Genomic DNA, 144179 nt, shown 5'->3' on the forward strand with positions numbered 1-144179 from the left:
CGATTTAGGGTATACCACATTTAGCGTAGTAGCAGGTGAGACGTGTTGGGCCGGAGGAGCTTGTTGAGTTGGATGGGAGATTTACAGCATCATAATACGTCGCAGTGTTGGAGGATATGCTATTGTCAATAGTTTGACCGATGGTGATCCCATGACCAAACTCGATGAGGTTGGTGGTTGATAAGAGTTCATTTCATGTCAACAATATAGCTAAGGAATGGCAAAGTAAATGGTGGTTACCTGAATCCCTGCGGGCCCTCATGCATCAGGAGTGGGACGTGGAGAAGGCCTGGAATGTCTGAACCACAGTAAACAAGACAAAAGAGGTATGAGACTTCGTTTGGCGCCGTCCACATATCTGCCTCGATGAAGACGACTTCAAGTTAACACGAATTGATAAAGATGTTGACACACACGTAGGGTAGGCATCATATTCTAGATTCAAAAACACTGAAACAATTTTTCAGTGTTTTATCACCCTTATGATGTTTAATGACAAAATGATAGTTCAAATAATTAACCATGGGTACACAAATGAACCAAAAATCTGATATGGATAATCATGAAAAAGTATATAGTTTCATACAAATCTACCACTACGATAAAAAAGGCAAAATTCCTGAACATAATTTGTAGTCGTGTTTATTCTAATAGCAATAATACAAATGAACGTCAGAAATACGTAAATATCAAAACATAAAATCTTCCTTTATAGTAATCTTCAAGCAAACGAAATCAGCGGGTGTAAGGAGAAGCTTCCATAACATACATATGTTGAATATTCACAAAACGCAAAATACAAAATTACAAAAAGACAAAATCTTTTTGTAATTTAGAGAAATAGAGTATATTTAGATAAAATTAAGTGAAAGTACCCTGGATCTTTCATTGATAAATCCCTTAAGTTAGGAAAGAAATCATTTTATAGAGTTGAGCCCAAACCTCCCATTGAAACCAAGAATGTTTTAGTTCTCCCTTTTAATAACAATTTCACTTTACTTCCCATGTTGCTTAAATCCTTTAATGTAAATGTTGCCTTCAGCAACAATAATACTATAAAGAATATCTTAATCAGGAATTCACCAAAAAATTCTTTTGGATGTATCTATACTGTGCCTTGTGGAAATTGTGATTGATTTTATGTTGGTCAGACTGGTAAGGATCTTTCTCTTAGACTTAGATAATGTTCTCGACTTCCACACGTTCTTCAGCGCTCCCAGATGATCCACTTCCGCTTCCATGGTACCATCCGCTGCCAAATCCACTCCCAGATATCTAAACCACTTCACTTCCTCCAGTTTTTCTCCATTCAAACTTACCTCCCAATTGAGTTGTCCCTCAACCCTACTGTACCCAATAACCTTGCTCTTTTTCATATTTACTCTCAGCTTTCTTCTTTCACATAATTTTCCAAACTCAGCCACCGGCTTCTGCAGTTTCTCACACGAATCAGCCAGCAGCGTTGTATCATCAGCAAAAACAACTGACTCACTTCCCAAGCTCTCTCATCCACAACAGACTGTATACTTGCCCCTCTTTCCAAAACTCTTACATTCCCCTCCCTAACAACCCCATCCATAAACAAATTAAACAGCTATGGAGACATCACACACACCTACCGCAAACCAACATTCACTGAGAACCAATCACTTTTCTCTCCTCCTATATGTACACATACCTTACATCCTCGATAAAAACTTTTCACTGCTTCTAACAACTTGCTTCCCACACCTTATATTCTTAATACCTTCCACAGAGCATCTCTATCAACTCTATTATGTGCCTTCTCCAGATCCGTACAACATATAAATCCATATGCTTTTCTAACTATTTCTCACATACATTCTTCAAAGCAAACACCTGATCCACACATCCTCTACCACTTCTGAAATCACACTGCTCTTCCTCAATCTGATGCTCTGTATATTGCCTTCACCCTCTCAATCAATACCCTCCCATATAATTTACCCGGAATACTCAACATACTTATGCCTCTCTAATTTGAGCACTCACTTTTATCCCCTTTGCCTTTGTAGAATGGCACTATGCAAGCATTCCGCCAATCCTCAGGTACCTCACCATGAGTCATACATACATTAAATAACCTTACCAACCAGTCAACAATACAGTCACCCACTTTTTAAATAAATTCCACTGCAGCACCATCCAAACCCGCTGCCTTGCCGGCGTTCATCTTCCGCAAAGCTTTTACTACCTCTTCTGTCTTTTCCAAATAATTCTCCCTAACCCTCTCACTATGCACACCACCTCGACCAAAACACCCTATATCTGCCATTCTATCATCAAACACATTCAACAAACCTTCAAGATACTCACGCCATCTCCTTCTCACATCACCACTACTTGTTATCACCTCCCCATTAGCCCCCTTCACTGAAGTTCCCATTTATTCCCTTGTCTTACGTACTTTATTTACCTCCTTCCAAAACATCTTTTTATTCTCCTTAAAATTTAATGATACTCTCTCACCCAACTCTCATTTGCCCTTCTTCTTGCACCTTTCTCTTGACCTTCTGCCTCTTTCTCTCATCCATCTCCCAGTCATTTGCATTATTTCCCCGCAAAAATCGTCCAAATGTCTCTCTCCTCTCTTTCACTGATAATCTTACTTCTTCATCCCACCACTCACTACCCTTTCTAATCTGCCCACCTCCCACGTTTCTCATGCCAAGAGCGTCTTTTGCGCAAGCCATCACTGCTTCCCTAAATACATCTCATTCCTCCCCCACTCTCCTTACGTCCTTTGTTCTCACGTTTTTCCATTCAGTACTCAGTCTCTCCTGGTACTTCCTCACACAAGTCTGCTTCTCAAGCTCACTTACTCTCACCACTCTTTTCACCCCAACATTCTCTCTTCTTTTTTGAAAACCTCTACAAGTCCTCACTTTCGCATGCACAAGATAATGATCATACATCCCTCCAGTTGAACCTCTTTGCACATTAACATCCAAAAATCTCTCTTTTGCACGCCTATCAATTAATACGTAATCCAATAACGCTCTCTGGACATCTCTACTACTTACATACGTATACTTATGCATATCTCTCTTTTTAAACCAGGTATTGCCCATGTCCAGTCATTTTTCAGCACATAAATCTACAAGCTCTTCACCATTTCTATTCACAACACTGAACACCCCGTTTACACCAATTATTCCATCAACTGCCACATTATTCACATTTGCATTCAAATCACCCATCACTATAACCCAGTCTCGTGCATAAAAACTAGTAACACACTCACTCAGCTGCTCCGAAAACACTTGCCTCTCATGGTCTTTCTTCTCATGCCCCGGTGTATATGCACAAATAATCACCCATCTCTCTCCATCCACGTTCAGTATTACCCATATCAATCTAGAGTTTACTTTCTTACACTGTATCACATACTCCCACCACTCCTGTTTCAGGAGTAGTGCTACTCCTTCTCATCACTCAGCCTCCCATCAAGAATACACACATGCCAGATAAGTCACCCTCAGCGAGGTTATATCACTATCGTTGGACAGAAAGGAGTGCATTAGTGCTGTTAAGGAGCTTCTGACTTCAATGGAATCCAATGTTTCTCTGTTTCTGGATGTAACGTTGCCTTGAAGCTGTTTGAGGCTACTCCGCGAATGAAAAGCTACCTTTAGCGAGGCTGTATCATTAAAGGTATATGTCTCGTCAAAGAACCTCTCCATGCAAAAATTCTGCTCGTGGAAGCAACACAGTCCTTGGTTGAGAGCCTTTAGAAAGAGGTCCTGGGCAGCTCTAGTACTCTTTCATATAGAATTGGTCCTTGGGCAATTATAATGAAAATAGATGATAATTTAGAACATATGGTCATTTGCCGCGTTAGCAAGGTAGCGCTAGGAACAGACGAAGAAAGGCCCATTCGTCCACATCCATTCTTCAGCTGTCATGTATAACAACCGAAACCAATTGCCCTCAATCCACAACAAGGTCGTTCAGACCTTTCCTTGGTCTACCATGGCCGTTTCACATCCCAGGATTCAGTCCATTCATAGCACGTCGATCCCTGTATATAACATCATTCTAATTCATCCTTTCCCGTGAACGTCGTTCACCTTTCTGCATGTTCAGGCCTCGATCACCCAAAAAATCTTGTTCACTCTATCCTCCTCCTTGTCCCCTCCAGTTCTAACACATATATCCTACACGTCAATCTCTCCTGACTCATTCTTTCTGTATGTCCAAACCACACCCACCTCAGCTCTCTCAGCTATAATCTTTTTAGTACCACACATCTCTCTTACTCTTTTATTACTTACTCGATCAAACCACCTCACACCACATATTGTCTTCAAACATTTCATTGCCAACACATCCACCCTCCTCCGCACACCCTCATTAATAGCCCATGCCTTGCAATCATGTAACATTGTTGGGACTATTGTACTTTCAAACATATCTATTGTCGCCCTCCCAGAAAACGACTTCTCTCTCCACACATTCTTCAATGTCCCCAGAACCTTCGCCATCTTACGCATACTCTGACTCACTTTGTCTTTTTGTACTTAAGAGAAATACAGTAATTTAAGTAATGATGAAATTAATATCTGTAAGGGTTTAGCGTACGCCAGTTTGGCAAAACCAGTGGAACCTAATTGCCCTAAAAGATTTATAAGAGCTATTAACACCTTAAAAAAAGACAAGGATATATATATTACTAAAGCAGATAAGGCTAACACTATTGTGAATTTAGACAAAAGTAACTATTTGTCTAAAATGAATGATCTAAATTATGACACAACATATTCTAAACTTAGAAATCCTTTAGAAGCAGTTAATTCTCATTTCAATAAAGAAATGAAGTTGTTGTTGAAAGGTAATAGTTCTCTTATCAAAAGTTTGTCATCTTTGTACCCTTCATTGCCATATATGTCTAGATTTATCAAAACACAAAAACAGAGTTTTCCAGCAAGAGCTATAGTGAGTTCAGTAGGCTCCATCACACATATATTGTCAAAATGGTTAGTTCCTTTATCAAGTCCTTTAGTGGGTAAGGTATCAAATTCTAATATCATGAACAATGTAGATTTAGTCAACAAGCTAAACAATATCAATGTTAATATTGATTTTAAACTAGTTAGCTTTGATGTTTCCTCACTTTTCACTAAAGTTCCAGTTGATGACCTTTCAGAACATTTATTTGATGTCTTGGATGATATTTATTTACCTGTTTCAAAGTCTGTTTTCATTGAACTGATAGAACTGTGTACAAAAGACTGTGTATTTCAATTCAATGGAGATTGTTATGCTCATAACTTTGGTATAGCAATGGGTAACCTTCTTTCACCTGTACTAAGTAACTTTTATATGGAATTTTTGGAAACAAAATTACTTAAGGATATCTTACCTTCTAATGCAATTTGGTTTAGGTATGTAGATGATGTACTTTGTGTTTGGCCAACAAATGAAAATTTACAAATATTTCTCCCCTTACTTAACAATTTAGTACCTTCCATCAAATTTACCGTAGAAAATGAAAATAATGGTATGTTACCATTTTTAGATCACATGATCTATAGGTAAGGAAATAAGTTTAAGTTTAGCATATACAGAAAACCCACCAATGTATGCTCATATATGCATTACTACTCATATACACCTTCACTAATATTAATGTTAATAGAAGATTCAGTGATATTTCTCGTGTTAATGGAGTTTCAGTTAATAACTTAAATAGCGTTACTCCATTCAGTACAATGATCATGGTTTTTAACATGATTAAACCAAGCATTTAAATCTTGTCCTGTTTTTATACCATATATATGTTGCTTAAATCGTTCATCAGTACTCCTACTGTGTGTGTGTGTGTGTGTGTGTGTGTGTGTGTGTGTGTGTGTGTGTGTGTGTTCGTGCGCCGGTTCCAGATAGTTTACGGATATATAGTAACGTGAGAGGTCAGGACTGGGACAGTTTTCTTCTCCGTTCGATGCGGAACGCTCCTCCTCTCACCTCATCCTTGGTATAGTATCATGTAAACTCTACATTTAATGCTACCTCGATTTGGATGTGTTAGATTTGGATGTGTTAGAATATGTATAATTTTTTCTTACTGATTCTAATTTCATGTGTGAGTGGTGTTGACAAGCGAATGGTGATAGTTGTGATTTTTGATAACCAGTGAAAGCGTGTGGTGTTATTGAGTTACTCTATGGTTGTTAGTCTTTTGGAAAAAGGATTTTCCATAGGACGTGACAAAGAATTTTGATAATCATATTCATTTCCACTATATAGTTGAAATGATTTTTGCTGATGGTTAATCACTGTGTCCTAAATTGATTTATATGCAAGTTGTATCAAAGCATCTCTCTCTTTGTCTGTCTGTCTGTCTGTCTGTCTGTCTCTCTCTCTCTCTCTCTTTCTCTCTCTCTCTCTCTCTCTCTCTCTCTCTCTCTCTCTCTGAGTACTGTGCCTTAACCCTGCCTTTTCGAAATTTTCTCATCGTAGATAGGAATTCTTCGATTTTTGTTCCTCATTCCATTTTTCTTGAGCCAGTAATACTTTCAAAAAGCCAGCGAGAATCCAGCGCAAGATAAGTATACCGCTGGGCGCTCGGCGTCTCAGTATATCAAAATATATTCATACAGTCTTTCCTCTCATCACTGTGCGTATATCAAATCGACTACTGTGTTTCAGTATTTCTTGCTCATACTGTAAATCTCGCATGGTCTGGGAATCTCCTAACAACTGGAACTGTGTGGTTTGTACCTGATGGAGACACCTGTGTCGGATGTTGAACAAAATGACTGGACCAACCTAAGCAACGTCAGTGTCAGCTGAGCTATACCATCTGAAACATTTCCACATTCGGTATTAGGTGACCAGCGTATCTCCATACACTAGTGAACCATACCGTGAATAATGGGAGAGTTAGACACACTAAGCTCCACTGGTATGACGAAGGTCTCAGCTCGGTAGAGATCAAGGCGCCGGGAAAGATTTCTCGGCAAGGCTTGTGGTGACTTAAGCAAATGTATGTGCACAGACAGGTAGGTGATGTGAACAGCTTAAGCTGTTAAGCTGTTAAGGAGTTGTCATGTGGTAGTGGTATGATGCTTCAAAACCCGTGAAATCTGGGACCATTTTTTGTTAACGTTTTATATAAGATATCCTTAACAGTTGAGTCCGGTAAATGCGTTTAGTGAAGGAATTTTTTTACAGTAGTATAAAAATGAGAACGACGATTTTGAAGGGCTAGAATATGGTGTAGTTTAGGAGAGAAAGAATACTTCCCACGCGTTCCTCACGTACCGTAGAAGGCGATTAATGGGAAGGGGACCAGAGGGTCAGAAACCCTCCCCTCCTTGTGTTTTAAACTTTCTAAACGGGAAAAAGAAGGAGTCACGCGGTGAGTGCTCATCCTCCTCGAAGGCTCAGATTGGGGTCTTTAAATGCGTGTGTGTGTAACCAAAATGAGAAAAAAAGAAGATAGGTAGTATGTTTGAGCAAAGGAACCTGGATGTTGGATGTTTTAGCTCTGAGTGAAACAAAGCTCAAGAGTAAAGGAGAAGAGTGGTTAGGGGATGTTTTGGGAGTAAAGTCAGGGGTTAGTGAGAGGACAAGAGCAAGGGAAGGAGTAGCACTACTGAAACAGGAGTGGTGGGAGTGTGTGATGGAGTGTAAGAAAGGAAACTCTAGATTGATATGGGTAAAACTGAAAGTAGATGGAGAGAGATGGGCGATTATTGGTGCCTATGCAGCTGGACATGAGAAGAAAGATCATAAGAAGCAAGTGTTTTAGGAGCAGCTGAGTGAGTGTGTTAGTAGTTTTGACGCGTGAGACCGGGTTATAGTAATGGGTGATTTGAGTGCAAAGGTGAGTAATGTGGCAGTTGAGGGAATAATTGGTGTACATGGGGTGTTCAGTGTTGTAAATGGAAATGGTGAAGAGCTTGTAGATTTGTGTGCTGAGAAAGGACTGGTGATTGAGAAAACCTGGTTTAAAAACAGAGATATACATATGTATACGTATGTACGTAGGAGAGATGGCCAGAGATCGTTATTGGATTACGTGTAATTGATAGGCGAGCGAAAGACAGATTTTTTCATGTTAATGTGCTGAGAGGTGCAACTGGAGGGATGTCTGATCATTATCTTGTGGAGGCGAAGGTGAGGCTTTGTAGAAGTTTTCAGAAAAGAAGAGAGAATGTTGGGGTGAAGTAGAGTGGTGAGAGTAAGTGAGCTTGGGAAGGAGACTTGTGTGAGGAAGTACTAGGAGAGACTGAGTGCAGAATGGAAAAAGGTGAGAATAAATGACGTAAGGGGAATGAGGGAGGAGTGGGATGTATTTAGGGAAGCAGGGATGACTTGCGCAAAGGATGGTTGTAGCATGAGAAGCATGGGAGGTGGGCAGATTATAAAGGGTAGTGAGTGGTGGGATGAAGAAGTAAGATTATTAGTGAAAGAGAAGAGTTAGGCATTTGGAGGACTTTTGCAGGGAAATAGTGCAAATGACCTGGAGATGTATAAAAGAAAGAGGTATTAGGTCAAGAGAAAGGCACATGAGGTGAAAAGCAGGGCAAATGAGAATTGGGATGAGAGAGTATCACTAAATTTTAGGGGAGAATAAAAAGATGTCGTGGAAGGAGGGAAATAAAGAGCGTAAGACAAGGTAATAAATGGGAACGTCAGTGAAGGGGTTAATGGGGAGGTGATAACAAGTAGTGGTGATGTGAGAAGGAGATGGAGTGAGTATTTTGAAGGTTTGTTGAATGTGTTGGATGATAGAGTGGCAGATATAGGGTGTTTTCGTCGACGTGGTGTGCGGAGTGAGCGGGTTAGGGGGAATGATTTGGTAAACAGAGAAGAGGTAGTAAAAGCTTCCGGAAGATGAAAACCGACAATGCAGTTGGTTTGGATGATATTCAATGAAATTTATTAAAAAAGGGTGTGACTGTGTTGTTGACTGGTTGGTAAGGATGTTTGATGTATGTGTGGCTCATGGTGAGGTGCGTGAGGATTGGCGGAATGCATGCATAGTACCATTGTACAAAGGCAAAGGGGATAAAGGTGAGTGTTCAAATTACAGAGGTATAAGTTTGTTGAGTATTCCTGGAAAAAATTATATGGGAGGGTATTGATTGAGAGGGTAAAAGCATGTACAGAGCGTCAGACTGGGGAGGAGCAGTGTGGTTTCAGAAATGGTAGAGGATGAGTGGATTAGGTGTTTGCTTTGAAGAATGTATGTGAGAAATACTTAGAAAGCAAATGGATTTGTATTTTGCATTTATGGATCTGGAGAAGGCATATGACAGAGTTGATAAAGATGGTCTGTGGAAGGTATTAAGAATATATGGTGTGGGAGGCAATTTGTTACAAACAGTGAAAAGTTTTTTATAGGGGATGTAAGGCATGTGTACTAGTAGAAAAAGAGTAAAGTGATTGGTTCTCAGTGAATGTCGGTTTGCGGAAGGGATGCGTTATGTGTCCATGGTTGTTTATTTTGTTTATGGATGGCGTTGTTAGGGAGGTGAATGCAAGAGTTTTGGAAAGAGAGGCACGTATGCATTCTGTTGTGTATAAGAGAGCTTGGAAAGTGAGTCAGTTGCTTTTCGCTGATGATATAGCTCTGGTGGCTGATTTGGGTGAGAAACTACAGAAGCTGGTCACTGAGTTTGGTAAAGTGTGTGAAAGAAGAAAGCTGAGAGTAAATATGAATAAGAGCAAGGTTATAAGGTACAGTAGGGTTGAGGGACAAGAGAATTGGGAGGTAAGTATGGACCGAGAAAAACTGGAGAAAGTGAAGTGTTTCAGATATCTGGGAGTGGATTTGGCAGCGGATGGAACCATGGAAGCGGAAGCGAGTCACAGGGTGGGGAAGGGGGAAAGTTTTGGGAGCGATGAAAATGTGTGGATAGAGTAGTGCGCAGGAGGGTGGATGTGCTGGAAATGAGATGTTTGAGGACAATATGTGGTATGAGGTGGTTTGATCGAGTAAGTAACGTAAGGGTAAGAGAGATATGTGGAAATAAAAAGAGTGCGGTTGAGAGAGCAGAAGAGGGTGTTTTGAAATGGTTTGGTCTGGTCACATGGAGAGAATGAGTGAGGAAAGATTGACAAAGGGGATGTGTGTGTCACAGGTGGAGGGAACGAGAAGCAGGAGACCAAATTGAAGGTGGAAAGATGGAGTGAAAAGGATTTTGTGTGATCGGGGCCTGAACATGCAGGAGGGTGAAAGGAGGGCAAGGAATAGAGTGAATTGGATCGATGTGGTATACCGGGGTTGACGTGCTGTCAGTGGATTGAATCAGGGCATGTGAAGCGTCTGGAGTAAACCATGGAAAGCTGTGTAGGTATGTATATTTGCGTGTGTGGACGTATGTATATACATGTGTATGGGGGTGGGTTGGGCCATTTCTTTCGTCTGTTTCCTTGCGCTACCTCGCAAACGCGGGAGACACCGACAAAGTATAATAAAAAAAAATAAAAATATATATATATATATATATATATATATATATATATATATATATATATATATATATATATATATATATATATATATATATATATATATACATTATAGTACACCAAATGAATTACATGAAATGACGTTAGATAATGATACAGCAATATCATCATTGTTTGTGATGCTTATGTTGACAGAGCCCATCATCATGGAGAATGGATCTAGGAGAAATAGGGTTGCATTTGCTGATCGTGGCAAGATAGTGAGGATGTGGCTGGATGGCGTACCAGCACGGGACATATCACATGAAACAAGAGCCAGCCTTTCCACTGTGTACAGGTGGATCCGACGGTGGGAGGAGGATGGAACACTGATGACAAGACCTTACTGTAGGGTACTGCAGGTACCTCCATGGAGAAATGAGGTGACCTTAACAAAGCGTCGGTCACAGCCGTTGATGTCGACCTTCTACTTACCTAACACTCTGCAACTCTACCACAACTGCTTACTCAAAGAAAATCATTCAAGTTACACAACGAAAAACATATTCTCTCTATATTATACCAATTTTGGCATTTGCAATAGAAAAGAGAGCCTGGAAAGGTACTGTACATACGAAATATGAAATAAATAACGAGTTCCTTCAATGACCTTAATTTAATAAAAAAAGGGGGGGGAGGGGGCGAAAGAGAATTAAGATGTACCGTTGGTGGTGATGGTAATGCTTAAACTATTAATAGTATGTAAAGAATGGCAAGAGCTGAGAACAAATGAAGTGAGGGAGTGAGTGAGGAATAGGATGTGTTTAGTGAAGCAGTGATGGCATGTGCAAGAGATGCATGTGCCATGCGAAGCGTGGGAGGTATGTAGAATGAAAAGGGTAGTAAGTTGTCGGATGAAAAAGCAAAGTTGCTAGTGAAAAGGAAAAGAGGGGCGTTTGGACGTTACTTAAAAGGAAGGAGAATAAATGATCGAGAAATGTATACAAGAGAGGGCAGTGGTCAAGAAGAAGGTGCAGGGGTTGAAAAAGAGGGCAAATGAGAGTCAGGATAAAAAAGTATCTTTAACCTTTGGGAAACATAAAAGATGTTTCGCAAAGAGGTAAATACATACAAATGAGAAGTGATGACAGGTAGTGATAGAGTGAGTGTTTTGAAGGATTGTTAAATGTGCTTGATGATAGAGTGGCACATATTGGGTGTTTACGTCGGGGTGGTATAAGAAGTGAGAGAGCCAGGGAGAGTAGTTTAGTGAAAAACAGAGGAGGTGAAAGCCTTCCGAATAAAGAAATCATGGAAGGGAGCGGGAGTGGATAATATTGCAGATGAATTTATTAAGAAAATGGGTGACTGTGTCCTTGATTGGATGGTATGGAAATTCATTGTAGGTGGTGAAAGCCTTCTGAATCAAGAAATCAGGGAAAGAAGCGGGAGTGGATAATATTGCACATGAATCTATTAAGAAAATGGGTGACTGTGTCTTTGATTGGATGGTATGGAAGTTCATTGTATGTACGGATCATGGTGAAGTGTCTCAGGATTAGAGGAATGCATGTATAGTGCCTTTGTATAAAGTTATAGGGGATAAAGGTGAGTGTTCAAATTACAGACGCATAAGGATGTTCAGTATACCTGGAAATTATATAGGAGGGTATTGACTAAGAGGGAGAAAGCATGCACAAAGCACCAGATTAGAGAGAAGCATTGTGGTTTCAGAAATGGTGATGGATGTGGGGAGCAGGTGTTTGCTTTGAAAATATGTGTGAGAAATACTTAAAACAACATATAGATTTATATTAGGCACTTATGGATCTGAAGAAGGCATATTATGGGGTTATTAGAGATGCATTATGGAAGGTCTCAAGAATATATGGTGTGGGAGTTAAGCAGTTAGAAGCGGTGAGTTTTTATGAAAGGTGTAAAGCATGAGTATGAGGGTATAATTGGTGTACATGGGATGTTCAGTGTTGTAAGTGTGCTGAAAAAGGACTGGTGATTGGGAATACCTGGTTTGAAAAGAGAGATATACATAAGTGTACGTATGTAAGTAAGAGAGATGGCCAGAGAGCGTTACAGGATTACATATTAATTGATAGGCGTGTGAAAAAGAGACTTTTGGATGTTAGTGTGCTGAGAGGGGCAAATGGAGAGATGTCTGATCATTGTCTTGTGAAGGCAAAGGTGAAGATTCATAGATGTTTTCAGAAAAGAAAAAGAATGTTGGGGTGAAGAGAGTGGTGAGAGTAAGTGAGCTTGGAAAGGAGACTTGTGTGAGGAAGTACCAGGAGAAATCGAGTGCATAATGGACAAAATTGCGAACAAATGACGTAAGGGGAATGAGGGAGGAATGGAATGTATTTAAGGAAGCAGTAATGACTTGCGCAAAAGATCCCGATGACATGAGAAAGGTGGGAGGTGGGCAGATTAGAAAGGGTAGTAAATGGTGGGATGAAGAAGTAAGACTGTTAGTGAAAGAGCAGAGAGGGGCGTTTGGACGATTTTTGCAAGGAAGAAGTGCAAATGACTGGGAGATGTATAAAAGATAGAGGGAGGAGGTCAAAAGAAAGGAGCAAGAGGTGAACAAAAAGGGCAAATGAGAGCTAGGATGAGAGAGTATATCTAAATTTTAAGGAAAATAAAAAGATGTTTTGGAAGGAGGTAGATAAAGTGCGTAGGACAAGAGAACAAATGGGAACATCGGTGAAGGGGGCTAATGGGAAGGGAATAACACGAAGTGGTTAAGTAAACAGGATATGGAGTGAGTATTTTGAAGGTTTGTTGAACATGTTTGATGATAGAGTGGCAAATATAGAATGTTTTGGTCGAGGTGGTGTGCGAAGTGAGAAGGTCAAGATGAATGGTTTGGTAAACAGAAAAGAGGTGGTGAAAGCTTTGCGGAAGATGAAAGCCGACAAGGCGGCGGGTTTGGATGGTATTGCAGAGGAATTTATTAAAAAAGGTGGTGACTGTGTTGTTAATTGGTTGGTAAGGATATTCATATATATATATATATATATATATATATATATATATATATATATATATATATATATATATATATATATATATATATATATATATATATATATATATATATATATATATATATATATATATATGTAAAGTTTGACAATCGAGCCCTTGAGCAATTGTATTTCTATGAGTCCACAGAGAAATAAAACGCGATACTTTCTAAAGTGCACTTTCGTGTAATAATCACATCAGGGGAGATAGAAGAAAGAATTATAACAGTCAGTTGACGTACATAGAAGAGACGTAGATAGGACGCGATTTGGTAAACAAGTTGATTACTCGATCAAACCACCTCGCACCACATATTGTCCTGAAGCATTTCATTTCATATACATCCACCCTCCTCTGTAGTAACATTGTATAGCCTGAACTACTCTTCCTTTAAACATACCTCTGTTCGCTCTTCGAGATAACGTTCTCTCCTTCCCCACATTCTTCATCGCTCCCAGAACGTTGGTCCCCTCCCCCACCCTGTAACTTATTTCCGTTTCCATGCTGCTAAGTCTAATCCAAGATATCTAAAAGACTCACTTCCTCCAATTTTTCTCCATTTAAAGTTACATCCCATTTGAAGTGTCAGTCAATCATACTGAACCAAATAACCTTGATTTTATCCATATTTACTCTCAACTTTCTCCTTTCACACACTTTTCCAGACTCAGTCACCAACTTCTTCAATTTCTCACCGGAATCAGCCAGTAGAGCTGTATCATCGGCGAACAACAACTGACTTACTTCCCAAGCCCTCTCATTCACAGCAGACTGCATACTCGCCCCTCTCTCCAAAACTCTTGCATTTACCTCTCTAGCCACTCCATCCATAAACAAATTAAATAAACATGGGACATCATATATTCCTGCCACAAACCGACATTCACTGGGAACCAATCACTCTCCTCTCTTCCTACTCGTACACATGCCTTACATCCTTGGTACAAACCTTTCACTGCTTCTAGAATCTTACGTCCCACACCATATACTTTTAAAACCTTCCACAGAGCATCTCTGTCAACACTGTCATATGCCTTCTCCAGATTCATCAATGTTTCATATAGATCCATTTGTTTTTCTAAGAATTTCTCACATACATTCTTCAAAGCAAACACCTGATCCACACATCCTCTACCACTTCGGAAACAGCAATGTTCTTCCCCAATTTGATGCTCTGTATATGTCTTAACCCTCTCAATCAATAGCCTTCCATATGATTTTCCAGGAATACTCAAAAAACTAATGCCTCCCTAGTTAGAACACTCATCTTTATCCCCTTTGCCTTTGTACAATGGGAATGCTCAGGCACTTCACCTTGAACCGTACATACATTGAATATCCTTACCAACCAATCTAAAACAAATTCACCCGCTTTTTTGATAAATTTCACTGCAATATCCTTTAAATCCACCGCCACGCCGGATTTCATCTTCCGCAAGGCTTTCATTACCTCTTCTCTCTTTACCAAACTATTCTACCTGTCCCTCTCACTTTTCAAACCACTCCGACCAGAGTATCCTATAACTGCCACTCTATCATCAAACACATTCAACAAACCTTCAGAATATTCACTCCATCTCCTTCTCACTTCATCACTACCTGTTATTACCTCCCCACTGGGAACAGAGGAGAAAGAATTATTCCCAACTACTTCCCGCGTGTCGTAGAAGGCTACTAAAGAGGGCAGGAGCGGAGGGCTTGAAGCCCCCTCCCCTCTTTTGATTCAATTTCTAAAAAGGGAAACGGAAGGAGTCAAGTGGGGAGTGCTCACCCTCCTCGAAGGCTTAGATTTGGGTGATTAAATGTGCGTGGATGTAAGCGAAATGAGAAGAAAGGAGAGGCAGGTAGTATGTTTGAGGTAAGAATCCTGGATGTTCTGGCTCTGAGTGAAATAAAGCTCAAGGGTGGTGGGGAAGAGTGGTTTGGGAAAGTTTTGGGAGTAATGTCAGAGGCTAGTGAGAGGACAAGAGATAAGGAAGGAGTAGCACTACTCCTGAAGAAGAAGTTGTAGGAATATGTGATAGAGTGTAAAAAAGTATATTATACAGTGATTTGGGTAAAACTGAGAGCGGAGGGAGAGGGATGGGTGATTATTTGCATCTATGCACCTGGTTATGAGAAGAAAGATCATGAGAGGCAAGTGTTTTTGGAGCAGCTGAGTGAGTGTGTTAGCAGCTTTCATGCACGAGACATGATTATAGTGATGGGTGATTTAAATTCGAAGGTGAGTAGCGAGGCAGCTGAGGGTATAATTGGTGCACATGGGATGTTGTGTTGGAAATGGAAACGTTGAAGAGCTTGTGGATTTGTATGTTGAAAAAGGACTGGTGACTGGGAATAATTAGTCTAGAAAGAGAGATATGTATAAGTATACACATGTGGGTAGGAGAGATGGTCAAAAAGCATTATTGGATTACGTGACTTAAAGAAGTAAGGTTATTAGTGAAAGAGAAAAGAGAGGCATTTGGACGATACTTGCAAGGAAGTAGTACAAACGACTGGGAGGTGTATAAAAGAAGGTGGCAGAAGGTGAAGAGAAAGGTGCAAGAGTTGAAAAAGAGGGTTAATGAAGGTTTGGGCGAGAGAGTATTATTAGATTTTCGTGCGAATAATAAGATGTTTTGGAAAGAGGTAAATAACGCGCATAAGACAAGAGAACAAATGGGAACAGGTGAAGCGGATATATATATATATATATATATATATATATATATATATATATATATATATATATATATATATATATATATATATATATATATATATATATATATATATATATATATGTATATATATATATATATATATATATATATGTATATATATATATATATATATATATATATATATATATATATATATATATATATATATATATATATATATATATATATATATATATATATATATATTATATATATATATATATATATATATATATATATATATATATATATATATATATATATATATATATATATATATATATATATATATATATATATATATATATATATATATATATATATAGATGTCACGCTGGGAGTGCTCATCCTCCTCGAAGGCTCAGATTGGGGTGTCTAAATGTGTGTGGATGTAACCAAGATGAGAAAACAGGAGAGATAGGTATTATGTTTGCGGAAAGGATCCTGGATGTTTTGGCTCTGAGTGAAATGAAGCTCAAGGGTAAGGGGGAAGAGTGGCTTGGGAATGTTTTGGGAGTAAAGTCAGGGGTTGGTGAAAGGACAAGATCAAAGGAAGGAGTAACACTAATCCGGAAACAGGAGTTGTGGGAGTATGTGATAGAGTGTAAGAAAAAAAACTCTAGATTGATATGGGAATACTGAAAGTGGATGGAAAGAGATGGGTGATTATTGGTGCCTATGCACCTGGGTATGAGAAGAAAGATCACGAGAAGCAAGTGTTTTGGGAGCAACTGAGTGAGTGTGTTAGCAGTTTTGATGCACGAGACCGGGTTATAGTGGAGGGGGATTTGAATGCAAAGGTAAGAAGGTAGCAGTTGAGGGAATGATTGGCGTGCATAGGGTCTTCAGTGTTGTGAATGGAAATGGTGAAGAGCTTGTAGATTTGTTTGCTGGAAAAGGACTGGTGACTGGGAATACCTTGTTTAAAAAGAGAGTTATATACATAAGTATAGGTATGTAAGTAGGAGAGATGCCCAGAGAGCATTATTGGATTACGTGCAAATTGATACGAGCGTGAGAGATACTTTTGGATATTAATATGGTGAGAGGTGCAACTGGAGGGATGTCTGATCATTATCTTGTGGAGGCGAAGGTGAAGATCTGTAGAGGTTTTCAGAAAAGAAGAGAGAATTTTGGGGTGAAGAGAGTGGTGTGAGTAAGTGAGCTTGGGAACGAGACTTGTGTGAGGAGGTACCAGGAGAGACTGAGTGCAGAATGGAAAAAGGTGAAAGCAAAGGACGTGAGGGGAGTGGGAGAGGAATGGGATGTATCTATGGAAGCAGCTAAGGCTTGCTCAAGAGATCGTTGTGGCATGAGAAGGATGGGAGGTGGGCAGATTAGAAAGGGTAGTGAGTGGCGGGATGAAGAAGTAAGATTAATAGCAAAAGAGAAAAGAAAGGCATTTGGTCGATTTTTGCAGGGAAATAGTGTAAATGAGTGGGAGATGTATAAAAGAGAGGGGCAAGAGGTCAAAAGAAAGGTGCAGGAGGTGATAAAGATAGCAAATGAGAGTTGAGCTGAGAGAGTATCATTAAATTTTAGGGAGAATAAAAAGATGTTTTGGAAGGAGGTAGATAAAGTGCGTAAGACAAGAGAACAAATGGGAATATAGATGAAGAAGGCTAATGGGGAGGTAATAACAAAGATGTTGATGTGAGGAGATGGAGTGAGCATTTTGAAGGTTTGTTGAATATGTTAAATGATAGAGTATCAGATATAGGGTGTTTTGGTCCAGGTGGTGTGCGAAGTGAGAAGGTCAGGGATAATGATTTGATAAACAGAGAAGGGGTAGTGAAACCTTTGTGGAAGATGAAAGCCGGCAAGGCGGCGTGTTTGGATGGTATTGCGATGGAAAATATTAAAAAAGGGGTGACTGTGTTGTTGACTGGTGGGTGAGGTTATTTAATGTATGTATGGCTCATGGTGAAGTGCCTGGGGATTGGCGGAATGCATGCATAGTGCCATTGTGCAAAGGCAAAGGGGATAAAGGTGAATGCTCAAATTACAGAGGTATAAGTTTGTTGAGTATTCCTGGGAAATTAAATGGGAGTTATTGATTGAGAGGGTGAGGGAATGCACAGAAAATCAGATTGGGGAAGAGCAGTGTGGTTTCAGAAGTGGTAGAGGATGTGTGGATCAGGTATTTGCTTTGAAAAATGTAAAGAAATTTTCAAGAGAGAGAGAGAGAGAGAGAGAGAGAGAGAGAGAGAGAGAGAGAGAGAGAGAGAGAGAGAGAGAGAGAGAGAGAGAGAGGTGGCCTTGCAGTTTTATCTTATATGAAATAGAGAAGTTTACTCATTATAGCTGTGTCTCCAGGTGGCCTCTCAGCATGATATCTTTTCGAAGTTACTTGATGTTGCTGATTTCAATGCTGGCCAACACGGGGGATGGAGGTAGTCAGAGGCTTGGCCCTGAAGCGAAGGTGGCAGTCGACGTGGCTGTGATGGTCAGGCAGGTTGTGAAGCAGCATCTCAGTGGATGTCACTTGGTGCTCGTCACGACATCATCAGACTCAAATATGTTTTCAAACATACTCAGGTAAATGCGTGCATCATATATCATGAGCTGAGTTATCTTACAGCATTATGCAATGCACGAGTCTGCATGAACTATAAGTACGTCTTAATGTAGTTAGTGGCAAAATCAAAGACTCACATATACACTTTAAGAAAAGACTTACGTAGTTCAAGAAAACAGACAGGAACAGATATGCACGTATTTGTATATGTATATATTCACATATTTACAGTTTGCTCCAGCATCACTATATATGAAATCGTCCTGCTCTTACCCACGTATTTTTTTTCCGGTGGCTCATACAGCACAAGGATGCTTTACTTCCAGAACCAGGGAAATGTGAACTCCTTTGGAGTGAAAACTTCGACGAGATTTTATTTCCAGTGACAGAATCTCGCCACAGGCGACGTATCACTCGTGTCAGTTAACACCCATATATATGTACACACACACACACACACCTACACACACACACACACACACACACACACACACACACCACACACACACACACACACACACACACACACAGAACCTTTTGGGAAGATTCTAGACATGATGAAAAAAAATATATTCTTCCTCTCATATACATAAACTAAAGAAAATAAGTATTTATAGCGAACAAATGGTGTCATTTTCAGCAAATATGCTTGATCATCAATATCAATTACACCCACAAAGGAAATTATCAGCACGATTTCTCGTACTCCAGATCCATGAAGACTAGTGTGGATGGTGTGGTGTTGGTGGAGGCAGGGAAGGTGTTCTCCCAGGACCAGCTGGACCAAGACCACCTCCTCCAGGGTCTGTGGGGGGACACTAGAACTACCTGCCGTGCTCTCATCCTCGACCTCACCTCCACCACCAGCAATAACAATTACAACAACAGTGCTCACCTCTCCCTCAGGTAAAGCTAGCTCTCTCTCTCTCTCTCTCTCTCTCTCTCTCTCTCTTCTCTCTCTCTCTCTCTCTCTCTCTCTCTCTCTCTCTCTCTCTCTCTCTCTCTCTCTCTCTCTCCCTCTCTCTCTCTCTCTCTCTCTCTCTCTCTCTCTCTCTCTCTCTCTCTCTCTCTCTCTCTCTCTCTCTCTCTTTATATAACTACCACATTACTCACCTTTGCATTCATATCACCCATCACTATATCCCGGCCTTGTGCATCAAAACCACCAATTTATCCCTGGGGATAGGGGAGAAAGAATACTTCCCACGTATTCCCTGCGTGTCGTGGAAGGCGACTAAAAGGGGAGGGAGCGGGGGGCTGGAAATCCTCCCCTCTCAATTTTTTTTAATTTTCCAAAAGAAGGAACAGAGAAGGGGGCCAGGTGAGGATCTCCCTCAATGGCCCAGTTCTCTGTTCTGAACGCTACCTCGCTAACGCGGGAAATGGCGAATAGTTTGAAAAAAAAAAAATATATATATATATATATATATATATATATATATATATATATATATATTTATATATATATACTTTGTCGCTCGCCATATTCAGCGTGAGTGAGGTAGCGTCAAACAGATGACAGAGCCCTTAGAGGGAAAATTAATTACATGACTCTATTTCAAAACCTTATAATCATATTCCGGTGATATGAATCTCTTCTCTGTGGGGATGATTTAATTCATATTCATCCTCATACTGACTCAATAGCGCTTTGCAATGTGTCACACCATAAAGTGCAAGACTTTCGAGTTAGATTTTTTTTAAAAGCACAGACAAATTTGGTTTTCATAATCGGCCATAACTGAAGCACAGATATTCTCATCTCAGGCTGCTCGAGTTATCTGGGATGTGGAAGCTGTCAGATACTCGCGTGGTGGCGGTGGGTGGAAGAGTAGGTGTGGAAGCCGTGCTGCTCCACTCTAGCCTCCGCAACACCATCCATGCCCTCTACCTGGACGTCCAAGACCCGAGTCTCCACACTTCACTACTCCACGGCCACACACGCTTCAGTATAGCCGCCTTGGAGCAAGGTCGGTCAACCCTCGCTAAAATCTTCTGATGTATATACAATAAAATAAAGCAGACAAGCAAACAATAAACTATTAGGTACGTCCAAGAAAATTCTGCTGTTTTTTAAGTGTTTTCAAAATGAAGGTCACTCTAGTGACTGGGACAACTCTACTTTAAATCTTAAGTATCATTGTACATTTAGCAGAAAAAAAGTAGAATTTAATTTCATTATCAAAATGAAGGTCACTCTAGTGACTGAAATAACTCTACTTTAAATATTAAGTATCATTGTGCTTCGGTCATTCGAAGTATAACCCACAACCTTTTCTCAGGTCAGTGTGTGGGTCATATGTCAGATATCTTAGGTCAAGGATTGGGCTACATGACTGGTCCTTCAACCCTCGTTGCCGGTCATGTGACTTAACTTTAGACCGCATTTGTCGATTTATTTTAGTTGGCTGAGGAGGGTCCTAGACTGTAGACCGAAATATACTGGCTCTTCATTTCGTACTTTTCTTTTCCATTGTGGGACGTTATATATATATATATATATATATATATATATATATATATATATATATATATATATATATATATATATAACATACAAAGCTCCAACAGCCAGGATCGAACCTGGGACCCCTTGTGCAAGAGGCAGGCATGCTAACCGCTAGGCTAAGGGACTGTATAATAGGAAACAACTATTCGAAATACTAAGTACTCGAATACCCTGCCTGCCTCTTGCACAAGGGGTCCCAGGTTCGATCCTGGCTGTTGGAGCTTTGTATGTTCTATGAAGGTGCGCGTTCATATACACTTTATTCGTATTCATATAACTCCGCGTTGTACAGTCTGGTTCGGTAAAACGCTATCAGCTGGCTATGTGTTCGGTTCGGAAACAACCGATAGACCCCGTTGCTCACCATTGTGAGACGAATGGTATTCGAGTACTTAGTATTTCGAATAGTTGTTTCCTTTTATACAGTCTCTTAGCCTAGCGGTTAGCATGCCTGCCTCTTGCACAAGGGGTCCCAGGTTCGATGATAATTTAACTCTGTCATGTTGACATGAGTAATAATGGATATATGAGCATACATTGGTGGGTTTTCTGTATATGCTAAACTTAAACTTGTTTCCTTGTCTATGGATCATGCAATTTAAAAACGGTAACATACCATTTTTTTTCATTTTCCACAGTAAATTTGATGGAATGGACTAAATTGTTAAGTAATTGGAGAAATATTTGTAAATTTTCATTTGTTGGCCGAACACAAAGAACATCTACACACCTAAACCAAATTGCATTAGAAGTTAAGACATCCTTTAATAATTGTGTTTCAAAAATTTCCATATAAAGATTACTTAGTACAGATGAAAGAGGGTTACCCATTGTCATACCAAATTTTTGAGCATAATTATCTCCATTGAATTGAAATACACAGTCTTTTATACACATTTTTATCATCTCACTGAAAACAGACTTTGAAATAGGTAAATGAATATCATCGAAGACACCAAATGAATATTCTAAAAGGTCATCAACTGGAATTTTAGTGAAAATTGAGGAAACATCAAAGCTAACTAGTTTGAAATCAAAATTAACATTGATATTGTTTAGCTTGTTGACTAAATCTACATTGTTCATGATATTAGATTTTGATACCTTACCCACTAAAGGGCATAATAAAGAAACTAACCGATTTTGACAATTTATATGTGATGGAGCCTCCTGAACTCACTATAGGTCTCACTGGATAATTCTGTTTATGTGTTTTGATAAGTCCATACATATATGGCAATGAACGTAAATTACCTGCACATTTAAATACATATACATGTCACTTTGTACATACGTATACATACACGGACATCTCCATATATACACCTATACATGTGGAGTGTCTTGGGTAAACCATTGACAGGTCTGTGGAGCCTGGATGTGAATGGGGAGCTGTGCTTTCGGTGCGTTACACATGACAGCTAGAGACTGAGTGTGAATGAACGTGGCCTTTTTTGTCCTTTATTTTCGCCACCTCGCTACACAAGAAATAGCATCCCCCTTACCCCTTCAGCGAGGTAGCGCCAGGAAAAGACAAAAGAGGCCACATTCATTCACACTCAGTCTCTAGCTGTCATGTGTAACGCACACAAACCACAGCTCCCCATCCACATCTAGGCTCCAAATACCTTTCCATGGTTTATCCAAGACACTTCACATGCCCTGATTCAGTCTATATATTTCCATATATTTCATGCCAGCAGAAGTGATCAGTGATGGTGTTCGCGTCTACCGACGGTGTCTGTATTGCAACAATGGGGAGGCGGACGTCCAGCTAATCCCTCCGTGGAGCTTGACCTCCGTCGTCCAGCACAGGGACGCCTTGTTCCCTGGTGAGGTGTTGGCTGCCTCTAAACTTTCTGCAGTGATCAAACTCACCGAAACGAAAATATACTGTTGCTGATATTGGTGCTATTTTCACCTTGTATTAACTGTATTAACTGCAGCATTTTTAGCTACTTTTTTTCTCATACAGGTGACCATAGCATGTCTGAAATCTGACTCCTGTCTGTGAGCTGAAGAACAATATAAAGTCTAATAATGCATATGAGCATCAACAAATGGATTGTATCTTTCCCCATTGCATAAAAATGACATTGGTTGACGACGCCTCGTAAAGAACAGAAAAGCATGAAAATGAAAAAGTAAAAAAATCACTCTCATACATGGGACTTTTCTATTGTTCTATCTTATTGGCCAAATAAGGTGGAGTTTAGATTGCATTATTTCATACAGAATCAGTAAGACATATGAAGTTCTGAAGCTAAGATCTTGGATCAGTCATTTCGTTTTTCTCTCTGTGAGATTCAGTAATGAACAAAACCCTCCACTAATATGAGTCCTTGGTGATTTCGATTGCATATTTGTAGTTCTACATTCCAATAAGGCTTTGATAACTGCAATAATCTAACCCATTCACTTCATGCGACCTCTCCTCGCTACATTTCAAGCTTCACTTGGATCCGTTGCCATACCGAGTTGATGTTCAAACCAAACTGGGCCAAAACTCGTTGATGGATTGTAAACTCTTCTAAAGTCATGACATATTCTTGAATTAGGAATATTAAATATGGAAACTAGTACACAAAGTTGGCAAACAAGTATGATATGGAAGATCAAAACAAAAACTGTTGGGATATAAATTCCTTTTTATGATAGTCTGAGATCTGGCTTGTATGTATCCCCTCTCACCACACTGGGATTAAGTTATGCAATACCGAATGCTTAGAAAGTATTCAGGGTTCCAAGTGTTGGAGAAGAGGTCTCGATTCAGGTGGTTCCAATTTGCCGACAGTTTCTCAACCATGAAAAGAGAATTTACAAGTTTTTGAGCTTGCTAGAGAAATGGAACCCCTAAAGAATGTATCCAATAACTGGAATTATTCATTTGCGTTAAGATAGTCACACAGGTACCTAGATTTTTCGATGAAGATAAAGACAAATTCTAAGAATCAGCAATGACCTAGTGGAAGCGGTATCTTTATAAATATATCATCATCCCAAAATCTTTCATCTTACTAAGTTCCCGTATCACAGCTGAAAATGCAAACTTGATAGTATTTGACACAGAGAATCTTTTAATCGCAATTTACATTAAAAAATGCCTTTACTACAAGTCAGCTTTTGAACTTTGTGAGGTGATGTGAAAAAGAAGAAAAAAAAATCATTTTACAGACAATATTTTTTCTGGGAGATCATAATACGTCTACAAATCTTATGGACAAAATTTATCACACGCAGGGAATTTATTTGACAGTAGAAACCTACGATTTAATGTTCCCTACATGTGAAGGAAGGGAATGGGATGGCGGAGGGGTTTACACGAGTGTATAAGCTCTCTCTCCACAAATAATAATCACATAATAAAAAGGTGATACAACATTAAAAGCCCGGAATTTTTTCTTAAAATCATATCGTACGCACAATGATTGTGGAGAAGGTAACTATGAAACCTAACGAACAATCTCTGCTCATTAATCAGTTTATATAACAATGACACTATAGAATCATATAAAGAATACAAAAATTATCACTTCCAAGTAAAAGCGTTCGTCATATCCGAAGAGATGCTACCATATGTCATGCATGAGGAGAAATGTACATACATTTGAGTAAACCAATTCAAGTAACAGTTGTGCACATCGACCTATTGAATTACTCATTGCAAGGATGATTCATCTGCATAATTCAATTAAAATGCCGTCTCTATTTCTTCCATGAACTGTATCTAACGCTTGTAATGCAAAAGAGATCGTCCATGATTAGTTAAACGTTTGCTTCACAAAATACACACATGATTTCAATCCCGTTTTCTCTTTTCTTTTCAGAAAAATTTCAGGATCTAATGGGCCACAAATTTCAGGTAGTAAGTGTACAGTATTTCCCTTACGTGGACTACAAGAAAGAGACGGATGCGCCAGGTAGCAGAGTCATCCTCACAGACTCACTTGATGCCAGGTTGCTGGCTACCTTCGCCCCAGCACTCAACTTCACGTAAGAACAATATATATATATATATATATATATATATATATATATATATATATATATATATATATATATATATATATTAATCACATGTTTACCAAATGGCGTCCTAGCTTCGTCTCTTCGATGTATATCAACTGACTGTTATATTTCTCTCTTGTGTCTCCCCTGATGATGTGATTATTATACGAAAGTGCACTTGGGAACTTTTCGTGTTTCATTTTCCCCGTGGACTCATACGAATATATACATATATATATATATATATATATATATATATATATATATATATATATATATATATATATATATATATATAAATATATATAAAGTTTCTATTACTATGGCAGCGTTTGACTCTCTTCGTTTCATTTTTCGCTCTGATTCCTGCTTATACACGAAGCAAATCCACAAACTCTAAACACGCTAAATCCGCTCCTAGTTATGAGATTCGAGAGGAGCCTCACCGGTCCTGGGGGAGGGAGAACGACGGCAACTTCAGTGGGATGATGGGTCAACTACAGCGAGAAGAGGCAGACTTCTGCACCATGGCTTCAATGACACCAGAACGCCTGAGGGTCATGAAGCACGCTAAGGCTTATGATGCTGACATGCTTACCCTCACGTCCCCAAAACCATCGCTGCTGCCTGAACACCTGTCGTTAATAAGGCCATTTGCAGGTAGGTAGTCTTCAGAATTACATTTACCCAATTTTTTATGAGGTAAGAGAAAAATGGATGGTGGCATATACGATTTCTTTCTTTTTTTTTTTTCAAATGTTTATGCCACATCGAATGAATGAAAACAGATCCCTCTTCCAAGATGCGTAACAACTTAAATATCTGGCTTAAGGTTTGTCGTACGTACAAGAACGTAGGTTATGTGAGGCATTGTAAGACCTCCTCCTTCATAACTCTTCATACTGTGAATGTGGAATATAAACAGTTACTTTATACAGTTGTTTCTTATATTTGGAACGAGGTGTATTTTTCCCAGTTAACACACTACCTGCACCATGTCAGATCATGGAAGACTGAAAGAACCTTTAGAAAACCATAACTCTTTTTTTTCTTCTTCCAGGAGAACTGTGGATGGCACTGATGGTGAGTGTCGTTGTGTGGAGCGTGATACTATGGCTGCTGCAGAAGATCTGGCGATGGGTGGCAGGAGGGCCTTGGGGTCAAGTTCAACACCACCCTTCTATACGGCTGGGGCGCCCTCCTTGAGCAGCCGCCCACTGACCCCTCCGTCAGCATGTCAGGAAGAGTGAGTGCTTAGTGTTTCCTTCTTGCTACAACATTTTCATACTTCCAACTGATATGAACTGTAAATCTGCTATATATCATATGAGTAAACTCGCTGGTGAAATAGACACAGAAGCTAAGCTCTCGACTGTATACAAAACCGACCTCCACCACAGCTGAGGAAACAAGGAACAGCTCATCTGAGAAACATGGAAGGGTTGACCAATATGGTAAAGTGATCCGTCCCACTACTTGGTAGAGGACATCAGGTCAGCTACTGCTTTCTTAATTTCGCTACATTTCAACAGACATTCTGCTGATATTATCTAATATATACATTTCTCACTTTATGAGCTCGGCTCTGTTCTCGTCATCTTTTCTTCGATGATATCTATGCACCTATATCCAAATATTAGCGCCTTCATACTTGTATCTTGAAAGCTACGCATCCCATTGATACATACTTCAACTACTGACTTCTTAAGAATGTGATTATAGTCTTATATGACAGTATACCCAGCCCTGTTTTGATGGATGTAATAACGTCAAGTCTACGAAGCATTTTTACGAAATTAGAACTTGCTAAAGAAAGCGTCTTGATGACCATATCATTCAGAACAAGATAATGGCATGTGATAAAGAACTTTAGATAATTAAAGGTGATTATTTAGCGAATAAATCAGAGCTTCGTTTATCTATACTATGTGTACAGGTGTTGGCGGGTTAGTAGCTGCCTGATACCATGTACCGAATGCATAAGTTTTGGAGAGGCAGTGACTCCCTCACTCTTGACTTTGTTTAGCATTCAGTTTTTGCTGTGGTGCTGAACGCCTGGTCACCACACTCGCTCTGTGTTCAGGCGTTTGGGGTGTCGTCTGCTTCATCATAACTTGTTCTGAAAGTGCAGGTGATAGCAGTGTGGCATCACCTGATTTTACTCTCTCATTCTGAGTGTATTTGTTAGTCGAACGGTCACTGCTCAGTCACTCACCACTTTTTATCTGTGTGCAGGTGTTAGTGGGGTGGTGGCTGCTGTTCTCTCTGATCATCACTACAGCCTTCAGGTCGTCACTGATTGCACATTTAACAGTCCAGGCGAAATCCCGCCCCATCGACACACTAGAGGACCTGGTGGGGCAGGCGAACTGGAAGTGGGGCATCGAGACCTGGATGCTTAAAGGCGTCCCTTACGATTATTTATCCAAGCATACCCACCCTGTGGTCAAGAAATTCTACAAGGATATGGAGGTCAGTGTACACAATAGTTCTTGAGGATATCATGCAAATGATGAGTTGAGAAGAACGTCAATGATATTCTGGTGGGGTCAAATCTCTAAATGTGACCAAATATGCAGACACAGATTACATAAACCAAGGAGGTTTATGTAGTCATCTTGAAAAACCAAACAATCTAATCTTTAGATTCCTCCAACAGGGATTTTAACCAAAACATCTAAGCATATTCTGTGTGTGTGTGTGTGTGTGTGTGTGTGTGTGTGTGTGTGTGTGTGTGTATCTTATGGTGAAGGAAATATATTGTCTTGCTCTTGACATATACGTCTATTTTGATCATCTCGTGTGCTCTAGGTGCTGGATGTGGAGGACGGGATGCCCAAAGTGTTGGATGGGCGCTACACCTTCGTCAGCGTGAAGAACCACATAAGTGTCATCGTAGCGTCCCTCTACACTGACTCCCAGGGCCAGACACCCATCTACATCAGCAACAAAGGAATCTATACACTACCAGATTATGGATGGGGATTCAGGTGTCTTTTCAGTGTTATGTTCCTGTTAAGTATTCAGTAAATGACGATCGTGCAAAGAGGCATTGTCTACATGAAATGTCAACCAACGATAATGAAAATTACTCAGTTACTCATTTAGTAAAGATGGACGTTTTGATTCCATCTTGTGGTAAACTAACAAGTTCAGTTAAGTTCATCAGATAAATTCAGGTTCAGGGGATTTTTTTTCTTTTAGACAGCTTTACATCTAGCAACTTTCAGTGTGATAATTCAGACAGTTTTACATGTAGCAACTTTCAGTGTGATAATTTAGACAGCTTTACATGTAGCAACTTTCAGTGTGATAATTCAGACGGTTTTACATCTAGCAACTTTCAGTGTGATAATTTAGACAGTTTTACATCTAGCAACTTTCAGTGTGATAATTTAGACAGTTTTACATCTAGCAACTTTCAGTGTGATAATTTAGACAGTTTTACATCTAGCAACTTTCAGTGTGATAATTTAGACAGCTTTACATATAGCAACTTTCAGTGCGATAATTTTGTTATCCTGCTATCATTATCGAGAGTGAAGATGAGACTTGCTCTCTTAACTAATTATAAATGGCATGCTCTGGCACTAATTTTTCAGCTATAAGATAAACTCATATTTCCAAAATGGCAATGATATAGACCTGGAAATCTATAATGATCTTATATTTCATACATTGTTCATGAATGGTCTACGACAAACCCACTTGCTCCTACAGTATGAATGTGTCATTTTGTGAGAATTCCTCCACAATCCATACTGCGATCCTTATGCTCTATTAGCTCCTGAAGAGATAAATGAAATATAGTTCAAATTCTCAAAGTACAGAGAACTAAACTGGTTTACCAAGCAGATTGCAAAAACCCATTGACATATTGTAAAACTTCGAAGTTTGTGCTTTTTTCCAATGAACTTAACAGCTAGTAGAATATATAATAGATACTTTTGGAGCCAAAGATCTTCACGGTGCGCTCTGCCACAATTACACATGACAAACCTTTCATTATCATCACACTAAAGACCATTGCTCACACTGATGTCCTCCATCACCGTGTGTCTTATTTCCAGGAGAGGCGCACCTTTCTTTCTGCGTTTTAGTGAGCTCCTGTCTAGGCTGGAGAATACAGGCGTCATGAGCTACTGGACCAGGGACGTGATAGCCAGGCGTGTGAAGAGGAACCGTGAGGTGACATCATTGAATACCCAAGCGGTCACACCTCTGGTAATGATATACACTTAATCGACGTGTTGTTTGTGACAGTTATGCGTTATATAATGACCTTGATGAAGAAGGGACAGCATTATGCAAAATATCATCTCAGAAAGGTTTTCTAAATGTTGTTATAATAGACCAGTCAGAATACTGATGAATCATTTCAAGCAGATGGAGTAGGACGTCAGCATCTTGTTAACTTTTTTTCCCTCAATCGATCAACCCTCCTGCACGCCACATATTGTCCTCAAACATTCAATTTCTAGCACATTCACCCTCATACTTTCATCTGCAGCACTTGCCTCATAACGATACAACACCGTCAGGTCTGCTATACCCTCAAACATCCCTATCTTCACTTTACAAAATGTGATCTCTCACCTCACATATTCCCTAATGCTCCCAGATCCTTCGCCACCTTCCCCACCTTGTCCCCCTCCACTACCCTACGACTCACTTCTGCTTCTATGGTTCCATTCGCTGCCATGCCCACTCCAAGATCTCTAAAACGATTCACTTCATCCGCATTTCTCACAATTCAAACTCTTACCCCAACTAACTTGTTTTCTACGCTGCTAACCCCAATAGTCTTGCTTCAATCATATCTGCTCTCGACTTTTCCCTTTCACACAGTCTCCAAAGCTCAAAAACCAATTGGTAAGTTTCTCACTCGAGTCGGACACTACCGCCGAAGCAAGCAATAGCTGACTCATCTCGAAGGCACTTCGACCCCTGCCAGACTGTAGACCTTCCCCTCTCTCCCAAACTTTCGCATTCAGTTTCTCTCACTACTCCATCCATAGATAGATTAAACAGCGACGGTGACATCACATACCCTTGACGCAGACACACCTCCAACTAGAACGACTCAGCCTCCTCTCTACCTCTCTCTACCTTCTCGCAAACAAGCTTAACACTCTTGATAAAACTTTTCACTGCTTCTAGTTGCTTTCCTCCCACACTACGTATTTGTAGCACTTTCTACAAAGCATTTCTAACACCCCTTATCATATACTCTCTCCATATATAACACATACAAATCGTTTTTTCTCACACACTCTTCATAGGAAACACTTTATACATATATCCTCTGCCACCAGTGAAACCACTATTGTTTCTCCCCAGTCTGATGTTCTGTGCGTGTCACCACCCTTTCAACCACCACTCAACAGACTTATATCTCTGTAATTCGATCATCCAGGGTTACCCCCTTGGCAATGTACATGATTTTCACCAATTGTCAGACACCTTACCATAATCCATACATACACTGAAAATCCTAACGGACCAATCCAGATCACATTTACCCATTTCTTAAGAAATTACAATCGAATATTATCCACTCTAGCTGCATTGCCACATTATGTCTTAAACAAGAACTTCATTACTTCTTCATTTTTCACCAAAATATACTATGACTTTCTTACTTCGTTTATCTCATCGATCTATACACCCTAAATTTGCCACCCTATCATCAAACATGATCAACATTCCCTCACGGTACTCAATTACTCCATATCCTCTTCATCTCATCTTCTCCTGTTACCACTTCCCTATTTGCCAAATTTACTGATGCTTCTTTTGTTCTCTTGTTTTTATCATTCCTATCATCTCCTTTCAAAATTGTTTATTACCCTCTCTGTAATTTGCTGCTACTCTTTCAACCAGTCTCTTATTTACCTTCTTTTTCAGCTCATGGAAAATATGATTTTGAACTTTTCTATAAACGATCCTTTAGTCCCATCTTTTTACTCCTATTATCCCATCAACATCGAAGTGCATTCGTACTTTCAAGTTCTACATTACCATCTTCAAGCACTTCTTCCCTCGCCTTAGTGCAAGTGTGGCTTTACTATCCTTTTCATTGTTTGTCGTCTGAATTATTTTTGTCTGATTGTATTCTGTGAATTTCTCCTCTTTTGGTCTGTCGTATTTGATGATGATCACACTTGACTCCACCTTGCTTTTCAGTTTCTCAGCTTTCCTAAGTACCTCCTGGCCAGAAGACTCCAAGTCAAAGGTAATGATATCTGGTCGTCTGCTGGGCCTTAATTATAGTTATCAGTTCTCTTTATCACTGAAATTGCATCTGGCAGACCCATAGCCCCTAGCAAGCTTTTGAAATGCATATCCTCCTGCTTTTCTCTTTCTTCTTTATGTGCGTTATGATTATCTTCCACACTAAAAAAAAAATGATCAGTGACTCACATCAATCGGCTGCCTGGTTTATCTAGTCACTTTAATTTTGGTGCCACAGACCTTTTAATTATATACTTTAATGTTGAATTGTCAACATTTGTTTCTCTGACTCTCTCTCAACATTCTCTTCTGGCCAATAAACACTAGTTCTGTATTCTTTACATTTTTCTAAAGCTTCTATCATTAATTCATATTTACCAAATGACGTCCTAGCTTCGTCTCTTCGATGTATATCAACTGACTGTTATACTTCTCTCTTGTGTCTCCCCTGATGATGTGATTATTACACGAAAGTGCACTTGGGAACTTTTCGTGTTTCATTTTCCCCGTGGACTCGTAGGAATATATTGATCACGCGCAAAATTGTGAGCCTTTCCAATAAATATATATATATATATATATATATATATATATATATATATATATATATATATATATATATATATATATATATATATATATATATATGTCCCTGTTGATCTGCTACGAAAGATTACTTCTTTTAAATTCCTTGCCTTCGAATGTCAATCGATTCTGTGTACTCTTTAGTACACAGCTACCTGAACAACAGCTGAATTTTTTCCTCTCATCTTCCTGATCAATATTGTCAATAGATCTAGCAAGACGTTTTCGTCCTTTTCTCCCGCTGAACATCCTCAAGGACATCTAGAGAGGACCCGTTAGATCATATAAGCCTAAAATGACTTCATCCTCTTTCTTCTGACTCTGTACATCCGGCACCTCCTTCTACTAACCTGGGCTTTTGTTCATGTTTGTAGACCATATTTTCCAGGTCTACGAGTTTCTGATTTCGTGACACCTTGCGTGATCGTATGATTCCTCGTTTTCTAATGTGTGAGTGTGTGGGTTTGTGTGAGAGTGTGTGTGTATGTCTTTTATATACTATTTATCCATTTAAAAGACAAAAATGTCAATATGAGTGGTCAATATTTGATGATAATTTCGTCATACCTCGCTCCAGTTTAGTTTATATCTCCGGCAGGAAAGGAGCCAGGTGGTGCTGGGGCTGCAACACTTGCAGGGCGCCTTCTATCTGCTGCTACTGGGCTCTGGCGTCGCCTTCCTCGCTCTGTTGGGGGAGAACATTACTCACTCCCACTCCACACCTTCGTGATGTCATACTACAAACCCCTTGCGAGCACGTGTAGTTAGGAGCACAGACACAGATAGAGGGATTAAGCTAAAAGAGAGTTTGGTATATCTTGTGATGGACATGGAACAAGAGATATATCCTCTTACGTTTGCAACGTGATAACTCAATGGGACTTATGATCTGTCAGGATTTATTTCGGTCTAATGTCAGCTTAAGTATATCCTGAGACGCCAGTACCACTAACGTGATTAAATAGAATTCATATTACTTTCATTTGCAGTGATCATGGAAGAGTTTTGAAATTTCTCTGTTTTGTATGAAATCAGTCATACTGTATGTCTAAATAAGTGAAAAAAACTATACTAATGAACCTTAGATGCTGTACTTATTCATGATAAGATCAGACAAGGATACAGGGAGTTTGATTTACAACCTACCAACACACAAGTGAAGATATCAGAAACATAGGAAGAATGGATATAACCTTGAAAGAAATTTCGACAATTCTGTAGTGAAAGAAAACCTAAAACTGATACACAAGCGCAAGCACAGAAATACACCATTACACAAGCACACAAAGCATGAAAAAAAAAACACGGTCAAACACATACACAGATGTGAACGCTCACAAGCAAATATGTTAAAGAACACAAAATATAGAAAACAGAGACAAACAATAAAGTACGTAAAATGAGAAAAGGTTTAGGAAAAATATTCAAAGAGAGAATTATGATAGATAAGCCAAAAGACATTCAGAGAAATAAACGCACAGATAACGAAGATACGCATGCATCAGAACAATCATATACGCACATGTGAGCAAACATTTACACCATCAGCCCCTCGTCTACAATCATTCTCAGAGATCAAACCGTGGATTCCTTTGAGCACAAGATGTCTTAAGATGAATGTACCGTAGAGCATAGATTAGATTTCTTTTATCACCTAAGATAAAAGAAGTTCTAGAAAGAAAAACACATCCATATAGTTGACGAACATCTATTATCAAACCTCAACATGTCTCTCCTATCATTATCTTAAAAAACAATCTAATCCTGTACTTCAACACTGAGAACACACACTCATACCTAGAGATGGTACGAAAATATAATTTTCTATATTGCAAATGCAAGATCCCTCTGGCTTGTTACAGGATGTTGCCTTTCAACGGGATGGATCACCTACACACTTTGCTCGAGACACTAAAACTTGCTGATACGAAAGTCTCCTAGAGCGTTGTAGCAGTTCGGGAGAGCCAACAACATGGCCTGCTTGAGCAATGCCAAGGGATGTTGAGAAACTGACGCGTCATGTTCATGATGATGCCATTCTATCCTTTCCTACACCTATGTTGGATAATGTGTTCTCGTAAACTGAGTTCAAAGTTAGACCGATTATAGCTCATGATGGGAGACATGTAGAAGTTCACTAATAAATGAGAAGAAGCTTTTAATCACCGAAAATATACAAAGGCCTCAAAAACCAGCAGATCAGTGGGTCTTTCAGAGGCTGTTTGCAATAGATATGAAAAAGTTACAGATTAATGTTGTAACAGTAAAAATTCAAACAATATATATATATTTTCTTTTCTTTCATACTATTCGCCATTTCCCGCATTAGCGAGGTAGCGTTGAGAACAGAGGACTGAGCCCTTGAGGGAATATCCTCACCTGGGCCCCTTCTCTGTTCCCTCTTTTGGAAAAAAAAAAAAAAAGAAAAAAAAAAGTGTATATATATATATATATATATATATATATATATATATATATATATATATATATATATATATATATATATATATATATCAAAAATATTGCTTTCAACCACTCGAATATGTAGATCTTTCCATTTGTTAACAATATTTGAAATAGGATCACTTAGCCTCATTCTAAGCGAAACGTTTGCCCACAGGTTTGTACCCATCACTTAGATGGAAACCACACGAATCAAGTCTTAAGAAGCTTGTTAAATGCTTTGGGTAATTTCGAATGCTACAATAGATTACTTCTTAACCTTCGGTCTTATGTGATGCATTGCCTCATGGCGTATAGTCGGATCTCATAGGATTTGTAGCTTGGTAGCTTGACGTTGTACTTTAGCCATTCTGTCTATGTCTGTTTTTCAAGTGGGATGAACTAACCTGAACACAATATTCGACACAGGGCCACACCAATGAACTGTGAACACTTAAGTTGATATCTTCAAGACATGAATATGAAAAACCAACTTGTAATTCCAAGAAATTTGTTGCCTCCTTTTGCTTCTTCTATGCCCTGCTTATGTACGACACATATTTAGGTCGCCAGAGATTATATCGTCCAAGATTTTTTCCCTCATTGAGTTTTCATACCTTAACAATATTCATACTACTTACTACAGTATTCATTCATACATTTGTGTTGCGTCCTGTGGGGCGGGATGGCGTCAGGAACGGATAAAGTCGAGGAAGTATGAATAGGTACATGTATATATATATATATATATATATATATATATATATATATATATATATATATATATATATATATATATATATATATATATATATATATATATATATATATATATATATATATATATATATATATATATATATATATATATATATATATATATATATGTGTATGTGTTTATGTATATGCATGTATGTATGTAGTATGTGTGTATGTATGTATATGTACATGTATGTGTATGTATATGTATATGAATGCATGTATATACATGTATATGTAAAGCATTCGCATATATGTTTATATGTGTGTATATAAGTGGATGTGTTTTTCTTCTGTTTCCTAGCGCTACCTCGCTAACTACACATTCCATGCATTTTCATTTGCAGAATATATTCTGGTTTCAGTACACGTTGATAGGTAAGGATAAATTCTTTGGAAGTACTTTGATTCACTGGGCACGAGCGTGTACATCGTAGAAGTTGAAATTGAGATAAACGGCATTAATCAATTGTTCACTTCTGCGCGCCTTTCCCACCTCCCGCATATAAATACGCCAAAAGGGCAGCAATGTGGCCATTCACTTGCTGTTGCCTCTCTGAGAGGTTGAGAGTGGCTTCTGTGTAGTTCATAAGGTATGGTTTCCTATCAATATATATCTGTATTACGGGTAATTTTTTCGTTTACATAGGAAGTTTTGTCAAATACTCACTAAATAGCTTACCATGTATATATATACGAAAAAAGTGCATAGAAACGCACACCTTCATAGAACACAAACTTCCAATAGCCAGGATCGAACCCGGAACTCCTGTGCAAGAGGCAGGGATGCTAACCGCTTGGCTATGGGCCCATAGCCTATCGATTAGCATTCCTGCCTCTTGCACAAGGGTCCCGGGTTCGATCCTGGCTGTTGGAGGTTTGTATGTTTGATATATACATATTTTTTTCTTTTCCTTTTTTTTTTTTTGCTCGTGATCAAGTACATTCCTATGAGTCGACGGGGAAAATGAAACGTGATAAGTATCCAAGTGCACTTTCGTGTAATAATCACATCATCGGGGGAGACACACGAGAGAAATATACAGTCAGTTGATATACAACGAAAAGACGTAGCTAGGACGCCATTTCGGAAACATGTGATTGTCCAAGGCTGACAACGAGCGTATGTAAAGGTCGTCAGTTTTGGTGGCTAGGCGGCCGCTGATTATTCAGCGCACAGTAAGTTTTTGGTGGTTTGCATCCCAATTATCATCATAGTTTGGCTGAACCGATAAGGCACTAGAATATGTTTCCTTACATATTGTGTACCTCATGTTTCCCATGGGGAAAAATGTTCAAAAAGGAAATTCGCATCGATATCATGATTCTCTGAAGAATGATTGAAAAATGGGATGCATTAGTTAGTCCTTAATTGGTAAACTTTCGTAAGATGTGTGCATCAAAAATGCATAACTTCAGAATGAATGTAGCGTTAAAAATGAGGACACTGGTTAATGCTGATATCAGAAGAGAATAAGGTATCTGATGGAATTGAACATATGTTTTTATCCCGATATATGGAGTGTAGACGTAGCAACGAGGACAGATGTCAATTAACGACTTGCAAAATGGACCGAAAGCTACAGGAAGGGGTAACTGTTGTGATATTAAGTTAGGGAGAAATGAATGAGCTATTCTTGCTACCTGTGCTGAAAACAAATGATGTTCTCCAAACAATGATGGGGATATGAGTAATCATTAAATCAGAAAAAATATTACTATCACTTAGTCTCTCTTTTTGACCTAAGATTATAAAGAAAACTAAATCTTTCCTCTCATTGATCATCCGGCAGTCTGTACTTAGATTTTGATGGTGTCATTCAGGCGTCAATGGAGAATTGCTATTCATATGGTGTTACATATTTGGTTTGTAATATGCAACTTCAATGAAACATTAATACACTCTCTTGTGTATAGATACCTAAGGCAAATCTTGTTTAACAGGGACAATCTCATGGAGAGGCAGTTCAGGAAAAACCCAGCTGTGATCGCTCAGCGTGCCAGGATAGTGTCAATGTGGCTGGCTGGCTTTGCAGCACGTGAAATTTCCCTTCACAACAAAGTCAGCATATCCAAGGTTTACCGGTGGGTCCGGCGGTGGCAAGAAGTGGGAACACTGGAGGGAACAAGACCTCACCGTAGAAAATACATGGCTGCTGTAACCTCAACACAACTGCAGTTCTTAGCAAGCATTCGACCTCACGATCAACCATTTAGTGATCAGTGTCTCTGTATTCTACCTTGAGACTTGGTCATCTGCGCTGTACCATTCAAAATACCTATGTTTCTTTGGCGCATATTTGCCTGCCATTTATATAAATATCCATCAACATGTGTTCAGTAGTTTTTGATATATCAAGCCCACAGGATATCGAACAGTGAAACCCGCCATAGAAAAGATTTGAACATGCAAAAGAATATATACGTAACAACACTGAAGATAAGACTAGCTGTATTTGTTACACCCAGGCTTGCTCCAAACTCCTCTACTTTTCTACGTATATCAATTTCACAAGATGGTTTCTAATAATCAAGAGATTCAGACCACTAAAATAAAGACGACATTGAACCATGATATAAAATCTCCCCAAGCATTTTACTCTAAAATACCTGAAAAATTTGCAATATTCTCTGATGTTAATGTTTGGCTTCTAGGAAAACAGAGATGGTAGCTTAGGCCTGATATGTCTAAATGTGTGTGGATGTAACCAAGATGAGAAAAAGGGAGAGATAGGTAGTATGTTTGAGGAAAGGAACCTGGATGCTTTGGCTGTGAGTGAAACGAAGCTCAAGGATAAAGGGGAAGAGTGGTTTGGGAATGTCTTGGGAGTAAAGTCAGGGGTTAGTGAGAGGACAAGAGCAAGGGAAGGAGTAGCACTACTCCTGAAACAGGAGTGGTGGGAGTATGTGATAGAGTGTAAGAAAGTAAACTCTAGACTGATATGAGTAAAACTGAAAGTTGACGGAGAGAGATGGGTGATTATTGGTGCATATGCACCTGGGTATGAGAAGAAAGATCATAAAAGGCAAGTGTTTTGGGAGAAGCTGAATGAATGTGTTAGTGGTGTTGATGCACGAGACCGGGTTATAGTGATGGGCGATTTGAATGCAAAGATGAGTAATGTGGCAGTTGACGGATAATTGGTATGCCTGGGGTGTTCAGTGTTGTAAATGGAAATGGTGAAGAGCTTGTAGATTTATGTGCTAAAAAAGGACTGGTAATTGGGAATACCTGGTTTAAAAAGAGAGATATACATAAGTATACGTATGTAAGTAGGAGAGATGGCCAGAGAGCGTTATTGAATTACGTGTTAATTGATAGGCGCACGAAAGAGAGACTTTTGGATGTTAATGTGCCGAGAGATGCAACTGGAGGGATGTCTGATCATTATCTTGTGGAGGCGAAGGTGAAGATTTGTGAAGGTTTTCAGAAAAGAAGAGAGAATGTTGAGGTGAAGAGAGTGGTGAGAGTAAGTGAGTCTGGGAAGGAGACTTGTGTGAGGAAGTACCAGGAGAGACTGAGTACAGAACGGAAAAAGGTGAGACCAAAGGAGGTAAGGGGAGTGGGGGAGGAATGAAATGTATTTGCGGAAGCAGTGATGGCTTGCGCAAAAGATGCTTGTGGCATGAGAAGCGTGGGAGGTGGGCAGATTAGAAAGGGTAGTGAGTGGTGGGATGAAGAAGTAAGATTATTAGTGAAGGAGAAGAGAGAGGTATTTGGACGATTTTTGCAGGGAAATAATGCAAATGAGTGGGAGATGTATAAAACAAAGAAGCAGAACGTTAAGAGAAAGGTGCAAGAGGTGAAAAAGAAGGCAAATGAGAGTTGGGGTGAGAGAGTATCATTAAATTTTAGGGAGAATGAAATATGTTTTGGAAGGCGGTAAATAAAGTGCGTAAGACAAGGGAACAAATGGGAACTTTAGTGAAGGGGGCTAATGGGGAGGTGATAACAAGTAGTGGTGATGTGAGGAGATGGAATGAGTATTTTGAAGGTTTGTTGAATATGTTTGATGGTAGATTGGCAGGTATAGGGTGTTTTGGTCGAGGTGGTTTGCAAAGTGAGAGGGTTAGGGAAAATGATTTGGTAAACAGAGAAGAGGAAGTAAAAGCGTTGCGGAAGATGAAAGCCGGCAAGGCATCGGGTTTGGATGGCATTGCAGTGGAATTTATGAAAAAAGGGGATGACTGTATTGTTGACTGGTTGGTAAGGTTATCTAATGTATGTATGATTTATGGTGAGGTGCCTGAGGATTGGCGGAATCCGTGCATAGTGCCGTTGTACAAAGCCAAAGGGAACAAAGGTGAGTGCTCAAATTACAGAAGTAAAAGTTGTTGAGTATTCCTGGGAGATTATATGGGAGGGTATTGATTGAGAGGGTGAAGGCATGGACAGAGCATCAGATTGGGGAAGAGCAGTGTGGTTTCAGAAGTGGTAGAGGATGTGTGGATCAGGTGTTTGCTTTGAAGAATGTGTGTGAGAAATACTTAGAAAAGCAAATGGATTTGTATGTAGCATTTACGGATCTGGAGAAGGCATATGATAGAGTTGATAGAGATGCTCTGTGGAAGGTATTAAGAATATATGGTGTGGAAGGAAAGTTGTTAGAAGCAGTGAAAAGTTTTTATCGAGGATGTAAGGCATGTGTACGTGTAGGAAGAGAGGAAAGTGATTGGTTCTAAGTGAATATAAGTTTGTGGCAGGGGTGTGTGATGTCTCCATGGTTGTTTAATTCGTTTGTGGATGGGGTTGTTAGGGAGATGAATGCAAGAGTTTTGGAAAGAGGGGCAAGTATGCAGTCTGTTGTGGATGAGAGAGCTTGGGAAGTGAGTCAGTTGTTGTTCGCTGATGATACAGCGCTACTGGCTGATTCATGTGTGAAACTGCAGAGGCTGGTGACTGAGTTTGGTAAAGTGTGTGAAAGAAGAAAGTTAAGAGTAAATGTGAATAAGAGCAAGGTTATTAGGTACAGTAGGGTTGAGGGTCAAGTCAATTGGGAGGTGAGTTTGAATGGAGAAAAACTGGAGGAAGTGAAGTGTTTTAAATATCTGGGAGTGGATCTGGCAGCGGATGGAACCATGGAAGCGGAAGTGGATCATAGGGTGGGGAAGGGGGCGAAAATTCTGGGAGCCTTGAAGAATGTGTGGAAGTCGAGAACATTATCTCGGAAAGCAAAAATGGGTATGTTTGAAGGAATAGTGGTTCCAACAATTTGTATGGTTGCGAGGCGTGGGCTATGGATAGAGTTGTGCGCAGGAGGATGGATGTGCTGGAAATGAGATGTTTGAGGACAATGTGTGGTGTGAGATGGTTTGATCGAGTAAGTAACGTAAGGATAAGAGAGATGTGTGGAAATAAAAAGAGCGTGGTTGAGAGAGCAGAAGAGGGTGTTTTGAAATGGTTTGGGCACATGGAGAGAATGAGTGAGGAAAGATTGACCAAGAGGATATATGTGTCGGAGGTGGAGGGAACGAGGAGAAGAGGGAGACCAAATTGGAGGTGGAAAGATGGAGTGAAAAAGATTTTGTGTGATCGGGGCCTGAACATGCAGGAGGGTGAAAGGAGGGCAAGGAATAGAGTGAATTGGAGCGATGTGGTATACAGGGGTTGACGTGCTGTCAGTGGATTGAATCAAGGCATGTGAAGCGTCTGGGGTAAACCGTGGAAAGCTGTGTAGGTATGTATATTTGCGTGTGTGGACGTATGTATATACATGTGTATGGGGGTGGGTTGGGCCATTTCTTTCGTCTGTTTCCTTGCGCTACCTCGCAAACTCGGGAGACAGCGACAAAGCAAAAAAAAAAAAAAAAAAAAAAAAATATATATATATATATATATATATATATATATATATATATATATATATATATATATATATATATATATATATATATATATATATATTGATCTACGTGTCTTAATACTAACATTTCCATATCCTCCAGGTCAGTATGGCTTGTGACAGGTACAATATAACGTTAGCACTGCTGCTAATGATCACATTGCCAATATTTACTATGGAAAATATTAGATCTGTGGAGCAGGAGCGCGTGGATGTGGGTTTGTTGGTGGAGCAGTTGGTGGAGCATCATATCTCAGGCTGTCACCTAACCCTACTCTTCACTACAGAACACTCTCCCGCATTTTACAGTTTAATGAGGTAAATTATTCAGTGGTTCCTGTTCATATATTTTGTTTCGTTACACTGTTAACATAAGGATCCATCATCATTTTGAACACTGCATTTTACCATAATGAAGAAGTAGAACAGTATAGTGTAAACGCTGGATATATGTTCATTGTTCTTTATAATGAAAGAACAATGAGATTAACTAATAATAACGACTTTTGCATGAGTGATTATACTCTGAAACTCCATGTAATCTCTGCCGCTTAGGTCACCAAGAGAAAGGTTGATTGAGGGACGTTCGATGTATGGAGGTAAGGATTACAATTACCCAGGACGAAATGACTTTCCATTGATACATCCTACGATTCGCTCACATATCGTTGTGTGGTGTATCCAGGGTAACGATTATGAAGGCCTGCCTTACACTACACAAATGATAGGAAGTTCATTCAAGCAGTGAAGAGCCCACTTACGTAAGAAAGAGTATAGAGTCGCCTTCTTAGTTTTTCTTTTTTTTTCATCTTCCCAGATGAATAGTTTGTATGTAGACTTGCCCTTGGATATGGTAAAATGGCAGTAACGTACAGTTGTTTGATCTATACCCAAATGTGCTAAGATCATATGCTTGAAAGACCAGGTCTCGTCTTTTGTTCACTTTTTCCTGTCAGTTCAAAGGAGAAAGGAATAGTTATTAAGCTGCGCTATAAACTTTTGTAGAAATAACATCCTGGCTATAATTTCTCGTCACGTTTTCTGAAACAATCCGCGCGCGCGTGTGTGTGTGTGTGTGTGCATACATAAAGAAATGGTACATATATACAAGGTTAGGTAAACGGGATAACACGAGTGTAAAATTCTTTCCCCATAAACACAAATAGTACTCATGGATGATAATCACACACACACACACACACACATACATTTGGATCCGACCCCGGGCTGGCAGGTGCTGACTCATGGTCAGTAAAGCTGACAATTTTAAAGAAACAAGATAGAGTTTCAGACAGACCGGTGAATAGTAGGGATATACAGATCAGCAAAACGACGCTGATTAGTGACGGGTGAATTAGACAGGTCGTCGAGAAAACCAGTAGACGGGAAAGTAGACGAAGGGAGTTAGAGAATATATATAGATTAGAGATAATTATTTTGTGATGTGCAGGTTAATCCTTTTCTTCCCAGTGACATTAACAAATATGTAAAGAAACAGAATACTTCGATTTCAACAAAATTTCAGAAACTTTAGATAGACAGGACTGAAAAGAAATATCCGATGTTTTAGAGTAGTTGCATGTTCTTGTGTCTTTGGCATCTCTCTCTCTCTCTCTCTCTAGGAAGATAGTGCCAATTGTTTCAAACATATAACTCAAATAATAAAGCAAGTCGTCTCTTTTCTTAAGTAGAATGAATTCTAGCATGCTGCGTTTTTGGTGTCCAGCAACCACTCTTACAGAGGCAGACAAAAAGGAAAAAAAAGGAGAAAAAGGGGAAAAAGGGCAAGCAGTAATAGTCTTTTTGTGACGGCAAAAGAGACCAGAAGGACAAGACTTTGTTAGAAAACTGTAAAAAAAAAAAAAATAAGGAGATATGACAGTAAATTTATAACTACAGAGTGACAAAAGATGTTATTCGGGTCCTTGAAGCTCTAAGCATTTATTAGATCCTTTTACAAACCTAGCTATAGTGTTGCTTTCAGCTTGTGTTATTGGTAGATCATTCGATACATCAAAAATCTTTCTGAAGAAAATATATTTTACCTAACTGAAAGCAAAACACTTCCCCACGAGCCCAAATCCATTACTACGAGAAAAACCAATGTGCTCCAACCTTATATAGCAGCTCAAGTCGACTGTTGAAGTACATGATTAAAGATACATGCAGTAACTTACCTTTGAATTGTCTCTTATTCATGATAGATAACCTTAGGTTGTCATAGCGGCTTTAGGGTATTCACTTCACAATCCGGGAATCATCTCGGTAGCCTGTATCTATACGCTATCTTTTCTGTCTTCTTACAAGTGGGTATCCAAAGCTGGACACAATATCCAAGGTGAGAACACAACATCAAAAAATGTACAGGACGCACCAGTGAATTCTAGTGTACTGTAATGTACTTCTGGTTAAGTCTTTACAAATGATTATCAAAAATGATATATATTTAATTCGGTACTTGTCTAAAGGAAAAGATGACGTCAGGATTTGTATATCACACACAGGAGTAAACGTGTGGATGGTGTGGTGTTGGTGGAGGTAGGGAAGGTGTTCTCCCAGGACCAGCTAGACCAAGACCACCTCCTCCAGGGGCTGTGGGGGGACACTAGAACTACCTGCCGTGCTCTCATCCTCGACCTCACCTCCACCAGCAATAACAACAGTGCTCACCTCTCTCTCAGGTAGTGTTAAAAAATATGCGCTGTCACTCTAAACACCACCTTGGAAAAAATCCCCTTCACTTCTCATGCTAGAAATATGTGATCATATGATACTTATGAACATAAGTAATTAAGTTACTCCTTTCAGCAAGAAGATGAAAAATATGCTCGTCATATTTATGAATTACTTTTGTCTGTTTTCCTGGTCCAACCGCACTGAAGCATGAGGTAGCGATGCTGTTTCCTGTGGTGCGGGGTAGCGCATGAATTGGATGAAGGCAAGCAAGTAAGAATGTGTAAATATATATATGTATATATATATATATATATATATATATATATATATATATATATATATATATATATATATATATATATATATGTGTGTGTGTGTGTGTGTGTGTGTGTGTGTGTGTGTGTGTGTGTGTGTGTGTGTGTGTGTGTGTGTATATATGTATATATATGTGTATGTATATGTGCGTGTGTGGCCGTTTATGTAAATATGTGCACGTGAATGGATGGGCTGTTCTTCGTCAGTTTCGTGGCGCTACCTCGCTGATGCGGGAAAAGATAATCAAGTATGAATAATAATGATAATAATAATAATAATAATAATAATAATAATAATAATAATAATGATACTAAATATAATGATAATAATAATAATAATAATAATAATAATAATAATAATAATAATAATAATGATAATAATAATGATAATAATAATAATAATAATAATAATATTAATAATAATAATAACAATAATAATTATAATAACAATAATGATAATGATAATAATAACAATAATGTCCCCATGGTTGTTTAATTTGTTTATAGATGGAATGGTTAGGGAAGTGAATGCAAGAGTTTTGGAGAGAGACAAGTATGCAGTCTGCTCTGGATGAGAGGAACTGAGAAGTGAGTCAGTTTCTGTTCGTTGATGATACACAGCTAGTGGCTGATTCGGGTGAGAAATACAGAAGCTGATGACTGAATTTAATAGTCTGTGAAAGAAGAAAGTTGCGAGTGAATGTGAATAAGGGCAAGGTTAGTAAGTTTAGTAGGGTTGAGGGGCAAGTAGAATGGGTGGTAGGTTTAAATGGAGAAAAACTGGAGGAAGTAAAGTGTTTTCGATATCTGGGAGTGGATTTGGCAGCGGATGTAGCCATGGAAGCGGAAGTGAGTCATAGGGTGGGGGAGGTGGCGAATGCTCTGGGAGCGTTGAAGAATGTTTGGAAGGCGAGAACATTATCTTGGAAAGCAAAAATGGGTATGTTTGAAGGAATAGCGGTTCCAAAAACGTTATATGGATGCGAGGTGTGGGATATAGATAGGGTTGAGCGGAGGAGGGTGGATGTATTGGAAATGATATGTTTGAGGAAAATATGTAGTGCGAGGTAGTTTAATCGGGTAAGCAATAAAAGAATAAGAGAGATGTGTGGTAATAAAAAGAATGTGGTTGAGAGAGCAGAAGAGGGTGTATTGAAATGGGTCAGTCACATAGAGAGAATGAGTGAGGAAAGATTGACAAAGGGGATATATGTGTCAGAGGTGGAGGGAACGATGAGAAGTTGGAGGTGGAAGGATAGAGTGAAAAAGATTTTGAGTGATCGGGATCTGAACTAGCAGGACGGTAAAAGGCGTGCAAGAAATTGAGTGAATTGGAACGATGTGGTATACCGGGGTTAACGTGTTGTCAGTGGATTGAACTAGGGCATGTGAAGCGTCTGGGGTAAACCATGGAAAGTTTTGTGGGGTTTGGATGTGGAGAGGGAGCTGTGGATTCGGCGCATTATACATGACAGCTAGAGAGTGAGTGTGAACGAATGTGGCCTTTTTTGCCTTTTTGTTGCGCTACCTTGCGCGCATGCGGGAGGAGGGGTTGTCATGTGTGGCTGGGTAGCGACGAGAATGAATGAAGGCTGCAAGTATGAATTATGTACAAGTATATATATATATATATATATATATATATATATATATATATATATATATATATATATATATATATATATATATATATATATATATATATATATATATATATATATATATATATATATATATATATATATATATATATTCCTATGAGTACACGGGGAAAATGAAACACGATAGGTTCCCAAGTTCACTTTCTTGTAATAATCACATCATCAGGGGAGAGACAAGAGAGAAATATAAGTCAGTTGATATACATCGAAGCTAGGACGCCATTTGGTAAACATGTAATTGTCCAAAACATACAATGAGCGTTCATAAACTTATCATTTTACAAATTCTATGAACAATAAAGCTATCTAATTTGTGTAGACCATCACTAATATTAAGATTATAATTCTGTGTAATAGACTTAGAAGTTAATAACTAAGATGGCCTTACTCATGTCAATACAATGATCATATTTTTTAACGTGATTAAACAATGAATTTGATTCTTGTCCCGTTCTTATGCTATATCTATGTTGCTTAAGTCTAACAGAAAGATCCTTACCAGTCTGACCAACATAAGATTTATCACAATTTCCACAAGGCACTTTATAGATGCATCCAGGAGAATTTTCTGGTGAATTCCTGATTAAGATATTCTTTATAGTATTATAGTTGCTGAAGGCAACATTTACATTAAAGGATTTAAGTAACATGGGAAGTAAAGTGAAATTATTATTAAAAGTGAGAAATAAAAGATTCTTGGTGTCAATGGGAGGTTTGGGCTGAACTCTATAAAATGATTTCTTTGCTAACTTAAGGAATTTATCAATGAAAGATCTTAGGCACTTTAACTGAAATCCAATAGAATATATCTTCTCAAACTCATCATCAATAAACTCTGTACTGTGAATACGTAATGCCCTAAGGAACATAGAGTGAAATGATGATAAATTAACTCTGTCATTTTGAGATGAGTAATAATAGATATATGATCATACATTGGTTGGTTTTCTGTATATGCTAAACTTAAATTTGTTTTCTTGCCTATGGATCATGCAATCTAAAAATGGTAACATACCATTATTTTCATTTTCTACGGTAAATTTGATGGAAGGTACTAAATTGTTAAGTAAGGGGAGACATATTTGTAAATTTCCATTTGACTGCCAAACACAAAGAACATCATCTACATACCTAAGCCAAATTGCATTATAAGGGAAGATATCCTTTAGTAATTGTTTCACAAAATTCTATATAAAGATTAACTAGTACAGGCGAAAGAGGGTTACCCATTGCCATACCAAATTTTTGAGCATGATAACCTCCATTGAATTGAAATACACAGTCCTTTATACACAACTTTATCAGTTCAATGAAAATAGCTTTTCAGACAGGTAAATATCATCCAAGACATCAAATAAATATTCTAAAAGGTCATCAACAAGTGAGGATACATCAAAGCTACTTATTTTGAAATCAAAATTAACAGTGATATTCTTTAGCTTGTTGACTAAATCTACATTGTTCATGATATTAGAATTTGATACCTTACCCACTAAAGGGCTTAATAAAGAAACTAACCATTTTGACAATCTATATGTGATGGAGCCTGCTGAACTTACTATAGGTCTTCCTGGAAAATTCTGATTATGTGTTATAATAAGTCTATATACATATATATGGCAATATATGGCATTATATATATTCCTAAGAGTCCCCTGGGAAAATAAAACACGATAAGTTCCCAAGTGCACTTTTGTGTAATAATCACATCATCAGAGGAGACACAAGAGAGAAATATAAGTCAGCTGCTATACATCGAAGAGACGAAGCTACAACGCCATTTGGTAAACACGGAAGTTTTTTTGGGAGGATATGTATGTGTGTGTGTGTGTGTGTGTATGTGTGTGTGTGTGTGGTAAATGACACCAAAAGCAGTAAGTTACTTTCGGTGACGATACTGTATCACCATTAGCGATTGATATATTCATCAAGGACTTTTCCCAAAAGCCGCCCGTCTTTCCCTGTTTCTGTTCTGAGTGCAGCCCTTAGGCCTGCAGTTAAAGGAGCTTGGAGTTATTCATAGCGTAACTACTGCATCCTATGAAATATAATTCTTTCTTCAGTATCTCTGATTTCTTCATGATATATAAGAAAAAGGAAGGAATAACAGGCATACCTCTTTTTCGCAAAGTTTTTCGACTTCAGTTAAACGTTATCTAAACTTGACGAGGATATTTTTCACATGAGAGACGATTTAGAGTGAGCTACAGTTGCAGAGTGCAGAGTATATTTTGCAGAATGGTAGAGACGATGGGTTTATGGCGACGGTCAGAGACTCGCGTGTTAGTGGTGGGAGGGAGGTCAGGAGTGAGGGACGTCCTTCTACACCCTAGTCTCCGCAACACCGTCCACGCCCTCTACCTGGCCGTCCAAGACCTCACCCCTCGCTACTCACCACAACACGGTGGCTCACGCCTCAAGACACAAATGGAATTGCAAGGTAAGAATATAGTTTTGTAATGTGGAGACGATAATCAATATAGTTAAATATCCGCTTCAAGATGTATTATATGGTAATAATACTCTGCTGACTATCAGAAGGATATAACATAGGCGAAGAAAAGGAAATGCACGAATAGAGGCATTTACATACATATATATATATATATATATATATATATATATATATATATATATATATATATATATATATATATATATATATATATATATATATATATAAAGTTTATATCGGTGATGTAAGGCACGTGTACGTGTAGGAAGAGAGGAAAGTGATTGGTTCTCAGTGAATGTAGGTTTGCGGCAGGGGTGTGTGATGTCTCCATGGTTGTTTAATTTGTTTATGGATGGGGTTGTTAGGGAGGTGAATGCAAGAGTTTTGGAAAGAGGGGAAAATATGAAGTCTGTGGGGACGAGAGAGCTCGGGAAGTGAGTCAGTTGTTGTTCGCTGATGATACAGCGCTGGTGGCTGATTCATGTGAGAAACTGCAGAAGTTGGTGACTGAGTTTGGTAAAGTGTGTGAAAGAAGAAAGTTAAGAGTAAATGTCGGGTTGAGGGTCAAGTCAATTGGGAAGTAAGTTTGAGTGGAGAAAAACTGGAGGAAGTAAAGTGTTTCAGATATCTGGGAGTGGATCTGGCAGCGGATGGAACCATGGAAGCAGAAGTGAATCATAGGGTGGGGGAGGGGGCGAAAATTCTGGGAGCCTTAAAGAATGTGTGGAAGTCGAGAAAATTATCTCCGAAAGCAAAAATGGCGATGTTTGAAGGAATAGTAGTTCCAACAATGTTGTATGGTTGCGAGGCGTGGGCTATGGATAGATTTGTGCGCAGGAGGGTGGATGTGCTGGAAATGAGATGCCTGAGGACAATATGTGGTGTGAGGTGGTTTGATCGAGTGAGTAATGTAAGGGTAAGAGAGATGTGTGGAAATAAAAAGAGCGTGGTTGAGAGAGCAAAAGAGGGTGTTTTGAAATGGTTTTGTCACATGGAGAGAATGGGTGAGGAAAGATTGACCAAGAGGATATATGTGTCAGAGGTGGAGGGAACGAGGAGAAGTGGGAGACCAAATTGGAGTTGGAAAGATGGAGTGAAAAAGATTTTGAGTGATCGGGGCCTGAACATGCAGGAGGGTGAAAGGCGTGCAAGGAATAGAGTGAATCGGAACGATGTGGTATACCGGGGTTGACGTGCTGTCAGTGGATGGAACCAGGGCATGTGAAGCGTTTGGGGTAAACCCGTGGAAAGTTCTGTGGGGCCTGGATGTAGAAAGGGAGCTGTGGTTTTGGTGCATTATTACATGACAGCTAGAGACTGAGTGTAAACGAATGGGGCCTTTGTTGCCTTTTCCTAGCGCTACCTCGCACGCATGAGGGGAGGGGGTATTGTTATTTCATGTGTGGCGAGGTGGCGATGGGAATGAATAAAGGCAGACAGTATGAATTGTGTACATGTGTATATATGTATATGTCTGTGTGTGTATATATATGTATACGTTGAGATGTATAGGTATGTATATTTGCGTGTGTGGACGTGTATGTATATACATGTGTATGTGGGTTGGTGGTGCCATTATTTCCTCTGTTTCCTTGCGCTCTCTGGCTAACGCGGGAGATAGCGGCAAAGCAAATAGAAATAAAATAAAATGTATATAGATAGATAGATAGATAGATACATGTGTGTGTATACAGAGAAATAGATAGAGATTTTGGTGGACGCCAGTACGAATCAAGAGAAATATTCTAATTGCAGCAGGAGTGAGTGATCGTGTGTGGACGTACCAGCGGTGCATGTACTGTAAGGAAGGAGAGCCAGACGTCAAGCTCAACAGCATATGGAAGTCGGGGTCTAATGTTCTGGAATCCCGTAACCTTTTTCGTGGTGAGTCTCTCTCTCTCTCTCTCTCTCTCTCTCTCTCTCTCTCTCTCTCTCTCTCTCTCTCTCTCTCTCTCTCTCTCTCTCTCTCTCTCTTTCTCTCTCTCTCTCTCGCAAAAATTTGGTATGGGAATGGGCTATCCTTTTTCAGCTGTACTAAGTAATCTTTATATGGAATTTTTTGAGTCAAAATTTCTAAAGGATATCTTACCTTGTATTGCCATTTGGTTTAGGTATGTAGATGATGTTTTTTTGTGTTTGGCTAACTAATGAAAATTTACAAACATTTTTCCCCTTACTTAGCAATTCAGTACCTTCCATCAAATCTACTGTAGAAAATGAAAATGATTGTATGTTACCATTTTCAGACTCTAAGATCCATAGGCAAGGAAACAAGTTTAAATTTAGCATGTACAGAAAATATATATATATATATATATATATATATATATATATATATATATATATATATATATATATATATATATATATATATATGTATATACAGAGAGAGAGAGAGAGAGAGAGAGAGAGAGAGAGAGAGATCGTCTCTTGTGTAGCTGTTATATACCATATCATTCTGTTAACTAGATAGTTCCATCATAACTCGGAAGCCTATTCAAACGTTGTTATTCCCATGCAGTTATCTGTCTTCCACACAGGGCAGCTGCAGACGTTGATGGGCCATAGACTCCGGGTCGTGAGTGTGCCTCACTTTCCTTACATGGACTACGACGCAGATCCCCAGCACCCAGGCAGCATTGTGAAGCACAAGGACGCCGTCGACACTCGCTTGATTTATACCTTCGCTACGGCTCTCAACTTCACGTAAAAACCCTCTTTTTTTACCGTTATAAGGGACTAGAAGCGTGAGACTCTAGCTGTTGCCATCGAAATGATGATCTAGTCAACTGATCCGCTCGGCTACGACGGGACATAAGCCTCAGTTCAGCCTATGGTCCAGTGAGGTTCCCTGATACCTTATGTAACCTGAATGGAATGTACTAAACCATTTACTTAAAACTACGTTGGAGTTTCCACTGGGTATGTGGAACTAGAACTTGGGCCATTGAACTCTAGTCCCTCGACTGAAGTAGACTGTCATATTCACTGTTAACTATAGTATTATATATACCCCTCACCAGCCTGTCCTGCCGCGTATGTTATAGGTGGCTACATCAATTCAATGAGTTTTGTGTTCGACTTTAAAGTGAAATGTCTCATAAAAGCTTTTTACCCATATCTTAATTCATTTTGATTATCCCAATATCTAAAATACTTCACGTTTATACAATTTCATCTATATCTTCATTCTTTCTTACTCATTTCAATATAGAATAATCGAGGCTCTTCATCCCTATATAGATGATAGACGTACATCATTATGCAGGCTTTTTTGCGCATGGTTCATCTAGATCCTATCTTTCCTTTAATCACTGTTTTTAACGTCAATTACCCTATAGATATATTTGCTTAACAGTTCCAAACTGTGTTCATTACCTGCGTTCCCTAATTAGTTAAGATAACATTATAGTGTAGGGCGGTACATATCAAATACGCGGTATCTCTCACTTTACAGGCGCTAAATCTCATACATTCACTAAAGTGAATTCAAATTCTTTCCTGACTTAACGTGCTGAAAAATGTCATTGGTGCATAGTTTCCATCCAGTGTGAAAACTGGTTGCCTGTATCTCAAAGCTAACAAGTTTTATTATCTTGAATTGCTGGTTATGTTAGTTGTTTCAGCTCAGGGAATCTACTGCACCAAACAAAATTTAGGAACAGAAAGCATTAGGTTAATTTCATTCAAAGAGATAAATCAAGTTTGATTATAAAGATATGACTTAGCTGTATTTCATATAAGATAAAGAAGAATGTTTTGATTAACCCTTTCTCGTTTTCAATATATCCTGGCTTGGACATAACTTCAAACCATCTAATCGAAATGTACATAGTCTCAAACAGAGCATCACATAGCACAATGTTGAGAGTATTGGATGCTATTAGTTGAATGTATATATAATTCAAACTATCATTTCATCAACCATCAGTTTCGAGATCCGAGAGGAGCCTAATCGTACCTGGGGCTTATTACTGGACGACGGTATGTTCACTGGCATGATGGGACAACTTCAGCGAGAGGAGACGGACTTCTGCACCATCGCCGGGCCATCACCAGAGCGTCTGGAGGTCGTGGAATACCTCAGAGGCTACTCGTCTGACCTCATGACCGTCATATCCCTGAAGCCGACGCTTCTGCCAAAACACCTCTCGCTAATGAGACCCTTTGAAGGTATGAGTTTCGTCGCGATCCTTCAGTGGCGGGATATAGGATCGCACCAGACTACATATGTCACATAGGCCATCATACAGATCTGATTTGTTAGGAAAATCAAAGAATGCCTTCCAGATGAATGATATTAAAAACGGATTTAGGATGTATCAACAGAGCATTACAGGAAGCAGAGATGATTTAAGACAAACGCTTACTGCAAAGACGATTCACAATCATAGGTGATGTTAATATAACAACAGGAGTTGCTTTTCGAAAGAACGAACTACTAACGATTCATAAAGTGGTGTTGTGTCATTAACCCACTTTAACATACAAATTCACAGTTACAGTACGTGTGTGTGTGTGTGTGTGTGTGTGTGTGTGTGTGTGTGTGTGGTTACCTGTTTGCGCTGAACGAGACAAAGCAATTGTAATTCTATTGATTGTTATCATCATTATTATTATCATTATTATTATTATTATTATTATTATTATTATTATTATTATTATTATTATTATTATTATCATTATCATTATTATTATTATTATTATTATTATTACTATTATTATTATTATTATCATTATTATTATTATTATCATTATTATCATTATCAATATTACCATTATTATCATTATTATTACTATTGTTATCATTATCATTATTATTATTATTCCTATCATTATTATCATTATCATTATTATCATTTTTACTAATATCATCGTTATCATTGTTAATATTATTATCATTATTATTATCATTACTTTTATCATTATTATTATTACTATTATTATTTTATCATTATCATTATTATATATTATTATTATAATCATCATTATTATTATTATTATCATTATTATTATTAGTATTATTATTATTATTACTATCATTATTATTATTATTATTATTATCATTATTATTATTATCATTATTATCATTATTATTATTTTCATTGTTATTATTATCAACATCATCATTACCATTGATATCAATATTTCATATTATTAATTTCTAAAGACTTCTCTTTTTTTAAACGCATTTGCTGCATCAAAGGCGAGCCAGGTGGCGTCAAAAAGAAGATGAGTGAGCCTTACAAGTAAAGTGTTTTCGTTTTTTTCTCTCGTTTTAAAAGTAACACAAGAGAGGATTTCTACTAGCGACAATAAACAAATGGCTTGCCTTCGAAAAATGGTGTTCCAATTTCAGTTTCGAAAGATATGTCGTTGGCTATTCAGAATTCCTCTAATGTAAAATAAAAATAGAAATGTAATTCTGGACACTAAAAATGAGAAATAGAACATTACAAATACTAGATGCCACGAAGCTTCTGCATATGTTGACAAACTTAATCCGAACAAGTCATCTAACCCAGATGACATCTCCAGAATACTGCAAGAAGCTAAACCATTGAATAGCTTTTCCAATCACCAAAATATCCAACAAGTCATTATGGGAGGAGAAGGTTCTTAGTGACTGGGAGGTAGCTAACATACCACCAGTTTTCTAAAACGGATATACAAAATGTGCTTCCAACTGCCGTTCCATTAGCTTCACTCCTGTTCTACAATAAGTGTTTTGGAACAACAGTAGGAGGCAAATTCGTTTAATCACAAGAAGCGTATAGGTTAAGAACCCACCATCATGGCTTTCCGGAGTTAAAGGCCTTGTTTATCGAATCTGTTTGAACAACTGGGACTGAAAAATTACCCTTTCAGATATGAACGTGGACTTCCGAAAGCCTTCGATACAATAGCACCTAAAAGACTGCGAAATAGAATTAAGGCTCACATCACAGGAGATCGAAATTGCGCCTTCATAGCGGATTAGCTTAAAAAAGGGAAACAATGGTACTAAATGCGGAAGCATCCAACTGGCCTCTCGTGTGTAGTGGAGTTCCACAAGGCTGAGTCTTGGGACCCATACTCATCATCTACGTCAGCGACCTACATATAGGATTCACTAGATGAGTATTGAAATCTGCCGACAACAGAAATTTAAGAAACATAACCGATTCAAAGGCAGACTGCCGGATGATTCAGTGTTCTAGACAAACTGGTTGAGTGGATATATACATGGCAGAGAGATTTTATCGTAGACACATGAAATGTGATGGACTTTGGTGCCAAAGATATGAGTAATGAACACAAAATGTCTGGTAAAGCACGACTAGAAATTGAAGAAGAATTAGACTTTAGAATGATGCCCAGCTGCAGACAACAAAGGTGTTAGGGAGTAATGCCCAGCTGCAGACAACAAAGGTGTTAGGGAGTAATGCCCAGCTGCAGACAACAAAGGTGTTAGGAAGTGATGCCTAGCTGCAAACAACAAAGGTGTTAGGAAGTGATGCCTAGCTGCAAACAACAAAGGTGTTTGGGAGTGATGCTCAGATGCAGACGACGAAGGTATTAGGATGTCATGAATCACAATGTGAACTATAAACTACAAAACAAAGAACACAGTACACTCCTTTATTAACGGCTAAGTTATACATGATGTGGATAATGCTGCTCACTTTGATCACAAAGTCTGGTCAAAGGAAAGCAAACAAATTAATTTCTTCATTCAGAAATAAAACATCTAAGGAAAGACTCAAAGGCCTAAGATTATTTCTTTTAATACAGGGAAGACTTTAAGGTAATCTGATGAATTTTATAGAATACACTTAATTCGACAAACAATTAGAAAAAATTTCTCCAATGGGGACAGAGACCAAGTTACTAAAAACGAAAGTATGAAGAGAAAAGTAAGATGTAATATAAATGAAGTTAAAGTTTTTTTTTCTCCTTTCGTTTGTAAAGTATGAGTAATGTGTTAAACTGTCTACCGTTGTAGTTCATGAAAAGTCTGTAAATGATTTCAGATCAAGGCTAGACAAATATTTCACAGACACCTATCAGTCAAAAAGAATTCTTTTACCACTAATCATGTTTTTTTCAGAATCCAGCCGCAGAGCTGATTTTAAATGGTAGGAGTTTTTCCACTGCAAATTGTCCTATGAAAAGTACATGGTTTTTACTTATCGTTTTACTGCTGGCTGTTGGGGCAGAGGAAGGGATGAGTGGGTAGGGAGGTACCTTTTACTTTGTTATACTGTTTCTACTACTTTTTTGAGTCACTACAACAGATATCTTCGCACTGGTCTCCTGTCTTGCCCTTTTCATGTACTCCCACGTAAATAACAGACATCAAACCAGATGTACATTACTAAGTGGTCAGAGCTGGAGTATAGCTCTGAGTTATTTCGTGAGTGTAAAGTTTCATGGGTAAAATGACTGGGTGTAATATTTCGATTCCTTGGCCGTCACGTTAGCCAGTCAAAATTCCTTTGACTCTATCTTTGAGGGGTGTTGAGTGGAGGAGGTGAGGTTGAATGACATGGTATACCGAATACGGATCTGATGAACTGAATGACTGAGGCCATCACAGCCATCAATGCAGATATGCTGGATCGAATTTGGATGGAGATCGAATATCGCTCGAAAGTTCTTTTACGCTACAACAAAAGCGTTGCACAGAAAGTGCTCTTTCCTTGACAGTACAGAGTTGATGGAAGTTGATTTCTCATTACAGTATGAGCTTTTACAGGTAAGCCATAGAGATCACATCTAAGAAAAACAATTGGGTTTAACCCCAGGTAATATATGCCGCATGTGAGCAAATTCTTAGACATGATAAGGAACTTCACATATTCAGATCCATTGTGTTACATGTCAACTTCCCTCTCCAGGAGAACTGTGGTTGGCGCTGTTGGTGATGGTTGTGGCGTGGGGGGTGATCCTGTGGCTGCTGCATAGGGCGTGGTGGTGGGTGGCAAGAGGGCCTGAGGTCAGGTTCAACACCGCCCTCCTGTATGGCTGGGGCGCCCTTATGGAACAGCCGCCCTCTGACCCCTCCGTCAACATGTCAGGAAGGGTACATGTTCCTCTTAACTCACTCGTGGTAGATACATGCAGTAATAACACATATATTCTTACAGCAACTGTATCTGCCTTCATCAAATTTGATGTCACTCTCCTGTAAATGTTCCATTAATATTTGCAGCGTGTAAGTGCCTTGTTCTAGCCCTAATGTGACATATCCATAATAACTAATTTGGGAAGTAATGGGAGGATTAGATACTCATATAATTGATTACAACACAGAGGTTAAACACATGGAGGTTACTCTAAGTCATGCCACTCACTATGAGTAAATAGGTTTCCGCTTACATAAAACTTTTCAGAGTTATGGGCTATGAATAGCATTATCAAATACAACACTGGTTCTGTGTAGGCCTGAACACTATAAACACCAGGGTCACACTCGTTCTTGATCTACTGTTGTTCACCTGTTATTTTCAAGAACACCTGTGCAAACGAATCGATGAAATTTGAAGAAAGTAAAGTGCCTATCCTAGAAGCTGCTCATGCAACTGCAAATTTTACCGAATGAATCTCCATGATTTTTTGAGGCTTACACTGCAGATAATGGCTTGACTCTACTGAGGATGATGCAGACGGAGCCGAGTCCCTTTCTTTTCCTCTCCATAACGATCTGGAACAAGTAATTGAGCACATAGTACGGCTACATTATCGTTATGGTATACTACTTTAACACACTTGTCTTTTTCTTTTTACCTCTGAACCCCCCCCACTACTCAAACAAAATTCTGTCCCCTTAGGGTTTTCTGATCACAGTCTTATCTCTGTCACTTGTAATTAGGCACGTCCACCCACCACTATCCCCTCCCCGAAACACTCTGGCATTTAAGGAGAGCTCAGTGGTCATCCTTGCCTAACTTTCATACAAACTTTCCTTGGGACCTGTACTGCTTCATAAGTGGTGACGGTACAACGAAGGCTATCTTAGCTGGAATAGAGTTCTACATCCTTTTACCTACTAAGATATCTATAATCTCAGTCGTGGTTTTATCTCTGTTGCTCTAATATCTGTTGCATCAGGGACACAACGTATTAAAGCCATGAAACTCTTCCCTTCTCATGAATTCACTTCGCCTTCATTTCTGCTTGGTATCAACACAGACCTGCTAAAAGCTATGTCCAGCATACACCATCATAACATGAGAGTGCGCTGATTTGACTTCTTCCATTTATAGATTTCATTTGTTCTTAGCAAAAGACATCCGTAGTAACTTTTGTAACTCAACCTTTCCCTTCCATCCTGACGTAATTAATCTATAGCTAACTCTCCTGCTGAGAACTCGACAATTTTGGTATCTTATTTTCCTCTGCTTCTACAGTGCACGGTCTTCCAAGTGTTCTTCCAGATGCATGAGGGCACGGGGTATGGCCTGAGTGAAAAGTAGGCATACGAGCTACTTCCTACCCTTATTCGCCTATTTTCCTTTCTGCCTGATAACCCAAACTAACCGTTCTTGTTGGAGGGATGCCTTGGTATAGTCTATTCCTGTACAAGGAGACCGTTCCAACCATACTGTCTACCGCGTTCTGTGTTGCTATCTCCAAAGTGGTTGAAACTCTTAACTCACTTTATTGAAGGATTAAAACCTTTTTTCTCTTCTTTCAGATCACCTATACGTCTTTAGCAGAGCAATTTCCATTAATGATCTCTCATGTGACTTACTTCATCTGTTCATTATGAAAGTTTGATTATTCTATCATAGCCTCTGTTATATGCAGATGCTGGTAGGATGGTGGCTTGTGTTCTGTCTGGTCTTCGACACAGCGTATCGATCATCTATGATTGCACACATGACCGTACAAGGGAAGACTCGCCCGATGGAGACCTTCCAGGACCTTGTGAAGCAGGACGGCTGGAAGTGGGGCACAGAACCCTGGCTACTTAAAGGGGTGCCTTATGATTATTTCTCCAAGCATACCGACCCTGTTGTGCAGGAGATATTCAGGAAGATGGAGGTTAGATATCACAGTGTCCTCCTTACCGTTATATCTCTTGTCATTAGGTTCCACTTGTATGTACTTTTCTATTGCCGTATAAGAACAAACAACTACACACACACACACACACACACACACACACACACACCACACACACACACGCATTCAAACAAAAAGATAAATAATATAAACGGTAAGATTAGCTTTAAAACAAGCCTCTGTAGCGTAGCGACTAGCGTTTCTGACCATGAGACAGCGCGAGCCTGCCTAGGACAAAACCCGACTGGATTCGAGTCCTTGTCATGGAAGTTATTCAACACCCAACCCAGGTAGGTGTTCATCCACTCCTCTTGGATGGTCGATGAATGGGTACTTGGTTTAAACTCGTGTGTGTGTGTGTATATGTATACACACGTAGATGTAAAGACTGGGCAACACTAGCGTAAAACTCTCTCCCAGTAACACAGAGACAGTAATCACTTACAAAATAAATCTTCATAAGATGCAAATGCAGAGCAATCAGGCGACACAATATGATCAAGCAAGAAACCTCTTAGAAAAGGTATGAAGAGGGACTTTTACAATATGAAAATAGTTATCTGCCAGAATATACGAAAGAACAGAACTGAAAATGTAGACCTTATACATACGTTTACAGAGTTGTACGATAGTAGAGGAAGTTCAGTAGATGGGATTCTATGGCTTCACAACTCCCTCACCCTTCTGCACACTTAGGTAATAAGATAGAGGGAACTACAATCTCTCACATATAGGAATACGTACACAAGCATATATATATATACAAACACATGTACTAAAAGGAACGCTAAGCCATGGAGTAAATATGAAACACATAAACACAGACAATCTGTTAACTAATTCCTATGCCATACATTTCTCTCAACCTCCTGTACGCATGGGTCAGTTATTCCACTACAATCATTCTTGACTGAGATTCACTTCATAGAGAAACGATGATCAAATCCTTTTTTTACCAGGTGCTTGAGGCGAAGGAGGCTCTACAGAAGGTGTTGCAAGGCGGCTACTCTCTACTTGACTGGGAGAACTACCTCACCATCGTGATTGCCTCCCAGTACACGGACACCTACGGCAACACGCCCTTCTACATGAGCAAGAAGGGGGTCTCCATCATGGCTGCTTTTGGATGGGGTTTCAGGCGAGTGCATTGTTTTAGTAGCAATGGCTTCTACCATTATATTCCCATCTTTGATTTTTGTTATGGTAATAAGAATTATATTAATGTGGTGATTCTGTTTACTAAGCTTTCAAGTAGAATTAATTATTTTTCTCATGTTTATTCATTTTTGTAAACATTTACATTATATGATGAAGAAACCTATATTCATAACTTCATGATGTAGTCGAACATATCTTAGCGTATTCCAAGTTGCTGTAACCATTTGGTCTAAGTACTTTCAGTTTTCTTTGAGATTTCAGCATTTTTTTCTTTCATAGAAATATAGATTTTCCCTACAATACCCATATAGTTTTCTCTGATTTTCTGCTGTAGATATACCAAGTTCTTCCACGTCCCTATACAAAGTCTTCATTACGCTTTTCTGTTTTAACGAGTTTGCTAGACTTATTCTCTCTTTACATACGACAATGAACGCCAGAGCCGGACGGCAGATGAACTCAAGTAAGAGAAAAATATTGCGAATGTAAACATGAATACCACAAACTGCATTGTGGAGATTGAAGATGGATGTTTCCCCAAGGCGTCTACTGCTGGCTGGCACAAGAGAGGATTAGGTCATCTCACAACTTTACAAGCTATTCAGACGAGCCAATGATTAGTATGCACTGAATACATGTCTGACTTTGTTCATTCATATCCTAAATACCGAAGACTTTGCAGTACTATTTCCTTCAGTCCAGATGGCAGTGAATGTGGCTATCTTATTCTTGATATAGTCGGCTGTTATCCAGATTTGTGATGTAAATAGATACAAACAATTACATGTGAATGCAAATGAATTCCAACAGCAACAGACCAGTGGATCCTAACGAGGCTCTTTGTGATAGTGGAGGATATCAGAAACTCGTGGGTAGAGTGGGAGAAGCAGAAAGACACACAGGTTTTACAAAGGGGAAGACCTGTGGAGTTTTCGTTTAGCTAAGGAGGAGCAAACAATGTTTGTCATGGATTTCAATCGTGTTAGTAGATAATGTCGCTCAGGGGAAAAGCAAATCATTATGCTTATCTATCCTAGGTACCACTGCAATATTCTCCCATACTACAATACCACTGTAATTCAGGGTGTACTTGCCATAGCAAGGCAGTCTGTGTTCCTATTGAACCAGTCACTGATCTAGCATTACCACTCACTAGATATATAGACATGTCAGGATTAGGACCAGAAAATTGTATCAGTGTTTGTCTTGTTATCTTCCAGGAAGGGTGCACCATTCTACCCAAGATTTAGCCAGCTGATGTTCCGGCTGCAAGACGCAGGCATCATAGACTACTGGATCGACGACGTGATAGCCAGGCGAGTCCGGAAGAACAGGGAAGCAGCAGCTCTGGACCCCCAGGCTGGCACAAGGATCACTTCACTGGTAAACATTTGCTTTAATCTACTTATGTACCTTTTTTTTTTCGATGTCTTCTCCCACTGATGGTGTTCTTGTTTGTGACAGTAATCGACATGACACCTGCAAAAGGTGTCACAATCAAGGTCATATCAGATGAAAATAAAAATAGGTTAGAAAAAGAGCAATGATGATAATGATAGTGATGAAGATTATGATGATAGGGGGATATTGAAAGTATGTGTGGATAAGAGCAAGGTTATTATGATCAGCAGTGAAGATGGACAGCTTATCTGGAGTGTTAGTTTACATGGAGAGAAATTGGAGGATATGGAGTGTTTTAGATACCTAGGAGTGGGTATTGCAGCGAATGGAACCATAGGATCTGAAGTGAACTGTAAGGTGGGTGACGGACATAGATCGTACGTGCACTGTGGAATGAGAGGGAATGGGACAAAAGACAAAGTTTGGTATGTTGAATGGTATAGAAGTCCCGGCGGTAATATATGGATGCGAGTCGTCTGCCTCAAACAAAAAAGATAGAAAAAAAAACAGAGAGAATAGGGAGAGGGTTGTAAATTAAATATCTGAGGATTATTGGTGTTGGGAGGAGGGTTGATCGGAAAAGAAATGGTAGGGTAAAAGAGAACATACAGGAAGGTGCAAGGCATACAAGGGATAGAGCGATTTAGAGAGATACGGTATATAGGGGATGACGTTCAGCCAGTTGGATGAATAAGACATATGAAGTGCTCGGACGAAACAACAGAAAAGACAAAGTGTCTTGGATGTGGGTGCGGGGCTCTGGTTTTGGTGCAATATATACTACAGTTAGAGAGTGGATAGATCAAATGACCCCATATGCTTTCTTCCTGGCGCTATCTCGGTAACTCGGGAAACGGTGATATTTATGAAAAAGAAAAAAAAAAAAGATATTGGTGCGAGTGGACTCCGCCTACCTGAGGTTACATCCTGAGTGATAAGTTAGACTTGGGGAAGTTATATCGCGGGTAAACAGTCTCGGCAAAGTTTCTCATACCAGAGACGTCTCGGAAGAAACGCAGCTCTGAACTGCAGAAGTCTTGAGGAAAAGGTTCTCGTGCAATAATGATGATAGAAAATAATATCAGTGAAAATGAAAGAGTCAGGCGGGGAGTGCTAATGCTCCTCAAAGGCTCAGACTGGGGTGTCTAAATGTGTGTGGATGTAACCAAGGTGAGAAAAAAGGAGAGATAGGTATTATGTTTGAGGAGAGGAACCTGGATGTTTTGGCTCTGAGTGAAACCAAGCTCAAGGGTGAAAGGGAAGAGTGGTTTGGAAATGTCTTGGGAGTAAAGTCAGGGGTTGGTGAGAGGACAAGAGAAAGGGAAGGAGTAGCACTGCTCCTGAAAAGTTCATGAGAGGCAAGCGTTTTGGGGGCAGTTGAGTGAGTGTGTTAGTAGTTTTGATGCACGAGACCGGGTTACAGTGATGGGTGATTTGAATGCAAAGGTGAGTAATGTGGCAGTTGAGAGAATAATTGGTGTACATGGGGTGTTCAGTGTTGTAAATGGAAATGGTGAAGAGCTTGTAGATTTATGTGCTGAAAAAGGACTGCTGGTTGGGAACACCTGGTTTAAGAAGAGAGACATACATAAGTATACGTATGTAAGTAAGAGAGATAGCCAGGGAGCATTATTGGATTACGTGTTAATTGATAGGCGCGCAAAAGAGAGACTTTTGGATGTTAATGTGCTGAGAGGAGCAACTGGAGGGATGTCTGATCATTATCTTGTGGAGTCGAAGGTGAAGATTTGTATGGGTTTTCAGAAAAAAAGAGAGAAGGTTGGGGTGAAGAGAGTGGTGAAAGTAAATGAGCTTCTGAAGGACACTTGAGTGAGAAAGTACCAGACTGATTACAGAAAAGAAAACGGAGAGATCAAAGGACGTAAAGGGAGTGGGATAGGAATGGGATGTATTTAGGGAAGCAGTGATGGCTTGTACAAAAGATGCTTGTGGCATGAGAAGAGTCGGAGGTGGATAGATTAGAAAGGGTAGTGAGTGGTGGGATGAAGGAGTACGATTATTAGTAAAAGAAAAGAGAGAGGCATTTGAACGATTTTTGCAGGGAAATAATGCAAAAGACTGGGAGATGCATAATAAAGAGGCAGGAGGTCAAGAGAAAGGTGCAAGAGGCGTAAAAGAGGGCAAATGAGAGCTGGGGTGAGAGAGTATCATTAGATTTTAGGGAGAATAAAAAGATGTTTTGGAAGGAGGTAGATAAAGTGCGTAAGACAAGGGAACAAATGGGAACATCAGTGAAAGGTGCAAATGGGGAGGTGATAACAAGTAGTGGTGATGTGAGAAGGAGATGGAGTGAGTATTTTGAAGGTTTGTTGAATGTTTGATGATAGAGAGGCAGACATAGGGTGTTTTGGTCGAAGTGGTGTGCAAAGTGAGAGGGTAGGGGAGAATCATTTGGTAAACAGAGAAGAGGCAGTAAAAGCTTTGCGGAAAATGAAAGCCGGCAAGGCAGGGGGTTTGGATGGTATTGCAGTGGAATTTATTAAAAAAGGGGGTGACTGTATTGTTGACTGGTTGGTAAGGTTATCTAATGTATGTATGGCTCATGGTGAGGTGCCTGAGGACTGACACAGGAAATAAGAGTAAGTCCTCAAATTACAGAGGTATAAGTTTGTTGAGTGTTCCTGGGAAATTATATGGGAGGGTATTGATTTAGAGGGTGAAGGCATATACAGAGCATCAGATTGGGGAAGAGCAGTGCGCTTTCAGAAATGGTAGAGGAGATGTGGATCAGGTGTTTGCTTTGAAAAATGTACGTGAGAATTACTTAGAAAAGCAAGTGGATTTGTGTGTCGCATTTGATAAGATATCATATCGATGCTCTGTGGAATGTATTAAGAATATATGGTGTGGGAGGTATGTTGTTAGAAACAGTGAAAAGTTTTTATCGAGGATGTAACGCATGTTTACGTGTAGGAAGAGAGGAAAGTGATCGGTTCTCAGTGAATGTTGGTTAGCGGCAGGGATGCGTGATGTCTCCATGGTTGTTTAATTTCTTTATGGATGGGGTTATTAGGGGGGTGAATGCAAGAGTTTTGGAGAGAGGGGCAAGTATGCAGTCTGTTGTGGATGAGAGAGCTTGGGAAGTGAGTCAGTTGTTATTCGCTGATGATACAGTGCTGGTGGTTGATTCGGGTGAGAAACTGCAGAATCTGGTGACTGAGTTTGGTAAAGTGTGTGAAAGAACAAAGCTGAGAGTAAATGTCAGTAAGAGCAAGGTTATTCGGTACAGTAGGGTTGAGGGTCAAGTCAATTGGGACGTAAGTTTGAATGGAGAAAAGCTGGAGGAAGTGCAGTGTTTTAGATATCTGGGAGTGGATTTGGCAGCGGATGGAACCATGGAAGCGGAAGTAAACCATAGGGTGGGGGAGGGGGCGAAAATTCTGGGAGCGTTGAAGAATGTGTGGAAGTCGAGAACGTTATCATGGAAAGCAAAAATGGGTATGTTTGAAGGAATAGTGGTTGCAACAATGTGATATGGTTGCGAGGCGTGGGCTATGGATAGAGTTGTGCGCAGGAGGGTGGATGTGCTGGAAATGAGATGTTTGAGGACAATATGTGGTGTCAGGTGGTTTGATCGAGTAAGTAATAATAGGGTAAGAGAGATGTGTGGTAATAAAAAGAGTATGGTTGAGAGAGCAGAAGAGGGTGTTTTGAAATGGTTTGGTCACATGGAGAGAATGAGTGAGGAAAGATTGACCAAGAGGATATATGTGTCGGAGGTGGAGGGAACGAGGAGAAGTGGGAGACCAAATTGGAGGTGGAAAGATGGATTGAAAAAGATTTTGAGTGATCGGGGGCTGAACATGCAGGAGGGTGAAAGGCGGGCAAGGAATAGAGTGAATTGGATCGATGTGGTATACCGGGGTTGACGTGCTGTCAGTGGATTGAATCAGGTCATGTGAAGCGTCTGGGGTAACCCATGGAAAGTCGTGTGGGGCCTGGATGTGGAAAGGGAGCTGTGGTTTCAGTGCATTATTACATGACAGCTAGAGACTGAGTGTGAACGAATGGGGCCTTTGTTGTCTTTTCCTAGCGCTACCTCGCACACATGAGGGGGTGGGGGATGTTATTCCATGTGTGGCGAGGTGGCGATGGGAATGAATAAAGCCAGACAGTGTGAATTGTGTGCATGGGTATATATGTATGTGTCTCTGTGTATATATATATGTGTACGCGAGATGTATAGGTATGTATATTTGCGTGTGTGGACGTGTATGTTTATACATGTGTATGGGGGTGGGTTGGGCCATTTCTTTCGTCTGTTTCCTTGCGCTACCTCGCAAACGCGGGAAACAGCGACAAAGCAAAATATATATATATATATATATATATATATATATATATATATATATATATATATATATATATATATATATATATATATATATATATATATATATATATATATGTATATATATGTATATATATATATATATATATATATATATATATATATATATATATATATATATATATATATATATATATATATATATATATATATATATATATATATATATATATATATATATATATATATATATATATATTGGAAAGGATCACAATATTCCTATGAGTCCACGGGGAAAATGAAACACGATAAGTTCCCAGGTGCACTTTTATGTAATATGTCATCAGGGGAGACACAAGAGAGAAAATCTACAGTCAGATGTTATAAAACGAAGAGACATCGCTAGGACGCCATTTGGTAAACATGCAATTGTCCAAGATAGACTACGAGCGATCATAAACTTATTATGTGGACGAGAAGGTGAATTGCTTACAAATGCTATTTCATATGTGATGGGTTGGCGACGAGAATGAATGTTGGTAGCAAGTATGATTGCGTGCATGTGTATATATGTATATGTCTGTGTAAATATATGTATGTATATGGTGAAATGTACATATATGTACATGTGTGTGTGTGTGGACATGTACGTGTATATGGATGAGTTGGGCAATTGCCTCGTCTGTTTCCTTGCGCTACCTCGGTAACGCAGGAGACGGCTGTTCTGATAAATGAATGTATTAGTATATATATGCTCTTAGCCACAAGGCAATATATATATGCTTTTTCACCTTTTGCCTCGTCCCATAATACAAATTCTGTTTATGTTTGGCAGGAGGACAATGAGCAGGTGGTGTTGGGGCTGCAACATTTACAGGGAGCCTTTTACCTGCTGCTGCTGGGCTCTGGCGTTGCCTTCCTCGCTCTGGTCGTGGAGAACTTCGTCGACTCTTGCTCCGTGATTCATTGATGAATTTGAGAACATCATGGTTTACACTACGATCTATTGACCGAGGGGCTGAATGAAGACAGTGAAGATAGGTCTGCACTTGCTACATAGATAATGAGATGTGTAGAGTCTCGGTTTTCATGTGTTGTGGTACTGTCCTGGTGACATGTATGATTGGAAAGATAAATGATTATCATTAATCTGGTTTATATGACATCACTCTCATGTTAGTCATATGTTCGATGTATACATGTTGTGATGTAGGGATTAATTGTTGATAATTTCAAAGTCATGGAAATGGTATTATTAGTTCAGTTTGAGTGTGTGAAAGGAGTTGCCTGATTGAAGAATATTCTTTGTTTCATTTGAGGAATATACTTTGTGAAGATACAATCATGATACAATCCCTTTATCAATTAGTAAAAAGAAAATCTTTCCTTAAGAAATGAGTATTAAAGGAAATTAGAATGTATAAAAGGCTATGAAATAAATGATCACTCAACATATCGTCTTATTTGCCATTGTACAAAGGCAAAGGGGATAAGATTGAGTGCTCAAATTTCAGAGGTATAAGTTTGTTGAGTATTCCTGGTAAATTATATGGGAGGGTATTGATTGAGAGGGTGAAGGCATGTACAGAGCATCAGATTGGGGAAGAGCAGTGTGGTTTCAGAAGTGGTAGAGGATGTGTGGATCAGATGTTTGCTTTGAAGAATGTATGTGAGAAATACTTAGAAAAACAAAAGAATTTGTATGTAGCATTTATGGATCTGGAGAAGGCATATGATAGAGTTGATAGAGATGCTATGTGGAATGTTTTAAGAATATATGGTGTGGGAGGCAAGTTGTTAGAAGCAGTGAAAAATTTTTATCGAGGATGTAAGGCATGTGTAAGTGTAGGAAGAGAGGAAAGTGGTTGGTTCTCAGTGAATGTGGGTTTGCGGCAGGGGTGTGTGATGTCTCCATGGTTGTTTAATTTGTTTATGGATGGGGTTGTTAGGGAGGTGAATGCAAGAGTTTTGGAAAGAGGTGAAGTATACAGTCTGTTCTGGATGAGAGAGCTTGGGAAGTGAGTCAGTTGTTGTTCGCTGATGATACATCGCTGGTGGCTGATTCATGTAAGAAACTGCAGAAGATGGTGACTGAGTTTGGTAAAGTGTCTGAAAGAAGAAATTTAAGAGTAAATGTGAATAAGAGCAAGGTTATTAGGTTTGAATGTAGAAAAACTGGAGGAAGTAAAGTGTTTTAGATATCTGGGAGTGGATCTGGCAGCGGATGGAACCATGGAAGCGGAAGTGAATCATAGGATGGGGGAGGGGGCGAAAATTCTGGGAGCCTTGAAGAATGTTTTGAAGTCGAGAACATTATCTCGGAAAGCAAAATTGTGTATGTTTGAAGGAATAGTGGTTCCAACAATGTTGTATGGTTGCGAGGCGTGGGCTATGGATAGAGCTGTGCGCAGGAGGGTGGATGTGCTGGAAATGAGATGTTTGAGGACAATATGTGGTGTGAGGTGGTTTGATCGAGTAAGTAATGTAAGGGTAAGAGAGATGTGTGGAAATAAAAAGAGTGTGGTTGAGAGAGCAGAAGAGGGTGTTTTGAAATGGTTTGGTCACATGGAGAGAATGAGTGAGGAAAGATTGACCACGAAGATATATGTGGCAGAGGTGGAGGGAACGAGAAGTGGGAGACCAAATTGGAGGTGGAAAGATGGAGTGAAAATGATTTTGAGTGATAGGGGCCTGAACATACAGGAGGGTGAAAGGCGTTCAAGGAATAGAGTGAATTGGAACGATGTGGTATACCGGGGTCGACGTGCTGTCAATGGATTGAACCAGGGCATGTGAAGCGTCTGGGGTAAACCATGGAAAGTTCTGTGGGGCCTGGATGTGGAAAGGGAGCTGTGGTTTCGGTGCATTATTACATGACAGCTAGAGACTGAGTGTGAGCGAATGGGGCCTTTGGTGTCTTTCCTGGCGCTACCTCGCACACATGAGGGGGGAGAGGGTTGTTATTCCATGTGTGGCGAGGTGGCGATGGGAACAAATAAAGGCAGACAGTATGAATTATGTACATGTGTATATATGTATATGTCTGTGTGTGTATATATATGTGTACATTGAGATGTATAGGTATGTATATTTGCGTGTGTGGACGTGTATGTATATACATGTGTATGTGGGCGGGTTGGGCCATTCTCTCGTCTGTTTCCTTGCGCTACCTCGCTAACGCGGGGGACAGCGACAAAGCAAAAAAAAAAAAAAAAAAAGGAAAAATAAAATATATCTATATGTTTATATATATATTTATTTATTCATTTATCAATTTATCAATTTGTTATTCATTGTCGCTGTCTTCCGCATTAGCGAGGTAGCGTGAGGAGACAGACGAAAGAATGGACCAACCAACCCACATACACATGTATATACATACACGTGCACACATGCACATATACATACCTATACATTTCAACGTATACATATATGTACATACATAGACATATACATATTTACATATGTACATAATTCGTACTTGCTGCCTTTATTTAATCCCATCGCCACCCTGCCAAACATGAAATGACAGCCCCCTCCCCCACATGCGCGAGATTTAGTGCTAGAAAAAGACAACAAAACCCACATTCATCCACACTGAGTCTCTAGCTACCACGAATAATGCACCGAAACCTTAGCGCATTTCCACATCCAGGCCCCAGAAAACCTTACATGGTTTACCCAGACGCTTCACATGCAATGGTTAAATCCACTGAGAGGACGTCGACCCCGGTATACCACATCATTCAAATTCACACTTTTCCTTGCACGCCTTTCACCCTCCTGCATGTTTAGGCCCTGATCGCTCAAAATCTCTTTCACTCCATCTTTCCACCTCCAGTTTGGTCTCTCGCTTCTCCTCGTTCCCTCCACCTCTGACACATATATCCTCTTTGTCAATCTTTCTTCACTCATTCTCTCCATGTGACCAAACCATTTCAAAAAACCCTCTTCTGCTCTCTCAACCACGCTCATTTCATTGCCACGCATCTCTCTTACCCTTTCATTACTTACTCGATCAAACCACCTCACATCACATACTGTCCTCAAACATCTCATTTCCAACACATCCACCCTCCTACGCACAACTCTATCTATAGCCCACGCCTCGCAACCATATGTACAGATTACTATAGCAGATAAGGTTAACATTGTTGTCATTTTAGACAAAAGTGTCTATTCATCTACAATGAATGATCTTCTAAATGGTGACACAACGTATTCTAAACTTAGTAATAATCCCTTAGAAGCAGTTAATTCTCATTCTAATAAAGAAATGAAGTTGTTGTTGAAAGGTATTAGTTCCTTTATCAAAAGTTTGTCATCTTTGTCCCCTTCATTGCCATATATGTATGGACTTATCAAAACACATAGATAGAATTTTCCAGCAAGACCTATAGTGAGTTCAGTAGGCTCTATCACATATAAATTGTCAAAATGGTTAGTTTCTTTATTAATCCCTTTAGTAGGTAAGGTATCAAACTCTAATATCATGAACAATGTAGATTTAGTCGACAAGCTAAACAATATTAATGTTAATTTTGATTTCAAACTAGTTAGCTTTGATGTTTCCTCACTTTTCATTAAAGTTCCAGTTGATGACTTTTTACAATAGTTACTTGATGTGTTGGGTGATATTCACTTACCTGTTTCGAAGTCTGTTTTTATTGAACTGATAAATTGTGTATAAAAGACTGTGTATTTCAGTTCAATGGAGATCATTATGCTCAAACATTTGGTATGGCAATGGTTAACCCTCATTCACCTGTACTAAGTAATCTTTCTATGGAATTTCTTGAAACAAAATTACTAAAGGATATCTTACCCTCTAATGCAATTTGGTTTAGGTATGTGGATGATGTTCTTTGTGTTCGGCCAACAAATGAAAATGTACAAATATTTCTCCCCTTACTTAAGAATATAGTACCTTCCATCAAATTTACTGTAGAAAATGAAAATAATGGTATGTTACCATTTTTAGTATACATGATTCATAGGCAAGGAAACAAGTTTAAGTTTATCATATACAGAAAACCCACCAATGTATGCTTATATATCCATTATTACTCATCTCTACATTACAGACTTAAGTTATCATCATTTCAATCTATGTTCCTTAGGGCATTACGTATTTGCAGTCCAGAGTTTATTTATGATGAGTTTGAGAAGAGATATTCTACTGGATCTAAGTTAAAGTACCCTAGATCTTTCATTGATAAATCCCTTAAGTTAGCAAAGAAATCATTTTATAGAAATTAGCCCAAACCTCCCTTTGACACCAAGAATCTTTTAGTTCTCCCTTTTAATAATAATTTCACTTTATTTCCCATGTTGCTTAAATCTTTTAATGTAAATGTTGCCGTTAGCAACAATAATACTATAAAGAATATCTTAATCAGGAATTCACCCGAAAATTCTCTTGGATGCATCTATAAAGTGCCTTGTGGAAATTGTGATAAATTTTATGTTGGTCAGACTGGTAAGGATCTTTCTGTTACACTTAAGCAACATAAATATAGTATAAGACCGGGACAAGAATCAAATGCCTTGTTCAATCACGTTAACACTATGATCATTGTATTGACTGGAGTAATGCCATCTCAGTTATTAACTCTAACTCTATTACCAAGAGAAATATCATTGAATCTTCTATTATCAAATACACAAATTATTATAAGCTTAATATTAGTGATGGCCTATACAAATTTGATAACTTTATTGTTGATAAATTTTGTAAAACGACATGTTTATGAACGCTCGTTGTATGTTTTGGACAATCACATGTTTACCAAATGGCGCCCTAGCTTCGTCTCTTCGATGCATATCAACTGACTTATATTTCTCTCCTGTTTCCCCTAATGATGTGATTATCACACGAAAGTGCACTTGGGAACTTATCGTGTTTCATTTTCCCCGTGGACTCATAGGAAAAAGAAAAAAAAAAAAATAAAATATATATATATATATATATATATATATATATATATATATATATATATATATATATATATATATATATATATATATATATATATATATATATGTTGTTCGGAAGATATAAAGACAGCCTAGTGCATTTGGATTTTACTTTAAAGTGCCTATGTTGAACGTACACGTACAAAAACAAGAACCTCGACTGATGTCTCAAATGCCACTATTAAATCATTAGTTTGCTTCTGCGTGATCTTCCCTCCACTCACTTATAAATATGCAAGATAAGCCACTGTCATGGCAGTTCCCTCTCGCGGGCGCAGCAGTGTGCAGTTTTCCTTGTCGTCTGCTCAGTGAGTAAGATTATTCTAGATAACTCGTTCATTGGAGACAAGATGAAACATAAACGTAAACTGCATTCGTTTTCAGTGAAGCTTTCACGTAGACATGGCTATAGTCATTTGATTTCAAAGATGGTATTGATCAAATTACAGACCGAAGCCTGAGTATGTTGTTTATACATAGCCGTATTTCATGCGTATGAATATATATGTATGTATCTTACCCTCCTACCCGAGTCCCTTCCATACTATATGAAGTTTCAGTAGCACTATGTCTACTAAGCGGGTCCTTAGGTCATTACCTACTGCTATGTTGTGCGTGTGTCCATGTGTGAGGGTGCAGAGCAGTAGAGCAGTATGTTGTGCGTGTGTCCATGTGTTAGGGTGCGGAGAAGTAGAGCAGTAGGTTTTCAGTGTCTTCCTTGTGGTGTTTGCATCGTAGTCATGAGGGATCTTCTTGTATTGCTGATTGTGTTTATAATACTGGAACTTCGACGAGATAGGGCAGCTCCTGTGTTTGAGGAATGTTAGTTCCTGATGGGTCCATGTCTACCAGGGTGATGTTCAAGATTGAATTAGGACTGTAGCCTTTTAGTGTTTGTCATTTCATTGTGTATGTGTTTTGTCATTTTCTTTTTCTTTGAGGAGGTGAAGGGGAGGGGGAAATCTGTGAGTATAGTTTTTTTGAAGGTTTTTTTTCTACTTTGGGGTAGGTTGCTCCTCATTAAGATGAGCATGGGGTGTTTTGTCTATTTCTGTTGTGGATCAACTTTTCAAATGGCTTAGATACTGAAGACAGTAGTGATTTAGGTTAGTAGGGGCGGAAAGTTGGGAGATTCGGAACAGCTAGGATCGAACCCGAGACCCCTGTGCAACAGGCGGGAATGCTACCGCTAGGCTATGGGCGTGGCTAATAGGTTCGATCCTGGCTGTTGGAGGTTTGTATGTTCTATTAAGGTGCGCGTTCCCATGCACTTTGTTCGTATTCATATACCTCCACGTTGTACAGTTAGGTTCGGTAAGATGCTATCTGCTGGCTATGTGCGCCTGTTGGGAAATAACCGGTGAAGACCGTTGCTCAACAACATGAGAAGAAGGGTATTCGAGTACATAGTATTCGAATAGTTATTTCCTATTAGCCAGGCCCATAGCCTAGCGGTAGTATTCCCGCTTGTTGCACAGTGGTCCCGGGTTCGATCCTGTCCGTTGGAGGATTGTATGTATGACATATATAAATATATATATATATATATATTCTTAAATCAATCATCATTATGCTCTGGACAGCAAATACGTAATGCGCTAAGGAACATAGATTGAAATTATGATAATTTAACACTATCATGTTGAAATGAGTAATAATGGATATATGAGCATACATTGGTAGGTTTTCTGTATATGCTTAAGTCTAACATAAAGATCCTTACTAGTCTTCCCAATATAAAACTTAACACAATTTCTATATGGCACTTTACAGATGCACCCAGGAGAATTTTCTGGTGAATTCCTGATCAAGTTATGCTTTGAAGTATTGTTGTTGCTGAAGGCAACATTTACACTAAAGGATTTAAGCAACATAGGAAGTAAAGTAAAATTAACATTAAAAGGGAGAACTAAAAGATTCTTGGTGTCAGTGGGAGGTTTGGGCTCAACTGTGTAAAGTGATTTCTTTGCTAACTGACGGGATTTATCAATGAAAGATCTGGGGTACTTTAACTTAGAACCAATAGAACATATCTTCCTCAAACTCATCGTCAATATACTCTGGACTACAAATACGTAAATATATATATATATATATATATATATATATATATATATATATATATATATATATATATATATATATATATATATATATATATATATATGTATATATATATATATATATATATATATATATATATATATATATATATATATATATATATATATATATATATATATATATATATATCCATGCCCGAACCATTTCAGCACATCCGGGTCTGCCCCCTTTGCCTTTGTCAGAAGAGCATTCGACCAAACCTCTCTCTCTCACTGTCATTGCTTTCACGATCAACCCGCCTCACTTCAGAATCTCCTCTCTATTGTGCTCAAGGACGATAACTCACATCTATACACCTCAGTTTTGCACCTTCAATCATATCCATCTTTGTCTTTGCAATCGCCGACCTCCTCTCCTAGCTGAAATTCTTTTTGACAGAGGCGTCTCAATGAACATGCCAAACACAAGCAACTTACCTGTGATAGCTGAGCGAGCAACGATCGTCTCGATGTGGTTGGGTGGCATGACAGCTCGCGATATATCTCGGGAGATCGGGGCCAGCCTTTCCAAAGTCTACCGATGGGTTCGACGGTGGCAGGTGGAGGGCACACTGGAAACAAAGCCCTACCGGAGAAAACCGTGGACGAGTTCATCCCGTGAACACGTGGGGAGTACAATCACCATGAAATCCGTAGGAACACTCGATATAGTTCGATCCCTTCAGCTCTATCACAACTCTGAAGCTGTTGAAAAATACTACCCAAACTACATATCTCACAAGTCCAATCTTTTTCATTACATAAACCCGGCTAAATATTCCAAGAACTTAAAGGACCAGTCATTCAGTGGCTGCAACAGGTGTAAAATCTGTTGTAAATAGGAAAATAGAATTAATTGTTATTTTTCTAAGTACTGTTAATGATATCAAAGGTGATTTTATTGCAATGAGGCCCGAGAAACAATTCTGTAACAAAGCCTGACTTACTGGGAATTAAAATCTTGTATATAGCAGTAAACCTGTTTCTTTAGCCATCAATTCCTTAGCATATGAAAACCAAAGTGGGAGACGCTTGTCATAGTCTTGTCTAAAGTTTCTGACAAGCTATAAGGATTTTCTCATCACTATTATCTCCAAAATCTCTCTGAGTCTCCTTTACCTTCGCTTCCTTAACTATCTGGAATCCTATGGTTGTATAGATGTAGGCACAGCACTAACACAGCGATGATCATCAAGAAAGAATTCTTGATGAACATCAGTGTGTTAGTGCTGTGCCTACCAGTGATTTTCTCTCTTATGTGACTCACATCTGGCCCTCCTCTCTCTAGTTGTACTGAAACGTTATCATATAGTCCTCGGCATCTCCAATTTGACAAGATGTAGCAGAGATCTCTGCTTTCTAAACTGTACATCCTTTGCTCTCTCTCTCTCTCTCTCTCTCTCTCTCTCTCTCTCTCTCTCTCTCTCTCTCTCTCTCTCTCTCTCTCTCTCTCTCTCTCTCTCTCTCTCTCTCTCTCTCTCTCTCTCTCTCTCTCTCTCTCTCTCTTCCTAAATTGACAGTATTCTCCTTGACCATTACAGTGTAGTAGCAGCTGATGGAGCCCCTTACCTCATCTTATCCCATCAACAACGGCGTTCCTCAGGGATCTGTTCTATCGCCCCGTCTCTTTACTTTTTTTATATGAATGATACTCTCTCTTCCGCTTCCAACCTTATTCATTGTTATGTTGATGATTCCAACTTTCGCCTTACACAAAACACTTCACATTCCTTCACCTTCTAATACTCATTCTCTTTCTCGCATTAAACGTACTTCCTCTCTCAGTTCGAACCTGTGCAACATTTCAGAGATAGAACGCAGTGATATAATTGATATGTATAATCAACTTCGATAGTCCTCAAACACAAATTCTGCCTACGTTTCTTTCAGAGTCACTCGCTTTCTCCTGTTGAATTTCAAAACAACACAATTCAACGCAACAATTATCTAGAAATGTTGGACATAACCATATCTTCCACCCTATTCTGAAGATCCCCATATAAACAACATCACAGCATCGGCTTCATTTATCTGTGAGTAGCTATGCCACATCAACAGGGGCATTAGTCGCCCTGATGGGGAATACTGTCCTCATATCTTGGGATCTCTTTCTTCATCTCCATGTTAAGTGGTGTCGAACCTTTAAAAGCCTTCCTAACGTAGCCTTTCAGTCATCGTTTTCTGTGCGCAGCGATAGCGTTGTTGCTGCTCTCTCTCTCTCTCTCTCTCTCTCTCTCTCTCTCTCTCTCTCTCTCTCTCTCTCTCTCTCTCTCTCTCTCTCTCTCTCTCTCTCTCTCTCTCTCAACGTATACATATATATATACACACACAGACATACAAATATATACACATGTACATAATTCATAATGTCTGCCTTTTTTATTCCCATCGCCACCCCGCCACACACGAAATAACAACCCTCTTCCCCCACATGTGCGCGTGGTAGCGCTAGGAAAAGACAACAAAGGCCACATTCGTTCACACTCAGTCTCTAGCTGTCATGTATAATGCTCTAAAACCACAGCTCCCTTCCCATATCCAGGCCCCACAGAACTTTCCATGGTTTACCCCTGACGCTTCACACGCCCTGGTTCAATCCATTGACAGCACGTCGACCCCGGTATACCACATCGATCCAATTCACTCTATTCCTTGCCCTCCTTTCACCCTCCTGCATGTTCAGGCCCCGATCACTCAAAATCTTTTTCACCACATCTTTCCACCTTCAATTTGGTCTCCCACTTCTCGTTCCCTCCACCTCTGACACATATATCCTTTTGGTCAATCTTTCCTCACTCATTCTCTCCATGTGACCAAAGCATTTCAAAACACCCTCTTCTGCTCTTTCAACCACACTCCTTTTATTACCACACATCTCTCTTACCCTATTATCATTTCCTCGATAAAACCGCCTCACACCACATATTGTCCTCAAACATCTCATTTCCAACACAACCACCCTTCTCCGGACAGCTCTATCTATAGTCCATGCTTCGCAACCATATAACATTGTTAGAACCACTATTCCTTCACACGTACCCATTTTTGCTTTCCGAGGTAATGTTCTTGACTTCCACACATTCTTCAACGCCGCCAGAACTTTCGCTCCCTCCCCTACCCTATAATTCACTTCCACTTCCATGGTTCCATCCGCTGCTAAATCTACTCCCAGATATCTAAAACGCTTCACTTCCTCCAATTTTTCTCCATTCAAACTCGCCTCCCAATTGACTTGTCCCTCAACCCTACTGTACCTGATAACCTTGCTCTTATGTGTGATTTGATTTTAAAGGTGAGTAATGTGGCAGTTGAGGGAATGATTGGTGTATATGGGGTGTTCAAAGAAAACAAGTATTGTAAATGAAAATGGTGAAGAGCTTGTAGATTTATGTGCCGAAAAAGGAGTGGTGACGGGGAATTCCTGGTTTAAAAAGAGAGATATACATAAGTATACGTATGTAAGCAGGGGAGATGGACAGAGAGCGCTATTGGATTACGTGTTAATTGATAGGCGTGCGAAAGAGAAACTTTTGGATGTTAATGTGCTGGGAGATACAACTGGAGGGATGTCTGATCATTATGTTGTGAAGGCAAAGGTGAAGATTCGTAGAGGTTTTCAGAAAAGAAAAGAGAATGTTGGGGTGAAGAGAGTGGTGAGAGTAAGTGAGCTTGGGAAGGAGACTTGAGTGAAGAAGTACCGGGAGAGACTAAGCACAGAATGGAAAATGGTGAGAACAAAGGACGTTAGGGGAGTGGGGAGGAATAGAATGTATTTAGGGAAACAATGATGGCTTGCGCAAAAGATACTTGTGGCAAAAGAAACGTGGGAGGTGGGCAGATTAGAAAGGGTAGTGAGTGGAGGGATGAAGAAGTAAGATTATCAGTGAAAGAGAAGAGAGAGGGATTTTGATGATTTTTGCAGGGAGAGAATGCAAATGACTGGGAGATGTATAAAAAAAGAGGCAGGAGGTCAAGAGAAAAGTGCAAGAAGTGAGAAAGAGTTCAAATGAGAGTTGGGTTGAGAGAGTATCATCAAATTTAAAAGAGAATAAAAAGATGTTTGGGAAGGAAGTAAATAAAGTGCGTAAGACAAGGGAACAAATGGGAACGTCAGTGAAAGGGGCTAATGGGGAGGTGATAACAAGTAGGGTGATATAAAAAGGTGGAGTAAGTATTTTGTAAATTTTTTGAATGTGATTGATAATACAGTGTCAGATATAGGGTGTTCTGGTCGAGGTGGTGTGCAAAGTGAGAGGGTTAGGGAGAATGATTAGGCAAATAGAGAAGAGGTGGAAAAAGCTTTGCGGAAGATGAAAGCCGGCAAGGGAGCGGGTTTAGATGGCATTGCAGTGGAATTTATTAAGAAAAGGGGTGACTGTATTGTTGACTGGTTGGTAAGGTTATTTAATGCATGTATGCCTCATGGTGAGGTGCTTGAGGACTGGCGGAATGCTTGCAGAGTGCCATTGTACAAAGGCAAAGGGGATAAAAGTGAGGTGTCAAATTACAGAGGTATAAGTTTCTTGAGTATTCCTGGGAAATAATATGGGAGGGTATTGACAGAGAGAGTGAAGGTATGTACAGAGCATCAGATTGGGGAAGAGCCGTGTGGTTTCAGAAGTAGGAGGGGATGTGTGGATCAGGTGTTTGCTTTGAGGAATGTATGTGAGAAGTACTTAGAAAAGCAAAGGAATTTGTATGTAGCTTTTATGGCGTCCTAGCTTCGTCTCTTCGATGTATATGAACTGACGTATATTTCTCTCTTGTGTCTCCCCTGATGTTGTGATTATTACACAAAAGTGCGCTTAGGAACTTATCGTATTTCATTTTCGCCTTGGACTCATAGCAATGTATATACATGTGTATGTGGGTGGGTTGGGCCATTCTTATGTCTATTTCCTTGCGCTACCTCGCTAAGACGGGAGACAGCGACAAAGTATAATAAATGAATAAATAAAAATATATATATATATATATATATATATATATATATATATATATATATATATATATATATATATATATATATATATATATATATATATATATATATATATATATATATATATATATACACATACATAGACATATACATATATACGCATATACATATTGATACTTGCTGCCTTCTTCCATTCTTGTCGCCACCCCGCCACACACGAAATAGCATTCCCCCATCCACGCTCCAGCGACGTAGCGCCAGAACCAGACAAAAAGGAAAAAGGCCACATTCGTTCGCACTCATTCTCTAGCTGTCATGTGTTTACCCAAGACGCTTCACATAACATGGCTCAATCCATTGACAGCACGTCGACCACGGTATACCATATCGTTCCAAATCACTCTTTTCCTTGCACGCCTCTCACACATTTTCTATGTTCAGGCCCCTATCGCTCAAAATCTTTTTCACTCCATCCTTCCACCTCCAATTTGCTCTCCCGTTTCTCTTTGTGCCCTCTACCTCTTACACATATATTCTCTTTGTCAATACTTGCTCACTCATTCTCTCCATATGTCTAAACTATATTAACACAACCTCTTCTGCTCTCTCAACTACAGTCTTCCTATTCCCACATATCTCTCTTACGCCTTCTTTGCTTGCTCGATCAAACCACCTCACTCCACATAGTGTCCTTAAACATTTCATTTCCAGCACATCCCCCCCTCCTCTGGACAACCCTATCTATAGCCCATGCCTGGCAACCATATAACATTGTTGGAACCACCATTCCTTCAAACATACCCAATTTTGCTCTTGGATATAACGTTCTCTCCTTCCACACATTCTTCACTGCTCCCAGAACCTTTGCCTTCTATCCCATCCTGTGACTCACTTCCGCTTCTGTTGTTCATATATATGTGTATATTCTTTCTTAACCGCAGGGATATGAAACACTATAAGTCCCGAGGTGCACTTTCGTGTATTGATCACATCATGAGGGAAAATGCAGGATAGAAATATAACAGTCAGTTGATATATAACGAAGACACGTAGCTAGGACGCCATTTGGTAAGCATGTGACTACCTGAATGGAGGTCGGTTGCGTTCAAGTCTGGCAATATGAGTATCATTAAACATATGTTAACAAAAACGAATTCTTTACAAATTCTATCCACCATAAAGCTATCCGAATTGTATAGGTCTTCATTGATATCAATTTTGCAATTCTGTGTATTTGATCAAAGAAGATTTGATGATATTTTTCATGGTACAAGAATGAGAGTCAAAAATTGAGATTGCATTACTCCAGTCAATACAATGATCATGATTCTTAACATGATAAAACAAGGCATTTGATTATTGTCCTGTTTTTTACAAATTTCCTGTTGTTTACGTCTAACAGAAAAATCCTTACCATTCTGCCCAACATAAAACATATCATAATATTTACACATTACTCCATGAATGAAGCCTACAGATTTTTCTGGTGAGGTCCTGATTAAGATTACATCATTGTTGTTGCTGAAGGTAACATATACATTAAAGGGTTTTAGCAACGTGGAAAAAAAAGTTATATCATTACTAAAAGGTGGAACTAAAAGGTACTTGGTGTTATTTCTTTGCCTACTTGAGATATTTAATACTGAAAGATTTAGGGTACTTTATCTTGCATCCAATAGAATATATCTCTCAATCTCATCATCAGTAAAGTCTGGACTGCATATAGGTAAAGCCTTAAGGAATATAGACCGGAATAATGGTAATTCAACTCTGTCATGTGCTGAGTAATAATGGATATATGAGCATACATTGGAAGGTTTTTCGTATATGCTAAACTTAAACATATTCTCATACATATGAATCATGCAATCTAGAAATGGCAACAAAACATCATTTTCAATTTCTACAGTAGATTTGATGGAAGGTACTAAAATGTTAAAAAAGAATAAGTATAAGTATAGAGGACTGAGCCTTAGAGGGAATATCCTCACTTGGCCCCCTTTTCTGATACTTCTTTTTGGGTAAAAAAAAAAAAAAAAAATATATATATATATATATATATATATATATATATATATATATATATATATATATATATACATATATATATATATATATTCCTATGAGTCCACGGGGAAAATGAAACACGAAAAGTTCCCAAGTGCACTTTCGTGTAATAATGACATCATCAGGAGAGACACGAAAGAGAAATATAACAGTCAGTTGATATACATCGAAGAGACGAAGCTAGGAACGCCATCAGGGGAAACAAAAGAGAGAAACGTGTGAAAAAGATTTTGAGTGATCGGGGCCTGAACATGCAGGAGGGTGAAAGGTGGGCAAGGAATAGAGTGAATTGGATCGATGTGAAATACGGGGGTCGACGTGCTGTCATTGGATTGAATCAGGGCATGTGAAGCGTCTGGGGTAAACCATGGAAAGTTCTGTGGGGCCTGGATGCGGAAAGGGAGCTGTGGTTTCGGGCATTATTTCATGACAGCTAGAGACTGAGTGTGAACGAATGGGGCCTGTGTTGTCTTTTCCTAGCGCTACCTCGCACACATGAGGGGGGAGGGGAATGTTATTCCATGTGTGGCGAGATGGCGATGGGAATAAATAAAGGCAGACAGTATGAATAATGTACATGTGTATATATGTATATGTCTGTGTGTATATATATATATGTGCACTGAGATGTATAGGTATGTATATTTGCGTGTGTGGACGTGTATGTATATACATGTGTATGGGGTGGGTTGGGCCATTTCTTTCGTCTGTTTCCTTGCGCTACCTCGCAAACGCGGGAGACAGCGACAAGGCAGGATGGATGGATGGATATATATATATATATATATATATATATATATATATATATATATATATATATATATATATATATATATATATATATATATATATATATATAGTTTGTATGGATGGGGTTGTTAGGGACGTGAATGCAAGAGTTTTGGAAAGAGGGGCAAGTATGCAGTCTGTTGTGGATGAGAAAGCTTGGGAAGTGAGACATGTGTTGTTCGCTGATGATAGAGCGCTGGTGGCTGATTCGTGTGAGAAACTGCAGGGGCTGGTGACTGAGTTTGGTAAATTGTGTGAAAAAAGAAAGCTGGGAGTAAATGTGAATAAGAGCATGGTTATAAGGTACAGTAGGGTTGAGGGACAAGTCAATTGGGAGGTAAGATCAAATGGAGAAAAACTTGCGGAAGTGAAGTATCTTAGATATCTGTGGATTTGGCAGCGGATGGAACCATGAAAGCGGAAGTGAATCATAGGGTGGAGGAGGGGGCGAAAGTTCTGGGTGCGTTGAAGAATGTGTGGATGTCGAGAACATTATCTCGAAAAGCAAAAATGGGTATGTTTGAAGGAACAGTGGTTCCAACAATGGTTGCGAGGCGTGGGCTATAGATAGAGTTGTGCGGAGGAGTGTGGATGTGCTGGAAATGAGATGTTTGAGGACAATATGTGGTGTGAGGTCGATTGATCGGGTAAGTAATAATAGGGTAAAAGAGATGTGTGGTAATAAAAAGAGTGTGATTGAGAGAGCAGAAGAGGGTGTTTTGAAATGGTTTGGTCACACGGAGAGAATGAGTGAGGAAAGATTGACCGAGAAGATCTATGTGTCAGAGGTGGAGGGAACGAGGAGAAGTGGGAGACCAAATTGGAGGTGGAAAGATGGAGTGAAAAACACCTGAACATGCAGGAGGGTGAAAAGCGTGCAAGGAGTAGAGTGAATTGGAACGATGTAGTATACCTGGGTCGACGTGCTGTCAATGGATTGAACCAGGGCATGTGAAGCGTGTGGGGTAAACCATGGAAAGTTCTGTGGGGCCTTGATGTGGAAAGGGAGCTGTGGTTTGGGTGCATTATTACATGACAGCCAGAGACTGAGTGTGAACGAGTGTGGCCTTTGTTGTCTTTTCCTAGCGCTACCTCGCACACATGAGGGGGGAGGGGTTTTTATTTCATGTGTGGCGAGGTGGCTATGGGAGTGAATAAAGGCAGACAGTATGAATTATGTACATGTGTATATATGTATATGTCTGTGTGTGTATATATATGTTTTTGTTGAGATGTATAGGTATGTATATTTGCGTGTGTGAACGTGTATGTATATACATGTGTATGTGAGTGGGTTGGGTCATTCTTTCGTCTGTTTCCTTGCGCTACCTCGCTAACGTGGGAGACAGCGACAAAGCAAAATAAATAAACAAATAAATAAATGAGAGAGAGAGAGAGAGAGAGAGAGAGAGAGAGAGAGAGAGAGAGAGAGAGAGAGAGAGAGAGAGAGAGAGAGAGAGAGAGAGAGAGAGAGAGAGAGAGAGAGAGAGAGAGAGATATGAGTGGAAATTTAATGAGTGTGGTTGAGAGAGCAGAAGAGGATGTGTTGAAATGGTTTGGACATATGGGGAGAATGAGTGAGGAAAGATTGACAAAGAGGATGTATATGTTAGCGATGGAGGGAACAATGAGAAGCGGGAGACCAAATTGGTGGTGAAATGATGCAGTGAAAAGATTTTAAGCGATCAGGGCCTGAACATACAGGAGGGTGAGAGGAGTGCACTGAGTAGAGTGAATCAGAAAGATGTATACCGGACTCGATGTGCTAACAATAGACTGATCCAGGGCATGCGAAACGTCTTTGGTAAACCACGGAAAGGTCTCTGGGGCCTGGATGTGGATAGGGAGCTATGTCTTCGGTGCATTACACATGACAGCTAGAGACTGAGTGTGAACGAATGTGGCCTTTTTGGTCTGTTTTCCTGGCGCTACCTCGCTGAAGCATGGGGTAGCGATGCTCTTTCTTATGGGGCGGGTTGGCGCCAGGAATGGATGAAGGCAAGCAATATTTCTTCTTTTCTGAAATCAATATTGCCATATGAGGATCTATTTCTTTTTTCATTAAGCAAAACAGCAATTTGGAAAATTGATATATCTTTAATTGGACAAAAGGTAGTAAGTCATTTAGCACGTCTATGAAAAGTAATCAGAGTTTACATAGTAGGTCGTGTGATTAGTGCCACACAGCGATGTTAAAGCATAATTCTTTTGTAGCATAATTCTTTTGTAAATACCCTCAACTGGATAAGAGAATATATGTGTGTTAGTTGTTGAATCTTTAAACCCAAGGAAATCAAACTCACTCTTGCATAAACTCCCGTATAAGAAAAGTTCTACAATATGTGTTTCTGCTTAAACACTAACACCATGTTCAGACCCAAGGATACACATAATGGCAGTCACTATGTCCTACGCTCCTCATTAAGTGAGCCAGCAGGAAGCGTTGTATTGACTCTGAGTCTAGCTGGAGGAAGACGTGCTACGGTCAAGTATTGAGGATTTCATGAAGGTTTAGGTCTCCACAACGTTACTGTAAGTCAAAACACTGTAAAAATATATTTTACTGGAGAAGGTACTTGTGAAGGTGATATTCAAACTTACACAGAATAGATTGTGAAGTAAGATCTATTATGATATCTATATTGAATTACCTGGTGAAGCACACACACACACACACACACACACACACACACACACACACACACACACACACACATTGGTCTCCGTGATGTAGTGGTCAACGTTACTGAACGAGAGTAGCTACAGGTTCGCCCGGGGTCTAGGGATCGAATCTAGGGCTCGGCAGCTGACTCACAGCCAATCCTAGGTGTTCATCATCCACTCTACACTAGTCGATAAATAGGATACGTGGCTTTGCTTCGGGATCTTTGTGTGTGTATGTATACATACGTATTAGTAAAGGTATACTGCACAATTACAAGGTTAAGGAGACAGACAAACGACGGCAATATAACTCTCTCTCCATAACACAGAAATAGTAATCATACACACTACATGTACGTACATAATAAGATAGTCAACCATATGCTAAGAGTAGTTCCCTATATTCCAGGTCAGTTATGTTATCAACTTGGTATTTCCTAACGCTGATCGCCACCAATTTCGCTGGAGTTAAATCTAAGGTCAGTAGGGAAGTAGGCATCGCCGTGGACCAGGTGAGCCTGTATGTGGGCATCACTGTGGTTCAGGTGGCGGAGCAGCACCTCGCCGGCTGTCACCTGGTGCTGATTACCACTACAAGACATTCTCCAATACTTCTAAATACTCTCAGGTAAATAGTTCTCGGATGCATTTGGTTGCCATGTCGGTGCACGACAAGCTCTTGGTAACAAAACACTATTATTGTCACGACCATTACACTGTCCTTCCTTGTGGAGAATCGTGTGTGGAGTCGAGTTCTGTTAGGTATGCAGTAGGGGTTTCTCTGACTGAAAAAAAAAACTCTTTTGTGCTAATATCTATGTCTCCATTTTTCAAGAAGAATTAACAGCTCTTCCAGCTTATACAGAACCCGTCCCACTACCAGAACACCACACATCTACCTGTGAAAATACGTAGTGCTGACAGAAGTATGTCCAGCTTTTGCGTACACAGAGAGTGAAGTGATCTTGAATAGGATTATCCACTTAGTACAGCTAAGATTTCCTTCACTCAAGAGAGAGTGATGAAGAGTGCGCGTGAAGTGCCCGAGAGAAGCTCTGTGTGGTAGGGATGGTGCCTCTCTCTTTTATGCACTATCACGTGTCTTCTTTTTTATGCAATATCCCCCCTCCTCCACCGTCTCTGTACATTAGATTGAACGACATACAGTTAGATTATCAAAAGTATCAATCTCTTCGTCATATCAGTCAGGTACCTTTAGAATTTGTCCCTCTTCGAATAGATGTCAAATTGCTCGAGCCAACAGACTCAAGTCCTGGTTTGTGGCATGATAAATCTTGGACTAAAATGACTGTATTTCCAGTCAGTCAGATCATCACCTGTAGCTAAATTCGAATACGATTTTAATTGCCTCAAGCATGCAGCTATCTTGAGATATTTGACTGCCATATGATGCAGCCGGGGTAAACCATGGAATGGTCTGTCGGGCCTGGTTCTGGATAGAAGACTGGTTTCGGTGCGTTACACATGACAGCTAGAGAATGGATAGGAGTGGATGTGGCCATTTCTTGGCCAGCTCCTGTAGCCGCCTCGCTATAGCGAAAAATGAAGAAGAAAGAGACAAAAAAATGAATCTATGATACGTATGTTTGTAATACCAGCAAAGAGATGATTACGGTTCTGACGCCAACTGCTAGTAACACGTGCGGTTAGGTTACACTATCCAGCAATTATTTTTTTTTTTCGCATATCCGAAGGCGGAAAATTTACAAGCCTGGCATTCACTATGGAGTTTCCGATTTCTGATTAACATCGAAGATTAAATTACAATAACTTGACTCATTGTAGAGACTGAAGCATTTATCCTTTTTCTCTTCATGTATCAGATTTCGCAAATAGCGTGATAATGTACCATAAAGAAAATATGAATAAAACACAAAACATAAATCACAAGAAATACAGGTCTAACATTTTCTTTTTCATTTTTCCTCGCCGTTTCCCTCGTCAGTGAGGTAGCTGTCGTGTACTGACGCACAGGCCTTCATCCGCAGTTAAGCTCCATAGACCGTCCCATGGTTATCCCCTGACCACTTCATGTGCCCTGGTTCAGCTTCATGCGTATCATATCGCTCCTTTATGCTTTATCGCGTACACACCTCTCACCCTCCTGAATATTGAGGCTTATATGATACATTTTCACAAAATCATACGTGAGAAGTTACAAATATCTAAAAACAACGAATCGCCAGGTTATCATTATCGTATATTATCTAAAGGTAGATATCGATTTATACAGAATGATTGAAAGCGAAATAACGAGCGATAATGAATGGTATCATATGCATAATAGTAGTGGCAATAATGATAATGATAATAATGATAATAAAAATGATAATAATAGTAATAATCATTATTATTATTATTATTATTATTATTATTATTATTATTATTATTATTATTATTATTATTACTATAATTATTATCATTATTATTATTATTATTATTATTATTATTATTATTATTATTATTATTATTATTATTATTATTATTATTTCATTATTATTGTTATTATTATTATTATTATTATTATTATTATTATTATTATTATTATTATTATTATTATCATTATTATTATTATTTTATTATTATCATTATTATTATTATTATTATTATTATTATTATTATTATTATTATTTTTATCATTATTATTATAATTATTATTATTATTGTTATCATTATTGTTATCATTATTATCATTTTTATCATTGTTGTTATAATTTTTACTATTATCATTTTCATTGTTATTATTATTATTATCATTATCATTATTATATATATTATCATTATTATTACTATTATTGTTATTATCATCATTATTATTATTATCATTATTATTATTATTATTATTATTATTATTATTATTATTATTATTGGCGGAATGCGTGCATAGTGCCATTGTACAAAGGCAAAGGGGATAAGAGTGAGTGCTCAAATTACAGAGGTATAAGTTTGTTGAGTATTCCTGGTAAATTATATGGGAGGGTATTGATTGAGAGGGTGAAGGCATGTACAGAGCATCAGATTGGGGAAGAGCAGTGCTGTTTCAGAAGTGGTAGAGGATGTGTGGATCAGGTGTTTGCTTTGAAGAATTTTTTTTTTTTTTTTTTTTTTTTTTTTTAGACTTTGTCGCTGTCTCCCGCGTTTGCGAGGTAGCGCAAGGAAACAGACGAAAGAAATGGCCCAACCCCCCCCATACACATGTACATACACACGTCCACACACGGAAATATACATACCTACACAGCTTTCCATGGTTTACCCCGGACGCTTCACATGCCTTGATTCAATCCACTGACAGCACGTCAACCCCTGTATACCACATCGCTCCAATTCACTCTATTCCTTGCCCTCCTTTCACCCTCCTGCATGTTCAGGCCCCGATCACACAAAATCCTTTTCACTCCATCTTTCCACCTCCAATTTGGTCTCCCTCTTCTCCTCGTTCCCTCCACCTCCGACACATATATCCTCTTGGTCAATCTTTCCTCACTCATTCTCTCCATGTGCCCAAACCATTTCAAAACACCCTCTTCTGCTCTCTCAACCACGCTCTTTTTATTTCCACACATCTCTCTTACCCTTACGTTACTTACTCGATCAAACCACCTCACACCACACATTGTCCTCAAACATCTCATTTCCAGCACATCCATCCTCCTGCGCACAACTCTATCCATAGCCCACGCCTCGCAACCATACAACAATGCTTTGAAGAATGTATGTGAGAAATACTTAGAAAAGCAAATGGATTTGTATGTAGCATTTATGGATCTGGAGAAGGCATATGATAGAGTTGATAGAGATGCTCTGTGGAAGGTATTAAGAATATATGGTGTGGGAGGCAAGTTGTTAGAAGCAGTGAAAAGTTTTTATCGAGGATGTAAGGCATGTGTACGTGTAGGAAGAGAGGAAAGTGATTGGTTCTCAGTGAATGTAGGTTTGCGGCAGGGGTGTGTGATGTCTCCATGGTTGTTTAATTTGTTTATGGATGGGGTTGTTAGGGAGGTAAATGCAAGAGTCCTGGAAAGAGGGGCAAGTATGAAGTCTGTTGGGGATGAGAGAGCTTGGGAAGTGAGTCAGTTGTTGTTCGCTGATGATACAGCGCTGGTGGCTGATTCATGTGAGAAACTGCAGAAGCTGGTGACTGAGTTTGGTAAAGTGTGTGGAAGAAGAAAGTTAAGAGTAAATGTGAATAAGAGCAAGGTTATTAGGTACAGTAGGGTTGAGGGTCAAGTCAATTGGGAGGTGAGTTTGAATGGAGAAAAACTGGAGGAAGTGAAGTGTTTTAGATATCTGGGAGTGGATCTGGCAGCGGATGGAACCATGGAAGCGGAAGTGGATCATAGGGTGGGGGAGGGGGCGAAAATTTTGGGAGCCTTGAAAAATGTGTGGAAGCCGAGAACATTATCTCGGAAAGCAAAAATGGGTATGTTTGAAGGAATAGTGGTTCCAACAATGTTGTATGGTTGCGAGGCGTGGGCTATGGATAGAGATGTGCGCAGGAGGATGGATGTGCTGGAAATGAGATGTTTGAGGACAATGTGTGGTGTGAGGTGGTTTGATCGAGTAAGTAACGTAAGGGTAAGAGAGATGTGTGGAAATAAAAAGAGCGTGGTTGAGAGAGCAGAAGAGTGTGTTTTGAAATGGTTTGGGCACATGGAGAGAATGAGTGAGGAAAGATTGACCAAGAGGATATATGTGTCGGAGGTGGAGGGAACGAGGAGAAGAGGGAGACCAAATTGGAGGTGGAAAGATGGAGTGAAAAAGATTTTGTGTGATCGGGGCCTGAACATGCAGGAGGGTGAAAGGAGGGCAAGGAATAGAGTGAATTGGAGCGATGTGGTATACAGGGGTTGACGTGCTGTCAGTGGATTGAATCAAGGCATGTGAAGCGTCCGGGGTAAACCATGGAAAGCTGTGTAGGTATGTATATTTGCGTGTGTGGACGTGTGTATGTACATGTGTATGGGGGGGGGGTTGGGCCATTTCTTTCGTCTGTTTCCTTGCGCTACCTCGCAAACGCGGGAGACAGCGACAAAGCAAAAAAAAAAAACTATCATTATTATTATCATTATTATTATTATTATTATTATTATTATTATTATTATTATTGTTATTTTTATTATTCTAATTATTATGATTATCATTATTATTATTATTATTATTATTATTATTATTATTATTATTATTATTATTATTATTATTATTATTATTGTTTTTAACATAATGATAAAAGTATAATGAAAACAACAATAATGATAGTATCATATTTCTCTTCATGCTTCATTCTCTTACGTTAACGAGGTAGCATTAGGAAGAGAGACGATGAAAATGCTCTCATTTGCTCACATCCTTTCTCTCGCTGTCATGTGCTGTACATTGCACCGAAACCAGAGCTCACCAACGTTTACGTAGTTATCTTTGACATCTTCACATCCTCTGGTTCAGCCTAATGACAATACGTCACCCAATGTGCATCACATTACTCCAATTCGCATTATCCCGCGTGCGCCTCCCCTCTTCCAGCATGTTCAGGTCCCGGTACCTCAAAGCATGCCTTATGCCATCTTTCTATCTTATTCTCGGTTTGCCCTCTTTTCCTCGTTTCATGAGGGGAGTGATGATGATAGCAGAATTGGGAGAATATAGGAGACGAAATGAGATTATGGAGTGACGGATAACAATATGATGGGTGGAGCTGGAGTGATTTCGAATGAGTGTAGTGGGCGTTTAGCGCAATGGAAGTTGCCAAAGAGGTGGATGGTATTATACTTAGATCCCTAGAAAACTGGCTGATCATTGTATACCTTGGTCACAGTGCGTTTGAAGTTTCCAGACTGTGTTAAATAAAGTTGTAGTAATAAATTTCGTAATTATTCTAGATTATCGTAAGATGTTAGTATAACCTTCCCATTATATTCCTTAGTGCTGGTATGGATGGTGTGGTGTTGGTGGAGGTAGGGGAGGTGTTTTCCCTGGACCAGCTGGACCAGGACCACCTCCTCCAGGGTCTGTGGGGGGACACTAGAACTACCTGCCGTGCTCTCATCCTCGACCTCACCTCCACCAGCAATAACAATAACAGGACCAACTTATCCCTCAGGTAAAGCTATGTTCTCAGTATGTTCTTACGGCAAAAAGGGAAAAGTATCCCTTTCGTGTCCTTTTAGCTGGTCATTTGCTGAAAATTCATACCATGTGCAGATGGATAAAGATATCCATCTTATCTTTATGTCTAGCTTCCCAAACTCTTATTTCGATCAGATGAACATACTAATGATAGTATATATATATATATTGTAATAAAACTGTTTGGCTAAGGAACTTACTATAGTTAACTAATCTTATCATAATCATCAAAGACTCGTTTAGAGGTTACTGACTTTAGTTAAACCAGTTCAAGGGGAAGGAAGAAAGGTTTTGTAAATTTTAAAGTAGAAGGTATATATATACATATATAGAACGTCTGTAGATACAGAAACAGATGCCTAAAACGTACTTAAATCATGTAATCGGTAGGGGCTATACAAAAGGACGGCTAAAGCATTCCATAGGCGTCGTATGAATATAAATGCAATGCTAACTTCTTGTCTTATTCAAAACCTCTTGAACCAGCACCAAAACCTTAGGTTGAGTCGTTTATCAATTTAGTAGACCTGAAAGTATGGGTAGGAAACCTTCCTTTAGTTTATGTTGAAGGAAGATTCAGTTTTGAGTAGTGAAATGTAGTGACTGAAGCACTTTGTATTTCCTTATAGAATCAGAAAAGAAACGATATTTTAACTGGATAGTCAACTGCACGAATCATTCTTAAAATATCAGAAAAAATAATGTTGCGAGAATTTTCTGTAAACATCAGCAGTGGTCAAGTAAGAATGTGTTTTCCAGCTTGTTGGAGAGGTCAGAGTTATGGCATCAGTCAGAGACGCGAGTGGTGGTAGTAGGTGGGAAGGCAGGAGTGAGGGACGTCCTGCTCCATCCTAGTCTTCGCAACACCGTCCACGCCCTCTACTTGGCCGTCGAAGAACTCACCCTCCGTCATCCATCGCGCCGCGGTAAGACTGTGCTCAGGTCACAACTGACGTTATATGAATTTATCAAGAAAGTGGGTGAATGTTTTGTTGATGGGTTGGATTCATGAAGCCCCGCCTCACTGCTACCTCTGTGCTTTTAAGAACCTGAACATCTGTCTCTACTCCCTCTGTCTGAGGATGTATCAAACGAAAGTACTCATTGTTTTTTATTTTCTCTTTCCAGTGGTGATAGTGCGACAGGAACTACCGTGTATCGTTTATTTGACATGTCAGTCGGTTAAGGAAATTAGCAAGAAGTCCCTTACTCTTATGACTTAGGGTACTTCATTTATCATCAGCAGATGTGTTAGCATGAATACCACATTATTTCTGATGATATTAGTGGTCTTACATATCAAATGAAATAATGACTACGAAGCCATACATGATGACTAAGCATGTTAGCAGTGTTCCAACCATTTAGTGTTAAGAAATTCCAGTGAATGAGTGCTTACGCACATTTACTTTATATATATATATATATATATATATATATATATATATATATATATATATATATATATATACATAAATACAGTAAATATAAATAGAATATACCACATCGTTCCAATTCACTCTATTCCTTGCACGCCTTTCACCCTTCTGCATGTTAAGGCCATGATCGCTCAAAATCTTTTTCACTCCATCTTTCCACCTCCAATTTGGTCTCCCACTTTTCCTCATTCTCTCCACCTCTGAAAAATATATCCTCTTCGTTAATCTTTCCTCACTCATTCTCTCCATGTGACCAAACCATTTCTAAACACCCTCTTCTGCTATCTCACCCACACTCTTTTATTTAACACACACCTCTCTTACCCTATTATTACTTACTCGATCAAAAAACCTCACACCACTTATTGTCCTCAAACATCTCATTTCCAGCACATCCACCCTCCTCCGCACAACTCCAACTATAGCCCACGCCTTGCAACCATAAACCATCGTTGGAACCACTATTCCTTCAAACATACCCATTTTTGCTTTCCAAGATAACGTTCTCGACTTCCACATATTTCTCAACGCTCCCAAAACTTTCGCCCCTCCCCCACCCTATGATTCACTTCCGCTTCCATGGTTCCATCTGCTGCCAAAACCACTCCCAGATATCTAAACCACTTCACTTCCTCCAGTTTTTCTCTATTCAAACTTACCTCCCAATTGACTTATCCCTCAACCCTATTGTACCTAATAACCTTGCTCTTATTCACATTTACTCTCAGCTTTCTTCTTTCACACACTTTACCATACTCAGTCACCAGCTTATGCAGTTATTCACCCCAATCAGCCACCAGCGCTGCATCGTCAGCGAACAGCAACTGACTCAATTCCCAAGCTCTCTCATCCACAATAGACTGCATACTTGCCCCTCTTTCCAAATCTCCTGCATTCACCTCCCTAACAATCCCAGCCATAAACAAATTATACAACCATGAAGACATCACGCACCCCTGCCGCAAACCAACATTCACTGAGAACCAGTCACTTTTACTCTCGTCCTACACGTACACATGCCTTACATCCTCGCTAAATACTTTTCATTCCTTCTAACAACTTGCCTCCCACACCATGTATTCTTAATACCTTCCACAGAGCATCTATATCAATTCTATCATATGCCTTCTCCAGATCCATAAATGCTACATACAAATCCATTTGCTTTTCTAAGTATTTCTCACATAAATTTTTCAAAGCAAACACCTGATCCACACCACCTCTGAAACCACGCTGCTCTTCCCCAATGTGATGCTCTGTACATGCATTCACCCTCTTAATCAATACCCACCTATACAATTTCCCAGGAATACTCAACAAACTTATACATCTGTAATTTGAGGACTCATTCTTATCCCCTTTGCCTTTGTACAATGGCACTATGCAATCATTCCGCCAATCCTCAGGCACCTCACCATGAGTCATATATACATTAAATAACCTTACCAACCAGTCCACAATACAGTCAACCCCTTTTTTTATCAAATTCCACTGCAATACCATCTAAACCCGCTGCCTTGCCGGCTTTTATCTTTTGCAAAGCTTTTACTGCCTCTTCTCTGTTTATCAAATCATTCTCCACAACCCTCTCACTTTGCACACACTTCGACCAAAACACCGTACATCTGCCACTCTATCATCAAACACATTCAGCAAATCTTCAAAATACTCACTCCATCTCCTTCTTATATCACCACTACTTGTTATCACCTCCCCATTAGCCTCCTTCACTGATGTTCCAATTTGTTCCCTTGTCTCACGCAGTACTTTATTTTCCTCCTTCCAAAACATCTTTTTATTTTCCCTTAAATTCAATGATACTCTCTCACTCTAACTCTCATTTGCCCTCTTTTTCACCTCTTGCACCTTTCTCTTGACCTCATGCTTCTTTCTTTTATAAATCTCCCACTCATTTGCATTTTTTCCCTGCAAAAATCTTCCAAATGCCTCTCTGTTCTCTTTCACTAATAATCTTACATTCTCATCCCACCACTCACTACCCTCTCTAATCTGCCCACATCCCACGCTTCTCATGCCACAAGCATCTTTTGTGCAAGCCATCACTGCTTCTCTAAATACTTCCCATTCCTCCCCCACTCCCCTTACGTCCTTTGTTCTCACCTTTTTCCATTTTGTACTCAGTCTCTCCTGGTACTTCCTCACACAAGTCTCCTTCCCAAGCTCACTTATTGTCACCACTCTCTTCACCCCAACATTCTTCTTTTCTGAAAACCTCTCGAAATCTTCACCTTCGCCTCCACAAGATAATGATCAGACATTCCTCTAGTTGCACCTCTCAGCAGATTAACATACTTTAAACCAGGTATTCCCAGTCACCAGCTCTTTTTCAGCACATAAATCTACAAGCTCTTCACCGTTTCCATTTACAACACTGAACACTCCATGTACACCGATTATTCCCTCTACTGCCACATTACCCATGTTTGCATTCAAATCACCGATTACTATAACCCGGTCTCATGCATCAAAACTACTAGCACACTCACTCAGCTGCTCCTAAAACACTTGCTTCTCATGATCTTTCTTCTCATGCCCAAGTGCATATGCACCAATAATCACCCATCTCTCTCCATCCACTTTCAGTTTTACCCATATCAATCTAGAGTTTACTTTCTTATACTTTATCACATACTCCCACCACTGCTGTTTCAGGAGTAGTGCTACTCCTTCCGTTGGTCTTGTCCTTTCACTAACCCCTGACTTTACTCCCAAGATATTCCCAAACCAATCTTACCCTTTACCCTTGAGCTTCGTTTCACTCAGAGCCAAAACATCCAGGCTCCTTTCCTGAAACATACTACCTATTTATCTATCTACTTCTATATCTATATGTATATGTATATGCACTGTTTATGTATTTTTCCAGCAGTGGCCAGTGATGGCGTGTGGATGTACCAGCGGTGTATGTACTGCAGCACAGGAGAAGCGGACGTGCAGCTCATGAAGGTGTGGAAAATGAACTTAAACATGCCAAGTTTTGACCCACGTTTTGATGGTGAGGACATTATAATGACCATGATATAGCTCCTGCTGTTTATTTTGAATCTGTACTGCTGGCAAAATGATATCATTGTGATGAAATTCTTTACAATATGGGCTAGAAATATTTTGGGGAAGGTATTCATTATGATATTGGTATCCTTGTATGTATGACTAGTCTATTATTTTTTCTTTTCGAATGCATATTTTGGTGTCGTGCAACATTCAATGTTAGGGAGACCTGGAGACATATCTAGGTATACACATTATGAAGTCCATAGCAGTCCAGAACTATTGCTTCTCTACCGAGATGTATTGGTGGATGATGTTTTATACATATTCATTCATACTTGCTTTATCATACTTGATCACTGTTTCCTGTATCAGCAAGTAGGCGCCAGGAGACAGACGAACTGCCCATCCACTCATGTACACACATATATACATAACCGCCCATACGCTAACATATACATTCACATACATATACATATCAACATATACACATATACATACGTATACATACGCAGACATATACATACATACACATGTGCGTATTCATATTTCCTAGCCTACATCCATTCCCGGCGCCACCACGTCCAACAATAAACATCACCGCTGCCCCCCGCTTCAGTGAGGTAGCGCCAGGAAAATAGTCAAAATGGCCACATTCGTTCACCGAAACCACAATTCCCTATCCACATCCAGGCCCCACAAACCTTTCCATGGTTTACTCCAGACGTTTCACATGCCTTGGTTCAGTCTGTTGACAGCACTTCGACCCCGGTATACCACATCGTTCCAATTGACTCTATTCCTTGCACGCCATTCACCATCCTGTATGTTCAGGCCCCGATTTTATCCTTATGTGGCTCGTGTGCCACTCAGGAAGCTGGCCACGTCCATCAGTCGGGACTAAAGGTCATAAAGTGTTGTGATGTTCGTGCGTCTACGTGCAGAGAATGCAGAATAACTGAATGGTAAGGCTCAGTGTTTTCTTTTTCTACCGTAGTAGCAACGTAGGCATCAAGGGTCTTAGGATATGCTCAAACCGTGTTTGCAATACTGTAAGTTAAGGGTGACGCGCAGATCATAAACGGGAGAGTGTGACTTGTGTTCGTCTCTCGTGACACTACATTCTCTCCTGCAGAGAGCATGCGCAACATGATGGGTCACAAGCTCAGTGTAGCGACAGTTCTACGCTTCCCGTACATTGACTTCAAGCGGGATACTGACGTGCCAGGCACCACTGTGACACCCAAAGACTCCGTGGACGCGAGGTTGATACGTGCCTTCGCCTCCGTCCTTAATTTCACGTAAGATGCTTCATTTCACCTTTATTAAGCAATATGATCTTAGATCTTTGTTTTACGTATATAAACCAATATGGTGCTTTCAGGGTTGAGTAAGGGTCATGAGGTATTCAAAGCTCTTTTCTTAAACCACTCATTCTATGATGAATCAAATACGTCAAGTCTGAGGAACATTTCCACGTATCCACATATGGGTAGCGGCATAACTCGATTTTGAGACCACATCTCAGTGATGACATTATGTTCAAGTGTTAAAAGATGGATGCTTTCAGTTACCCTTTCATCTTCACGTGACTTTGCATCCACTACTTTGCTCTCCCACTGTATCACCTGTTGAAGTATCTTCAGATGTTAAGGCTATGCCTATATTCTTTTCTCTTATTTTGGGTGAAAATGAAAGTGGATCGCGATATGGTCAGCTATCAGTATATGATTAAACATCTCACTGTACGAGAAATTATCCTTGCTTATCTGTTGAAATCTTATTCCTTTCATGCTATGTATTGTGGAATCTGAATTGATACCAAAAAGTTAAAAGCCAACTAGATCCTTGCGCTTGGAGTCTTCCTCAAGTAGTTTTGTGGATGCTAACAGAAGCTGAGAACACTATATCTCGTTCTCAATAAATTCAAACTTACTACATTACGCAATCAACTAAATCCTTAAGAGATTTGCTTGACGAATCCTTTCCAGAAACTAATGTTGTTATTGGCAAAATATAAAGACCTATTCAATGATTAAATCAGAATAAAGTTTCCTTGTGTCGGAAAAAGTATTTTTCATTAGAATAAAGACAGAATATATACTTTGAGTGAAGGTGATAATCAGAGCTTCACTTGCAATTCATTAAGAAGGGAATAAGAGAAGTGTCCCATCTACCACTAGCTTCCAGATGCGTGAGGACCCAGGGCGAACGTGGGGGCTGGAGATAGAGAATGGCATCTTTAACGGGATGGTGGGTCAACTTCAGCGTGAAGAGAGGGACTTCTCCACTGCAATGGGACCCACAACACAACGACTGAAGGTGATCCAGTATCTCAGGGGTTATCCTTCAGATGTGTTAACTGTAACATCTCTGAAGCCGTCACTGCTACCACAGCACCTCTCTCTAATAAGGCCATTTGCAGGTAAGGTTGTGAATCACCTTGATCAGAACGACAGTTTACTAGGTTCAAACGGTGACAAGAAATTAATGTTTTCAGTTGAGATATTTTCAGTTGCATTGAGTAAGGGTAGGTGGACAGAGGTCGGATTTTCCTTAAGTGGACATATCTAGATTTAAACGGACACAGAATATATATATATATATGTTGGGGATGAGAGAGCTTGGGAAGTGAGTCAGTTGTTCGCTGATGATACAGCGCTGGTGGCTGATTCATGTGAGAAACTGCAGAAGCTGGTGACTGAGTTTGGTAGTGTGAAAGAAGAAAGTTAAGAGTAAATGTGAATAAGAGCAAGATAATTAGGTACAGTAGGGTTGAGGGTCAAGTCAATTGGGAGATAAGTTTGAATGGAGAAAAACTGGAGGAAGTAAAGTGTTTTAGATATCTGGGAGTGGATCTAGCAGCGGATGGAACCATGGAAGCGGAAGTGGATCATAGGGTGGGGGAGGGGGCGAAAATCCTGGGAGCCTTGAAGAATGTGTGGAAGTCGAGAACATTATCTCGGAAAGCAAAAATGGGTATGTTTGAAGGAATAGTGGTTCCAACAATGTTGTATGGTTGCGAGGCGTGGGCTATGGATAGAGTTGTGCGCAGGAGGATGGATTTGCTGGAAATGAGATGTTTGAGGACAATGTGTGGTGTGAGGTGGTTAGATCGAGTAAGTAACGTAAGGGTAAGAGAGATGTGTGGAAATAAAAAGAGCGTGGTTGAGAGAGCAGAAGAGGGTGTTTTGAAATGGTTTGGGCACATGGCGAGAATGAGTGAGGAAAGATTGACCAAGAGGATATATGTGTCGGAGGTGGAGGGAACAAGGAGAAGTGGGAGACCAAATTGGAGGTGGAAAGATGGAGTGAAAAAGATTTTGTGTAATCGGGGCCTGAACATGCAGGAGGGTGAAAGGAGGGCAAGGAATAGAGTGGATTGGATCGATGTGGTATACCGGGGTTGACGTGCTGTCGGTGGATTGAATCAAGGCATGTGAAGCGTCTGGGGTAAACCATGGAAAGCTGTGTTGGTATGTATATTTGCGTGTGTGGACGTATGTGTATTCATGTGTATGGGGGTGGGTTGGGTCATTTCTTTCGTCTGTTTCCTTGCGCTACCTCGCAAACGCGGGAGACAGCGACAAAGCAAAAAAAAAAAAAGAAAAAAAAAAAGAAAATATATATATATATATATATATATATATATATATATATATATATATATATATATATATATATATATATATATATATATATATATATATATATATTGGAAAGGATCACAATTTTGCGCGTGATCAAAAGGAAGAGGCTCGGGCCAGCGTAATCCTCTCTGACTTCCTTAATGATGATGGTGAATACCTTACTGCTTCGTGCCAAAAGACTAGTCACTTCTACTAACAGGTGATCAAGCAATGCCACAGTGGAAAGCAACACCTCCGTAGTATTTGATATAACTGTATTCCAGAAGTTGCCTCTTTAAAGGAGAAACATCGAAGTGAAAGAAATGATTTCGGTATAATGATAAGAAAATTAGAGAACATAAAAAAGAAAGTAAATGATTGTGTTTAATGCTACTTGCATAAAAGAAACTGTGCTTCATGCACTTATTCATTCACGTCTTCATGATCAAGCGGCGCAGCATCAAGAGTTCGCTCATGACTTCCAGATGAGGTTAGTAGAAGAATGAATCCGTCTGAAGAAACTCCAGTTAGACCAACTGTATGATGAACCAAAGGAAAAGTCAGACCGGTATGACGTTCTGGGAGTTAATTAGAACCTGAGGCAACACGTAGAGGAGGTCATAAAAGAAATTAAGAACATATAAGAACATAAGAATTGCGGACACTGCAAGAGGCCTATTGGCCCATGCTAGGGAGGTCCTAGCTAGGTCTGTCCACCCTACAAGCAACCGCCTGAAGCCATAAACACATCCAACCTTCGCTTAAAGCAACTTAAAAACCTAGCTTTCACCGCTGTACTTGGCAGCTTGTTCCATGAATCTAACTACACTATTCCCGAACCAGTATTTATCCTTATCCAACTTGAATCTATTTTTTTTCTGATTTAAATCCATTATTTCTTAGAACTTTATTCATGTTACCTTTATTAATGCTCTTCACACATTTAAAAACATCAGTCGTAACCCCTCTAGCCCTCTTCTTCTTAAGTAAATGCAAATTCAGTCTTTTTAACCTTTCTTCATAAGTGAGGTTTCTAATTCCAGGGATGATTTCTGTTATTCGTCTTTGTACTCTGTCTAAACAATCTATATCAACAGCATAGTAGGGAGCCCAAAAACTGTACCGCATAATCCAAATGTGGTCTCACCAGCGCAAGATAAAGTTTCAATAATACTCTTGGAGTTCTATTGCTAACAGTCCTATAAAAGAACCCCTGATACCCTATTAGCCTGATTACACAATCAAGTACATTGTTGCCGCGTCTTAAGATCCTTGCTCACCGGTAATCCTAAATGAATTTCGCATTCTGTTTTACCAATAGTAATATTGTCCAGTTTATAATCAGTGTTCTTGTCTTTACTCACACTAAGTGTTGTGCATTTATCTATGCTGAATTCAATTTCCAATGTTCCCTCCCATTTTGATGGTATATTTAAGTCCCTCTACAAATTCACTGAATTTTCATCTGAGTCAGTTACGGACCCTATCATCGGCAAATTTACTTAGGACTCTGATTCTTCCTATACCCACATCGTTAATCGGTCCCAAGAATGACCCCTGAGGAACACCAGTGGCTACATTGCCCCAGTCCGATGTAATTCTGTTGATGCATTCCCTCTGTTTTCTGTCAGTGAGCCATGCCTTGATCTAAGCAGATACACAACCCTCAATGCCGTGTGCTGCTATTTTTTTCTAAGCAGACGATCATGAGATACTCTATCAAAAGCCTTACTTAAGTCTAAGTATACAATATCATAGCTCTTACCCTGATCAACAGTTTCAAATACTTTATGAAAGAAGGAGAGAAGGTTACTGAGTCATGACTTCACTCTTGCAAACCCATGATCAAGACCCCACCGTCAAGTTGTCAAATGACAAAGGATCCTAAGCTCTTAAATCTTTATGGAGGACCTCTGGTTATTCCTAAACCATCAGAGAGTTTTAGCAACCTGTATACAGAGGTATTGCTCTCAACAACACCGCTGTTTGATGGTACATCACCGAAAAGTCGAAGTGACAGCAGTCTCTTGACACACGAAACAGTGGGGTATTCACCATCATCATCAAGGAGGTCAGAGATGGATTAGGCTGGCCCCACCCTCCACCAAAGCAAAATATTTGTCTTGATGAGGTATTGTTCAATTTATGGCTTAAGATCTTCTCATATATCGATGATGCACACTATTTGAAGGGTTACTTTCATACTGAGATATTAGTATTATGTAAGGAGTTCTTTATGCATGAAACTTAGGAATATCCAGAAAGTACGCAGCATTTGGAAGTGTGTTTTGTTATTTGGACATGAAAGACAACACCCAGTACGGCAAGGTTACTTACATTCATCAGTACTTAAGTACCAACATTTAAGTCTTCGATCTATAATTGTAGCGCCAAAAAGGAAGTCTTAGAGAAACCTTTTTTCTCTGCCATTCTAATAATGAAGCATAGACCTCTAACTTTCCAGAATATCATACATCGTCTACTACCTGCTCCATCTTCCAGGGGAGATGTGGTTAGCGCTGATGGCGAGCGTGCTGGTGTGGGGTATGATCCTGTGGCTGCTCCAGAGGGTGTGGAGGTGGGTGGCAGGAGGGCCTGGGGTCAAGTTCAGCATTGCCCTCCTGTATGGCTGGGGAGCTGTCATGGAGCAGCCGCCCCCCGATCCCACAGTCAGCGTCTCAGGCCAGGCAAGTGTTCCGTGTGGTTCAATGATAATGATAGATTGATTTTTCTGCTTCCGTTATGCTTGTCTATTTTCCTCTAATGCCATCATTATTATAAATGATGGTATCTCGAGGCAGCTTTAAGTTATCAGCGTGCACTTTACGTCATCATCATGTACGTATGTCGATGATACGTTATTTCACAAATACGTAATGATATTTCAGTCGATAGCTTACATATTATTGCCAATATAAGTTTGAAACAAAGGTAAAAGGTAACAAGGTAAACTGAGAACTAGTACTGGGAATTTGTCTTTCTAAACTAGTTTTGACAAAGTCTTATTCAAAAGAATTACGATGAATCATGGCAAGTACACTAGCTTATAGAAAAACGAGGGTGCCTTTAAGAACGAGCCACAGAGATGCGTCTCATTCTGACTGGTACGTTGGTGGAGCTCCCTTGGTGCAGTCTGATCAGTCACAGACCATCATCTCTGTCACCATCCTACTTCAGGTAATGCTGCTTTACTTTAGTGTTATTGTTTCTTTTAACAAGAATCTGAGCTGCTTCCAATCATTTCCCCTGTATTCTCCTCTATAATCTGTTATAGGATCTTTGTATTTCTCCATCTTGGTAAGTGTCCTTTCTCGTCCACTGTACTACCACAACACTGCTGTTGTTTGACTTTAAATTTGTGATGATGTATTCTCACCTAGCTGTAATACACCCACTGCATGGGACCTCGTGTATTATACTGTTCTTGTTTCCTATTCTATGTTACCCATCATGTAGCCTCAACATACATAGATGTTATTTGTGAATGATTCTTTGAAGTATTCAGACTCACCCTTCAGAAACTCTGGGCTATACACTCTTTGTGTTCTTAGGACAAATTCACCAACAACTCTAGAATTGGTCATATTGCTAAAAGGAGGGTTTCTTCTAGACTGAGTATCTTTGGTCTTCGTTCCTACAGTGCATTGGTGTTTCCAAAGAAGATAGATGGCTATATTATTCGCTTTCTGACAAGAACAGGATCCTCCGATATGCCCTGCTGAGTTGTTGCACAATGCCACGTAGGTCAGTCCTTCTGGGTGTGACTGCAAGCATGTCGTCAACGTATTTGAGCTATGTTGTTCTCGTGTTCAAGTTGTTCTTATAATGATCCTTCCCATTGCCAGGCCACTGTGCAGCTGGTATTTCTCCTCACTGAATATGAAGGATCCAAGTAAGACGTACACACGCACTCCTTAAATTTATCCCTGGGCAGGGGAAGGTTGTCTGCGTCCGTGCCATCTACCACTCTTCTCTTCGCCTGTACTGCTCCCTCCATTGTGACGTTGGTGAACAGGGAATCACTATCAAAGGTGTCCAGCTTGTGCTTCCATGATTCTGTTTTCTGATTAAGTCTGTAGGATTCGTTGAGTGGATGAGGATTTGGCCAGCTTTTTAGCCAGCCTATGTGGGACATTACCTATGCCTGAAGTAATCGGATGCCTAGGAATGACAGGATCATATAACGTAAGAAGACTTATCATCGTAGGAGAGCGGGGGCACTCAACGTCTAATCTGTTTTGTACACTTTACCTTATATTCCTGTTCCAGGTGTCCCTTCTATACTTAAGAAGTTCCCACAGCACTCAGGAAGCTGGCCCCGGCCACCAATTGGGACCATAGGTTGTAAAGTGTTGTACTATTGTTTGTGTGTCTTTGTGCAGAAAATGCAGGACAATGAAGTAATAAGCGCTCGTTGTCTTCCTTATGGAAGTTGCATCGTCGGGCATGAAGGGTCTTGGAATAAGCTGAAACGGTGTTTATAGTGTTGTAGTGATGAGTAAAGTCCGGAGCCAAAGTGGGAGAGTGTGGTTTCTGATGCGTGTATGTGCAGAGGGCTGGAGTTTTTGAGTTGGGAGTTTTATTGTTTAATGACTGCAGGGTATTTCAGTGTGTATGTGTTTTGTCAGAGTTCTATTTGTTGGGAGGGGGGATTAGGGGATCTGTGAGTAGAGTTTTCTGAAACGTGAAGCAGGAGCAAGCTTTTTATCTCTGATTGGGGGTTGGCGGACAATTATACAATGGTTAGGGTGAGAGGGGTATGCTGCTGTTGCATAGAATTGGGTACCGAGGATGTTGAGAGGAAAATGTACTGGGGGATCATTGTTTTATTGGGAAGGCGTGGGATGTTTGTAGCCGTGTTTTGCAGCTTTGTTTTATATGCTTTTGAGAGGGTGGAATACCAGGCAAGTGAGAGACAGTTTAAAGTGGAGCGGATGACTTGGTTGTATAAGATGTTGAGGGATTCTTTTTCTTGTCCAAATCTGGTGCCATTTTGTGTTCTAAGGGAATTTGATTTGTGTTATACTTTCGTGTTTATGTTATCTGTATGGGGATTTTACGTCATGTGTGCGTCATGCATGACGCTTGGAATGGTTGGTGTTTTGTTCAGAAGGAGTGAATGTCCATTCAGAGAGACTTGGGGGTGTGAGCAGGATACATGTCTGTCTGGGATTGAAAGAATGATAGAAGATTTCTGTGGAGATGCTCGGCATTCTGATCTGGCTGAGCCATTGTTCAAGTTGTGTAACGTTGTATTTCATGTTTGTTCTTGCTACTGTGGTGTCTGGGTGATTTCATGTGATTGTGACCTTGTCTGTGTACGAAAGGCTCTTCATGTCGAACTTTGTCCGAGGTAATGGGAGGACGTGCAGGAAGAGACCGAAGAATGTTGGAGAAAGAACTGCTCCTTAGGGAACTGCATTGTAGAGTTTAAGCGTTTTGGAGCTGAAGTGTTTGTGAGTGACCGACGGCCGGCTATGAAATTAACCAACCACTTTTTGTCAATGTTATGTAGGGTGGTGTGAAGTACTGTCTGTGTGAGGGCGTGCTGGGGGACAGTATCAAATGCTTTGTTGATGCCTATTGCAACAAATAATGTGCTCTCCACTAACCCTCTAAGGCCCCACTTCTTTCTCCTCCTACTGCTCTATATCATTTCATCTTCAGCATTCAATCTCTTAGAGAAAATGATCCATAGTATATTCAAAGAAAACAACCTACCCTCACTCACTCAGCAAATCTTGTTGAGAGATAAACCTCAACTCATAAAATTATTTCATCTGACAATCCTGGACTGTCCTACATGTATGGCTTAGTAAAACTTAGTAAAGAAAATAGAAAAAACGTACAGTCGTCCCTTACGCTCGGTATTTAGCTCTGTTGGTGCTGTTATGCTATACAAGTTTTGCTGAGTGGGTGAGGGTAGGTTGTTTTCTTTGAATATGCTATGGATCATAGCATGTCTAACTGGTTTAGTAAATGGTTAATTTCCCTAGTTGGTACTGTTTCAAAATCTCATATAAAAGACATTGAGGACTTGTTAATCCATCTTAAAGACCACAATAATCCTTCTTCACTTATTAGTTTCCGAGTTACTTCTCCTTTCATGAAAGTTCCAGCACATGATTTGTTAAATTACATTAAGAAAGAGCTATATAGATCAAAGCTTCCTGTTAGTTATAGTGTATCAATTAGACGCATAAAATCATGTATAATAGAAAACGTTTTCAGAGCTAATGGAAAATTATACAAACATATATCTTTTGATGTGTAGTGAGTAATTCCCTCTCACCTACTGTTTCAAATTTATGTATGGAATTCTTTGAAACTAGGCTCGTTCCTCAAATCTGTACCTTCAAATTACCATGGTACAGATATGTAGATGATATTCTATGTGTATGGCCTCCCAGTGATGATCCTAGGAAATTTTTAGAAAAACTTTCTTAGTTCCCTCTTTAACTTTCACAATAGAGGAGGAAATCAGTGATTCATTGCACTTTTTAACTTCTTTGATAACATCAGACAAGGATCTTAAGCACAAAGTTTATGGGAAGCCTACCCAAAATGATGCATTTATTCATTTCTCGAACCATCACAATTTTGTCAAAATTTCTTCTTTTGTGGGTATGTTTCTTAGGGCCTTACGAACTTGCGATCCTGAATTCTTAAATGAAGAAACTGATTATATATATATATATATATATATATATATATATATATATATATATATATATCCCTGGGGATAGGGGAGAAAGAATACTTCCCACGTATTCCCTGCGTGTCGTAGAAGGCGACTAAAAGGGGAGGGAGCGGGGGGCTGGAAATCCTCCCCTCTTTTTTTTTTTTTTTTTTTTTTCAAAAAAAAGGAACAGAGAAGGGGGCCAGGTGAGGATGTTCCCTCAGTGGCCCAGTCCTCTGTTCTTAACGCTACCTTGCTGATGCGGGAAATGGCGAATAGTTTAAAAAAAAAAAAAAAAAAAAAAATATATATATATATATATATATATATATATATATATATATATATATATATATATATATATATATATATATATATATATATATATATATATATATATATATACAATACTGCGAGAAAACTTTATCTTGAGAAGATTATTGACAAATGTATACATGAAGCAAGGAGTAACTACAATTGTAGTGAGAAAGAAAACAAATTCGTTTACAAAAATACTTTGGTTCTACCCTGTCATAAGGAACTTTTACCACCCACAAGTCTTTTGAAACAAATTGATATTAATGTTGTTTTTACATGTGGAAACACCCTACGGATATCCTTAATAAATAACAGACCATCATCTAATGAAACATCAGGGGTCTGCTCTGCTCCATATAAAGTCTGTGATAAGATGGATATTGGCCAAACAGGTAACTTTTAAAAGGAGAGAATTCAACAGCATGAATAAACTGTAAGGACAGCCTCGGAATCAAAATTATTATTTGAACATATAGAAGTTTATACGCATCCTATGAATTGTGATGAATCAAGAATTGTTTAGCCTTCTGTGTTACAGAAAGTCTTATCTTTGAGTGCTCTCCCATCTGAGTTAACAGCACCATGAACATGAATTTAGGAATGTACAGATTAGATAATGTTTCAGTGAAATCTCTGTAGAATTGTGGCAAAGTGAAGAAGGCTGTAGCTGACCTTACGTCCTTTGCCATGTTGAAGGACGGGTCATTTTACCGTTCTGGTCAACCCTCTCACGTTTCTCAGCTACCATCTTCACTCAACTGTGGTGTAGGCTGGTTTTGTATATATTATCTTGTTCATATTGACTCAGTATCCTTAAAAATGGCTTTAAATACAGCCGAGAGCTTGGAGCTTCTGTGTTTACTTTTCTAGCGAGTTTTACTTACATCAGTGCTCCAGCGAGTTTTACTTACATCAGTGCTCCATTTGCGCATGTGATTCATTACGGGATAAGAATGAGGCATCAGTAATACCCAGCTTGAGTGCCAAAGTTGCGTGAATGCAGTAGCCACGTCAGGATCAGGAGACAACAACATTGAACAAAATATTATAAGATATCTCATTCAGCAGGCGTGAGAAATATGATTACAGTGAGACTGGACGTGGACTATACGAGTGAGGCTACAGAAACACCACCAGAACTGTGGTCGTACATGTGGACGAGGAAGGACATGTACCAGAATGAAGGGATGCAAAGATTCTACCACTTAGAGTAGACGACCCGACAAGAAAAGCATTAGAAGCAGCTCACTTGCCCATTAAAAAGACATGTAACACATAAGATGGCATCTCCGTCTGGGCCTGAACTGCGCGCTGACACATATGGTGCTCTGTGACTGGTCAGTTTGCACTAGGTCAGCGCTACTTAGTGACCAGTCGGGGAGCGACACAGCGACCAGTTCCTTGATCCACCAGTTGTGTTTATAGACTCGCGTACCTGTCGTGATATATCGTCATTCTTCTGATGAAGATTTTGTGAAAACGAGAGATGATCTCGTGATTCTTGCTTTCAATTCACTTTGCCACTTTTTACCCATTCGTTAGTATGGATAACACTCACCCTCGAAATGTCTAATATGTTGACATTTCCTAACAAGTGATTTGTTAACCATTGTCTCACAATAAAGAAATATGGCAACACGTACTGGGGCTCCATGCTGCTGGTGTAATACATATTTCCCTTCACACTTCCAAGAGAAGGCTTCCTGGAGCTGTAGTGATAACTGCACAGCCCTCTGAATCATGCACTTAATGAGTTACATCACCTGATTTGCAATCACTATTCGGTTTGTTATCCTAGTTTACATTTGACTTCAAATGCTAATGCGTGTTTGTGTGTGTGTGTGTGTGTGTGTGTGTTTAAAGACAACGTGTGTATAAAGACACACAAGAAATTCATGCTTCCCTCACTTAAGCACGGCGTCAAAAAATTTCATCTCTACATCATAGTTAACACATCTGCACTTTATTCATTAACATAATCATCCAGGGATTTGCATACACTCAGCTTATCTAATTAAACGTTTCCCCTCATTACGATCTTGGATTAGTCGTTTGGTATCATTTATATACCTTAACTTTAACAACTCATTAGCTGAATCTATCTATCATATATAAGTACTACATATCCCTTCGTACTTGTATCTATTTAACTACAGATCTCTTTCACCACATAATCATCGATCCTTATATATATCCTAAATATCAGAGTGTTTGGAAATCCCATTATTTGTGACCCAAGAAAAGGACGTTATGGGATACAGTACCGTAATTTGTAGCCTCACCTTCCTCATATAAGACTCAGTAGTTTTCTGGCAGAACCAAGTAACTGGGCTATAAAAGAATCTTGCACACAGTGAACGTGATAAAAGGCTGAAGCTCTTTTATCTTCATTATTTATTAGGCCTCAGTAAGAGCAATTATCTGGGCTCCGACGATGGAAAAATGAATCTCTTTTTGCCGCAGTAAACAGTTTTAGTTACAAAGCAGCAAGGACATACTTAGATTAGGAGGAATCCTATACATCACATCTTCACAGTGTGCAAATGTTACTGGATGATACCAGCATTCTTACTCCACTTCTTTTTAAGTGATTGACTGGTTGGCTTGATCATTATCTCATCTCAAAGTGAAGACATTGATGAACTATAAATGTCTCTTCTTTCATTTACTATGCCTTCAGGTACTGTTGACATGGCGGAAAACTTTTCATCATTGGTGTGTCTTGATTAGCCAGTCCTCCTCTTGAATGTCTCTTCTATACGTTTAGGTGTTGCTGGGTTGGTGGCTGGTGTTCTGTCTGGTCATCACGACGGCGTATCGCTCATCGCTCATCGCCCACATGACGGTACAAGGGAAATCCCTGCCATTGGAGACATTTGAGGACCTTGTGAAGCAGGACAGCTGGGGCTGGGGTATTGAACCCTGGTTGTTCAGGGGAATACCTTATATGTACTTTTCTAAGCACAGAGATCCTGTTGTGAAGGAAGTATATGCAGAAGATGGAGGTGAGTCCACCATGACTACATTGGTAGTATTCTTATTGTAATCTTATGTTTCCTATGTTGCCGTATCTGTATCCAGGTGTGTGGTGTCCTGTGACGGGTGTGAACCAGTGCTCGCTCTTGACTTTGTGGTGCTGATGACACAGAACACCATACACCTGAATACATATACGACAACGTCAAGTGGGATCAGCCAAAGAAAACTTTACGCTCTATCTTTTCTCAGGCTACCGCTCCAACGTACAATGCGGCCAAAGAACTCAGCAACATTATGAAATATCTACCAGAATAATATGTTATCAGCTCAACAAATGAATTCCTCTAGATTATCCTCTCCGTTACTACAGGTGGAGTATTCTCCAATGTTCCCATAGACATCACCACAGACACATCTGCGGAAGCGTATACAACCACCCAGAACTACACCCACCAAGCGTCCCACGCACCACATTACAACACCTTGTGAAAGCTTGTGCCACAGAGGCTCCATTTCGACCCATAAACGGCACTCGATACTACCCGATACAGGGAGTGGCCACGGGTTCGTTAATCTGGGGCACCTTTGCCGCGTTCTGCGTGTGTCACATAGAAGAAAAAAAAATCTGTAGGAAGGCACATTACACCCATCTATATAATGTATTTACGTCATGAAATTTACATAGTCGTCAGAGATGAAACACACTTTAACCACCTTAAGATAGCAATAGAGGAGAACTCAGTTCTGAAATTCATTCATGAACTCAATTTCAACAAGAAGTCATTCTTTAGACGTCATGGTGAATGACAATACTGTCAGCTACGTAAATTATTTCCCATAGACCTCAACTGATATTTACATGTAATTAGTGAATGTCCTCAACGCTTCAAAACTGGTGACAGTAACGCTATGTTGCACCGAGCATACAAGACTGCATCAAACTGACATAACTTCAGCAGAGAAACACAGGGTTTGATACCCCGTGTTTATTTGCTCTCATTAACAAGGGAAACTATAACTCCGACTTCGACAGACAACTGAAATACTTCATACAAAACAAGCTCACAGCGGCAGAAACTACAAGCAACCCAATAACATAAAGTATATCACTACAATCAGATGTCGACAGTATACATGACAGATGGTCGTGTACTACGAGACATCGTCTCCAGAGACATGAATCACACAAGATGAGACAACAAAGTCAACTAGTCATATGCTACAGAAACAAAACAATAAGTAGACTTATAGTGAGAAACCAACAGGCAAATAAAAGACATGTTACATGAATCCAATGTAGTTTAAGAATTCAAATGTCCACAAGTCTCTGACTTTCTTATAGACATGAATTACATGGGGAGCACAACCAGTTCACATCCAGAGGAATTGCCTACACCTACAAGGAGACCTTCGTCTAACTACATATCGCCAAGAAAGATACCTCTGACCTCACATGACAGACTATTGTTAAACCTACAAGGAAACTACGTTGTCACCAAAAAACAAGACGCCTACACACCGCCGAAGCACTAATTATGTTGTGTAACATAATTTTTGTTCTCGGTAGTAAGTGTTGTTTCCTAATTGCTTATGAGCAAAAAGTAGAGAAAAAGGCTATTATTACCTTCAAACCTTGCTTTTGAGACCAGGACAGTGATATTTTGAAATTTTCCTATTTCAGTTTGGACAACGTGCGAATTTTGCACATTTTTTATTCATATAAAGTCAGAAAAACAGCAACATAGGCATCAAAATTAACTTGTATTGAAGTCTACATTAGCTGAGACGGCACGGGCAACTTAGGACCTAATCAAGTTAGTTTTTCGAGATTTACGTTTGTGCTGTAAATCACTTTCGCGAATCAGATCACAAATATAATCTCCTATCATGTTATCGTTATATGTTCCTTGGTAGCGGCGTTCAAGGTCCAGTATATCCTGGTGGAAGCGCTTGTCTTGCTCCTTCGAATACGCTCCCAAGTTCTCCTTGAATTTATTGGGATGAGCGTCCAGGATATGGACTTTAAGGGACATCCTGTAGCCCATTTTGCCGTAGTTCTTCACCATAGACTCAACCAGCTCCACCTAGTTGTTTTGGCCTTGTGACTGCCCAGAAATCCCCGAACCACTGCGACAAAGCTGTAACAAGCTGCTTCCTTCTTCCTAGTGAACTTCTTGTGGAATTCCTTGTACTCCAGGATCTTCTTTATCTGTGGTCCGACGAAGACACCGGCTTTAACCTTTGCCTCAGACAACTTAGGGAAGAAGTCGTGAAGGTACTTGAAGGCTGCAGACTCCTTATATACAGCTGTGACAAACTGTTTCATCAGGCCTAACTTTATGTGCAGTGGTAGCATACACACCTTCTGGGAGTGCCACCAGTGGCTAGCAATTAACGTTGTTCATCCCCACAGAGAATTCGGTCCACTTTGGCCAATTCCGCTGTGGTAGTGCGCCGCGGTGTCCCTGCTTTTCCAAAGGCAAAGACAGCTGGGAAACTTGGTAAAACTGCCTTGGAGATACATCAGGAATGCCACCATTTTGAAGACTCCGATAACCTCCCTGCTGTACTATAACAACTGACTGTTATATTTCTCTCCTGTGTCTCCCCTGATGATGTGATTATTACACGAAAGTGCACTTGGGAACTTTTCGTGTTTCATTTTCCCCGTGGACTCATAGGAATATATGTATATACACACACACACACACACACACATATATATATATATATATATATATATATATATATATATATATATATATATATATATGAAAGAAAAGAGAGAGGCATTTGGACAATCTTTGCAGGGAAAAAATGCAAATGACTGGGAGATGTATAAAAGAAAGAGGCAGGAGGTCAAGAGAATGGTTTAAGAGGTGAAAAAGAGTTGGGATGAGAGAGAATCATTAAACTTTAGGGAGAATAAAAAGATGTTTTGGAAGGCGGTAAATAAAGTGCGTAAGACAAGGAAACAATTGGGAACTTCAGTGAAGGGAGCTAATGGGGAGGTGATAACAAGTAGTGGTGATGTGAGAAGGAGGTGGAGTGAATATTTTGAAGGTTTGTTGAATGTGTTTGATGATAGAGTGGCAGATATAGGGTGTTTTGGTCGAGGTGGTGTGCAAAGTGAGTGGGTTAGGGAGAATGATTTGGTAAACAGAGAAGAGGTAGTAAAAGCTTTGCGGAAGATGAAAGCCGGCAAGGCAGCAGGTTTGGATGGTATTGCAGTGGAATCTATTAGAAAAGGGGGTGACTGTATTGTTGACTGGTCGTTAAGGTTATTTAATGTATGTATGACTCACGGTGAGGTGCCTGAGGATTGGCGCAATGCCTGCATAGTGCCACTGTACAAAGGCAAAGGGGATAAAAGTGAGTGCTCAAATTACAGAGGTATAAGTTCGTTGAGTACTCCTAGGAAATTATATGGGATAGTATTGATTGAGAGGGTGAAAGCATGTACAGAGCATCAGAATGAGGAAGAGCAGTGTGGTTTCAGAAGTGGTGGAGGATGTGTGGATCAGATGTTTGCTTTGAAAAATGTCTGTGAAAAATACATAGAAAAGCAAATAGATTTGCATGTAGCATTCATGGATCTCGAGAAAGCATATGATAGAGATGAAAGCGATGAAATGTGGAAGGTAATAAGAATATATAGTGTGGGAGGTAAGTTGTTAGAAGCAGTGAAAAGCTTTTATCGAGGATGTAAGGTATGTGAACGTATAGGAAGAGATAAACGTGACTGATTGTCAGTGTATGTTGGTTTGCGGCAGGGGTGCGTGATGCCTCCATGGTTGTTTGATTTGTTTATGAATGGGGTTGTTAGGGAGGTGAATGCAAGAGTTTTGGAAAGAGGGGCAAGTATGAAGTCTGTTGTGGATGAGAAAGCTTGGGATAGAGTCGGTTGTTGTTCGCTGATGATACAACGCTGGTGGCTGATTCGTGTGAGAAACTGCAGAAAATGGTGACTTAGATTGGTAAAGTGTGTGAAAGAAGAAAGGTGAGAGTAAATGTGAATAAGAACAAGGTTATTAGGTACAGTAGGGTTCAGGGACAGGTCAATTTGGAGGTAAGTTTGAATGGAGAGAAACTGAAGGAAGTGAAGTGTTTTAGATATTTGGGAGTGGATTTGGCAGCGGATGGACCCATGGAAGCGAAAGTGAATCACAGGGTGGGGGAAGGGGCGAAAGTTCTGGGAGCGTTGAAAAATATATGAAAGTCGAGAACGTTATCTTGGAAAGCAAAAATGGGTATGTTTGAATGAATGGTGGTTCCAACAATTTTATACGTTCGCGAGGGGTAGGCTATAGATAGAGTTATGCGGAGGAGGGTGGATATGCTGGAATTGAGATGTTTCAGGACAATATGTGGTGTGAGGTGGTTTTATCGAGTCAGTAATGAAAGGGTAAGAGATATGTGTGGTAATAAAAAGAGTGTGGTTGAGAGAGCAGGAGAGGGTGTTTTGAAAGGGATTGGTCCCATGGGGAGAATGAGTGAGGAAAGAGTGACAAAAAGGATATATGTTTCAGAGGTGGAGGGAACGAGGAGAAGTGAGAGACCAAATTGGAGGTGGAAAGATGGAGTGAAAAAGATTTTCAGTGATATGGGCCTAAACATGCAGGAGGGTGAAAGGCGTGCAAGGAACAGAGTGAATTGGAAGGATGTGGTATACCGGGGTCGACGTGCTGTCAGTGGATTGAACCAGGGCATATGAAGCGTCTGGGGTAAACCATGTAAAGTTTTGTGGGGCCTGGATGTGGAAAGGGAGCTGTGGTTTCGGTGCATTACACATGACAGCTAGAGACTGAGTGTGAGCGAATGTGGACTTTGTTGGCTTTTCCTAGCGCTACCTCGTGCACATGCGGGGGAGGGGGTTTTCATTTCATGTGTGACCAAAATGAATAAGGGAAGGCAGTATAAATAATGTATATGTGTATATATGTATATGTCTGTGTGTGTATATATATGTATATGTTCTGTGTGTGTTTATATATATGTATACGTTGAGAAGTATAGGTATGTATATGTACTGTGTGTGGACGTGTACGTATATACTTGTGTATGTTGGTGGGTTGGGCCATTGTGGTGAGAGAGTATCTCTAAATTTTAAAGAGGATATAAAGATGTTTTGTAAGGTGAAAAATAATGTAACGTAAAGACAAGAGCATCGGTGAATGGGGCAAATGGGAATGTAATAACAAGTAGTGGTGAAGTAAGAAAGAGATGGAGTAAAAATTTTGAAGGTTTGTTGAATATGTTTGATGATAGATTGGCAGATATAGGATGTTTTGGTCGGGGGGGAGGTTTGCGAAGTGAGAGGGTCAGGGAGAATGGTTTGGTGAACAGAGAAGAGGTAATGAAAGCCTTGCGGAAGATAAAAGCCGGCAAGGCGGCCGGTTTGGATGGTATTGCAGTGGAATTTGTTAAAAAGGGGGTGACTGGGTCGCTGAATGGTTGGTAAGGATATTCACTGATTGTATGGATCATGGTGAAGTACCTGAGGATTGGCGGAATGCATACATAGTGCCATCGTACATAGGCAAAGGGGATAAAGGTAAGTGTTCAAATTACAGAGGCATAAGTTTGTTGAGTATTCCTGAGAAATCATATGGGAGGGTACTGATTGAGAGGGTTAAGGCATGTACAGAACATCAGATTTCGGAAAAGCAGTGTGGTTTCGGATGTGGTAGAGGATGTGTGGATCAGGTGTTTGCTCTGCAGAATATATGTGAGCTATACTTAAAAAAAACAACAAATGGAACAGTATGTAGTATTTATGGATCTGGTGAAGACATATGATCCGGTGGATGGAGATGGTTTGTGGAAGGGTTTAAGAGTGTATGGTGTGGGAGGTTAGTTGCTAGAAGCAGGAAAAAGATTTTACTAAGGATGTATGGCATGTGTACGAGTAGGAAGAAAGTGATTGCTTCCCACTGAATGTCGGTTTGCGGCAGGGGTGCGTGATGTCTCCATGGTTGTTTGATTTGTTTATAGATGGGGTGGTTAGGGAGGTGAATGCAAGGGTTTTGGAAAGATGGGCAAGTATGCAGTCTGTTGTGGATGAGAGGGTTGAGGAAGTGAATTAATTGTTGTTCGTTGATGATGCAGCGCTGGTGGCTGATTTGGGTGAGAAACTGCAGAAGTTGGTGACTGAGTTTGGTAAAGTGTGTGAAAGAAAAAGGTTGAGAGTAAATGCGAATAAGAGTAAGGTTATTAGGCTGAGTAGGGTTAAGGGACAAGCTAATTGGTAGGTAAGTTTGAATGGAGAAAAACTGAAGGAAGTGAAGTGTTTTAGATATCTAGGTGTGGATTTGGCAGCTGATGGAACCATAGAAGCGGAAGTGAGTTACAGGGTGGGAGAGGGAGCCAAGGTTCTGGGAGCGTTGAAGAATGAGTGGAAGGCGAGAACGTTATCGCAGAGAGCAAAAATGGGTATGTTTGAAGGAATAGTGGTTCCAACAATGGTATATGAATGCGAGGCATGGGCTATAGCTAGGGTTGTATGGAGGAGGGTGGATGTGTTGGAAATGAAATGTTTGAGGACATGTGGTGTGAGGTGGTTTGATCGATTAAGTAATGAAAGGGTAAGAGAGATGTATGGTAATAAAATGAGTGTGGGTGTGAGAGCAGGAGAGGGAGTGTTGAAATGATTTGGACATATGGAGGGAATGAGTTAGGAAAGATTGACAAAGAGAATATTTGTGTCAGCGGTGGAGGGAAGGAGAAGTGGGAGACCGCACGGGAGGTGGAAGAAGGAGTGAAAAAGATTTTGAGCGATCGGGGCTTGAACTTACAGTAGGATGAAAGACGTGCAAGGAATAGAGTGAATTGGAATGACGTGGTATACTTTGGTCGACATGCTGTCAATGGATTGAACCTGGGCATGTGAAGCGTCTGGCATGGAGAGGTCTGTGAGGTCTGGATGAGGAAAGGGAGCTGTGGTTTTAATGCTCTACACCGTGGCGCTACCTCGCTGAAAGACAATGCAAAAACTCAACAAAATACACTCTTATACGCCAGTGTTAATTGAGTATATATCAAAAAAAGTTTCATGAAATTGCGTGTATCAAAATCTTTTGTAGAGGACACCTTTGTGGAAAAAAGGAATGCTATTTCTTCTACTGTTAAATCCGTGTGATTTAGGTAATTGGAGTGGATGAGGCGCTGAAGAAAGTCCTGGCCGGGGGATATTCGTTGATCCACTGGGAGAGGTACATCGGCATCATCATCGCCTCTCGCTACACTGACTCATACGGGAATACCCCGTACCACACCAGCAGGAAGGGAATCTCCATAATGATTGATACTGGATGGGGCGTCAGGTACGTTGCAATAATAATGATAATAATTATAATAATAATGATAATAATAATAATAATAATAATAATAATAATAATAATAATAATAATAATAATAATAATGATAATAATTATAATGATAATAATAATAAGGATGTAAGGAAGTGAACTCCAGACTTATGTGGATAAAGGATGAAGGTGGATGGCGAGGGATGGATTATCATTTTTGTTTATGAACCTAGTTATGAGAAGGACGAGGATGAGAGGCAACTGCTTTAGGAATACTTGAGTGAGTCTGTCAGCAGCTTCGATGCAAGACAACGGGTGTTATTTATTTATGGTTTAAATGCAAAAGTGAGTAAAATGTCAGTTTAGGGCATAATTGACGAGCATGGGGTATTCATTAAAGTGAATAGTAATTGTGAGTAAATTGTAGTGTTGTGTGCTGCATAAGGACTGATTGGGAATATCCAATCTAAGTAGAGGGACATACTTAAGTATACGTAAATGAATAAGAAAGACCATTCGAGGTTATTATTATATCACATACTAACTGATAGGGTTTCAAAAGAGAGAGACTCCTGTATGTGAATGTGATGAGAGGGACAGTCTCTAGCAGTCATGTATAATGCACCGAAACCACTGCTGCCTTTCCACGTTCAGGCCCCAGAAAACTTTCCATGTTTTGCCCCAGACGCTTCACATGCCCTGGTTCAATCCATTGATATCACGTCGACCCCGGTATACCACATCGTTTCAAATCACTCTATTCCTTGCACGCCTTTCACCCTCCTGCATGTTCACGCCGCGATCACTCAAAATCTTTTTCACTTCATCTTTCCACTTCCAATTTGGTCTCCCACTTCTCCTCGTTCCCTCCACCTCTGACACATATATCCTCTTTGTCAATCTTTCTTCACTCATTCTCTCCAAATGACAAAACCATTTCAAAACACCCTCTTCTGCTCTCTCAACTATACTCTTTTTATTAATACACATCTCTCTTACCCTATTATTACTTACTCGATCAAACCACCTCACACCACATATTGTCCTTAAACATCTCATTTCCAGGACATCCACCCACTTGCGCATAACTCTATCTATAGCTATATATATATATATATATATATATATATATATATATATATATATATATATATATATATATATATATATATATATATATATATATATATATATATATATATATATATATATATATATATATATATATATATATATATATATATATATATATAGCTATAAAGGCAACTAATCTGGTATCTGAATGTATGAACTGCTAGAAATGTCCGTGAAGTTCTTATACGTTTCCTACTACGAATAATCTAGGAATAAACGAAGACATGTAATGCCTCCTAAAGGAGTATGTTTCCCATCTCTGATCCTTAATCGCTTATTTTCTGTGTCTTAAAACCCAAGCATTTCCATCTTCCCAGAAGCATCCCTTGGTACAACACATCTCCCAAGAAATGAGATCGTTCGAGTCCTTACAGATATCGTCCCATCACTCTCATTTCTTCTCCCACCAAATTCTTTGAAATTCTTCTCAACTTTCATTCTTTTGAATAATTTGAATCCTGTTCCATTCTTCCAAATGATCATTACACCTTTCGTTTGTGTAGATCCAAATAATGATTCATTAAAAAGTCATAAAGTTCTTGTTACACAGTAATGTTATCAGGTCTTATGAGCTTCAAGACGCGTTCTGGCTCTTACTTGCGATCATCCGTCTAATGTTTATTGGCAAATAAATATTCATAATGTTTCGTATTCATTTTACCCAAGATTTTATACCGCATTTTGTTTTATGATGTTTTTGTGTCATTTGCTGTATGGCATATTCTGCTGCGACTGTCTATTTATTCTTTTTTCCTGTTTCCTACACTGGAAGTACCCAGATTGATCAAATTAAACAAATTTCACAGTATTTATGGGTTTCAGTCGGAGTAATTAACACTTTGACTTTAGAGAGCCTGTGCCAACTACAAGCAGTAATTCAGAATGTAATGAGCAGAAATACCTCGTTGCTCCCCTATTGTGAAAACCTGATTGGTGCTATTTGGAAGGTGTTTACGGGAACTTACATTAAACTACACTGTCTTTCCGGATGTTACAGGAAAGGAGCACCATTTTACTCACGTTTCAGTCAGCTGATGTCTCGGCTGGAGGATGCTGGTATAATACGTTTCTGGACTAAGGAAGTGGTGGCCGGACGCGTGAAGGAGAGGAGAGAAGCAACAACACTGGATGCCTCAACCTCCCTGGGTATCACACCACAGGTAATGTGGTACTTCTCTCTCGCACAAGAAATTCATAATGATCTATCGGTTTATATCTTAAGTGAAGAATGTTAGAATCTTGACATACCTGGTCTGGCCTGCAGATTACCAGATATAAGTAGATAAAGAAAGTAAGTCCTATGTCTGGTTATTATTTCTGAACAGTCGTCTGCATCATTCAGAATGAAACGTCACTGTATGGTAAGAAGAAACTGAAGTATTATTCCGATCATTACGTTAATGATGAGTTATAAATTCCTTTGGTTTTAGGATACCAGCCAGGTGGTGCTGGGACTGCAACACATGCAGGGCGCTTTCTACCTACTGATCCTAGGGTTCTCCATCGCCTCCATCACATTGCTGGGGGAGAACCTCGCTTACATTTGTCACACACCATAGAAATGCTGGTCGTAGTATCGTTAGGGACTGGGATTGGTTATGCAGACAGAAGATTCATTAGGAAGGCTGTTGATTGAGGCGTAAGTCTCCTACTTAGAATGTGGAACCTGTTGGTCATAGGAAATGATAAAGTTCCTAGCACTCTGTATGCATTATGTAATCACCACTCCCCTGTTTAACTTACCGACAGACATAGATGATGAATGTAGAGTCGAGATTTATTTAAACGATAAAGATGTAACAATGTAATAAAAGAATAGGCAAGATTACAGTGTTTCCATGAATGAAAATCTTAAGGGATATTAAAGTATCTTCATTACATGAAAAACAAATAAGAAAGATGCTAATTCTCCCATATATCATATCACTTGCTACCTTAAGAGATAAACACTATTCTTAGAAATGTCTTGGTCATGTCTGATATCGAGAACGTAGAAGAGGAGAGCTTATCAGACTTCAGCCATTATAGAAGCGAAAGAATATCTAATTTGACTACCGATGACGCATATTGGGTCATCAAAAACAGACAGCTGGAAGCCCTTGGCAGAGCAGGATTTGCATGCTCGAAAGACACCCTAGCTCAGCTTGGACGACCTGGGAGATATCTCTTGAAACTAGTGGGTTTGAACACTCTCTGCAATGCGTATCCTGAAGTAGAGCGAGTCTCCTTCCACCCAAAACATTACCGATATCTATCGAAACCATCTCGGTGGCGTTAAGTGAAATAAATTTCCACCACGCATAACGCAACAGGAGACAGCGAAAGGGTGAGATTTGCAACACATAACGACTCAGTGCCAGGTTATCAATTCCTGCCTTACTTTGTTATATCTACCTTCCCATCCAACCACACTTCGAATTGTTGCTAATGTCATTCAAATCACCTAACTATCCGGCCGATGTGGTGGGGGCGGGGATCTGTAAATCCTCCCCTCTCGTTTTTTTTTTTTAATTTTCCAAAAGAAGGAACCGAGAAGGGGGCCAGGTGAGGATATTCCCTCAAAGGCCCAGTCCCCTGTTTTTAACGCTACCCTGCTAATGAGGGATATGGCGAATAATATGAAAGAAAAAGAAATATGTATATATATATATATATATATATATATATATATATATATATATATATAATATATATATATATATATATATATATATATATATATATATATATATATATATATATATATATATATATATATATATATATATGACCAAACCATTTCAACACACCCTCTTCTGCTCTCTCAACCACACTCAACCACATCTCTCTTACCCTTTCATGACTCACTCGATCAAACCACCTCATACAACATATTGTCCTCAAACATCTCATTTCCAACTCATCCACCCTCCTCCGCACATCCCTATCTATAGCCCAAGCCTCACAACCATATAACATCATTGGAATCACTATTCCTTTAAACATGCCCATTTTTGCTCTACGAGATAACGGTCTCGCCTTCCACACATTCTTCAATGCTCCCAGAACCTTTGCCCCCTCCCCGACCCTGTGACTCACCTCCGCTTCCATGGTTCCATCCGCTGCCAAACATACTCCCAGACATCTAAAACACTTCGCTTGCTCCAGTTTTTCTCCATTCAGACTTACCTCCCAATTGACTCGTACCTCAACCCTACTGTACTTAATAACCTTGCTCTTATTCACATTTACTCTAAGCTTTCTTTTTTCACAGACTTTACCAAACTCAGTCACCAACTTCTGCAGGTTCTCATCCGAATCAGCCACCAGCGGTGTATCATCAGCGAACAACAACTGACTCACTTCCCTAGCCCTCTCATCCACAACAGACTGCATACTTGCCCCACTCTCCAAAACTCTTGCATTCTCCTCCCCAACAACTCCATCCATAAACAAATCAAACGACCATGGACCCCTGCCGCAAACCGACATTTACGAGGAGACAATTTTTTTCCTCTCTTCCTACACGTACACGTACATCGTGCTTGTGGAATATTGTATGTTTTTACCCTGTTACCTCTGTATATATCGTAGATATGAAACAATAATGTAATTCCTCTGATCCATATAAAATAATCATTGGATAATCGATGCAAGTTGCCAGAATCACTTGACACTTCGATAAGTACGGTCAGCATGAACGCGCTAAGCTCATTCCTCCGTCGCACCTGACTGTGTCAACAAATATTCGCTAGGGATCCTGCTGGTCGCCGCCAAGCTAAATGTAAGACGATTGTAACACTTCATCTCCTGTGGTCTTAGAAAGATGTGCGCTGAGCCTGGTTACAGAAAAGTTTTTCCCTTGCCCTGTCTTGATGCTTTGAGTCAATATGATCGTGACTTTTTGTATCCAAAATGATCTATGTAGATCATATCTTTTGAAATTCTTGGTTGATACTTGATAAGAGAGAAATCTTCTGGCTGGAAATAAGAGAAAAGAAATTGTCGTTCTGTATCCACTAACAGATCACTGCAGGTGTTTGTAGTCTGTCTCATCACAGTGGTAATAGCTTTCCAAATTATTTGAATCCGCGTCACATGTTCCGAGTAAAGTTTTTATGTCTTGTGAAATATATAAAGGGATATTCTATTGCCAAAAGCACAGGCAATTCTGTAACTGTCGCATGTATGAAAAGTATCCAGGTAATCATCTTTTTTCACAAAAAGCGGAATGAATTATTACAATGATTACCATATATGAATATATGACTGCTGAAAAACTCCTCACTTTATGAAAACAATATATTTCACATCTATTAACCGACGTCCATGAATGATCCGGTCTCTTGAATTGTTTCGTAAGAATCACTACGTATGATGATAAAAAGTGATATATCTATTTTCCTTCTTTTACCTTTATTAACTGAATGGGACGAAAGAAATAATTCAGATACGTGTTAACTGAGTTCTGTACAAGTCCAATTCTTCTCGAATATACTTATGCATATAATGCAACAATGCTACTGGGCTCCACCTGCTAGTAGCTATAAGAAGAAAGAATAATCACTTTCAGCGAAGGTAAAGGTGTAAATTCTTGAAAGCGACCTTTTCACTTCAAAAGAGTTCATTACTCCTCTGCACCTGCGTGACGTGAAACCTCAAAGCTGCAGGAAACACCTGAAATGTATTCTTGTATTCCATGCTAATAATAATAACCTCAGCTGAACTATACTTGCACTTAGTCACGTCATTTAGTTGTAAGATTATCCTAGGTGTTTGCCTGATAATATTGCGAGCGTACCTAATAAGTTATATGGAAGCTCTCATTGTAGAAACATTCATGAACCATCTGTGAAGATGGTAAACGGTTGTTTGTAGAAGCAACAAGTACCACACTACTAGAATTTTGACTCATATATCTATTGTTGCATCTCCTATTATCACTGCATTTCCATATATATCTGCATTCTGTCTCCGCGATCATTGGCATAAGTAGGTCAAACCCTTTTTATAGCTTCGCGGTTACCACAGTGGCAGCATTTTTCGAAAAAAATAGTAAACGTTTAGTGGAATCTAATCCCTATTATGTGATCTTTTCATGGATCAATTCAAGAAATTTTAGAACATGAGTCTCACTGAAGTCAGTGGACATCCAGTTCATAACTATAGAGGGCATTTAACGTTCCAATCACAAATAATGTCTGTTTCATATATAACCTGGAAGGTCTTGAACTCTGACTTTGGTACAGTTTTTGTTCTGACTTTACTTTTCACTTCTTAACGTTTTGTTGTGGTCAAAGTCTACTTTACAAGCTAAAATTTTCCTGGAGCCTTTTCAGTGCACAGCCATGTATTAGCCAGTAAATCTGTCATAGTTATTAACCAAGATATCAATAATTCTAAGCAAACCTGAAGATCAATAGAGAAAAGGATGTCAGAGCTTCTGTTGTTCTGATCTAAAGAAGGAAAAGTTTTATCGGGCATATACTACAGCACTCGTGAACGAAAGAAAATGTAACAGAAGTACTGATGTACAGCTCTTATACCCACTGGGTATTCCTTCCCTTGAAAGTGGATATATTCTCGAAATCTAGAATGACTAGACTTTACCCTGTATTAGAATGGAAAATCAAGGAAACACAAATTGATTAATTGATTGAGAGGGTGAAGGTATGTACAGAGCATTAGAATGGAGAAGAACAGGGTGGACTTAGAAATGGTAGAAAACTTGTAGATCAGGTGAGAAATACTTAGAGTAACAATTGGTTTTGTATGTGGCATTTATGAATCTGGAGAAAGCACATGATGGAGTTGATAGAGATGCATTGAGGAAGGTATCAAGAAGATATGGTACGCATTTCTCAATACGGCCATGACCTTTGCCCCACCTGCTCATGGTTTACTTCAACCCCCCACCGTTCTTTCCGCGACCATAACCATTCCATGATATTGAAAACACTCCGCTTCTTAATGGTTCTCTCCAATCAAACACACAATTCAACCAGCTAGAACACGTCCTGGATAAGTTTGACGATGTAGTCTCAATTATTCACGAGAATGTGACTTTTATCATTCAGGTAGGGGCGAACACTGCAGTTATCGAGTGATTGGAAGAAATATTAGCGAAGAACAAGGAACTTATTAGCAGGTTTAAAGAATGTCGTAAGAAACTTATGATATCGGGATTGCTGCCAAGGTATGACGTCGATTCCTGTACCCTCAGTAGAATGCTGGAGATAAAGAGAATAATCGAAGGTCTCTGTAGGGAGGAGGATAGTGTATTCAGTGCAGACTTATAGGATTGTGTCAGTCATGTTAGATCTCTATGCATTAGGGTATTAGATGAGAACATTAGGCCTTTTCTCGATAGAGATAAACCACTCAGGAGAGCAAATCATGATCGAGCTAACGAAGGAACTAGGAGAATGAGAGAGGGTGAAAGGATAGTTGTGGGAGGTGGGTCGGTGTGTGGAGGATCTGAGTGTGAAAGGAATTCGAGAAACAAGGTGTTCAGTTTGACCACTATAGAGATAGCGGTAGACGATGGATGGCACCTTGGCAGAAGGGATCGTCGGGGAGTAGTGGTAACCTCACAGGCAGAGGAATAAGCAGAGAAAGGGAAATTAGGGTCAGTTGGGGAAAACTCAGGAAGTATAAGTAGCGGGTTAGCATAGCTATAGGTCAACACTCAGGTAACTTTTAGGACCAAGGCTGGTAGGGTCCAGTTCGAGGAGGTAGCGAACCCAAAACAGATGGAGAACCATTTCTCTCCCGCTGTTACACACGCACACATTAACTGATAATACAAACACGCATGCCGACAGTAAAGAGAAAAAAGGCAAATTAAGTCCAGAAATAAACGCTAAGGAAAATAAGATTGACATACACAAGTGCCCAAAGCATCATTACGGAACACGATGAACTTACGTCCTGTGCAGTTACTGAAAAACTGAACATTATTGCAACCTCAGAAACGTGGTTAGACTATGAGAATAAACACTTAATCCCCGAGTTAGCAATACCAGGATACAAACTAATTACGAAAAATCGCTTATACAGGGTAAGTGGTGGAGTTCTCTAATTTTCTCAGTATTATTCTACCATTAGGTGGATGCTCAAACACCAGCTGTCCAAAGTTATCTATCTTATTTCAATGAGCTTTCAATTTCACAGAGGCATCATCTGGAACCCACACAAAAAAGAGAAAACAACTGCGTCACAAAATTATGTGTAAAATGCAAACAAAATATATACAAGAAACACACTCGTACATAACAGAACAAGACACATAAAAGTAAAGAGAAACACTGGAAGTGATACAAGTATCAATATCATGAAGGGTAGTTACAATCTCATTACATAATATGAAACAGAGAGGTAGGAAAATTTACAGTTAAGGAATATATTTGCGTGTGTGGACGTGTATGTATATACATGTGTATGTGGGTGGGTTGGGCCATTCTTTCGTCTGTTTCCTTGCGCTACCTCGCTAACGCGGGAGACAGCGACAAAGCAAAATAAATATTACCCCCCACCCCACCCCCAACCCCCACCTCACCCAACCGCCGCCGTCGCAAGCGATGTAGCTCCAGGAAAAAAGACGAAAAAGGCCATATTCATTCACACTCAGTCTTTAGCTGTCATATGTAATGCACCGAAACCACAGCTCCCTATCCACATCTAGGCCCTAAAGATCTTTCCATGGTCTACCCCAGACGTTTTACATGCCCTGGTTCTGTCCATTGACAGCACGTTGATCCTGGCCTCCACATCGTTTCAATTCACTCCATTCCATGCATGCCTCTCACCTCATGTATGTTCCGGACAAATCGCCAAAAATCTTTTTCACTCCATCCTTTCACATCCAATTTGGTCTCCCGATTCTCCTTGTTCCCTCCACCTCTGATACATATATCTTCTTTGTCAATCTTTCCTCATTCATTCTCTCCATATGTCCAAACCATTTCAACACACCCTCTTCTGCTCTCTCAACCACACTCTTTCTATTTCCACACATCTTTCTGACTCTTATATTACTTACTCGATCAAGCCACCTCACACCACATATTCACCTCAAACATTTCATTTCAAACACATCTACCCTCCTCCGCACAAACATATCTATAGCCCATGCCTCTCAACCATGTAACATTGTTGGAACTATTTTTCCTTCAAACATACCCTTTTTTGTTCTCCGAGATAACGTTCTCTTTCTCCATACATCTCTTATCGCTCTCAGAATCTTCACCCATTCCCCCACCCTGTGACTCACTTCCGTTTCCATTGTTCCATTTGCCACTAAGTCCACTCCCACGTATCTCAAACACTTCATTTCCTCCAATTTTTCCCCATTCAAACTTAAATCCCAATTAACTTGTTTCTCAACTCTGCTAAACCCAATAACCTTGCTTTTATTCACATTTACTCTCAACTTTCTTCTTTCACACACTTTACCAAACTCAGTCAGCAACTTCTGCAGTTTCTCACTTGAATTAGCCACCAGTGCTGTAACTTAAGCGAAAAGTAACGGACTCACTTCCCAGGCCCTCTCATCCCAAACAGACTGCATACTCGCCCGTCTCTCCAAAACTCTTGCATCTACCTCCCTAACCGCCCAATCCATAAGCACGTTAGCAACCATGGAGACATCACACATCCCTGCCGCAGTCAGACCTTCACTGGGAACCAATCACTCTGCTCTCTTCCTACTCGTACACATGCCTTACATCCTTGATAAATTTTTCACTGCCTCTAGCATCTTACCTTCTACACCATATACTCTAAGACCTTCCACAAAGCATCTCTATCAAACCTCATATGCCTTCTCTAGATCCATAAATGCCACATATAGATCCATCTGTTTTTCTAAATATTTTTCACACACATTCTTCGAAGCAAACACCTGACCCACACATCCTCTACCACTTCTGAAACCACACTAATACTCCTCCCAAATTTCATGCTCTGTACATGTCTCTACTCTCTCAATCAATACCCTCCCATACAATTTTACTGGAATACTCAACAAACTGTAGTTTGTTGAGTAGTTTGAACACTCACTTTTATCCCCTTTGCCTTTGTACAATGGCACTACGCATATATTCCACCAATTCTCAGTCCCCTCACTATGCTCCATACATACATTGAATATCCTTACCAACAAATGAATAACACAGTCACCTCCTTTCTTAATGAATTCCTCTGCAATACCATCCAAATCCGCTGCATTGCCGGATTTCATCTTCCGCAAAGCTTTGATCACCTCTTCCCTCTTAACAGTGAGAGAGAGAGAGAGAGAGAGAGAGAGAGAGAGAGAGAGAGAGAGAGAGAGAGAGAGAGAGAGAGAGAACCATGGTTATCGCTACGATCCATAACAGGTAAAACTACAGTTACCCACCATTTTCCTTTGGTGTACAAATGATTTCAATTTTCATACAGGCGTATGGTCAGGAGGCGTAGATTCAAGCCAACCACTATGGCTGACCGTGTTAATTTTGTGTGGCTGTGGTTGGACGGTGCTTCAACCAACTGGATAGCACGAGAGACGGGCTCCAGTGTCAGTACCGTCTGTCGGTGGATAAGACGGTGGCATCGGGAAGGAAACGTTAACACAAGGCCTAGAGGAGTTAAGAGATTGATAAACAGTTCAAGAAGACGTGGCCATTGCTCATGATGACTACAGTTTGGGCTCTCTATCCGCACTGAATTATCCTTTTTCTTCTCAGTTGTTCAACTCATGAATAGAACATGTAATTTATATGTCTCTAACGAGAGAAAGTTATGTCACCTTAATTTTCGTCTAGAACTGGTCATAGACAATGAACATGGATGTTCACTGAAAAACCCCTATGAATATGTAACTGAGTTTATGGATATATCGACTGCATATTCGGACTCTACTCCATTAGAAAGGTGAGACCGACTTAAGACTAAGATATTCGCAAACATAACAAAAAATAATTTCTGATTATAGAATAGACTTGTAGTTGGTGAAGGTGACACACTTTGTAGGAGAACAGAATATTTACATAGATATCAGTATGTGAAGTGTTATGGTCAATGTGTGTCACTGTGAACGAATCGGTGCTGTGTTGTTTTTGACTCTCACAAATGAACGCCTGGCTCTCAGAAAACCAAGTGGGTAGATGATAAATTGAAACAATATAATTTGTGCCACAAAAAAGACCAGAACAAAATATTACAGGATCGCTCTGCGAAGGTACCTTAGTACCTGATATATAGGTTGATGATATGCATTAAACCATTTTCCAATATTCATTGATTATCTGAATACTATTCATTTTACGGTTAATTTCTATGTTAATGAAATATCAAAAGCCACTTTTCCTAAAGACTTTGATTATCCTTTACGGGTATCCGGAGGCGAAAATTTATATAACACCGATGAAAATTACACCAACTTTACGAAGTTGATGATGCAGAAAATAATGATACACTCAAGACTAAAGCACAAATCTAAGGACAATTTCAATAATGATAGATGTGTGTGTGTGTGTGTGTGTGTGTGTGTGTGTGTGTGTGTGTGTGTGTGTGTGTGTGTGTGTGTGTAAAAACAAAAAAGAAAAAGATTGATGATAAAGAATTGTTTATTGAACTTAGGGAGCCATTCGGTTGTGTCTGGCTACGTATCTAGATGCTTGTTTTTCAATATAGTTTTCTCTATCCACGCATACCTATACGTTTGCCTGTGCACAGAGACTTGAGATCCTTCACTTGGTATATTTTCATTGAAAATGGATATGTTGCTGAACAGGTGAATCAGTACATCATACAACATTGGCTGAAATCAATGGAAATCGAAATTCCTGTGCTTGTATCGTGCAAGCCCCGTGACTTTAGCCGAAACTTACGACCGTGACATAAAAAGGAGGAGATGCCTTCACCAGGGAGACAGATGGCAGCAGCAGGAGCAGTCTGCTCAGCAAGGGCCGTACACTTCCATATGTGTAGCATTAAACAAAAGTTTTCAGAATCTTGATCAAGATAGAGGGATAATCTTCATTAGGCAAGCACTCCTCCTTCACTACTTACTTATTGCCCACATATTTAACATGTGTCCAAACGGCAGATAAGAACATAAAGGCGTAACTCATGAACTGGAAAAATCTCTCTCCATACGTCATTCATATATCACTTGAGTGATACGCTTAGAATAGCAGAACACCATCACTTTCAAGATATCTTGGAATTAGGTCTAGAATTTCATTTCATACTGTTACAGCTACACATATCAGTTCAGAATACAAATATGGATCTTAAAGGTGACTTTCAACAGCCTTCATAATAACAGCTTTCTTCTCATTGCTCTAACTGATAAAGCTACTTCCATTACCACTACTATTACTACTACTACTACTACTACTACTACTACTAATGATGATAATAATAATAATGATAATAATATTAACAATGATAATAATGATAATAATAATAATAATAATAATTGGTATTATGAATGTATGGTGTGGGAGGCAAGTTGCTAGAAGCAGTAAAAGGTTTTAGCGAGGATGTAAGGAATATGTACGAGTAGGAAGAGAGGAAAGTGATTGGTTTTCAGTGAATGTCGGTTTGCGGCAGGGGTGCGTGATGTCTCCATGGCTGTTTCATTTGTTTATGGATGGGGTTGTTAGGGAGGTGAATGCAAGAGTTTTGGAGAGGGGCAAGTATACAGTCTGTTGTGGATGAGAGTGAGTCAGTTGTTCGCTGATGATACATTGCTGGTGGCTGATTCGGGTGAGAAACTGCAGAAACTGGTGACTGACTTTGGTAAAGCGTGTGAAAGAAAAAAGCTGAGAGTAAATGTGAATAAGAGCAAGGTTATTAGGTACAGTAGGGTTGAGGTACAAGTTGACTGGGAGGTAAGTTTGAATGGAGAAAAACTGGAGGAAGTGAAGTGTTTCAGATATCTGGGAGTGGATTTTGCAGCGGATGGTGCTAAAATCACTTGTGATATGGTGCGATTAGAGGGGTGCAGAAATCGATGTTCCCACTTTCAAATAAAGAAAGATAAAGGGAGACATGTTTAACACATCTAAATCCTTGGGAGGCCAGATGGTAGTCTGGACGAGACTGGTGAATTGTATTTTAGTCGAAAGAAGTGTATGGAGGGAAGTGACGGTTCGTTCCTTCAGAAATAGATTTTTGGACACTTCCGTCCATCTTAATCTCCTGTTCTTTTTACGATATAATGAACTAGCTCACGTTTCCAAGATCACACCCAAATCTTGTATCCTACTTTTTCAACATCCATCTTCCTTTCTCCTTTAAAGAGGGAGTTGGAGTGGGATTGTATCTGATTGGTGTTCATCCTTTCTCTTCAGCGCACGCTGCTCATTTTACTGACCAACAATATACCACTTCCTCTGAGAATTTAGAACGTTTTCCTCTATGTAACATTCTCCTTTTTAGTTTTCATCCATTTGAACTCGTGATCTATATTATTATCAACATCAGTGATCATCTCAAAGATATCTGATTTATATGCTCTTCCTACCTTTTTGCTTATAATCATACTTGCTCTAAAGAACCTTTTCACCTGCATTAAAACTCATTTCCATATATGTTTCCTTCTTTGACTTTTGCTTGCTATATGTCCCTTTTATTTGACCGGGTATTCCCAATCACCGGTCTTTTTCTAGTTCACAGCTCGAAAAGCTGCTCACCATATTCAAATCCATTACTGAATACTCCATGCCTCACAGTTATAGCCTCAACTACTACATTAACTACCCTACTCTTGCATTTAAATCATCGCATCAAAATTCATGAGACATTCATTTAACTCCTCCCGAAACATTTGCTCTTCATGCTTAATCCTCGTGTTTCTGGGTACATACACACTAATGATTATAATCACCCACCTCACCTATTCCACTGTCATTTTTACTCACATCAGTTTGGGCCTCACTTCTTTAGACTAATTTACACATTCCTAAAACTCCTGCATCAGCAGCAGTACTACATCTTCCTTAGTTAGCTCTCTCCCTCACACTAACCCCTGACTTTACCCCTCAGACATTCCCAAATCCTTCTTAAACGCACTGTCTATCTCCTCACCAAAGATATCATTGAAGATGCAAGTGTAACTGGGAATATAAAGCTGTTGTCTTGTTTTGATGACGTAGATTTACCATTTCATTTCCTCGTTATCCTCATATACGCTGTTGATATAAAATGCAGATAAGAAATCCCTTAATCTCATTCTAAACAGTAACGAATGTTTCCGTCCATTACCCTCCAAAATGAGTCTAGATGTTTCATGAAACTGTTACATCTCTGTATATGTGTGAGAGATAAGAAATGTTCCGCTTATATCCAGTTTAGGATGCGACGATCTTCAGTCTTCGTCCTTTTACTCCTTGCTGCTACGGCGAGTGACTCAATAAACCAGACAACTAGTATTATCACCGAGGGTCCTTACCTGCTGGGTGCAGTGATGAGCCAGGTAGTGAAGCAGTACTTGGCTGGATGTCACCTGGTGTTGGCCACCACAGCAAGACACTCTCTAGTATTACAGCACATCAGCAGGTAAACAAGTCAACAATGCCTTGAACTAAATGTCTCACTTGTCTTCATCTAAGCGCAATTTTCATGCTCACTACATTCCTGGTTAACCATTGCACATGATTCAACATTCCTAACTGCCATCACCTCTGAAGAATGTTTGTCATCTCGGTAAGATTCCTTGTTTGGTCTACAGCGATAAACGTTTTGTACTGCTCATCTACCCAATAGCAAGAGATGCCTTAGTAAAGATTGTGGACAGGATAATTTGATAGAGAAAAAGAGCCAGGTACATTTATCGTTAAGTTTCATTTCAGGCAGTTATGTGATGATGACCTGGGTAGCTTGGTGGTGGAGGCGGAGTCGTTGTTTTCCCAGGACCAGCCAGCACAGGACCACCTCCTTCAAGGACTGTGGGGGGAAGCGCGGCACACCTGCCGCGCCCTGATCCTCCACCTGACCGATGACAACCCGACCTTCAGGTGATGTGACACACATTTGAATTGATTCTAGCATTGTTTTGAACCTTGGCCAGCTTATTGGTAATCTACTTGACTCAAATTAGAGAACCGTTAGACAAGTTAACAACGGCAAGAAAAAAACTGCGTGAAAGGAGAAAGTTGAGAGCGACTAAGTAAGAGCAACGTTACTAGGCTCAATAGGGTTGAAGGACAAGTAGTTAGGAGGTAAGCCTGAATGGAAGAAAGCTGGAGGAAATGAAGTGTTTTAGATATCTGGGAGTGGACTTAGCAGCGAATGGGATCATTGCTTCTGATAGCATTCCTTTCACACAACATATTCAAAATACCTCCCACAAAGCACCTCTAACAACCCTGGTCAACCCTGTTATATGCCTTTTTCAGGTTCGTAAATGTAACAATCCTTTTCTTTAAGTTCTTCTCACACATATTCTAGACACTAAGCATCTGATCAACATATTTTCTGCCATTCCTTAAACAGCATTTTACCTGCACAGTCAGATGCAATATAAATGCCAACACCCTCTCAGTCATCGATATCAATGAACTTTTCCCTCTTGGCACACTAACATTAGTCCTTCTACCATTTTACAGTGATATCATATGGGTATTCTGTTAATCTTCAGGCACTTTACGATTATCCGCACATACAATGAAAATCCAAACTAACCAATCAAATTCAAACAGCATTGTCATTCAATCCAGCCATCTTGCCATATTTCGTTTTACAAAAGGCTTTCGCCACCTCTTCTCTTTTCACCAGAACACTTGCCATGACGTCATTTCGTATACCTGTCCGGCAATAACGCCCTACATCTACCACCCTATCGTCAAACTCATTCAACATGTCCATCAAAGTACTCACTCTATATCCTCTTCACCTCTTCATTCTTTTCATCTTGGATATTGCTTCCTTAAGTATCTTCTCAAGAATACTATGGTTACCACACGATGAAATCAATAAGATATGAAAAATTAGTTTACTCTCAAAGACATAGAAGCATGCTCAATATATGTTTGATAAATAACGTTTATGGAATACTAAAAGAAAATGAGTATTGTCTTTGATGTCACATCGTTTATTGGAGGATGATAATTCCTTAGGTTTCTTGAAATGTCTGAGATACTACTGTGGCCAGAGACACGCGTAGTGATAGTGGGTCCAACGACAAGAATGGAGGCTTTTCTTCACCATCCTAGTCTCCACAACGCCAAACACATCCTTTATTTTGCTCTTCACGTTTACGAGAAACTCAGCAACCCGAACACAAAGATCAATATAAGGACCTGCAAGAAAGGTAAGGATAGACAAAAGATCATACGTTTCTGCCTATATTATCCTTCATAAGAGGGTGGTGCTGCCATGTGAGAGAAGTCTGCGCCCAAGCGAGTCGTGAATGGCATACTATTCGCCATTTCCCGAGTTAGCGAGGTAGCGTTAAGAACAGAGGACTGAGCCTTTGAGGGAATATCCTCAATTGGCCCCCTCCTCTGTTCTTTCTTTTGGAAAATTAAAAACGAGAGGGGAGGGTTTCCAGCCCCCCGCTCCCTTCCCTTTTTAGTCGCCTTCTGTGACACGCAGGGAATACGTGAGAAGTATTCTTTCTTCTTACGTTCCCATTTTTGGTCCATTATCTTGTAACACTGAATTGTCTCCTTTGCCTCTAATTCATAAACAATGAACACTGCAGTGTGGTAGCTGCCATATTTTGAACTTTGATAAGATTTACAATGGCATTTCAAATATTTTGATTATGGATAAAAGACTCCAATACTCTACGTTAATATTTTTAATGAAAAATTGCCTTGCGTGTGAATATCCTAGTTATCTGAACGCTTTTCCCAATTTTTGCTTCAGCAAGAAAATAAATACATGTCATGAAAAATAATCTCTTCAATGCATGAGTAAATCTTCAATTCTTCATTTACATCTTTACTTTTTTCAATGCTGCTCAATCTTTCAAAGCACCCATTTCTTTATGTGTTAAGCAATCATTATACTCAGAGTTTCTAATCTATTTTGAATAACCCCAACCACAATACTGTCCATACAATAACAGCTGTAGAGCACGAGCTAAAAAATAAAAACAAAAAATCTATGCATGTATTTATCAAATCTGGATAATGAAGCTCCTGATATTTCCAGAGATGACTGATCACGAGCACAAAAATGTATTAGATCTCGGTATGGAGGATTATATATTCCAAGAATATTTTTGCCTACATAACTTTTGTTGCTTGTCTTTGACATTCTGAAATAAATATTTTCATTTTGATATGACTGCTGTAGATGTCAAGATGGAAAATACAACTGCCTAAAATACTTTAATATGATAGCATTTCTGCATGGCTTTTGCAGCCTCTCTTGTAAGTAATCCTAATTTTGTGGGCAGAATACAGGAGGATAACCAGGTTAAGTTAACACTTCTTACACTTTACAGAACTTGGTAATCATGAAAGGATCATCTTGTCCTAACCAACCTGGCTTTAAAGTTTAACAATAGTTTTCAGATATAGTGGATACAGGATTACAAGTATCTACTAACCTTTTACATGCTTCTTAACCAATAGGAATTTTACATCAGATCAAGTCCAATTAAATGATTTAGATTGCTCTTTTCCAATAAAAAGAGGAAAACATTTTCATCTGACGAAATAAAGTAAAGGGGAAGATAAGGAATAATTTAATTTTTCAAGAGCACATCAGTTTTATCTGTCAGATGAAGCTTGGGTGGGTCCAGATTCAATGATCAGAAATTTCCCTTTGATGTATATGGAATTCCTGAGTGCAGCCAATAATATCTTGCGATCTTTAAAATTAAGGGTTCACATTTCTAACCCCCAGCAAAGTCTAGGCAGTTACAAAAACCTGGACGGTAACTGGAGAAATCTGGCCTTTGAATCCACTTTATTCGGTATTCATATACCTCCGCGTTGTACAGTTAGGTTGGGTAGAATGCTATCTGCTGGCTATGTGCGCCTGTTAGGAAATAACCGGTGTAGACCCCGTTGCTCACCAATGTGAGACGAAGGGTATTCGATTAGTTATTTCCTATTAGTTATTTCCCATAGCATAGTATATATATATATAAATATATATATATATATATATATATATATATATATATATATATATATATATATATATATATATATATATATATATATATATATATATATATATATATATATATATATATATATATATATGGTTCACACTCACGATTCTTTTCTTCCTCAGGCTGGAGTGAAAGGGTAAAAGTATACCGACGTTGTCTCTACTGTGACAACGGCGAAATGGACGTCCAGCCACTTCGTCAATGGAACCTAACATTGGCTGAGCAGAACACTCGTGACCTGTTCCTAGGTAGTGTCCAGTATTGGTACCATGAATAATCTGTAAGCTACTTCACAGGTTTCAATACTTTTATTGAAAATATGACTACTTGCAAAAATGCATATAAATAGAAATCATATATATATATATATATATATATATATATATATATATATATATATATATATATATATATATATATATATATATATATATATATATATATATATATATATATATATATATATATATGTATATATATATATATATATATATATATATATGTATATATTTTTTTTTTTCATACTATACGCCATTTCCCGCGTTAGCGAGGTAGCGTTTAGAACAGAGGACTGGGCCTTTGAGGGAATATCCTCATCTAGCCCCCTTCTCTGTTCCTTCTTTTGGAAAATTAAAAAAAACAAAAGGGGAGGATTTCCAGTCCCCCGCTCCCTCCCCTTTTAGTCGCCTTCTACGACACGCAGGGAATACGTGGGAAGTATTCTTTCTCCCCTAACCCCAGGGATAACATATATATATATATATATATATATATATATATATATATAAAGGCAAACCTTTTACCGAAAACTGCCACTGGAGTTTTGCTTCTTTTCATTGATAAGTGTGTTGCGAAAGTTACCCAATAAATGAAAATACGAAATGAAATAGATGACCTTATACAGAGTAGATAATACCTAAGGAAGAGACGGCATATCGTTGGGGAAAAATTTTGCGTAATAAAAAAGAAACTTAGAATCCTAAGAGAGACTGAGCTCTGTGTTAGACATAAGGGAAGATTGGGTGTAAGGTTTTTGTCTGGATTGCCAAGTAACACCTGACACCATACTTCATGGAAGGCTGATCAAAAAAAATAAATCACTGGGTTATAACAAGAGGGAGATCCACTCAGTGGATAGAAGACTATCTAAGCGGAAGAAAAGAAAGAAACCATATCAAAGAAGCCTTTACAAAATGGGCTGAGATCATCAGCAAAGTGCCACAGGGCTCACTTCTGGGACCCCTACTCTCTTTGATCTGAATATTTGAATGAATTGCCAGAGGATATGGTTTCCCACCTGAATATGTTTGCTTATGATATAAAGGACACGAGGGAGTTGAAGAGCTCGGAGGATTGAAAGTTTTTACAAAGGGACCCTGTGAGACTTCAAAGTGGGTCTCATGCATGGTTAATGAAGTTCGGCCCCAGTAAATGTACAGTAAAGTAGGAAAGGGTCACAGCGAAAGAGGCCTTGATACCATTATCATACAGCAGGAAATAAGCTGCAGGAATATGTCTGCAAGAGCGTCTTGGGAGTCGACATCGTTCCATAACCTATCGTCAGAGTGCCATTACGAGAATAGTTGAGAACACCAACTGTATCCTATATTCAGGTTCATAGATAGAGAATCACTCAACAAGCTGTTCACATCGTGCACAAGGACAAACAAGAATATTCTTTTTAAGTTTGGTTACGACATCTGATGAAACAAAATTATACCAAAAGAGATCCAATACGACAATAATAAAGACGGTCTTAGAATTTAGAGAGCTGCGTTATATGGAAAGGCTAAAACCATAAACTTGCACACCTTGAAAGAGAGAAGGTGAAGAATGACCTGATCACAGCCTTTAAGTTTTTAGAAAAAATTGATGACGCAGAAAATGAATACTCATTTGAGAGATGTAGGGAGAGAAAACCAAGGGACATAGCTTGAAAATGAAGAGAGAAACCTAAGAAAGATATATATAAAAGAAAAAAAGAGAGATAGGTAGTATATTTGAGGAGAGGAACCTGTATGTTTTGGCTCTGAGTGAAACGAAGCTCAAGGGTAAAGAGGAAGAGTGGTTTGGGAATGTCTTGGGAGCAAAGTCAGGGGTTAATGAGAGGACAAGAGTAACGGTAGGAGTAGCACTACTCCTGAAACAGGAGTGGTGGGAGTATGTGATAGAGTGTAAGAAAGTAAACTCTTGATTGATATTTGAAAAAGTGAAAGTGGATGGAGAGAGATGGGTGTTTAATGGTGCATTTGCACCTGGGCATGAGAAGGAAGATCATGAAAGGCAAGTGTTTTAGGAACAGCTGAGTGAGCGTGTTAGCAGTTTTGATGCACGAGACCGGGTTTTATTGACGGGTGATTTGAATACAAAGGTGACTAATGTGACAGTTGAGGGAATAATTGGTGCACATGGGGTGTTCAGTGTTGTATATGGAAATGATGAAGAGTTTGTAGATTTATGTGCTGAAAAAGAACGTGTTCAGTGTTGTATATGGAAATGATGAAGAGCTTGTAGATTTATGTGCAGAAAAAGAACTGGTGGTTGTGAATACCTGGTTTTAAAAGAGAGATATACACAAGTATACGTATGTAAGTAGGAGAGATGGTCAGAGAGCGTTATTGGATTACGTGTTAATTGATAGGCGCGCGAAAGAGAGAGTTTTGGATGTTAATGTGCTGAGAGGTGCAACTGGAGGGATGTCTGATCATTATCTTCTGGAGGCGAAGGTGAAGATATGTAAAGGTTTTTAGAAAAGAAGAGAGAGTGTTGGGGTAAAGAGAGGGGTGAGAGTAATTGAGCTTGGGAAGGAGAATTGTGTGAGGAAGCACAAGGAATAACAGAGTACAGAATGGAAAAAGGTGAGAACAAAGGACGTAAGGGAAAGTGGGGGAGGAATGGGATGTATTTAGGGAAGCAGTGATGGCTTGTACAAAAGATGCTTGTGGCATGAGAAGCGTGGGAGGTGGGCACATTAGAAAGGGTAGTGAGTGGTGGGATAAAGAAGTAAGATTATTAGTGAAAGAGAAGAGAGAGGCATTTGGACGATTTGTGCTGGGAAAAATGCAAATTACTGGGAGATGTATAAAAGAAAGAGGCAGGAGGTCAAGAGAAAGGTGCAAGAGGTGAAAAAGAGGGCAAATGAGAGTTGGGGTGAGAGAGTATCATTAAATTTTAGCAAGAATAAAATTGTTCTGGAAAGAAGGAAATAAAGGGCGTACGTATGACAAGGGAACAAATGGGAACATCAGTGAAGGGGGCTAATGGGGAGGTGATAACAAGTAGTGATGATGTGACAATGAGATGGGGTGAGTATTTTTAAGGTTTTTTGAATGTGTTTGACGATAAAGTAGCAGATATAGGGCGTTTTGGTCAAGGTGGTGTGCGAAGTGAGAGGTTTAGGGAGAATGATTTGGTAAACAGAGAAGAGGTAGTAATTGCTTTGCGGAAGATGAAAACAGGCAAGGTGTTGGGTTTGGATGGTATTGCATTGGAATTCAATTAAATAGGGGGTGACTGTATTGTTGACTGGTTCGTAAGGCTATTCAATGTATGTATGACTCATGGTTAGGTTCCTGAGGTTTGGCGGAATGCCTGCATAATGCCATTGTGCAAAAGCAGAGGGTACAAAAGTGAGTGCTCAAATTGCAGAGGTATAAGTTTGTTGAGTATTGCTTGGAAATTATATGGGAAGGTATTAATTGAGAGGGTGAAGGCATGTACAGAGCATCAGATTGGGGAAGAGCAATGTGGTTTCAGAAGTGGCAGAGGATGTGTGGATATAGTGTTTGCTTTGAAGAATGTATGTGAGAAGTACTTAGAAAAGCAAATGGTTTTGTATGTAGCATTTATGGATCTGGGGGTTATTTCATGTGTCGCGGGGTGGCGACGGGAATGAATAAGGGCAGACAGTGTGAATTATGTACATATGTATATATGTGTATGTCTGTGTGTGTATATATGCATATTTATACGTTGAGTTGTATAGGTATGTATATGTGCGTGTGTGGACGTGTATGTATATACATGTGTATGTGAGTGGGCTGGGTCATTCTTTCGTCTGTTTCTTTGCGCTACCTTTCTAACGCGGTAGACAGCGACAAAGTATGATAAACAAAATAATGAATATATTCAATAAAAAGAAATCCTTTCATGATAGTAACTTGCAATATATCGCAGGAAAAAATTGTAAACAGAGAAACGACACCTCTGTCGTTCTTACAGAAGTGTCCAGTGGTTTGTGAGTTTGAAAAGATATAGTATACCAGATTATAAGATTTTAGGGGATCATATGATTAACAGAACTGGAATTTTCAGAAGATCCCGAGGACTTCATGGGTCACAAATTCCAGATCTTGGCTATTCCTTTCTTCCCTATCTCGGACTTCAAGCGGAATAGTGAAGAACTGGGTACCACTTACACCCCATTGGACTCCGTTGACATCAGAATGATGAACAGCTTCACCGCCCACGCCAACTTCACGTGAGTGAGATATATTGATGGATAGATAGAGAGAGAGAGAGAGAGAGAGAGAGAGAGAGAGAGAGAGAGAGAGAGAGAGAGAGAGAGAGAGAGAGAGAGAGAGAGAGAGAGAGAGAGAGAGAGAGAGAGAGAGAGAGAGAGAGAGAGAGAGAGAGAGAGAGAGACTCAGTATGATCATTATCCAGAAGGGAATAAGCTTTAGGACTCTGTGTGTGAGAGGGACTTTGGAGATGAAATCGTTCCTAACCTGTCGAGAGTGACTCATATCAGGAGAATAGTTAAGGAGACAAATTGTCTGCAGGCAAATATCAAAATAACCTTGAGCTATGTAGACAAAGAAATGTTTAGTAGGCTGTTCATCCCTTACATAAGGCAAAACCTAGAATATGTTTCACCTATTTGATCACTACACCAAATAAAGCACTAAGAGCTAATAGAGAAGATTCATAGGAGGACAATAAAGATGTTACCAGATTTAATAGAGATAAGTTACAGGCAACAGAGGCTTTAGATTTGCCCATCTTAGAAAAGAGAAGAGTGAAAGGGGTGACCTGATCACAGCCTTTAAGTCTTTAAAACTGGTTGACGACATCGACAGTGAACAGTTTTTCGAAAGATGCAGGGCTGGAGCAACCAGAAACCAGAGGATATAACATGAAGTTAAGGAAGATACTTATCAAAAAGAAAGCAAGGAAATTCTTTTACAGGATTAGAATAGTGGATGAATTAAATAGAATGACAGAGAACGTGGTCAATGCAGACAGCATATGTGAATTTCAAGTGTATGATAATAGAAAATGGCCACATGCGTATAAAACTTCCTCCTTGATTAGTGCAGATAGGAAACTATGAGAAAGTAACTACACACACACACACACACACACACACACACACACACACACACACACACACACACACACACACACACACACACACACACACACACACACACACACACACACACACACACACAAATACTGGGATTTCTGAATGTGGGTCGTTGTAACCAGGATGAGAAGAAGGGAGATACAGGCACTACATGTGGAGAGAATGTGAAAGCTTTAGCTATAAGTACAATTAAGCTCAGGGGGATGTGCAAAGATTGGTGTAGGAATGTTCGAGGGAATAGTCTGGAGTTAGTGTGAGGGAGAGAGTAAAGGAGCGGGTGGCACTTCTGATGATGGATGAGATGTGGGAATATGTTGATTATTGTAGGTAAAAGAGTTCTAGAATAATGTGTCCTGGATATAGTTCTGGCATGCTCGAGAGAGGTGTGTGTCAAGCGAAAGGTGGGTGATGGGCAGGTGAAAAAGAGTAGTAAGTGGAGGGATGATGAAGTAACTATGATGGTAATAGGGAAAAGATAGGTGTATGGGAGATACTTAGAGGGAAGGAGTGAAACTGCTTGAGAGATATACAAAAGAAAGTGGCAGGAGATCAAGAGGAGGGTGCAAGGGATTATACAGGAAGGTAATTGAGAATTGGAGTGAAAGACTGTAAGCAGAAAAGAATTTTTTCACAGATGGAATCACAGTACACATTATATTTCGACTCCTTTTTGGACAGAGAGACTAAAGAATGTTAAGGTGTCGCACATATTTCAGTGTAGTAACACTGTCATGTATCAACCTGTCCATGGAGGGTAGTGTCACCAGACCACAGTTTACGATGAAAAATAAAAACAGACGTTCCTATACATTTTCCTTTGATGCTGGTAAAGAAGAAATAGAGATAAACAGCTTGGAAAAGACATCAGGCAGAGTCTGACTATCATATCGGAAATGAGGTCAGATCAAAAGACTTTACCATTTCGACGAAAAGATACATCACCGCTTCATTCATCTAGTCATCGAAACTTTTAAGTTGATAGCAAATAGATGAATGACAGACAGTGAGGCTAACGTATGAGATTAGGATTGTTGTGGAGTGTCAGCCATCTGTGGTACATCTCTATGCGAAGGCACAGTATTATCTCTTCTTTCAGATTTGTATATTTCTACCAAGACCTTTGAGCGTATCCCTAGAATGCATGACGTGAGTGTATCCTTCACAGATATGAGGTGCGGGAGCCATGGGATGGTCTCTGGGGGGTCGACTCAGGGAACGGCAACTGGACGGGGATAGTAGGGTTCCTCCAGCACCAGCGGGCCGACTTCGGCTTCGACCTCAACCTAACACCAACCAGACTGAAGGTCCTAGATTTCTCCATCCCTTACGTCCGGGAAAGTATTGCTATATTTTCCCTGAAGCCGGGACTTCTGCCACAACATCTGGCCATCATCAGACCGTTCACAAGTATTACGTAGCTTCTTATTCTTCGTACGGCTTAAACTGGGGCTTTGGCTTATCATCGCCAAAGAATATATGTTCAACGCGGAAGATGTGCTTCATTATCTTTCCTTAAACAGAGCATTTGAACTGCCACATTTCCTATCTCTAAACAGAGTCACCAGAATCTGAACTTGCCTTTCGTTATCTGAGCCTTTCATAGGTATTTCCGACTTCTGAATTTGTACGTTTTGATTTTTTTTCCCATAAGGCTCTTGGGATGGTGATCATACAAGCCAAAAATTAATGTATCCGGCAAAGATACTGCTGTTTAGCAAAGCCTTTTCCAAGTCTAAGAACAGCTTGGGTTATAGGAGGCTAATGAACAAATAGATTCATGAAGGAATCTTACGTTCAAGATTCTTTATTTGTGCATAAAAGAAATAGCTAAAAAATAGTATGAAATATATATATTAGGATTGTGCAGAGGAGGGTGGATGTGTTGAAATTAAGATGTATGAGGACAATATGTGGTGTGAGGTGGTTTGACTGAGTAAGTAATGAAAGGGTAAGAGAGACGTGTGTAATAAAAAAAAGTGTGGTTGAGAGAGCACAAGAGGGTGTGTTGAAATGGTTTGGTCAAATGGAGAGAATAAGTGAGACAAGATTGACAAAAAGGATATATGTGTCAGAGGTAGAGGGAAGGAGGAGAAGCGATAAACCAAATTGGAGGTGGAAGGATGGAGTGAGAAAGATTTTGAGCGATCAGGGCCTGAACACAAAGGAGGGTGAAAGATGTGCGAGTGAATTGGAACGATATGGTATACCAGGGTGGACATGCTGTCAGTGGATTGAACTAGGGCATTTGAAGCATGTGGGGTAAACCATGGAAAGTTTTTTGAGACCTGGATGTGGAAAGTGAGCTGTGGTTTGGGTGCATTACACATGACAGCTAGAGACTGTGTAAATGAATGTGGCCTTTTTTGTCTTTTCCTAGCGCATGCATGCCGGGGGGAATGCTATTTCATGTGTGGCGGGGTGGTGATGGGAATGGATGACGGTAGCAACTATGAATATGTACATCTCCATATATGTGTAGGTATACGTTGTAATGTATAGGTTTTTATATGTGTGTGTGTGGATGGTTATATATAAACGTGTATGTGGGTGGGTTGGGCCATTCTCCGTCTGTTTCCTTGTGCTACCTCGCTAATGTGGGAGACAGCGATTAAGTATAATAAGAAATAATAAAAAAAATATACATATATATATATATATATATATATATATATATATATATATATATATATATATATATATATATATATATATATATATATATATATATATATATATATATATATATATATATATATATATATATATATATATATATATATATATATATATATATATATATATATATATATATATATACATATGTGGATGTGGAAAGGGAGCTCTGGTTTCGGGCATTATTGCTTGACAGCTAGAGACTGAGTGTGAACGAATGGGGCCTTTGTTGTCTTTTCCTAGCGCTACCTCGCACACATGAGGGGGGAGGGGGATGGTATTCCATGTGTGGCGAGGTGGCGATGGGAATGAATAAAGGCAGACAGTGTGAATTGTGTGCATGGGTATATATGTATGTGTCTGTGTGTGTATATATATGTGTATATTGAGATGTATAGGTATGTATATTTGCGTGTGTGGACGTGTATGTATATACATGTTTCCTTCTATCTTGTTGCACCAATTCTTAAAACGAACGACAATCAGTTATTCTGCAGTTGGCCTCCAATTACCCTGGGTCAACACTGACAGAAAATTGAAACAATATAGTAACCTTAAACAGACTTTTGAAAACGTAATATGATGTGAATTGATAACTGAAATATCAAAAAAATGTCAAAGTTTGTAAAATTTCATGCGTCTTATACGTCAAAGAATAAAGCAACTTTTATAATATTTCGTTTTTCAACATTTTAACGCTGCAAACGTCTATGCTCGGCAATAAGTGTCAAAAATCTATGAGAAAGAGGTAACTTTATACGACTTAGATATCTTGTTCTAGAAGCTTTCTCCTTCTTGATTTTTTGTACCATTTTTACACAGAGTTAAAAAGGTTCAAATACATTAATCAAACTTGTAAGGGTTCTTGAGAATATGTAAACCTATAACGGGATTGTTCCATTTGAACCATTCCTTGTGAGCAAATATCTATATATACGTATCTAACCTACACTTGACTGGTCGAGATCCAGTTTCTTTGATTGTAAACAGCCATGTAATATGATGAAATTAAAATACAGAATAGTGAAGCCTTTGATACAAAGAGGTTCTAACGCTGCAGATGGCAAAGCACTAATTTTGGTAAGCTAACTAGTCGAGTCGTGATAAATGTAGTGGTTTAGGACTTTGAATACAATAAATCTCCTGACTGAATGCCACGGTCTCACTTCTTGGAACACAAACTCCTGTTAGTGTGATAATTATACTAATTTCATCAGTCAATACTAGATTCATGACTCGGGTACCTTACCTTTAATAATCTCTTTCCTTACCTTAAAAAGTTATTTTCATCCCTGACTTTTTCAATGTCCAAACAATTACATTTCCTTAATTGTCAGTAAAACACATTGTGTTTGCTTCAACTAGACCACTCAGCCAGATGAAGAACAATGCAATGTCCTTCCTACAAATGAAATGACTGCAGTCTCATATAACACGTTGTCTAGGACTTTACTCCATCACTCACCTTTCGGGATACATTTTCCAGAGGGAATCTGGCTGATACTCTTCGTCAGTTTTCTCGTGTGGAGCGTCACCCTGTGGCTGATGCAGAAGGCTTGGTCAGTGAGGGTGGGTGGTCATAGCATGCGGCTCAGCTCCTCCTTCCTGTATGGCTGGAGCTCACTGATGGAGAGATGGACCTTCAACCCTCCTGTCAACCTCAGTAGCCGGGTAAGTGGTGTAGCATAAAATTGCATGTGTGTGTTTGTGAGTGTATGTGTGTGAGTGTGTGTGTGTGTGTGTGTGTGTGTGTGTGTGTGTGTGTGTGTGTGTGTGTGTGTGTGTGTGTGTGTGTGTGTGTGTGTGTGTGTGTGTGTGTGAGTGCATCCATAGTAACGGCAGTGTGGGAGTGGGATGATGTCTGGTATATTTGCAGGTGTTAGTTGGACTGTGGCTTTTGGCGTGCGAGATCCTCACCAACACCTACCGCTCCTCCCTGGTGGCGCACCTTATCGTCCAGGACAAGATGCCTGGGATAAACAGCTTCCAAGACGTGCTGGCCCGTGATGGCTGGGGCTGGGGTACGAGTTTCTCAAGTGGCGCCCTCATGCTGTTCTTCAAGTACCATCCCTACTCTCACATACAGGAAATTTATAATGGAATGCAGGTGAGCTATGATGCCAGGATTAATGAATGTAACTGATTAAACCACAATGACACTTTATAGTCAAATCGTGAGAGCTATCTTTCCACCAATTACGTTTTTACATCCTTGATTTTTACCTTTTAGGTTAATCATTATTCTAGTCTCCAACTTCTGTTATCATATCTAAAGCTTTCTTTATCATTCTGACCAAAGATAGGATATATATTCGTTCTATCATTGCTATTCAGGTATTAGTTTTAAAGATAAGTGAAAATTTCTTTTTTTTTACCATATCTTGACATATCATTTTTTTTTCTCTACCAGTCAGTTTAACTCGACCACTATCAGATAAACCAGTTGGATATTTCTTATCAGAGCTTTCTGCACTATTTCATGGAATCAATTTTGTTGCTTAGAACCTCAAAAAACAATACGTTTCTTAGCTCAACATATTTGCTGTATGACAAATTAAGTAAATCAATCATTATCATTACTTCTCCTTAGACGGATATGAACATTCATGAAAAAAGGAACGGCTAAAATCCTCCTATAAAGGAAATGGTGTAATGGAAGCTCTCACATTTTCCATTCTTAATGATTTATGGCAAATTATCAACAGCCACCCATGTTGTAAACTATCTGGGCTATTCTCATCATCTTTCGTTTAATTATT

At 39.4% G+C, this 144179-nt stretch overlaps 4 protein-coding genes and 1 long non-coding RNA gene across 5 annotated transcripts in view; all 5 read left to right on the forward strand.

Moving 5' to 3' along the window:
• The first annotated feature begins 18499 nt into the window (after window positions 1–18499).
• On the forward strand, window positions 18500–21098 carry LOC139758572 (uncharacterized). The gene is made up of 3 exons (XM_071680094.1): window positions 18500–18707; window positions 19399–19593; window positions 20455–21098. The coding sequence occupies exons 1-3, from the start codon at window positions 18523–18525 to the stop codon at window positions 20684–20686; spliced, it is 612 nt and encodes a 203-aa protein (XP_071536195.1). The 5' UTR covers window positions 18500–18522; the 3' UTR covers window positions 20687–21098.
• A 6921-nt stretch (window positions 21099–28019) lies between these two features.
• On the forward strand, window positions 28020–33132 carry LOC139758573 (uncharacterized). Its single transcript, XR_011714867.1, has 3 exons — window positions 28020–28194; window positions 29275–29428; window positions 32622–33132. It is a non-coding gene; the product is annotated as an uncharacterized lncRNA (long non-coding RNA).
• An 8044-nt stretch (window positions 33133–41176) lies between these two features.
• LOC139758574 (probable glutamate receptor) lies at window positions 41177–66750 on the forward strand. Its single transcript, XM_071680095.1, is given in 11 exon segments — window positions 41177–41406; window positions 43572–43748; window positions 47956–48158; window positions 49929–50057; window positions 50714–50879; window positions 52105–52346; window positions 56054–56238; window positions 57966–58202; window positions 59183–59365; window positions 60606–60764; window positions 65930–66750. Coding segments are annotated over 11 exon segments (2046 nt in total). The 3' UTR covers window positions 66065–66750.
• A 17300-nt stretch (window positions 66751–84050) lies between these two features.
• Window positions 84051–118096, forward strand: LOC139758264 (glutamate receptor ionotropic, kainate 2-like). Its single transcript, XM_071679476.1, has 12 exons — window positions 84051–84262; window positions 89579–89755; window positions 90541–90707; window positions 94108–94236; window positions 95368–95533; window positions 96416–96657; window positions 100364–100548; window positions 107626–107863; window positions 108707–108807; window positions 114981–115159; window positions 117276–117438; window positions 117709–118096. The coding sequence occupies exons 1-12, from the start codon at window positions 84051–84053 to the stop codon at window positions 117835–117837; spliced, it is 2088 nt and encodes a 695-aa protein (XP_071535577.1). The 3' UTR covers window positions 117838–118096.
• Window positions 118097–131434: 13338 nt separating this feature from the next.
• Window positions 131435–144179, forward strand: part of LOC139758266 (glutamate receptor ionotropic, kainate 4-like) — a 17839-nt gene continuing 5094 nt past the window's right edge. Inside the window, exons 1-5 of the mRNA XM_071679477.1 lie at window positions 131435–131558; window positions 137694–137859; window positions 139913–140154; window positions 142907–143091; window positions 143297–143527. Of these exons, the coding sequence (XP_071535578.1) occupies window positions 131435–131558; window positions 137694–137859; window positions 139913–140154; window positions 142907–143091; window positions 143297–143527 (948 nt within the window). The remainder of the gene's footprint in view (window positions 131559–137693; window positions 137860–139912; window positions 140155–142906; window positions 143092–143296; window positions 143528–144179) is intronic.

Source organism: Panulirus ornatus, chromosome 30 (assembly GCF_036320965.1).
Source record: "Panulirus ornatus isolate Po-2019 chromosome 30, ASM3632096v1, whole genome shotgun sequence".
Lineage (NCBI taxonomy): Eukaryota > Metazoa > Arthropoda > Malacostraca > Decapoda > Palinuridae > Panulirus > Panulirus ornatus.

Excerpts from the sequence above, each read along its gene's own strand:
- LOC139758572 (XM_071680094.1), top strand. The coding sequence starts at position 18,523 with ATGTTGCTGATTTCAATGCTGGCCAACACGGGGGATGGAGGTAGTCAG. Across the intron at positions 18,708-19,398 it reads ATGTTTTCAAACATACTCAG|ATCCATGAAGACTAGTGTGG; the intron begins GTAAATGCGTGC and ends CTCGTACTCCAG. Across the intron at positions 19,594-20,454 it reads AGTGCTCACCTCTCCCTCAG|GCTGCTCGAGTTATCTGGGA; the intron begins GTAAAGCTAGCT and ends TTCTCATCTCAG.
- LOC139758264 (XM_071679476.1), top strand. The coding sequence starts at position 84,051 with ATGTTATCAACTTGGTATTTCCTAACGCTGATCGCCACCAATTTCGCT. Across the intron at positions 89,756-90,540 it reads AGGACCAACTTATCCCTCAG|CTTGTTGGAGAGGTCAGAGT; the intron begins GTAAAGCTATGT and ends TGTGTTTTCCAG. Across the intron at positions 115,160-117,275 it reads GATACTGGATGGGGCGTCAG|GAAAGGAGCACCATTTTACT; the intron begins GTACGTTGCAAT and ends CGGATGTTACAG.